Here is a 144,179-nt window from a genome sequence, read left to right on the forward strand (position 1 = left end):
TAAATATTTTTCCTTCAAAATTTTATTGATTATTAAATATCTTAATTTCAATCATATTAATGCAAACTAGTAAACTTATATTCTACTGTAACGTTTCCTTTAGCCTGCAACTAATTTGCATTAGTATGACTGATATTAACACTTATCGTTAACTTTCATCTAGGTTGTTTTCTGTATCGTCATTCAATTTTTATTTCATGCATATCTAAGTTTTGGAGTTGAAAGGCCATCATGTATTATTGTACAATTCATTATATTTGATCCAATAATCTTCTTCAAATCATTTTACAAATTATTTCAACATTGAATTTGTATGTATCTCAAGGAGAATGTTAACATTCCTCAATTTCTAAGAGATGATTTTAAAGTAATTTGTAATAAATACACATAAGACATATTATTTAAGATTGTTAAATCTATTTTGTTTGTCATATTCAAGATCAAATAATATTTATTTTATCTTATTTTACAAATTATCTTTAATATTGAATTCTCAAATTTCTAAACATTGTACGTGGGAAACATTCTTCTTTTGTGAAAAAATATAAAGTTTTTGATAATATTTACTTTTCTAAAACTTCAATTTTTCAATGAAATATGATAACAATGTAAAATAATATAAACACTGGAAAAATCCTTGGAAATTATGTCCATAATTAAGTACTCAAATTCTTCCTGAGTTCTTTTATAGTCAAACAATTTCTTTTACTTAAAATTCTCTTAACCATATAAAATTTAGGTAGCTTCTAGTACGTTGTTTATAAATCCTAATTTACAATTATCTTCTCAAATCAATTTTAGATTATGCTCAAATTCTATGATTTCTTAATTGTTGAATTATCATATTGTTAGAATAATATCTTTGTAAAATATTAAATATTTATATTTAATCTACATTTTTGAATGATAGCTATTATTTTTGGAAAACTATATTGTAATCAATCTTTTTAAGCTTTAAAGAAGATATTTAATAGAAGTTGAGTTCCATCTTTAATTTAAATGGTGAATTATTCACAAAAAAAAATTAATAGTTTCAAGCTAATTTCTTAAAATAAAAAGATAATAGTTTGTGCTCTTGGGGATTACTAGCACTAGAACTAATTTCAACTATTTGTACTTGTATTATTCAATGAGGTTATTACAGCGGCAAATATGAATGATGATTGTATGAGTTAATTTATTTTTACCTTGACTAGAAAGAAAGAAGTCAAGATCATGTAGAAAGAATATAAAGATTTAAAACAGTATACAAGGGAGTTCAGATTATTTAGATTATTGCAACTTTGTGTCAAACATAAGAACACAAAAATCCTTCTCAACAAGATCCATCAGAGATCATAAAACACAAAAAAAAAAAATTCCTATAGACGGGACTCAAGCTGTAACACAGCTCTTGATGCTTAAAAATAATTATTTCAGCTAAAAGATGTTCAGTGATGTACAAACGCATAGCGTGCCACATTCGTCATGTCAAACATACCTTACGAAATTGATAGGCATCATTCTTACCAAGCACTGTTGGCAAACGGTCTCTCCAAACCAAGCAAACTATAGTATTGAAACATTTTCCATTTGATGAAATTGTCTGCAAGATTAATTAATCATATGTAAACAATGCTTTTCGAGACACAAATGTTCGACAGACGTGTCACACCTATTCAGCAGCTAAATGTCAACCAGACCAATTTTGAGATTTTTTTCCCCCCAACTGTTCATGACTAATTGACAAAGGTTTTTAAAATAGCTAATTCCATTCATACAAAATCCTTTTTGAGCAGTAAATAATGGATATTCCATTGAAAAGGATGCATCTTTATGAAAAGGTTGCGTGCCTCGGACAGATGTAGAGGTTTCCTCCAGCTAAATACCGCAGTTGCATTGAAATCACCAGCATAAAATGCAGTCTTAAATTTTGGTGCTGACAAATATATACACTGAATACATATTTAAAGAAACTGCAATGTCTCGAGCTTTTCGTGCTGATAAATCTATATGCAAAATCAGCAAATATTTAGAATAATTTACAATATCTCAAGCTTTTGATGCTGATATATCTGTAATCTCAGGAAACATCTAACCAATCGGACAAAAATTGAAAGTAGAACTCAAAAATAATGCAAATATTTACGAACCTTCAAATTGAGATCTTTCACCAATTGATACCTTTCCTCTTTCTAGTTTAGACCTTTTACATGCGCTGGAAGGCCCTCCTGGAGCTGATCCATCCCCATTGCATTTCATCTCATTCACTGCACAATAACCACTTCTGTGCAACCAAGAGTTTGTGCAATAAATATTATCTGATGCCTAAGTTTTGTAAGCTTGCATAGTTTATGATAATACTATTGGAAAAATATAACAGCAGAAACAAAACAGAGAAAGAAGAAACTTTCCACTTGTTTTATTGAATAGTAGATGCAAATTTATATAATAGCTTGACTCAACAACATTCCTAAATGACTGCTAATTGGATTGACAACAAACTACTTCATGATTGACAACACACACATAAACTTGATACTAACTACAACTTGTGAACACCCAACTCAACATATCTACAATAAGAACTTGATTCAAACTAAAACTCTTTGACTCAATCCTAAACTGAACTTGTGTTGCCAACAACTCAACAAGGCTTGCCACATGTGCAACAATTATTATTGACTGTCATTGGAACATTAACTCCAACACCCCCACTTAATGTGACAACTAAAGGAATCATTGTAGAAATTATACTTTCAAAATAGGTAAATAGAGGAGTAAGACTTTCTCATAGTTATGCAGCTATCATCCAGCTTCGAAACACCATTGGACACACCATCTCCACATGAAATATCTCATAAACAATGCCAAGCTTCCAAACTTTCAGATCTCCTCGAACTATTGGACACACCATCTCCACATGGAATGCCTCATAACTCTCATAAAAGTATAGCTTCTTTGATCCTATAGCACCTCAAACTATTTGAGCATACATCTAGCCTCTACCACATCTTTTCCTATTTTTCAAAGCATTGATCTCTTCAAAAACAAACAAATTCTTCATTGAAATCGTAATCATCTGGTGGTTCTTCTCCTAGCCTCATCTTCTTAACAAATTCTTGTCTAACAGACAAAACTTAATAGGAAGATGGCTCTGATACCATATTGGAAAAATAGAACAGCAGAAACAAAACAGAGAAAGAAGAAACTTCCAGGTTGTTTTATTGAATAGAAGATGCAAATTTATATAATAGCTTGATTTAACAACATTCATAAATGACTGCTAATTAGATTGACAACAAACTACTTCATGATTGACAAAACACACATAACTTTGATACTAACTAAAACTTATGAACACCTAACTCAACACATCTACAATAAGAACTTAATTCAAACTAAAACTCTTTGACTCAATCCTAAACTGAACTTGTGTTGCCAGCAACTCAACAAGACTTGCCACATGTGCAACAATTATTATTGACTACCATTGGAACATTAACTCCAACAAATAGAACCTGTTGGAAGTATTTTCAGATAATGCATGACATATTCTCTATATTTTAAACGGTTTACAATCAATAACATTGCTGAGTTGAAAAAGGAATTTATAAAACAGTAATATTTATTCTCTTGCTTTTCTGGACAAACATTAGCTATACAAATGGATCAACTGTTTCTGTGGTAGTCGTTACACTCTCATCTGAAACAGAATGTATATGCTGTGACAATATCAAATATGGGCTAAAAACACTATCTGTCTAAACGTAAATCGAATTCTTTCTGTTACAGATAAGAGTAAGAGAATTCATTCTCTCAATGATGTTGGATACAGAAAAATTTCCTGCTGAAGACTTTAAAGAACAGAGGCATATCAAAGGCCATCTTAGTCTGAGAAATCAATCCACGCTGTAGAACCAACTGTTTTTGAAAAATAGTTGAGATCCCATTGTCTGATATAATGTGCCAAATTTTCATGGAGCTTCTTCCCTTTAAAGATATTGATCTCTTATAGCAGAATCGCTGATGACTAATAATTTAATGGAAAAATTCTTTGTATAGGCATATTTTAATTTCAATGCAAACCCGAACAATGTAACTGTTTGATTTTGCAATTCACAAGGAAAAATTGCTCAAGTCAATTCAAAGAGCTTCTACGATGATTTAAAAATAATGCTCTGCACTTTTCGTTTCTGAAACAAATTTCAACTCAAAACAACCTGCTAGGATTCTGTCTGATACGTGTTGCTGTGCTTCTACGACATTATTTACAGAGTTTATGTTTCCCCTTTGCTTGTTTGTGAAAAATAAAGATAAATATCTGTCAAAAACCAGAACTTGTTTCATATATTATATGCCTATCAGAACTATTTTTCAACAAAAAGATTAACAGTAAAATCTTACCCTTCAGAAATGGCAGGCATTCATGTCCATAATACAAGATCCATCTGTGCTCAAAAAGCATTGTTAATCACGTTTATATGCCCAACCATTCTCCTTGAGATAAGCCCTTACAGCTTCTTTCATGGCAAAATTGGGTATAATTTGATCAGCTAGCAGTGGTGCTCGGGTAACAGGATCAAACTCTCCTACCTGGTACAAATTGCATGTTTGAAGTTAAACAACACTAGACAAAAATGCAACAGAAACAACATGAATTATAACTTTAAGGGGTGTCTATATCTCTAACAACCACCTTCTGAAGATGCTCCAGAAGAGAAGATTTTTCATATGTTATGCCACTAGGAGTTATTACAGGGTCATTTAATATATCCAATGTTATTCTACATGTCAGGTGATCTGGAATCTGCAGAACAACTACCAATAGCAATTTAGATAAAATTGTTGTATAGAAAACAAATCTGATTCTACTAGGAAGAAACAAATATTTAATTTATTTCTTCATAGTAGCTATAACACTAACAACTGGATCAAGTAATATCACCTCTGATGGTGTATCACACTGAGCTGCTTTATCAAACACTTCAGAAAGAGTGTGGTATCTTTCCATATACATCGCACTCAAAGACTCTGCTCTTTTGGACCTCCTAATTCTTTTCTGATGTTCTTGTGCTTGAGCTCTTCGAACTGAAAAGTTATGCATGTCTTCATCACGAGTCTCATCATCTATAAAAATAACATTGTCATTGGACTTCCCTGATGTTGATTCTAAATGTTTAACAGCCTCGTCATGATCTACATTTATAGCCCTTTCACAAATTTCCCTGTCAAAGGAATAAGATAACTGTTAGAAGATTTCTGCAGGGCCCAAGATTTAAGTCTTGTTTCTTTTATTTGCAAATTAGCATACATGTAAAACAGATTGATAAACATCATCGAACGACGAAAACCATGATCATCATTCTTAGAAGCACACATAGTATAATCTTTTACAATAACCCATCTGATAACTACAGAAAACTTATACTGGACTTTGTGGAATCCTACAATTGACTGACTACTTCTTGGCTGGTTGCAGACTACTAGCAGATTTTGCCATGCTTCATATTTTGACTCCTAAACAAATGAACATATTTGTATGATATATGTGGCAATAGTAATATAAAATCTGCATAATCCCCACAACCAAAAGCCCTAGAAGTGGATGACTATCCCAAATTACCATTTGTTGTAGAAAAGTAGATTTTTAAACCTCCAACAAATGGAGATTTTAGAATTCCGGAGGCTAGAATTTAATGACGTGAAAAAACATAGGCCCTACAGTGATGTGTAAAAATCATTATTCTCCTAATATGGAGCACATGTATTGGCTCCATCACTCATAAGTTGGAGAAGCACGTTCATTATTTCCTCATGAACTGTGTATTCGAGCAACTCCTGAAGCCCAAGCTTTACCAATGTTTTGATGAATCTTCAGAAAGAACATGTACAATTATCCAATACTTAGTTATCCAAAACAGCTTTGTAAACAAATTATAAGTTTTCCAAGAAGGCAGTGACTTGGTCCTTGCCCACTGGATCACCAGCTCTTCCACTATTGTAATGAATCTGCAAAGATAATATGTATAAGTATCCACTTCTTAGCTATCTAATACAGCTTTTCAAACAAATGAGGAGTTTTCCTAGCATGTAATGACTTGATCTTTGCCCCTTGGGAGGTGATGATCTCACATACCTCTCAAATATGTTTCTCGAGGATTTGTTTTGCATCATTGAAAAGCATGCTTCTCATATCACTGCTCCAACTCACAGTTGACTTCAAGGAGCAGTTGCTTACATTTTGTAGGTGACAGTTTCTTCATGCTTAATTCTGATGCAAAGCCACACCTTGGAAAACTTAGGAGGAATCAGTCACTCAACTGAGTTGCTTCAAGGGGCGTCTACAACCTCCAGGATCACACACTAAAATCAGATTCAAAACAAAACTTTGAAAATAAAATCCTCCAAAATATCTTTTTGCTGCCTCCGGATAGACCTGCACTCAGACATGAATAACTTTCGAACCAAAAACGATTTACTCAATCCAACCGTTGAGATTCGGTGTAACTAGGTTTCAAACAACATATAAAAATTTGAGAGAAATCCAACGGTTCAAACCCGAGATATTGACCACGCATCAGAGTACATTTTTCTGCAAAACATTGCTTCTTGCTGTCTCTAGATAGACCCGTGAACAGACATGTATAACTTTTGAACCAGACAATATTTTCTCAATCCAACCGTTGATATTTTGCGTAACTAGGTTTCAAACAACATATAAAAATTTGAGAGAAATCCAACGGTGCATTTGGGAGATATTACCCATGCACTGAGACTAATTTTCTGCAAACATACCGAATTCGACCCAAAACTAAAACTTTTTAATCTTCTGCAAACTATCAACTTGTTTCCAGTGAGAAGATAAGAAAAATCCGTTCAAAACTCAGACCATCGAAAACTTGCACAAAGACAATGAAAAAAAAACATTTCATATCTCTCCAAATTCGATTCCTCTCCTACATAGCCGACTGACTCTCATTTTAAAACTGACTTTCTTTTCCTATTAAAGGATGTGAAACGTTTTCTTCTTATTTTAGAAAAGAAGAACGTCTTCTATCCAAAAAAAGGATAAGAATCTGAAACGTTTTTTCTACCAATATTAGATAGTCATTTTCTAAGTCAGGAATATTCCAAAAACTGCCTACTACCTATTATTGGATTCTAAAAATCATTAAACACTCCACCTACGAACTAAAAAAAACCTATTCTAATTTAAGATCCACACACCTGGTCCTAGCTGGCTATATCTGGAGAGCTTATCGAACTGCTACTCTAGGTATGCCACCACATGTAGGACGTTATTACAAACTTCAAAAACTAAAAGCATTTAAAACATAACATTAAATTCCCTATTACATTTTCAACAATGTTGCCTCCTATAGCGTTTCTCTTCTCTGCCACTGCAGCAAATTCTGCCTCATTGATGTTGAGGTATATATGTTTTCACTATTCAGAGTCCTTTTATCAGTCTGTTCTTGATCATTAAAGGTAATACAACATAAATTTATTAATCCCACTTCTCATTATGTTGGAACTTGGATGTCTGATACATAGCCTATACGAAAAAATGAGGAACAATTTGTCGATACCTAGTGTTCTGTGTTTAGTTATGTTTAGTTCAACTTTGTGAGAGACATGTTTAGTTCACATTTGTGAGAGCCTATACTATAAAAATAAGGAACAAATTGTAGATAACTTGTATTCAATGTTGAGTCATGTTTGGTTCAACTTTGTGATGGACATGTTTGGTTCACATTTATGAGGGATGTGAGGGAAATGTCGTACCCTAGTTAATACATGTGAGTCTGCACGCAGGTGTGTGTGAGGGTGTGTGTGAGAGTGGACCCTGTACTACTTATCCAAAAAAAATTTAAAACGTGACTTTTATCAGAGTCGTTTTTGAGGACATGCATCTTCATAGACATTAAGGGCTCATGGCTAGTATATGTGAGAAATTTATTATACCAAACAATACCAGAAATCATTTGTAAGCAGTTTCCTGTGTGACAGAGATTCCTTTCTGTTTTGAACAAATGGTTTCATCTGCCAGCAGCTTGCCATGTTTGTTAGGGACAGAGTTCTCTTCTTGCTTGCCAGCTTTCTGGATGCTTTCATGGTTATTCTCGGAACTGAAGAGTGTAAGTGATGACCACTCACTTAACAGGTTGTTGTGGAAGAGATCTATAAACAATTACAGGTGGACAGTAGATGTGAACCAATAGGGAGGTTGTCAAAAAGAAACCTTATAATAACCATTTTCAAGGATAGGAGGTTTGTGTAGCGAAAGATGGAGTAAATTCTCACAAGGTAATTAAATCCCAAGATGGGATATTTTAGGAGTAAGGAATTGATCTAATATACGTGTTGTAGCATTTATATATGTTAATAATAGTAGAATCAGAAGTATATCAGTTATATTATATGTATGTGTGGCTGTATTCATAATACATGAGGTATTAGTATACTCGGGCTATCCTTAATCAATTGCTATAGCCCTTTATGAGGATTGGTTGGTATTGTGTAGGGAGAGGCAGGACGAATCATCACAAGGTAGCTGAATCCCAAGACGTGATATGGCCAAGGTCATCAAGACTTGAGGAAGCCTACTTGTAGATTGGTGTCCAAGCGCCCTATGACAAGTATATCTCCATCGACCTTAGGGTTGATGTTTAGGAGATATATATGGGATTAGAGCTTAGGTGTCAAATATGTTATGAATTGTTTCTTGATTTAATCTGAATTAAATGCATGTTAATCATAGGTTAATGGCAGCCTCCTAGTAGGGAGCATTACAAAGTCTGTAAATTGCCATTAACAAGCACAATCCACACCCTAGTTGCGAATTTTAGGAGAATCAAGCAAAGTCCTAGTTGGGAACATTATTTATGCGAATAGGTTTTTTTGTAATTGCAAGATTTAAATCCAAGATTGCACTATATGAAGAGGTATGTTACTTGGTAAGAGGTAACCCTAACTCTAATTCGTTCCCATTGTGATTTTTAGGGCAAGTTAGGAAGGTCACACTCCACTGACACTATAACTCATTGTGGTTCAATGGAAATTGAACCTAGCATTGATTTTGATGCTCTCAATGAAGAGCAATATGAAGATTATTGACAACTGATTGCAATCTTCACTGTATGTTGACATTTCACAAGTCACTAAATCATGAATTTATCATTTTGCAAATTATGAATTATTTAGATATTTTGTTTATTGGCAATTATTAGTATCATTGTTTTTATAATTGTATATATAGTCAACCCAGTACCAATACCCAAGGAAAAAAAATGTTGTACTCCTAAACTGTGATATCCCTTTTTTTCAATGCCTTGTTTTTGCCCTAAAATTACAATTCCAACATATTACATACACATCTATTCCACTAGAGTTAGGAACATTAACTCAATCATGTGATATACTAATCTCATTAATGGAGTTCCTTGGTAATGTCCCAAATTGGAGTTTACCATCTCAAATTCAATCATAACTTAGTCTAATAGAAAGCTCGAGAGATCACCAATAAACTGCCCAACCTAACTAAGAGCGAGAGCATATCAGATTCATTTTATGGAAAACTTCATAGTGCCACAACTAGAACTTACTTGATCTACCCTAAGTTCTCAACCATGGTTTTTTAATTGTGCAACTAAATCAAATTGATTCAAGAAAACAATGAATAATTCATTATACATTCAACATTGAACGTATTTATACTCACTTTTGTACTTCTCTCAAAACTCAACCCTAAGGAGGACAACGAACTCTTGTCATAAGGTGCTTGGATACCAATCTAAAAGTCTTGGATACTCTTGTGGATTCCCTCAAAATTTCCAGATTACATATTCATACCCAAATAAAAGTCATTGTCTGAACCTAGGGACAAATTTGAAATAAAAACAATATTGCAGACAGCTGAAAATTTCTCTTTCTCAGGGGCAGTAGTAGAATTTTCAGTCCCATTTATTCGCATGTGATTCCAGTTTTTCATCTTCAGAAAGATTTTCTGAATCATCTTTACCATCTTCCACATGTAAATGATATATTCCTAAAAAGTTAGTGGCACAACTATCAATCATAGAATATGCTGACATATCTCCTTCACCAAAGAAGGATAGATTTTGTGTGAGGCCTCAACCTGGCCCATCATAGCATATCATAGCAGTTTATTTGCATTTTGGATACTTTATATTTTGAGACCTTGTTATATGTTGGACTATTTTGGACTGTTACTTAAACTATTTGATACTATGGGACACTTTGTTTTATGTTATCATTTATGATGTTAGAACTTATTTATGATGCTTGATGATTAGTTACATTCATGTACTTGGTTGGTTATTTTATTAATGAGTAGGAAATTATGTTTGAATATAAATGTTAGAGGGATTATACATATATATGAATGAAAATCATGAAATGTTGCAAAAGAGTCATATCATGTTTAGTTTGATAATGGTAGTATTACATATGCACAATGGTTAGAAACAGAAAAATGTTATTCAATTGAGAAATGCTTTATGTTTTGATTCAATTATGAATATAGAATTAATTAAGGATTTATATGTGCATATGTTTTATTTATCTTGGACTACTAATATGTGGTTTAAGTGTGCAAGAAATATCCATGGTAAAATGGAGAACCAAGACTATACCTTTGTATTAATTGAGATTACATATGTTAAATCTAATGAAGAGATCTTAACCTCGTTGTTAAGTGTTTTACTTTGTGAACGTAATGTGAATGGATGTCTTAGATTAGATTCCTTTTTGTGAAAATTGATTTGCCATTCGTAATGTTAAATGTATATTTACAGTGTCACTTGACACTTGTGTTGTTATGTGTTTAAATGGCAAGTCAGTTTGAGTCATTGGCAAAAGACACCCAACCTTATTCCTAACCAGTGAGAAATGTTTAAGTTTTCATCCCCTTGCATAAAATATCTTATGAAGGTTTTGATTAAATTAAATTTTGGATTTCAAATTTAGGGTGACTTTAGAGGGCTTTGTTTGAGTGTTCTTTTAGTGAAATTAAGTTACCTACATGTTAGTACTATATGTTAGGGCTTTAATTTTAGCTTTACTAGAGTTAAAATTTCTTTTCTAACACTTTTAAAATCCCATTTGTTAAGTATTGCGAAAATGGAAGAAGACTTACCCTAATTCCCACCTTATCTTCAGTGAGTTGATAATTCCAACCAAATAGGGAAACTTAGGTGGAGTTAAAGTGTTTGTTCTCTTTCATGATGGAGAAAAATTAGGAATGTTTATCTTTTAGAGGGGAATTGGAAAATAGGTTGGGCATTCACCCACTCTCTAGTTTTTAGAGATTTTTGGTTTTGGAGATTGGATTAAGGAAGGATAGAGGGCTCTTCTCAAATTGGTTCATTTAGCATAGCTTGGAGAAAGGTTGGAGCTTTTGCTATGTTTTGGAAATTATGTGTTGTATTGTTTTTCTGAATAAAAGATGTGTAAATTTTGCTACAGATGCATGTGTGTGTGTGTCTTGTCAAATGTACAATCATAATTGGATCCTTACATCAATTTACAAATTACATGATGATCTACTTCTAATCTTTTACAATACATAACTTTTACAAATGTTCATAATAAATCATCTTCAAATCTTCAACAAAAAGTGAAAATCTTCCAAGCTTTTCTTCAACACATATCCATATAGAAAACTTGTACAAAACAATCTTGTAAACCATGGAGAGCTCACCTCCCAGCCTAGGTCTCTAAGAGACCACCCACCGAGCTTGGAGAACCAAGACCAACCGGGTAAGAATCAAGTGCACACATATAAATCAACAATACAAGATACAACATTTAACACCCTTTTGAGCTTACAGCAATGCATATCTAACAGCCATAGGTTTAAACCTTCCAAGAAACCTTACCTTAAACTATTCCAGGTGGTAATACATCCATTTTCCAAATTTAAAAACCACTTGGCACTGCATCCAATGAAGCTTTTAACAAAGAGTCACATAAACACATCTTCTTGAACTCCAAGTTTTCTGCAAGCGACAATAAATGCTTGGATATGATTATCTAGATCTTGTAAGTCTTCACCTGGGAATTTAGCAAAGTACTTTCTTTAACCTTCAAGCAATGTTGTGAATTGTGGTAGAGCAAATGGGCCAAATTGAGTTCTTCAAGGCTGGATAACAACAAACGCCATATTAATTGAATTGAGCTAATTCTACCAAAGAGATCTAATTAAACATAAAGCCGCCAACTTCCATCCTTGGGAAGACACCTCCAGATTTCTGTGAGAATAAAGCACCAGCTTTTCATTCCCCAGCATTGTCGCCAAAATCTATTATGAACAAATTGATCTTTTGAAGATAAGTATAGGAAATGAGTCATAATACCTAAAAGGAGGAACGAAGCAACACTAGCAATAGGAGAGATCATCATGGGATTGATAATCTTCCTCTCAATATTAGAGGTACAACTCCCTTGTATAATGTGATTTTGGGTTTTCCAAGGTATGCTTTTGACTAAAAGCGGGAAAGGAAAACTAACACCTGGGCATCACCATGATGCAAGTGCAATTACAAATTTAGAACAAACGGGTACAGAGATAATGACTCAAAGATCGTCCACTCATAACCCTGAAAGAATGGTTAGGATGTAAACAGCAATTTCCTTCAAATGATATGAACAAAATTAAGACTCAACAATCATTTAACATACGTACCCAATTTCTGGTACAAACGGTGATATACATCAAGGAGTGACTGCAAAACACAAAGGAAAGTAACAATCTAAAAGGATACAAATGAACGCACAAATTCATAAAGTCTCCTTTTTTTCCTCGATAACATCAGGGAACACTGATATATTTCCCTTCAATACTAAAAATTAGAATTTCCCCAAGACATTTGGACGTCCCCCATAACCAAATGGCATCAACATAAAAAAGTTCAGAATTTTTTTATTTTCTAAAGTTTACCCTTTATGTTATGGTTCTATTCAAACCCTAAAAGGTGGTGGGTCCCATTTTTAGCCACTCCAAACCTACATAAGGCCCTCCAAACTTCATCTTTTTCTCACAATTAGATTTCAACTGGTTTGCTACAAATGGTAGAGATAAATGAAAGAGTGCAAAGAGTGATAGGAGGATTGGGAGAAGTGATTGTGAGTAAAACAAGAGCAAGAAAAAGAAGAGGAGGAAACTTCTACACCTTCCTTCAAGAGATTAATGAAGCACAATGTAGGGTTTTTTCAAAACAAAATTTTTATTTTTTTTTATTTTATATCTAAAAGTGAATTTCAAGTTCCTTTAAAATGCTCAATGTTGTTTATAATTTATTTTTTTGTTAAGACTTGAAAGTGTTTTCATTTTTGTTGTCTCTTGTGTTTCATGCAGGTGCAGAGCTTCTATTATATTATATTGCGGTAGGGTGCCTGATATAATAGTAGGGCCCATAAAACCCATACCATAAAATTTTAGGCTAGGGAGCTAGGGGGGTGAACGGCCATAGCCATAGAATTTTAAGTAGTTATTTCTTGTTGTCTCTTGTTGTTTCTAAATTAAGGCCTAGGCTGAAACTTTTTTTAAAAAAAATTTTTTAGATTATTGATTAGGTTAATTAAATCATTTTGTGAAAGGTAGTGTCAAAGTGAGCTCTCTTACTCCTAGTCATGATGTCAATGAAGATGACATGAAAGTTCAGTCTCAGGCTACAGATCTATCAGATTGTGAACCTGAGCATGAGGAAAGTTTCAATGCTAGTGGGACCACCTTCTATAGATTGCCCCTCTTAGCTTTAGACGAAGTTTTCTAGGGGACCTTACAATCCCATGTCTCCTCTCAAACAATTTGCAACAAGAGTAACACCCGAACACCAACAATTAGTGGCCCAAAAAAATGGCAACGCAATTTTTTGGTGCAATATGGTCTAGGAGCATCACTAAAATTAATGCACAATTGCTCTTTTGGACATGATGCCAAAAACGAGTTAATGATCCTAGGATTCATAACCCTATGACCCCAAAGGATACTGCCATCAATCAAGGTGAAAAGACATGGAGGTACGAAGAGGGTGAAATGAGGATTGCAAGTGTCAAATCAACCAAAGCCAAATGAGAAGAGTTAAGGCAAGTGTTAAGCCCAATCACACGATTGAAAAGGGGCAAAGCTAAAAATCCTAGAGAGATGGCAAAATCCACCACCCTCTGAGGATTCTTAATCCTAGGAAGGGCCACAATTCCACCCATATTAAACAATGAATTGGCCTCACTCAAAATCAAAATCAAATATAGAAAGAATCGAAAGAAGAAGGATGTTTGATCAAGATCATAAGAATTGGCATGTAAAAGATTAAAAGGAAAATCGTAGGGGCAGCAGAATCCGCTGCCCTCTTAGGATTCCAAATCCTATGAAGAGTAAGAATTTTGCCTCCTTCACAAAGGCTCAATTCAAGCTTATAGATGGAATTTTTCATGAAGTAGGGATATTGAAACATGTCCTATGCTCCCAAGCTTTCTTAAAGAAGGGTGAAAACAAAGGCAAATGCAAGGGATGAGGTATTATGAGTGATGATATTTTGAAGAAAAGGAGGTAAAATCATATTGAGAAACATTTAAGCACCTCAAAGTCATTTGAATCTGACCAATAAACCAAAAGGAAGTAGGAAGAAACAAAGTGATAATCCTATAAAGGAGATGAGGAGTCAACCATGAACATTGGATCAGTCCTAGCTAAGCCGCTCCTTACCTAGGATTCACAATCCTTAAAAATTCTGCCTAGATGTTGGCCAAATATATGAAGAAAGGAAAGGTGTGATTATATGGCCATTAATGATAGAAGACATGTTCTCTATCCACTTTATCATGTCATCCAACAAGGGAGCGAAAAAGGATTAATTTAAATGATTTTATTGGCCGAGAGAAGTCCAAGTCAGCCTTATCATAGTCATGCCTCTTCAAATTGTAAAGTTGCCTCTATAAGAGTGTCAAAGAGAATTCACTTTCAACAAAAGATAAGCAGATTTATCTCTGCAAAAGGCAGTGAATTCTCCCTTCGTTAGCAGCGACATCAAAGAGGGAGCAATTTCAGCCTTGGTGTCAAGTTGAAGACTTCAGAAGACAGTGATTATGGGGCTGTTAGGTAGAAATTCATTCAAAATCAGAGGCAAAGTGAGATGAAGAAAACAAAATCTGGGATCATTTCTTCAACAAAATCAGAGCTTTAGATATTTCAATTTTGAAATTTAAATCAGTAAGACATGTTTTTATTCCTTTTATCTTCTCATAAAAACAATTAAAAACTCATAGGAAGAAAACTAGGAATAAATTAAGTAGAGTTCCAGTTAAGTACTTGAGTGAAATGTTTCAAAAAGTGAGAATCTAGCACTCTACTTCAATTTTAGAATTCAAGGCTAATTGTGAATTTTGATGGCAAGGGCAAGTATGTCAGGAGCCAAAGCCACAATTTCCAAGAAGGATAGGCAAACTCAAAGGAGGAATGATACAAAGGATATGATTCCAAAGACTTTCAACATGTGATATCACAAGGGGGGAGTCTACATCACAAAGGAGCAAGCCTTTAAGAATTATAACGATCAATTGGATGTCTCTGTAATGTCCCCATTTTCATGAGCATTGGAGTTGAGGGATTAGCCTATTATTGTGTCCCTCAGAGGCTTTTTATTGTGGATAGAGGATCTTCTGAGGTGGAGGTTTTTTTTTAAGAGGAGGTTCTTATCTTCTCCAAGATTTTGTATCTTCCAATTTGGTCTTTGTTTCGCTCACATTGGACTTTGTTTAGGCTCAGTTTCATATACTTACTATTTATAGTATCCTAGGGTTGATCAAGAAGGGCCCTTTCTATTTTTAGTCAGGCAATCGTACCAACAAAGGATGTAGTGGTGGACTCCCTGATTCAGAAGTAATCGAGAAATAATGAACATTTATGGAGTTATGTTATCTAATTACTTGTAATAACCCTCGACCGGTTATAACTTCGACAAACACCAAATTCTTTTATAATTCAATTATTTGACATTTTGTTGAACACTTTGTAATCAAACTTTGATACCACTGTAATAACCCGACTGGCTCTCACTACTGTAATGTTGGATAAGATTGTTTTTGTTTTGAAATGTCTTGCAATCTTGTGGTTTTTTTCAAAATATATGAATGTTTTGGTGTATATCAAATACTGGAATATGCAAGTAAATAACTCACAACCAATAATGCCAAATATCAAATTCTAAATAATCTCACAATTAATGACTTGCAAATTTATTGCTTCACAAATTGAATATAAGGGGAACCTGAAATGTTTGATATAATTCCAATTTGCAGCAGACTGAACACATTCCACCTTGAGCTTTAAATGATGCCACTCACAGCCTGTATATGAAAGGCCCACATCCTTCAATAGTCACCAACAATGGCTCCAATATTGCAGCCCTTTAAATGCCCAGATAATGGCATTAAAACCACACTTCTGATCAGTTTATAGACGCCCAGATTTGTGATTGCAGCAGCTTGGGAAAGTGCCAATAATGACGTTTGGAAGCTACAGCCGCGTGGGAATAAACAGGACACAAATCCTATCCAGCGTTGGCCAATATATATCACCGGCAATTAAAAACCCAATGCCAATATGCAAGCAAAAATTGGTGCTAGAAAATAGAGATCTGAAATGCCCAAAACATGCCTCTATATAGCTGATGCAATTATCAATAACCTCGAATTTCCTTTACAAATTCAACCAGCTAAAACCCTCTCCTTAGAAACAGTAGCAACATTTAGGAGGAATGACAAATTGTATACCTCGGCACAATTTGCCAACCAATCTCGGAATAATTCTCAAAATCGAATCTACAATACTTCAGTTGTACATTCCAAACCCTTATATTTCAGCAAGGGCACAAAAATCAAAACTTCAAAAGTGTCACAAAGACAACAAAGAAAGATAATTAAATAATTGATGCTTTACTCATCAAATGGGCTCATATTTATAATTTGCAAATGGCACAAAGTTTCGCAAATGAACTTCACTTAAGAAGCTTCCCACACACAACATTAAAATATAATAAAATGTCGTTATAATCTAATTTATTAATTGCTTTTGGCTTTGAAAATGACCTTTTCCACCATAAATTAAAATTCTAATACGTAAGGCCACTGTTTCTTGTTCCCGCAATTTAAAACTTTTTGTCTCAGTGCCAACGAGCTATGATACTAGGGTGACCAACAAACGACACCAACAAAAATAGCAACCTTAGTGTGTTTAGATGAATAATAATAATTCACCCATCATGCAAAAATAGCTAAAGAAGCATCAAAATCAAAATCTGACAACACCAAAGTGATCCTCATGATGGAAGATGATAAATGAACCTGACGGGGTGACTTACTATAAATAGATGCTCCCTCCAAGATTCTTGGAGCTCAAACCAAAAGCCCGAAATAAAAATTGAGAACATCACCCAACTCCTCTAACTCAAATAAGCTCATCAAAACTAATAGATTAACTGACCATAAATAGTAAGTCCCTCAAACGGAACCAAAACACACCATACGTTGTTGGAAAGCTTATAACCACACAACTGAGACCCTCAAATCTCACTATCAGCTCGTGAAGGTCACGATGGTGAACTAACCTGGCTAACTGCAGGAACCTGTTAAAAATGTGGACATTACATTACGAATAAGGCAACACTTTATTAATAATTAATCTTTAAAGGTATAATATAATGTTTTATGTGAGCTTTAATTTAATGGGGCCATGACCCTTTATTTAAGTGACTTATAGTGCAATTAATAATATTAATATTTGAAGCCCATTTATTAATGCACTTAATAGCCAAAAAGAAAATATAAAGTATGTTTTAAATGATTATACAAACATTACTTTTGAGGGGGGCATTTATTAAAGCATTCAATGAAGTTGGAAAAAAAGAGTCTATATCATTTTAAATGATTTATAGTGCACGTGAAGGAAATAAAACCAGTTGGGAAAAATATATAAAGCCTCTTCATGTAAAGGATTTCATTATGTGATTGATGAATTTTGTTTGTGTTCTTGTGAAGACTTGGAGTTTCCAAAGGTTTCAGCATTTGCTTAAAGAATTGTGAATTCTTCCATGTAATTGCAGCCATTTGAGTTGGTGAAATATCCAGTGAATTTGGCATTCAAGTGAGCTTCATTCAGGAGTTCTATTTGTGCTTAAAAGTGAAGTATTTCATCTAGGGTTTGAAGGATTGGAAGGAATATCTAAAGCAGACCTGGAGATTCATTCTTGGCACCCATTCTATATTGGACTTAACTATTTAATAGCTGCTACAGTACTTTGAACAGTAGCTCCTACAGTAATTTCCTCTTGGCAAGTGGGTTTATATCAAACAATGGTTAAAGTTTGTCAAGTGCAGATTACATACTTGTTGGAGAATATTTATGGGACTCTGATTGCCGGTTTGTAGTTACAAAATTTGTTGCCATAATAGTTTTCAGACCTGGAGTTCATTCCAAGTTTTTTAATCTTTATATATGCAAGTATTTACATTGTTATCACTTGCATCTCTTTCAATTAAAGGATGATTGGAGTTGACATGCCAAACATTTGTGAAAATGCCCTTTGGCTATAGATGCACATTTTACATGTAGAAATCATATATTAGTGGGAAAAGAGGCCTCCCTTCACTACATTTTGACATGATATTGTACTTGTTTTGATATCATGCAACTCATTCTAATCATCTTTATGATATTTTTGATATAATATAAACCAAAATGCTTTATTTGCCAATAATTTGAATTTTCAATAGTGATTGGTAATTCAATATTCAATGTTCAAAATGAAAACTTCAATGTTCAAGTATTAGGTACGTTGCAATTTATTATAATCAAGTATTTGTATTATTAGTTATCATACTATTATACATCATTTCATAACTACCATTTCAAGTACTACTACTATATCTATAGTATATTACATACCCCTCGCCCCCACTGTCATCCACAAACTACAACCCTTTTTTCCCCACCCTAACATCCCCCAATACTTGTGTTACACATCTTTCAATTTATCACATCAATCATGGTACACAAGGTAAAATAGTTGAGAAACTTCTGGTTATGTATACATTAGAGATATTGAGACTAGAAATATCATTGCTACAAATTTGGTAGACCATGCATTGTGATTGTATTCTTTTTCTCATTTTGCTCCTAATGGTGATATTCCTTTGGTTGATGTTTACGCCCTTCCATCAAGAGTGAATCATGTCCGTGATGAGAAGTTTAGTCATTTGGACCTTGGTGTTCTTGAGGCTGCCTTTGACCTTCCTCCTCTACTATTAGTTTATTTAGCTTGAGTTCAGCTCTTAAGTAAATTGATTATAGTTTTCCAAATCTTGCAATATGAAATGAGTATTTGGCAAGTATTTCAAACTTTGTATGTAGTCTCATCTCACAGATTTGGGAGACATGCTTGAGGGGATTTCTCTCCTTCGATAATAGTTTTAGCACAATTGTTGATACATCATCTTTGAAGATTGACATTGATGACTTCCTCATTCACTTGATTTGTTACATTTCTTAATTGAGTCTAATCATGATAAGTGGTGGAATGTTTGTGGTTGGAGACTCCTACTCGATTTGAAGAGATTTCTCTTAGAAAACTAACTTCCTCCTTACAGTTGGACATGGAGTAGCTTCATCATCATTCGGTGAACTTGTTTCCTCCCAAGGGAAAATGTGTTTCTTGTAGGCATTCAATGTTTCCTGTAGGCATTCAATCATCTTTTGTTTACAGGCATTCTTGATCAACATTAGAGCTTCTTCATTATGGGGTATGGGGAGGTCATCTTGTCTGCTTATGGTTAGGGTGCTTGATCATATAGACATAATGTGTGTAGTTCTTGAAGCGTACGATTGAGTCCTCCATATATTCATGCATCATCTTGTTTGTTTGTTTTTTCTCTTTTGGAGGCGAATTTTCTCCAATATGAGTTTCTCCTTTTCTTCATTTGTGAGATATTTCATTCATTTGCATTCTACATGGATACCTCAAATGGTTGTGTAGTTGATAACCATCAAGCATCTTTCTCATATTGCATAAATAATTTTCTTCCTAAGTTGCACTTAAGTTAGGGGGTTGAAGTTCTTAGAGGGAATGATTGAGTCCTTCATGCAATCATCATGTAGTTCTTGGAGAGTATGACAGAGTGCTCCATGTATTCATGTATCATCTTGTCTGTTTCTTTTCTCTTTTGGAAAGGAATTTTCTGCAATTTGGTTTTTTCATTTTCTTTGTTTCTGAAAGATTTCATAGCATTTGCATTGTACGTGGATATTGTTATGACCTTTATCACACATTGCCCATTTGTATGGACCCCTATCTTTACTTCTTGGTAATTAAGTTTTCATGTCTTGCCAGCTCTGATAGTGGTCTCATGAGATCCTCTGTTGTTCTAAATGAGAATTGATAAGTTTTGATTCGACCCTAAGTTAATTCCGTCCCTTGCATTTTCACGATCTGAATTTTGAGCACACTTCTGACTCGTGATTAGGAAATAATTTGGTGATTTTAATCCTTTCAAGGTAACCCATCAAAATTTCAAGCCTTTGCGAAGACGCTTTTGTCTTGTTGAATTAAAAAATCAATTATGGAAAGTATCGATATGATGCAGAGCCCTTTGGTACTCTCCTTAAGGAACAAATTAAACTCAAGGGATTCAACAAAAGACTCTATACATCAATGGACATATTTTTGACCAAGCTTACTTTCCCAAATCTCATGGAGGTCTTGACTTAGACCACAAGGTGTCACCAAGACTTCAGCTCACTTGTAAATCACTGGGTGTCCCTAATTAGGCTCTTCCCTTCATAACCATAGAATGCATTAAACACCTCACAATACTCTATAATCTTGGAAATCATGATAATTCATTAAGGGTAACATGTTCCTACCATTAGTTTTGATTTCACAACTCATCGTGATGCAGTCGCTTTATAAAAGATCTATTTTCCTTATAGCCCTACTACCTCAATTTTTCCTGCCCAACTCTAAACTTTTCCACAGTATCTAAGAAACTAATAGATGTTCCAAATACCCTTTTGGGACCTCTATCCAACTTCAAAGAATCAAGCCCTAACGATCCACCCATTGACCAAAATATTGATGTCCAACAGAGACCTAATAGGCCTAATTAAGTTTTGTAAAGCAACTACTAGATCGAGCTAATACATACACAAAATACCACTTGGAGTGTTGCAGGGACACCAAATAACTTCTAAACCCAAAGTTTGGGGCTTTCATTATGTTGGTTCCCAAAACCATAGATTGGAAATCCAATAGCTTGGCCAATTCTCTAACAAGATTACTAAATCAATTTTGGCCAACGAACGAAAATAACCTCCTGATTCAATTCCCCTACACTTTAAGCTTCGCTAACCCTAGGCAGGTAAACCTTCACCTTAAAACCTGATCACTTGGTCAAAGCGTTTCTATAGTGAATCTAGAGTTTGTGAGTTCTTAAACTGGCAAAGTACAAAAACTAGATCAAAATAAAAGTTATATGAATGTTTTTAGATATTTACTTGTGAAATGAATATTATTTAAATGAAAACAATAGTGTTTGAGTTATTGATATGGCAAAATATTGAACCCCAAGGCCTCATACATCAACCCACTTTCACAAAACAAATTGCAAACAAATCGCTTATCCAACATGGGTAAATAGAGTCAAACTTCCTCTAGATCCTTATATACAACCCTGAGAGACATTGCTATACCATCTACTACTTTATAGATTGAAGCTTCAATTGGCAACACAACCCCTAGTCTAATAGAATTTAATTTCTCTGGGAAAACAAATTAGACAAAATTCACATAGACAACATTTCATATACAATTTTTGATAATCAAAGACCAGTATTGAAATCAACTTCTTCATCGTTAGTGGTAGTTAATTTTAAAATCAATAATCACAGGGGATAAATCTGAACAAAATTCTTTGAACATTGATTTTCAAGATGAATAAGAAAAATAGGGCTCCTACATTAATTATGAAAAATGAGTACAATAAATTTGTGCTTCAGTTACAATATCCTACCCACCAAAAACTGCAAAAAACATCTATTCCTTCTTATAATCTCTGCATCTCTATATTTCTTTTCTTTTTTCACTACTTACTACTTTCTCAAAAATGATACTTCCTCTTATTTATATCTCAATAATAAGCTTTAAGAGTGACTATTCAAAGTGAAGAGTCATTATTCTTTAAAATATATCATACTTTGTCTCATTGATGTAAAAATCGCCTGAGGAGATTAATCGCCTAGGCCTGAAAAAGTTTAATCGGGAAAAATCAGGAAAAATCGGGAAAAAATCGAGGAAAAAATCGGAAACTAAAAAACCACTAAATTTTAATAAAAAAATGCAATTTTTTTACAGAATTCAATGTTTTTTTGCATCTAATGACTTAATTACTAACAATACATAAGAAACAATCATGTTTAGATATATATCAATGCAAAAAGAGTTATTAATCGGTAAATTACTAACAAGTAAGTAGTGACAAGTTGTAAATTAATAACAACTAACAAGTTCACAACACATGAGAAGTATTCTCATAAATAAAGTGTCAAATGTAAAGAGTTCAAATAAGCACATCAACATGACTACAAATAAGTACAAATGTCAAATACAGGACTACATCTTCCTCTTCCCAGTCACTTTACTAGCGAGTGCGGGAGAGGGTAAAGCTCTAGAACTAAAACCCCGCAGGGTTTGTGCCTGTGTCTGTGTCTGTGCCAATGCAGGAGATGGTGTAGCTATAGAACTAGATGTCGGTATCTCCACATTCGCTGCACGCAAGATGTCAAGGTCCTCTGCAGTAAGCTCAATGTCATCATCCTCATCATCGCCCTCCTCGATGTCATCCAAATCGATGTCATATCCAGTTCCACCCCCTTCCTCCTCCGCAGCCTCCTCTGCGGCCTCCCTCTCCAAATTGGAGATGTCCTCCTGTGTAAATAAGGGAGCCTGCTCCTGTGCCGTCCAATCATAATAAGGATCTATCTCATCCAAATCGATTGGCCCAAGAGGATCTTGTTGCGCCTTTTTCATGCGCAATTTAAGATTATATTGCACATAGACCATGTCATTCATCCTCTTTTGGGACAACCTGTTTCTCTTTTTTGTGTGGATGGCCTCAAACAAACTCCAGTTGCGATCACAATGTGATGCGCTACAAGGCTGTGATAGGATTCTGAGAGCAAATTTTGCAAGATTTGGAGTGCTTGCACCCCAAGTGGTTCACCAAGCCACTGCATCACAAAAATTGTACAAGTTAGAAAATACTAATAGACAACAAAAAGTGAAACATAAATATTAATTTAGCATTTGAGATTCAGAAGTTTGCAAATGTAATACCTGGGGTTTGTGTAAGCCTTGCTCTCTTGCAGAGAGAAGTGGAGAACACCTTGCCTCCTGCTGAAGTGAAGATCTCCTGCTCAGCGATGATTTTATCTCTTGTTTCCTCGCTCGTTACCATCTTTTCGACGCACTCACTTAGGCCTCTGATGACCTCTCCATCAGGATCTGCATATGTACCATCAACCCTAAAACCAAAAACCAAAAACAAATAAGTCTTGCAATTTTAGTACACACCCAACACCCTACGAAAGCAAAATGAACTCAAGTCTTCGTTAACTTAAATTTGAGTAAGAATGAGTTTACAGTATACCTAAAACGTGGGTTGAGGAAATATCCTGCTGCATGAATGGGTTGGTGAAGCTGATTATTCCACCTTCTATCAATGATCTGCCAAATGGGTTCATATTTGATGCTTTCCCCCTTGTAGTATTTTTTGACAGATTCTTTGGCCTTGTCCATGGCCTCATATAGTTCACCCATTGGCGTTTGGTCTCCATCAACCAAACGCAAAACTCTAACTAAAGGCTCAAACACCTGCAATATAAATTTGAAATTAGTTGACAAGTTACAAAATTATTATTTACTTGAGTTACAAACTTAGGATGTTATAAAGTTGTAAAGTGTAAACTAAAACTTAAAGTTTTGTAGTTACCTTTACTATTTCATCAGCCTTATCTTCAAAATATTTATCAAACACAATCTGCACAACATTCTCTCCTTCACTCTTCTTTAAAAATGTGGAAGCAAGCCATTTTTTGGAAACAAACATTTGCTTCAAAGAAGCCAAATTATCGAGAATGCTTTGCAATGTCAAAAAAATCGTCGCAAACCTTGTGACGGCAGGCCTGACAATTTCTTTGCCATCAGTGTGCTCTCTCATCAGGCTAAGGACCCATGGGTGATTGTATATGTATTTTGTCACCCGCCTTGCATCCTCCACAATTGGAGTGACCCACTCAAGTTTGCCCATGTCCTCCAAAAGAAGGTCAAGGACATGTGTTGCACACGGGGTCCAAGAGAGAGTGGGGTGCCTCTGCTGTAGGAGTTTTCCTGCCAATTGTAAAAGCAAATACTAATTAGTTTCCAACTTTTCAAATATATCAAACTATTAAAAATTCTTGTTGTGAAATTCACAATGCACATGCAACATAAAATTACGGTTTACCTGCTGATACATATGCAACAGCATTGTCTGTGATGATTTGCACCACAGTTTCAATGCCAATCTCTAAGACCATGTTCTCCAACATCAATGCTAATGTCTGAGCATTTTTTACCTTGTTGGAGGCATCGATTGATTTCAGAAACACCACATTATCATTACAGCAGGCCAAAAAATTAATTATGGTCCTGCTCTTCCCATCCGTCCACCCATCAGAAAAAATGGTGCAACCAAATTTTGTCCATTCTTGTTTCTGTTCCCCAACAAATGCTTTGGCCCTCTCAACAGCATTTCCAATAAGCCTACAAAAACAAAATTTAGTTATGTCTTAGATTCTTAGTAATTTAAAATTGATTTAGACTTTAGTAATCAACATTCTAATTTCTAGATAAATTAATTAAAATTTAGAACTAAGTAAAAAGTTAAAAATTAAAAGGAAATCGAATGTAATAAAATTATTCGCTTACCTGCCACCCAACACAAAACGAGAAGGGGACTTGTACCCCTTTCCTGCAACTGTCAACCCTGTGGCCAAAGCCTCCCAATAGGGACTGTCAACAACACTAATAGGAAGGTTGTTGAAAACCCAAAAATCTGCTAGTGCATTGTCCAACTGGTCATGGACCTCCTTATTCCATCTAGTGGCCTCTAATGAAGGTTGTGCACCAGGTGTGTGCCTTGGCACAAAATAGCTCCCTATCCCAGAAGCACCTGCTGATCCTGATGGTGCGGAAGTGCTAGGAGGTGTAGGAGTGGGAGTGGGAGTGGAACTCGTGAAAGAAAAACCACCCTGTTTGCGGACACGCGGCCCACGATAAGAGCCAGCCATGCTCTCAATGGCTGCCTCCTCCTCCTGAACATCAACGAAACTGCCCTGGGTCTCTGCTATGGCTGCCCTGACATGCAATTTATTCCGCTCTCTTTGCAATTTTTTTTGCTCTCCAGCTGCGAGCAAGGCATTTGCAAACCTTTTTATTTCTTCTATTGTATTCTCACAAGGATTCGTATCATGTTTTGAGATCCCTGCGATGTGATATTTGAACCGGTAAATGCCCCCGGATATTACTTTTTCACATCGAATGCAAATCACTTTGGTTGGTTCATCGGGTGCTTCATAGGCATATTTCCATGCTTGATCTCTCGCATTCTTTGGCCTGGTGCCAATGTAGCTTGAGGGGCATGGAGTCAATGGCCATTTGTCTGCCATTTAAAACTGCTACGGGCTGCCTACACATACAAATTTTAAAAAAAAACTATAAATAAATTATAACAAGATCAAAGTTAACAGTTAAACAAAGAATTCAAGCAACATTCCAATAACAGCACCAATAAATTGAAATCCAAATAACATTCAAACAAACTAGCTGCTAGGGTTTCAAATTTTTTTTAAAAGGGCAAATTTTTAGCATAAATTCGATCTAGAATGGAAAAAAATGCAAATGAATGCATTTAATCTTGCTTACATTCATCAAATGCATTCCTAACTAATTAGGAATGTATTTTTATCCATTTACATGCAAGAAAAAAAAATACAATCTCTTGCAAAAACAAAAAACAAAGATTCAAATCACTTACCTAGTAACGAAGAAATCGAATCAAAAGGCCTCCAAATGCACTTGATTCCACCTATTTCTTGCCAAGAACTCCTTCTCTATCCTCTCCTCTCCAAAACGCCCTAAGCAATGTAAAAACATAATGAAAAAAACGTGTTTTTTCGTCACTTTATGTGACTGCCGGGCGCGAGCGATTTTTAGGCGATTAATCTGTGATTTTTTTGAAAAAATCTGCAAAAAAAATCGCAATTTTTGGGGCGACTAAATCGCCGGCCTCAAAAAATCGCGATTTTATCTCGTATGCTTTGTCTAATTAAAATCACACATTCTCATAAAACAATTTCTTTTAACATTTCTTTAGTTCTTTTTTTAAAATATGTTGTTTGTTTCTTTATGCACATCTTTGTTTTAGTTGACAGTTATCCTTCACTATTTTTTGTTTCACCTAACGGTATGAGTGTTTATTGTTGTTTGTGTGTATTCAACTTGGGAGACTTTTATTGTTTGCTCGTTGACTTGTCTTCGTTGTTTATGCATAGGTATTCTGATTTTGTTAACTCCAATCACTACATATCCTTGATTGGACATATGTCGTTCTTTATGTTATAGCTCTTCCTTATGTACTATTATAGAATGAATCATTGGATTTATTAATGAGGAAATCATCGCACAAGAATCACAATGCCAATGTCTTTATTTTTCAATCACCCATCATGCTCGTGTAATATTTGGCTTGCAAATACTCATGGTTCATGTGAACTCATCGTGACTCATCACCACCGAGGAATGAATCTTTCTATTCACCGCAAATATTGTATAGTTTTTGCTGTTATCACTTGTTGCATTACCCCTAGTGGCATAATTAATATATTATCAATTTGTTTGCGCTTCATTTAATTTGGTAATTTTGTATAGGTATCGTGACTTGCATAAGAAACCAAATCATTGTCCAATGATTACATTCACCATTTATATACACTATTTTTTTTTCCAGACATTCCATATCATTTCCAGAATCATTGACATGTGCCTTTCAAATTAACCAATATTGGTTGTTGGTTCCTTTTCCTTTTGTTTTGATTCAATCCATCCAAATTGCCTTTGATTCAGGTTTAACTTGCCTTTTTACTAGATATTGCTTGTATTGCCTTCTTGTTTTCTTCACCACTTTGGTATCTAGTTTCCTTTCTAGCTTTGGTGGTTCTTGCTTTGGAACGTCGCCCAAATCTTCTACAACTTCCTGCAGTTGTTGTGGATCATTATTTTGCATCTCACACTTGCAAAGTGTCAAGTCACAAATATTAAATATTGTATTTTGCATGTGTTGCCTTGCATTTTTTCATCCCCAAATGGAGGCAACAATACAGAACTTTTCCAATTTTCGCATTTCTCTGAGATAACTCGTTATTTAATTGGCAAAAATCAATCAAACAATTGTCACCAATCCATATAATTAAACATTTTACTAAAAGTTAGCATCAATTTTTTTGGTTTTTTGAGTTTGTTAGCCTATACTTTATTTTTGAAGCCTTCAAAGTCTTTTTTGTGTTTTTGAGTGTTTATTTGGATTGTCTTTACCATTTAGTTTCCTTCAACCTCTTGCTTTCGATCTTGCCCTCGTTCCAAGATATCTTGGGGCTTAATCGGAGTTGTTAGTATACAGTTATTAAGGTTTAAGTGCATTTGTAAGTGAGGTTTAGAACTCCCACTCTATATTTAAAATATTAAACCTTATAATTTAATGTTCAATTGCACTTTTTGAAATATATGACTTCAAATCACTCTGTTATAATTTTTAACTTTAAATTTATAACCTAAGTGATTTAAGGATATTTACACTGCCCTTAGGGACAGGAGGATGAAAGGGCCTTAATTTGGTGTGGGGATTAGCAAAGAACAAAGGGGTTGTATATACTAACCATATGGTACTTAAAATGTTGGTTATGAAATGATGTATTGCAATATAAGATATAAAGATGTAAAAGAGTAAATACTTAAACATTGCATTGAATTGGAACATTGAACATCAAACATAAATAGTTGAATCAACAATATTGTCAACACCCTGACATACCCCCATGCTTGGCAGAGGTGGCAGAATCCGATGGTGCATTGGGGGCACGAAGACAAGGTCCCTAAATCCCTGGTGCATCCGTGTGTTCAAGATGTGGAGCAAGGGGGGGTGGGGTGTGCGCATCTATGTATTACTATGGATTTAAGTTATTATAGTGCACTTTATGTTATATTTTGATGTTGAGTTTCACTTTAATTTATGACTTACGTGATTTAAGTTTAATAAAAGTGCATTTTATAGTCTATTTTGATATTGAGTTTTATTTTTAAACATATTTACACATAACATGTAAACATGGTAGTGTAAATATGTAATGGACCCTATAAAGTGAGATTCATTTAAGTGAAATAAAAAGACGTGCTAAATAGAAACTTCAAGCGATGCAAGTCAATTACAAGTTATTTTTTAATGAATACATGTAATTGCCCTTCCAAACCATTGAATTTATAGCTTCAGTCGGATTGATGTTATCAATAAATCTGACATTTATATCAGTAAGCACACACACAAACATATATATAGTTGTGATGATGCATACGATTCCTAAGAGAGCAACACTGATTTGTTGTATCTACCGCAGCATATTGCATATTATATTGTGCATGATATTGCAGTCGAAACTACTATGTATGATCAGCATTCTCCTTATTGTGTTGTATCATGTTACCCATGATCATGAAATGCTTCAAAACATCGTGACTAATGTTAAGTATCGATGGAAAAAGGAATCAATCACAAAGGCAGTTCTACTTCTGCATTCCATACTGTTGGTAAATAGATATGTCTTTTTTATGAAGTTAAACTTTGAATGCTCTTTATGTCCAATCCCAAGACAAAAATAATCCCCAACAGTTCAAGAACTTTTAATTGTTAGTTCCTCTCTGAATTTTCCTAAGGTTTAGCTCCCTTATTGATATTCAATATACAACATTTAAACAATGGAATAGCTTTTAACCAGAAAGTGATAAGGCTCATGTCTATTCTTAGGTAGAGGGCAATCAAATAATCAACAACTGAAAGTAAATTAGAAACACACTCCACTAAAAGGAAGTACACAGATTTCCTCTTCAACATATGAATCTGAAAATGAATGAAGTAATGCTAAACTATTGAAACAACATATATCAACAACCCAGTAACACAGAAATATCTCACCACTCAATTCTGGTTTAAACATAAACCAAATAAGTACGATTAAAAGCATTAAACCTTTGAACACACTGTAAGATATTTCATTCATCCAAAAATCATTTTGGTTCTAAAACATTACTGGAAATCCAAAACTATTTGCATAAAACTAGAAAAATAATCTCAGTCCACAGTTTGATATAGATCCAAAACTGCCAACCCCTAACGATACTGAGTTTTCGACTTAAATAGAAAGCTATCCAAGAATCTCCCTCAAAACTCGATTCTTGGACAGTTAAAGTAGTTATGAAAACCAACTTAAAGGGTATGCAGACCCAAAAATTAACTTTTAGAAACAGAAACCAAATGTCTTAAAAGCATTTGAAAGATAAAACTAATCATTTGCCGATTGGTCAAGCGGTTCTTCTTGCTCCTCATTTTCAGCATCGCCCTGTGCACGTGCAAGCTTCCACATCCTGAACACGTCCATGAATTCAGTCATGGCAGTTGTATTCAAGCTCTTGATGCTCGGTAGTCGATTTTTCCAAACATCTCTACCCAGTCTCATCTTATTTACGATATCCAAATAACTAGGAAGTCGCAAAGTGCACATCCTTGACATTATCTCGCTCTTAGCCACCTTGGAGAAATCAAACGATGTGAGATCAATTTTATCTCCACATCGAAACCTCCTTCTTTAAGAGGAGTGGAAAAGGCTAAGCCGATGGACTGGAAGTCCCTGTTTACATTTTCAAGCAGTGTTTTGAATTCTTTTTCACATGACTACATCCTAGAAATTGCAGAACTATATTTAGATACCCTCCAGGCTATGTTTTTTCTTAAAACTTGAATCAACCCCATGTCCGCGTGCTGCAACGAGTTTTCCTTTGGAAACTTTTCTGGCCCGTAATCTTCTACCTCTACCAATTAAGAATTTTTTGACTTCACCCTTCCAAACTACTGACTGAATGCGGGATTCATCAAGTGCAGCCCCGGCTAGAGAAACGATTTCATGCAAATTTCGCATGAGTCTAGCAACCTGATTTGTTACTAAGCCAATCCAACTGAACACAGTCGCCATCATCATCTTTCCCTTGTTTAAGTCACCTAGCAATTGTTGGTTTTCAGGGGCACTAGACTCAAAGGTAAGTCGTGGTTGGTCACCGAGAACTGAACTCTGACTTTTCAGTAAATTTATGCGTTCGGCCATTGCATTTATCTCAGCTTTCATTTTCTTCTTTTCAATCCCGTCTTTCTGCGACTGTAGCACAATTTGTGTGGTGGATGCTTCCACTCAATGTTCCTTTGTTTCACAGTTCATCACCCCCAAATCTGTGCGTGTGATTTCAAAATTGTTTAGATCCAATTCATAAGTTCTCTCTTTTTGATTGTAGGTGGCCAATTCAACTATACTCATCCCCATTGCACTATCAAAAGTTATTCTGGCTGTGCTTTTAGTCCTTTTAGATTTTGGGGTCTTTTTGGTATATTTGCTCACAATATCGTTAACAAAAAAAGAAATAGGAACTAAACTCTTCTTCCTATTTACTGAAGCTACGAGCCAATTAGGAGTAGTAGCATCCTTTTGCGATTTAGTACCTTTTTCAAGGGTGTTTACGACTTGTATCCTCGGAGGAGATCAACCCACTATCATCTGGACTCTTTGGCTGTTGTCGATAAGTTCACCACCTAAGTCTTTATCTAGTTCGCCATCTACTTGGATTGTCGGGTGAAGTTCTACAAGTACTGACATCTTGGCTTTCTTTTTAAAACGGGCTTTCTGTACAAGAGGCAAATTATGGATCTTCTTGTTAGAAATCCTTGGCGACCTTCTGCTGCCCAGAATTGTAAGATCAACATTAGAAACAAGGTCAATCTGGTCACTAGTATGTGTGTCCTTTTTCATTGTCAACCAAGATTTTGTCTTTTCAATCACATTTGTTGTTCTTTCAAGAATATTATCCTCTTCTTTAGAGTTCCAATCTATAGCAACCATGTTAGAAATTACAGGTTCAATTTCTTGGGGGGCTCTATTGAGTATTTAATAATATTCACATCATCTAAAGCCTTTATAGGAACCAACATGTAAAAACCCTCAATAGGCTATATCCTTAACAAGCATCAATTTTCTTTTGCTAATCAACAATTTGATATTTTGTCAAACATTTGGCAGGCAAATTATTATCACTTAATAAATAATGCTTTAAATTCACAGTCAGTTGCTCACAATTTTAATTGATTAAGTCTTTATCAATTTGGACAAATGAACACCACTAAACAATTCAGAAGTAATTCTATAATTGATGGCAATGCTACTAATATCCAATTTAAAAATTGACTTCTGGAAATTTACAAGAATGCAATTATGAACCTAGATATTGACTTCTAACAGATGAAATATGGATTGCAACTCTCAAAAAATAATCCAATTTACTCGCAGGTTCAGAAATACACGCTCCTCGCTTATAATCGCAAGTGCTCTACAACCTGATTACTACCCTCCAATAATTGATTGCAGCCTTCCACAAACTCTGAAATCGCTCTCAAATACAAGAACAACAGTGACAGTACATTCCTCTTTAACCACGCCAAACAGTAGACAATAACGGCGTTCCAAATCACAAATTCTCCAGCCGCAATGAAATTCCAAAGTACAGTACATAACAGTCGGGAAATACTATAATTTAATTAAGACAATTCTCAGAATTAATTCACAATACCTCAGCTGTGAATTACCAGACACTTCTTAATTCCAAACCCTTTTACTTCAGCAAGGGCAAAGAAATCGGCAAGCCCAAAAACTCTTCACATGCAACAAAAGAAAATAATCAATCAGATGTCTTTCCCCATCAAATGGCCTCATATTTATAACTTCAAAATGGCACAAGTTTCCCAAATGAACTTAAGAAGCTTCCCACACACAACATTAAAATATAATAAAATATCACTATAATCTAATTTATTAATTGCTTTTGGCTCCAAAAATGACATTTTTCCATTATAACTTAATATTCTGACACGTAAGGCCACTGCTTCTTGTTCCCACGATTTAAAACTTTTCGTCCCAGTTCCAACAAGCTATGATACTGAGGTGACCAACAAACACCACGAACAAAAATAGCAATCTCAGCGTATTTAGATGAACAATAATAATAACTCACCCATCTTGTGAAAACAATTAAAGAAGCATAAGAATCAAAATCTGACAACAACAAAGTGATCCTAATGATGAAAAAGATGAATAAACCTGATGGTGTAACTTACTATAAATAGACGCTCCCTCCAAGATTCTTGGAGCCCAAACCAAAAGCCCATCATAAAAATTGAGAGCATCACCCAACTCCTCTAACTCAACTGAGCTCATTGGAACAAACTGTTTGACTTACTATAAATCATAGTTCCAAGAATCACGGCGATTCATGTGATTCACGCGATTCAGCGATTCGATTCAAGCCAAACGATTTTTTGTGAATCGGTGAATCGAATCAGCGATAAAGGGTTTATGAAATAAGTTACTCACTAAATTTTAAGGATTTTTTAAATTGTCCGATTCATGGCCGATTCGATTCCGATTCATAGCCGATTCACGATTTGATTCGGCCTTGCCGATTCCGATCCGATTCCGATTCTTGTTACTTTGCTATAAATAGTAAGTCCCTCAAATGAAGCCAAAACACACTATAGGCTACTAAAAAGCCTATAACCCCACAACTGAGACCCTCAAATCCCACTGTCAGCTCACGAGGGTTGCGATGATGAACTGACCAAGCCAACTACAAGAACCTGCTAAAAATGGGGACATTACAGAACATGTCAAAATGACAATTCCTAGATATCAATCAGAAAACCAAAAGTACAAATGATGTTAAATTCTAGGGAAACACTGGAATTTTTTTCATCAAGCACAAAACATTTTTAAAAATAAAAAATAAACTAGACAAGAAGCTGAACCAGTTTGTATAGCACGTGTCATTTTTCAAAATTGTATTGTTGTTAACCACACTTCAAAGCCTTAAACGACATTGTTGTTAAGGCCATATAGAAGAAATTAGACCTTAACTACATTGAAATGAAATGGACATTAGCTAAAGAACAAGAACCATCATCTGCCACGTAATCAAATCCAATGTATGGTTACTTGTTAAAATCCAAATGCACTCAAAAAAACTACCTAATTTGTTGAATCAGATAATAAATAAATATGCTTACACACACCATAGTTACCAATAATCTCCAGCATACAATATGGACAGCATCATTAACTCCATATTCATAACTTCTGTTCACAAACATTTATAGAATATTACTGTATCCTTTTTAATACACTCACATAACCTAATTTAAATCGTGAACCCATCTCAGGGCCCCAACATCTGTGTACTAAAATATAAATGAATGTCCAATCAATCCCTATCCACAGTCTGTAATAAAGGCAGGAGCTGCTGCACTTTTTTTTTTTAATTAATATTGTAAATCCAGAAAAATAGACCAAGAAATATTGTGCAGACCTCAGTTCCTGTTGCCTTTTTTTCCGAAGGGTGGAAGCATGTTCCCATTCCTCATATTGTGCTCTGGCTAATGCATCCCTACTAAATACAAAATAATCATTAAGCTTTTCCACTTTGCTCAGCTCCATTGCCTGATAGCAGGGAGGTAAAGGTTTGTTACTGTCAAATATTTGAAAGGGTACAAAAAAAAATCCATCTTAAGAACATTACAAGCCTGATGATTATGAGTCAAATTTCATGGTAAAATTATGAATATCTGACACTAATTGCATTATTAACAAATTGAGAGAATTCATTGTATTCATCAGAACTCTGCACCCTCACAGAAAGTCCATGTTTGATATGCACCCTCCCTGTGCTCAGCAGCTAAACATCATGTACAGCATGCAATGCATTCAATCCGAAGACTCCAAATTTATATTGAATCTACAAGAAAATGGTTGTTTAAAAATATAAGAATCTAGTGAGCTACAGGTATTACAGACTGAGATACTGGAAATTAGCTTAGTTACAGATTCGTGAAATGAATCCGATTCGGGCACGTGAATCGGATCCGTGGATTCGTAATATTTTTTTTCCCAATTATGATTTGTGGATGATTCATGTGTGTGTGGGTGTGGGTGTGGGTGTGGGTTGTGGGTGTGTGTGGGTGTGTGTGTGTGTGTGTACCTTTGTGTGTGCATTATATATACTAAAAAATGAGAAAAATATACATAATTCTAAAACTAAATCATTTCAAAGTATGAATCTATGATTCTAAATCATTTCATAGTATGAATCTATGATTATGGTATGAATCTATGGATCAAATTCATTATGATTATAAGAAAGTAATCGGATAAAAAAAATTCCAGAAGAATCTAGACAAATCCAGCCACGGATCCAAATCCGGATCCGGCCTCTCGGGCACAAATCTGGTAACTAGGGAGATAAGGTTACCAAATGCCAACTTGATTTTTGTCAAATCAAAGACTGAAGAAAGTAATGTTGGAAATGGCCAAGAGTATTCAGAAAGAACCAGAATAATATATACAGAGTGCAATGAGTTTCAGTCTTGTGGTAGAAAGAAAAACAAACTATGAAAATCAAATAACAATACAAAATGCAAAGCTCGCAATTAGTAATATTAGGTTATGTCATGTATTACTTGATGAGAAGAGAAAACAAGTCTGACAAATCAACTATCATCTTTATTTCACAAATGCCCATATTGTTACGGTACAATCTACAAGTAAAAACATTCTTTCAAAAAGATTTCTACTTAACATTAGTATGTTTTTTCCATTTTCATCCCAAGATCTCAAAATCAATTATAGATCCCAATTGTGAAAGTCTTATTTAGTAAATAGAGAAAGCTCTTTACAGTCTTTCATTTATTCTATCTTCTTCAATTGTTAATTTAAATATTACCCGTACAAAGTTTTTAGACCCAAAATGAGAATTTGCTTGTGTCTGTGCTGTACTTACTCAAAAGATATTAATCAGTGATTCTTCATTCATCACTAACTTTATAACATCTAACGAGTTCATCATCTAAAATAGTAAAACTGTTTAAAGGAATCAAATCATCACCTTATCAAGAAGCCTACTTGCTTCAACATATTGCTTGCTCTCAATCAGAGCTAAACCAAGTAAGTAAAGGGCCTGAAACACATTTTATATTAATGCATTAAGCACACATTGCATACGTCTATTGCTGAAAAATCAGAAACCAGGCATACAACTATTAAGCATATAAAAAAACCACCAAATTTGGCTCCTACGCTGCAGATCAAAACCAGAGGAAAACATCCTTAATGTGAATGGTGTAGAAGCAAACTTATAAGCATAAACAAATTAAATATGTGATTGTTCTAATGCTTACAACAAAATTAAATAACTATAAAATTGGACAATTTTCATCTACAAATTTGTTCAAATGATCACAATGTTTTAAAATTGTATGATACCTTGCATAAAAATACACTGATGAGAACTACCAATAGAATGGTGTTATTGTAAAAGCAATCAAGCAAAATCATAGCTAGATTCAGCTAACCTCAAGGAGGATAGAAAACATACATATGCAAGACATTCATGTGACTATAAAGTAGTGGACCCAGTGGTTTATCGCATTTGGTACATTAGTGCTTTATTGCAAAAACAACATTTGAGCATTTCTAAAATGTTGCAGAGAATATTCCAGTAGCCACTCAAATCATTAGAAACTTTGCATAGTCAAAATGAGGTAAGGGATCGGTAATGGACAACCAATGTTAGAATAAGAAGAATATAACATTATACACCTAAACCCATAGTATTATGATGTAAATTGATGCAAAATGTTGACTAGCCAACATTATGACCACATAATAAACTTTAAGATAGGATGGAATCTTTGAAAGCATCTAAGTCAGATAACCCTAAGATGCATAGAAAATAATTTGAGTTACCAGTTTCTCTCCTAGACCTGGGAATTTCTGGTTCAATTCTCCCAACAGTCTGGTTCTTGTTAGATTCTGTCAAAAGTCTGCCATAGAGACCAAATTTCACTATGAATTCTCTCAGAGGAACCCTAGCAGAATTTGATTGAAAAATACCCTTTTGTTTACTTTTTCAAAAAGTTTTTAATGCCAAATTAGACTCGGAATTACACTCAAGCATATGATTAGACTCAAATTACTAATCATGTCTAATTTGAATTAAACACTACTAGAGAAGAATCCGGATTAAACAAGATCTAAAGAGATCTTTGTTATGGTTAAATCTGGATCTAAAGCCTTCTTTCTTGGCTCTCTCCAGTCTGATCCAAAGTTGCTTTCTTTGAGTCATCCAGTATGATAATTAATGTGTGAAGCTTACATTATGGAAACAATCACAACCTCAAACTTAAACAGCCCTATAGCATTACTTTTTGTAATTCTAATTTGCAACAGCAGAATGGTGATGATTTTCTGGATAGTTTTTGATGGTGTTTGATCAAGATGACTGACTATTAATGTTGACATTATTATTTTTGAACTGAAACATTGATATGGTGGTGTATTTTGGTATGTTGCTTTAATATTAGCATAATGTTGTATGAACTTATTTGCTATGTGTGTGCGCACGGGCGCGCACACACACATATAAACATATATTCTTGTATAGATGAACCCAAAAAAAATTTAACGAATCTTGAACTCAAATCTCAAACCCGAATCCGAGCAACTTAGAAAATAATGAACAAGACTTATATTAGATTATAAATAAATAGCAGTTTCAACCTACTAGACCACTATACTCAATAGTTTGGATCCCAAAATGTATCTTGAGAGAAACAAACTATGAAGATTTTCTTGTACTATTTTTTATATGCAGGAAGCAACATTAATAAGAAATCCAAAATAAACATTAATCAAAGGATGAGGCATAGAAAAAATTAAAATACTAAAAAAAATATTAATTTCCATGCTCCATACATGAAATAATCTAAAAACAGAAAGAAAAGTCCTTTTATAGTCCACAGTACCAGCCATATGTTTTTGGGTCTACATACGGTGCTAGCAATATGGGAATACCTTGTACTCCTTGTGGGAGCACCTAATTGTGCCATAAGCCTACCCCCTTCTAGGATTTGAATTTGTGACCTCTCTTTCAAGAGTACAAGTTCTCCTCCACAGCCTACTTAGGTGTGGTGTTTAGCTCTTTATCTTGTAGTAGCTTGGTGTATACCATGACTATGTTTATGCTAGCTTAAAATTTTATAGATGTATGCATCATGTTGAGGCTAAACAACTAGTATGAAAGTTTGTAGTTAAGTCATCATATGACTTTCCACGTTATGAGATGAACCTATTGACTCATATGGAGGGTTTCACTCTTTCGGGTTAAAGGCAACACCGATATTAGCTCAAAACCGCACCTTGTGTTGTATTGAAACGTTGAAATCTGTACCCAAGTGTTATACTAAATTTAATCCAAGTAGAAATCACTTTCGATGGGCTACTTAATAAATTTTATTATTAAATCATGTTATTGTGGGGATTGATCCATGATACAAGAAATGTTGTACTAGTTTCGCAGCTTGGACCCTGAAACCAGATCCGGGTGCGAACCAAAATCAGGTTTGCATTATAGTATGTGGTAGGTCTAAGCAAGGTTCACGTTTGGACCTGTGGGGCCATCCCGGTCTAAACCAGTAGGTATAAACATGAACCATCCCAAGATCCACCATGTATCTTGGGGTACCCAATGCAGACCTCGCATGGACTGCCTGAGACCTGCACTATTATGATAAAAAGTGGGCCCAAAAACAATTAAAATGACATTTTTATTTATTTATTTTCCTCAACCCTAAAACGACCCTAATAAGAAGGCTCCAAACACATTTCATTTGACATTTGCTCTCTTGTTTTGCTCTCTATGTCTTGCAAGTTTGAAGTGAGCTAATTGTATTTGAAGGAGATCAATTGTGGAGTTGCAAATACATTCCAAATAGCATATGTAAGTGTTTAAGTATGCATTTCAACCATATTCTTTAGTTTTTATAAAGATTGTTTCAATCATCTGAAAAGTTTTAAATTTTTTTCAAATTTTTGAAGTTTTCTTGTTTTCTTATTTTGTTATAGATTGCAACAATGAGTAGTCAATGTTCAATGTGTGGGTCTCAAAATTTTAAAATTGATAAAGGGGCTCCTCTATGAAAATACACTACAAGAATTTCTTAATGTCCTAGAGGTGGGTGATTTGTATGGAAATGTAATTTTCGCAACTCGAAATATAGATCCTACTATCGAGTAAAACTTCATTTTATGGGCCCTAAGGGTAAAGGGATCAATATGTGCGAGGGTCAACCAAGGGGAGGTAAGAAGGGGTTGCAACCTGGACAAATGTCAACATTCATAAAGAACAAGAAGATGCAAATGAATTAGTTGCAAAAGGAAAACAAAGTGGTTACACTTCCGGTAAAAAAAACACCACCACCACCCACTCAACTAGCCTCTAAGCATCCCTTCTTGTCTATGCCTTCTAGGGAGGATGAAGATACAGATGAACCACAAGTCAACACACCCAAGAGAGGCCCACTAGATCAAGCATTTCAAAATTAGGCAAGAGGTATTGCTGATGAAAAATTACACATTGCCTATATGGATAATGGTCTTCCATTCAATATAGTGAGGTCACCCTATTGGAGGGAGATGCTAACATCCATAATGCACCTTTCGGTTACCAAGGTCTTAGATTTGAAAAGGTGTGCACCACTTATTGCATAAAGAGAAGAAAATGTAGAGGCCCAATTACAACCAATTAGAGATTCTTGGGTTCGATCAGGTGTATCTATTGTCTGTGTTGGATAGAAAGATTGCAAAAATCGTCTCTTGGCTAGATACGATCACATCTTTTGGACACCATACACTGTATAGTATCTTAATTTGGCAATGCAAGCAATTGGCACCCAACTATACAAAGTGAAACAAATTTATGACGAGCATAAGGAGATTGAGATGCTCGTGAGAAATCACCATATGTCACAAGCAATTTTGAGAACATTCTCCAAATTGGAATTGTTGTCAATTAGGATTGTGCCTTTAGCAAGATGAAATATCTAACTATCCTCTTGAAACATGGAAACTCTCTTGGGTGTTGGGTTGTCCTAAAACGAGAGATGAATCTTCGGATCCGGCTGGTTCCTAAATAAAAAACTAAATTGTATGTAGGAAAAGGGATGAGAAGTGAATGATAATGATGAATACTAAACCTAAATGAGGTGTACACCAATGATTTGTATGCATCTTTTATTAAATCAACACAAATTACCCACAATACCAATGATTCACAATACCCAGACAAGCATGCAATTACAAAAGTGATTATATACAACGACCCGGAATCTTTTGCTTTGAAAAAAAAACCTAGGCTTTACCAAGTTTCTGCGAAAAAAAAAAAACACAAATAAAGGCCTACAATTACAAGTATCAAGATTCCAACATGCAAAAAGGAATATAGCTCAAGTGTAGGAAAACACAACACAAAAGCAAGGAACCCATAATACTGCAAAGCAAGAATCAATGATAAGGAATTGTTGAATCCAGATAATCAATGTTGAATAGATCTCTGCTACAAAGTACTCCAACAAATTAGCTCACAAGTTTGCAATATGCAAAAAAGAGCCAAAAAGAAGAGAGTCAAAATGAGGTGAAAAAACAATAATCTAGAAGCCTCAAACCCTACTTCGAATATCAGAAATATGCATAGAAAATATGTCTCGAAACTCCTCCAAAGTGAAGAAATCAATCCAAATTACTCTCTAGCCTGTGTAACTGATAGCTGACTAAAATATGCCTCCATCTGCTCAAATATCCATGCGAAACCCTAATTCGCATATGAAAAATAAGCCCACAATATCTCATGTAAAAATCATCAAAAATCATGTCAAATGTGCTCAAAAAGGGTCTCAAAGTGATCTTCAACTAAAAAAGGTCTCAACTGCCCCACAACTGGCTAAAAATAGCACCTAAGTGCTACATAAATGCATGAAGAATTCAAACTTCCCTCTAACTGAAAAAGAACTCATCACGACATGTAGTTGACTGGAAAGGTCTTCCACTACTGAAACAACTCATAGTAAATCATTCACTACTGAAAAGTTCTTTCACTACTGGAAATGTCTTCATAGTAAATCATTCAACAACTCATATTCTCAGGTCAAAGCTCATTTTATGGGCTCTACTGGTAAAGGAATAGCATTGTGCAAGGGAAGTAAAGATGGAAAAAGGTTGAGCGATGCACAGTTAGCCGGATTCATAAAAGAACAAGAGGTCGTTGATCACTTAGTGAGCAAATCAAAAACAAGTTTGTACAAACCTTCATCTACAAAGAGCAAAGTGAATGTGCCCACCGATCATGTTGCATCCTCCAAACATCCATTCTTGGAAGTGGGAGGAGGATGATGAAGTAGAAGTTATTACCCGCAAAAGAGGTCCGTTGGATCAAGCATTCAAAATGGAGGCAAGAGAGATTGTTGATGAAGCAATTGCACGTTGCCTTTATGCCAATGGTCTTCCTTTCAATTTGGTTAGATCGCCATATTGGAAGAAAATGGTTGCAACCATCCTTAGAGCACCCACTGATTAGATTAGCCCCGAGTTTGAAAAGGTACGTACTACTCTTTTGCGAAAAGAAAAGATTTCTATGGACAAAGCTCTTTAACCAATTAGGACATCTTAGAAAACTTCTCGCACAACTATTGGGTCTAATGGATGGAAAGACACAAGAAACCGACCATTGATAAATGTGATTGCAATGTCCCCCAAAGAGGCAATGTTTTTTAGGGCTATTGATTGTGAAGAACAAGTTAAGGATTCACAATTTATTTCTAGAATTCTCATTGAGGCAATAGAGATGGTGGGTAGTGAGAATGTGATCTAGGTGGTCACGGATAATGCCACAAATTTTAGGGGTGCAAGTGCTTTGGTTGAGTCTCGATACGACCATATTTTTTGGACACCATGCACCATACACTCTCTCAACTTGGTCATGCAATAAATTGGCACCCAAATAGATTGGATGAAGCAAATATACCAAGAGGGAGAGGAGATACAAATGTTTGTGACAAACCACCACATGTCACAATCTATATTCAGATCATTCTCCAAGTTGGAGTTGTTGAAGGTAGATTTAAAATTGCAATTACGTAGTTTCATTTATTTATTTATTTTGAATAGGTTTTATATTCATGTTCAATTATCAAATTTCTTGTTTATAACTTAGTTTTATATTTGATGGCATATTGTCGACTTTCTTATAGGTTGTTGGGACTAGATTTGCATCTCATACTTTTGTTTTGAAAAGACTCCTCAAGTTGAAATCAGCATTGGGCCAAATGGTTATTTGTAACCAATGGGCTATATGGAAGGCTTCAAATTAAGAGAGAGCCTTGAAGGTCGAAGGTATGATCTTGGATGAGCATTGGTGAACTCGTGTGCAATTTGTATTGGATTTCACTGAACCTATCATGACTATGCTACGCTTTGCCGATACAGATGCACCTTGCTTGGGGGATGTGTACGATGGCATGAACACCGTGGTAGAAAAGGTAAAGCTTTCCGTATAAGCACATGAGACTAATCCCACAGAATGTGAAGCCTTGTGCAAAAAGGTGGAGGATATCATTCATCATCATTGGGAAAGTATGATTACCGATTGTACCTCCTTGCATGTGCCTTATCTCCAAGGTACTCTAGCCAAGAAATACTTCCTATGCCGGATAGAATTGCACCATATGCGGATGAAGAAGTTGCTACTAGGTGGTACACTGCATTTGCAAGACTCTTCCCAAATGATGAAATGCACAAAAAGGTGAGGCTAGAATTTGGCTTATTTGCTTCAGGATCAAAACTTACTCCATATGCAATAAAGGACCAAAATGACAGGGGAGCTATCACATGGTGGTACATGTATGGTCAACCATTCAAGCATCTATAACCTCTTGCAATCAAGATCCTCTCACAAGTTTTCATTTATTTATTTATTTAGCAATTGTATTCTACACTTTAGTGTTTAACATTCTCTAATTTGTTTTTCGTTTGTATGTTTACTTTTAAAATTTTATAAACACTATTCAGGTTGCAAGTTCTTCTGCTGAACGGAATTGAAGTACATACACCTATATCCATTCAATGACGCATAACCGGTTGGGCTCAAAAAAAGCTGAGGACTTGGTTTATATGCTTACCAACTTGCATCTTTTGTCACGTAAACCCCTAAATGTGCAAACTTGAATGCAACACTTCAAGATCTTACTGTGACGATGGATGATGATGTTGATAACATCATAACACGTGCATCTAGCACAATTGGAACCATGGATGGTTCAAATATACTCGCAAGTGTTGCAGCAGGAGAAGATGATGAGAATGTGGATTTTTTTTAGAATCCTTATGATTTGAAATGCCTGAATGTGATTTGTGAAACTTGAGCCTTGACTCTTGATTGATCAACATTGAACCATGAACTATGTTTTGATTTTGTAATTCGAATTGCATTGGAATCTTGAACTTGAGTAATTTAATAGTTAGACATTACTATTATTTCAATTTAATTATGATAATGATTTAACGAATGGTTTATTTTCATATATTTCTTGTATTTCTTTGCATACATAAATTATAGTTGACAACTCTAAATATATATATATATATATATATATATATATATATATATATTTTTTTTTTTTTTTTTAATATATATGTTTATGTATGGACGCATCCAAAATCAAAAAAAAAAAATCCGCCCATCCATGCATCAAAACCAAAATCAATAACTTAGAATAATATAAATATTATTTACAAAACTATCGAATATGTGAATGCTTTAACTATTAATTATTTTTTTGTTTTATTACTAATAAATCATATAATATGAAATATGTGACTACATATCATATACAATTTATTGATTATAATATACAAGTCCTTACCACATACCAACTACATGGACAGACTCCAAAATCTTCTTATGCTGGAGTTTATAATTTCTTTACGATACTAGATGTAAAAGATATGAAACCCTAAAGTCATCTTTCATCTTCCGCTTTTTTAAATCTAGAACTTTCTTTGCATATCGGCAACTAGGGTTTGTTAGAAAGTAAAGTCCACCAAGATAACTAAGAGGGGGGAAGGAGGTGAATCAGTTATACAATCAAAACAACTTTTTTTATCCTTATTAAATCTAAAACATGTAACCAGCAAGTGCAATAACCATAGGAAGATAACCATACACAATTACACCAAATTTGTTAACTATGGAAACCCTTGATTAGAGGGAAAACCCCGGTAGGGATGGTACCCACAAAATGATGTACTAATAATATAAATTCCTTGTAACAGAGTGGACTCTATTAGAGCCAATAAAATATATTCAGTACATATGAGTCCCTATTAAGAGACTTTGAATCCCTATGAGGAAATTCCAACCCTATTAGAAGTTGTGGAAAGCAACAGGCCTCATTATCCAAAAAACTTTAGGGGCAAGACCATCAAACTCACTATCCAACTGGGCTCTGTATTATTCCTTTTAGAACAATAACAAATGATCAACTGCTAGGACTCTCTGCCAAATGTAATCACACTCATTCGTTGTGCCTCTACTGCACCAAATACTTCTCAGATCTCAATACCAATTCCACAAACTCACATCACAATAATCCCTTAGATCGCTTACATATAATTCACACTTACAATTTGCATTCTTACTTCAACACAATACTTACATATTCGACAATCACAAGAAAAATAACTTTCCTTTATACCAGGTCCTCAAATTAATTCATTGAGTCAGCCTTGAGGCTTTTTCCAATTTACAATTACAATAGGAACTCATTAAGATAAAACAATAGACCTCATTAAGATAAAACAATACACATTGCATTATATCTTTTCATTATCATATAACATTGTCGCCCCATGGTCTTTACAAATCTTTCACACATGTGACCTCAAACTTCACGTGCTCACTAACATCATCAAGATGTCTTCTACCAATGTCTAACTTCGCTCAACCAAATTCTATCCATGTTAGGAGATATAACCCAATTACCAGAAACCACTTCTCGAGAACTCTGTCTGTATACTTTTTGCAAATCTTGAATAAATGTTAACAATCTTCGACTTTCTCCATGCGCTCTTAGCCATAGCATCAGGACACTCTGTAGAACATGTCCTCAACTTTGCTTAATCTCATCTTCAATCCACGAATCGTACGATCTCAATCTTTGTCTGTTGCTCTATCAATCTTCAATCTTTTGACATCAATGACAAACACTGCCATGTTTTCAACATATGAACACACAAAAAATCTCCTAAATGCTAGGATACTCCCCCAAAGGAATATTATCAGCATTCATGCTAATAATCTCCCCCTTTGGCATTGATGGCAACATAGATGAAAAACATCTAAATTCCAAGAATACCAAACATATCACTTTGAGGCAACTACTCCACTACTATAGTTATCTTCTTTTCAAATCCTCTTCATCAATCAAATATGATCTCTCAAGAACAACCCTTAATCAATACTACTATTCCCCCTTTGATATACTTCCCTTATTGACATCAATAATCTCTTCATTGAATGTTTTACATGTACAACGCTATCCCACTCTTAGGAGATACTTCTCTCCCCATTCTTAGGAGATTTTTTCATGAATTCTCTCCCCCATTGACTTCAATGACAAAGGCATTGTTATGTCAATTTGCTATACAATATCTTCAATCAAGTGTCCGAAGACACTATTGAAATACCAACTACCAAGAGTCCTTTATGACTCAGCTCAAAAATAGATACTCCCCCATAGAGGAAGCATCAGTATTTGGTCCAGATAAACAATAGTGCTTTGTATCATTGGACTAATGCAATCTCTCCATCATCTACTCTAAAGTAGGCAAGGGCATAACCCCAAGCATACGTCACAAATACTTAGATATATCATTCGGTAAAGGCTTTGTAAAAATATTTACCATTTGCTACTTTGTACTGACATACTCTAGTCTGATCTCTTTCTCTGCAACCTTCTCTTTCAAAACACTATACTTAATAGATATGTGTTTCGTCTTAGAATGTAGTACAGGATTCTTAGACAAACTTACTATATTTGTGTTATCACAATGTATGACAACAAGTTCAATAAACTCAACTCCAATATCCTTCAACATCTTATTCATCAACATAATCTGATTGCAATTGTTTTTTGCTGCGACATACTCTACTTTTGCTATACTTTGTGAAATGCAATCTTGTTTCTTGCTTAGCCAAGAAACCAATCTTCTTCCTAAGAAAAATGCTCCATCACTTGTACTCTTTCAATCATCCATACTACCTACCCAAACTGCATCAGTATATGCACATAGAGTAAATTCATTTGATTTGTCATACCTGTTGTCCTGCATTTTGTCACCACAAAATGTTGGTAACAGCACGAAACTTTTTCAAGCTAGTTTCGTGTTTCTCTAAGCTTGAATTTGATATTCAATTGCTTAATGTTGATCAATCAATCCATTTCAATGCATATATCAAATCATTTTACTGAAGGCCTTCATCAAGTCTTTTTCATTTTGTTTTCTGTTGAGCCTTTACTTGATTTTTGAAGCCTTCATTGTCCTTTCTTTGATTTTGAGTTTGTGTTTATTGGTTTTTAATCATTTGGTTTTGCCCATGTCATGCCTTTCGCTTTTCCCTTCGATTCGGTCTAACCTAAAGCTCAACCGAAGTTGTCAGTCAAGAGATATGCCCATTTTAGTGCCTCAAAAGTGGACCTTTTTGGTACAACAACACGAATTAAAAATATGATGTTATATTTTTAATTTGACTTTCACTTTTTGTTATAATTTTAAGTTGAATTACTTTTTAATTTCACTTTAAATAACTATATAACTATATAGTTTCAGTTTAACTTTTTATTTTTAAATCAAATGCTTATTTAAATGTTACTTTTAAAAGATGTTTATATGTTATATTTTTTAATATGATAGATAAATATTGTTTATGGCTCCTTTAGTAACATTTTTATAGTTTTAAGTGAATTAAATGACTTGAAGTCATCAAAAGTGGACATTTTATATGCAATTACATGTAAAATCCATCAAAAGTAGACATTTTACATGTCATTGCATATAAAATTCATTTTGGTGGACCTTTTTGATGTCATTACATCAAAAGACTATCATAAGTGGACTCTTTTGATGCCACTGCATCAAAAGTGAAGTTTTTATGTCTTTACATCCAAAATGCGGGATGTATTTTAAAACATGCATCCTCCTCCAAAAAGTGTGATTTTACTTGTATGCATATTTTAGAACATGCTTTTGACTCCAAATGGTCTGATTTTATACTAAAGCATGTTATAATATGTGCCTTGGCCTCCAAAAAGCCCGATTTTGAAGAACTACATGTTTTTGCCCTCCAAGAACCCGATTTTGATCATAAGTGGAGATTTTCTTGATGGATTTACATGAAATCTTTTGCATTTGAGGCATTTTTGATGGGCAATGAGTTTTTTTTGTTTCAAAATGGATTCAACAAGCTAAAAAATGTTTTTGGAAGCTCCAATATAGGGCACATTTTTGAAGAAATCAGCAAATAACTCCATTTTTTATCCATGTTTTTGCTCCATTCCAAATCGATTTGGCTTTATTTGGTGTTTGCACAGCATGTTGATGCATATTTTGGTGTTTAAACACCAAATCGATTTGATCTTGCATCTTGGTGAAAAATGATTTTCACCAAAAACGTCCCAAGCATGAACATCTCAAAAACGTTGGATTTTGGAGCAATCTTAGGGCACATTTTCGCATCTTTCAACAACTTTTCCTTGTTTGCTGCCCTCTCCCATTCGAATTTGTAAAAGATTGAAAGATTCAAACATTTTTGGAGAATTTTCACATTGGAGCATTTTTCTCCTACATTTTTGGCACGTAATCTCCATGTAAGTGGATTTCTTCTTCCTTGCTATTTAATTTGTGCTTATCTTGCTGATTCTATGCACATAATTGCTTGATGATTACCACTTGTTGAAATCTATGTCATGGAAAGTGCATTTTCCTTTAAAAATGAAGATTTTGTTCACTTTCATGTTTTAAGTTCTTCCCCAAGTTCCAACTTAGAATTTGTCTGATGAACTGTTTTGCATCTTGGCATGTTTGAATCACTTTCCAAAGGTACTTTTTCTTTGTGCTTTTGTGTTTTGTGTTTGCTTGCCAGTTTTCTCTACTTTGGACAAGTCACAAGTTCTTTCCCAAGAACTTGTTGTTGCTTCACTTCATGCAAAAGCATCATGTTCTACATTCTGTTTCCATGTCACAACACCTCACCTCTCATTCGACAAATGTGATTACAAATTTCCCATCTCATCCACCATTCGCACATGCACGTAATCTCATTTCCGTTTCCATTTTCACTCATCTCACTTTTTGCATCCATTTGCACGACACGATTACACGAAATGTCTTACGTGTAATTGCATCCAAAATGTCTGATTTTGATTAAAAGTCACTTTTTGAAAAGTCAAAAAGATGTCATTTTCATCTCCCATGTACTTTTACTTCCCCTTTTCACCAAAAGTGACTATAAAGTTCATTATCCCTCTTCCATTTTCCATTTTCGTCCCTCCATATGCATTTGCACCTCCATAGGTAAATATGTGTTTTCGCATCTTTCCATGCTCTCCATCTCATCATCCATTCGCACTTACATGTGAAGTGCATCCTCCATCCGCATTCGCATCTCATCTCACCTTCCATCTCCCAATACATGTTGCACTTGCATGTATTCATTTTTCACGCAATAATGCCTTGAAAACCCCGTCACATTTGAAAATCAGCAATCTTCATTTGCACGCGTTCCCATGCATTCCACATTCATGCATTCTCATTTCATTCCATCTTCCACCTTCATAACACTTCATTCCGCATTTCGTTCATTTCAATTTCATCCATTGCATATGCATATGATTTCTTCAAGATTATTTCATTGAATCTAACAAGTCTCCTTTTTGTTTCCAAATCTTTATTGATCACAAATCAACTTGTATGGCAATTCCATCTAACGATGTATTTATGTTTTGAAATTTTTGTGTTGCAGTACAAGCACAAGAAATGTCCTCACCATCAAAATCCAAAGGCAAAATGAAATATCAATATGATAAAGAATTGGCTCATGCAGCTCCTTCATCAATCATATCTATTCTGAATAACATGATGGACACAAGGATTGGTCATGTGGACATGGCTGATTTTCTACAAAGAGTTGAAAGTCCAGTTAAATAAAGGTTGAGGAAGGCAAATGAGAGGATTGTAATGTTGGAGGCCAAAAACAAGTATTGGAGTGATTGCCAACCTATCTAACAATTGCATCAAGCAGCCCTTCTACAAGACAGCGGGAGCAACATAGAAGAGATATCGTCTCAGTTGCGCAAAATCAAAGATTGGATCAGTGATATAATCCAAGATGGTTGAAATTTCTTGCCTTCCTTCATCTCGACATTCAAGTCATTGGTGGCTATTAGAGACAAATTTAGAACATTTGAAGGGGAGAGGAAGGATTTCCTTCCAATCAAGGACTTAGCCATTCGCAGGCTACGAGCATTTATTGGGCTACCAAAGAGATTTTTGGAAAGAACCAAGTTGGCGGATGAAGGAGGAATGAGTACAATGGAGTCTTAGTATGTTGCCCTGACCATCAAATTGAAGATACTTAAAGAGATACGGAATGAGATTGCATAACACAGCCCAAGAGTTGACACTTCCTTCTCAACCATGTTGGGCGATGTTGGGGTTGCACTTGATTTTGAGGATATCAAAGAGGAGAACGTCAATGAGACAAAGTTTGGATCGAGATTGGATGAGTTGGGGAAGGTTGTCATCAAGAAGAAGCATTTGGGGCATCCTTGCCTCCCTCAATGCCTTTATCGAATATGTGAAAGAATATGAGAAGGATCATGAGAAGACACTGCAAGCAACGAGCAACATAATGAATTTAGCTGAGCTCAAGATGAAGCACACGTCTTGCCCTCCCATGAAGGAAAAGGGTAGAATTATATTAGAGGATCATTTGATGTAAGCCCGAGTGGCAAATTCTCCTTTCTCCTTGGGTACGATAGGTGTCTGATTCTAATTGGTTACCATTTTGGTGCCTCCTCATTGGTTGTCACTTTTCTTTTTTCTCATCGGTCCATTGATGAGGTGGCGTCTTCTCATTCACCGATGGGGTGGCAACCCTGATTAGGGTTTCTGGGATTTGATTTGGGTTGTTGATTTTGCCTCTTAATCTCTACCATTGGTTGTAATTTTGGCCCCTATATAAGGCCATTTGCTGTCATTTGTAAAGGGTTGAAGAAAATTGTTGTTTAAGATAATACCAAAACTGCTCCTCTTATCATTGTTGTGACTTGCATGGTGATAAAAAACACTTGGTGTTATTGCATGGTTTCTACTTCCAATAGTTAGAGTTAAATTTCATTGATGTTGTTAAAGTAGATTTTATTTCAAGAAAGTTGTTAAGAGTAAGAGTAGATGCATAGTATGGTGATATTAGTGGATGTTTGAGAGGGATCTACAAACTAGGCCGGTTGGTTAGAAAGCCTTGCGTTGTAATCTAGTCTTTTTTTACTTGAATCATTGCATCTATGGAGGTAGAGCCTTCGGTAAGCTTTCATCAGCTTTGATCCCTATCCATTTGCTAATCTTTCCATCCATAGGAGTAGAGGTAAAGCAACAAGTAGTTCAGTAGTTGGAGTTCATTTAAGAAGAAAGTTAGAAAAGGAGAAGCATCATAGGCAGACACACCCTCCATCACCATCACCATCAACATCATTTGGCGCTAGTATACATTACAAAGCTAGATTCATCGCCATCACAACAAAAGTCCAACATCCTTCAAAGAACAACATAAGCCCACCTATGTGATCCACAGGTGTAAGGAACCTTAGAGTTTTTCTCATGTTCTTCATGAGTATTTACTTTTCAAGAGTGGGTTGAGTGTTTGATATTCCATATCAAGTATTCAATTCCTCTATGTTATGTAGTGGTACAAAACTGACATCGACAGTACTTCCATCATTTTTCCTCCATCCGGATTAACAGTCCTATTTCTTAGTCTATAGCTGCTTCTTGCTTGTTCGACCATTGCAATTGGATGAGCCCTTCTTTCTTTTGCAGATGATATCCTTAACATAGGTTTCTCATCGTCATTAGAGAAGATTTGTTGAGTGTTCTAGTGCCTTGTTCTTCTTGTATGGACATCAAGGATATATTCTTCCTCATAAAAGTCGTCTTCTCTTTAATAAGGTTCAACTGATAATGTATTCGCAGCTTCCTGATCATCCCCTTGGTGAATTTCTTGTTCTGACATGCTTCTTGCTACCAGATTAAGTGCTAACATGTGGGGTAGTTTGCACACTTCACACCAAGGACCAATCTCAACATAATTATTATTTTTCCTCAAAGGATCAAGGATTTCAATATTTCTCACTGGTTTACCATCCTTACAAGATGCATTATAAGGCATGTCCTGTAATCTATATCTATTTGTTTTGTAATAAGGTTTCTCATTCCTGTTCAACCTTGTTCCTTCATTCCTATTCAACGTTGTTCCTTCATTCCTATAATATTTGACATGAAGGTCCTTAATCATACCCAAAAGTTTATCAATCTTGTCTTCATCCTTGCTCGGCTTTGGGTTTTTGGGATCAAATAACCTTGGGTCATCCCTTTTACCAATTCTACTAGCAGCTTTCCTGTCATTCTCAATTGTCATTGCAACCTTAAAAGCTTCTTGTAAAGTGCAGGGTCTATGTGACCTTATCCCATAATGAGTTTTACTTTCAAAAGCACTTAAATTAATATTAATTAGGAATGAATCAACCGGTATGATATCTTGTGGTATTCTATTCAAAACCTTATTAAACCTTTTGTTAAATTCAAAACCAGACGCATTTGGATTTTTCTTTATGCTAGCCAATTCATGTGTAGCAATCCGTATGATTTCCAAATTGCTCATGAAACAGATCCATAAACTCTTGCCAACTTGATATGGACCCATCAAGGATTCCTCTATACCATTCAACAGCATCATTAGTCAAAGATTGAACAAACAATTTCATAAAAACATCTTTATTATGTTGCTCAAACTCTTCAACAATATTTTTTAAATTGATCACGTGTTTCAGCAGACTGATTATCTTCCCCAAAGAATTTAGGTATGGCAATTAAATTATTCGATATGGGGTGAGGGTACCCAACTATCCCAGTGAAATCAAATTGCTTATATCTATCAATTATCATTGGAGCCCTTACTCCCTGATGAAGAGACTTTTGTTGCCTCTGATTATTCATCATTATTTTTATTATTGCAATTGCTTTTTCTCCAATCTCTTTTTGTCCTATCCCTTTGATTCTTGTTTTGATTGGGAATATGACTTGTTTCTTCATTCTTCTTAAATAAAGGATTCTTTCATATAGTTAATAGCATTAAATGAAGTACCTTTAATTTTATGAGGGGTATATTTAGTGTAAAATTTATTTGATCATTATCGGTGGAGACTAACTAAATTGTATTTTCATTTTGATGGAAAGATCTTTGAGCAATCTTCGTTTCTTATTCTGAATATGTAATTACTTTCTTGTTATGTATATCTCTTTACTAATAACAATAAACCTTAATTTATGCGTGCAGATCTTCCTTATATAATGCTGATGCAGAATTAATTTATTCAATATATCTATATTGTTCTGATTTTCCAGACTGAGATCTATATGCCTTGTTATTGATATGACCTTTGCAGTTTGAAATGCACACACACACACACGTGTGTGTGTGTGTGTGTATTGAAACATGATCATGTAGGGGCATGACCCTACATGGTCATGCCTTAATACATATCTATAGTGCTTGAAATAGCGCCACTTCATAACAAATGTAATCAGTAACACACCCGATATAATCAACAACACACCGGATACATATCCAATGTAATCCGTGGTAATGTCACATGATACATATCAAATATAATTGATGATAACTTGCATTCGATACATTGTGTTTGTTTAAAAATTTCCACTGATACAAATGATCCATTATTTTGCATTTTGATAATATAATTTTATGACAGTTTTTTATATATATGTTAAATGTATATGTGTGTGTGTATATATGTGTGTGTGTGTGTGTATACACACACACACATATATATATATATACATACATGTATGTATGTATGTATGTATGTATGTATGTATTATCATCGACCCTTCATAATTAGATTTATTATCAAATATATAATATTACCATATATTATATTTGCTTCAATTTACTATAAGACTAACATTCTCAACATTTAGCTGACTCAACTTTTACTCTCGTTGGCTTTGGATCAATGATGTCATCCCTTCTGATACCTACCCTTTCCAACAAATCACTGGGAACTTTCTTCAGGGCTTTCGATGCTTTGTCGGGACACAACAAGATTTGAAGGGCTTTGGTGAGTTCTTGTGAATCCTCATTTTCATCGTCTTCTTCATCACACTCATCATCTACATGATAAATTTCATGTTGTGCCTAATTAAGAAATGAACCAATACTATGAAATGAGTTGTCCTCTCCTTGCTCATTATTGTCTTGATCATCAGTATATAATTCCCTCTCTATCAGCAAACTTCTTATATCTTGTGAATGACATATCAGCAATCTATTAGCCTTTTCCTATTCCTTTCTTGGGAGTGTATTCAAGATATTATGTTCCTAAATGAACTGACCTCTTCCCCACATAAATTTTAGGGATAGATGCCTATTAGTCCTTTGCTTTCCAACCACTAACAGCTGATCACTCATATCACTTAAGAGGATCATATGCAAGATCTTCTAAGTTTCTTCCTCCAGCAGAGTACACTTTGATCTAAAATCTTACTTCTTTTCTGGTCTGAAAAACTGAAAATTCAGGGTAACTACACAATGTGAATTGTGAGCAACTCTCACCAGCAGAGTCGCCAATCTGTTGGTTCTCAAAATTGTTGGTTCAAAACCTACAAGCCTTGCCTACTTAATGCTAGGAAATCAACACAATTTTGGTAAACAAAGGTTGAAACACAATATCTCAACCTCCACACGTCAAGCTCTGCAAAACCTAGGTGGTTGTACCTTATATCTCAACTCTAATAGAGGAGAAAAATCGCCAATGCAGAGTTGAAATTGTTGAACAGAGAACTTGAAGTTGCAAAACCCTAGTTAATTGAATTTAACTTCAAAGGAGATGAAGACTGATTACACAAAACTCCCGTGTGAGTTTTGTTCATCAAAGATTCGCTTCAATTTCAATCCATCAACAACAATATAAATCCAAGGAGACAATTTGCAAATGCCAATTGTTACGATCAATTCCCAAACTTTAGAAGAGAAACAGAGTATTTTTATTAATTCTGAAAATAAGCATAATTGGGTTGTGACTGGTTGCAACGTCGACCATATGCTGCATATATTTATTGATGTTTTAGTACATCTATATTCTTATATGTCTATATTGTTATCCCCTATAAGGTCTTGGTGCCCTTTCTAATAAAAAATGAAAAGGTGCAAAAAGCTTCAAACCTTTACAAAAAGAAACTAACTAATAACTAATTGCAACCATTCACAGGAGATTACAATCGTATAGTTTTAAAAAACTTTAAAACAGCAATTACAATTCTCGAATCATATCAAGATTTTTTTTTCAAAATGTCAGTTCCCACAAAAGTCTTCAAGTTCAGCCAAGATTGCACAGACCTCGGCTTTGTCATCCTCAAACTCTAGCTCATGGGCATCACTGACATAGCTAGCATAGCTCGTTCACAATTCCTAGGTGGCCCCATGCATGCTGTTAAGAACATATAATTGGTCCTCCTTTACTGGTGACAAATCTGGTTGCATAATTGGCCTCAAATCCTTTGCTCATTATATGCTTGAATGGGTAATCCCATGGTGAAAAAGCCTTCAAAACCTACAACAACACAAAACAATCAAAATCTTGCAATGCAAGGAGAATCCAAGTGAATTCGCCTTCTAATGTCCCTTCTGAGCAATGATCAATAAATGCATTAACTTTTAACCAACAATTCACACGTGCAAGCATAAGAAAATTGTCACATCTATTTCTACGCTAATTAAAGATAGAATGAAAATATACTTAGCTTTTAATGCATGTCTTTTCATTGGTACTAAAAAGATTTCTTCAGAATGTAAATCTTTGCAAACTCAAGCTTGACAGATGATTCCTCACGAACAATCGCGAAATTGCAACCTTCTGAAATCTCAATCTACGAACTAGCGATATCAGACATAGAAAATCGCATTAGATGCAAAATCATGAAATCAAAATCCAGAAAATTATCATTGAGCGAAATCACAAAATCGGAGGTGTCCATTTATTCTTTTCTCGAAATCGCAAAATCAGATAAGTGACTTTTGCCTCTTGGCGCAATCATGAATCGATGGAGTCCCGTTATCCTTCTTCCAAAATGATGAAATTGGAGCTTTGGCTATAAAAATTAAGAATAGTTTGCTTGAAGGAAAGAAGATTTTTAAAGCTCTATCAACAACTATTCTTCTTTCCTTGCATTCGTAGTTTGGCTCTGATACCATGTTCTTCTTCCAAGGACCGCTGCAAATGTAACAACATTGCCATAATGTTTTTGGTATGTAATTTCCAAATGGCAGCTATCTCTCTTATATCGGATGAAATATGGATAGACATGTCCCTTCATGGGACATGTTTATTCATTAATGTTTCATTAATATAATAATTTGTTATTTAACTATACACACACACACACACATATATTTGAGTGTATATAAATATCACACATATTTAATATATAATATATATGTAATTTCAGTTTAGTCTCATGAGTTTATCCATCTGAAGTTACCAAACATTAACATAAAGTGTTGTTTTGTTTGTAAAGCTTCTGCAGTGAAGTTCATTTGGGAAACAGATGTCTTTGGCTGATTAAAAAAAAGAGCTCATTGTGAAGGAAAAAGGCATCCGATTATTATTTACTTTTGTTAATTTAGTGAGATTTTGAGTTGTTGGTATTTGTGTCCTTGCTGAAGTATAAGGGTTCGGAGTTGAGAAGTGCTTTGTAATTCATAGCTGAGGTATTGTGAATTAATTCTGAGTTTGGGAACTACTCTCGAATTGTGTGCAAACCACTGTTGAGGTATAGCAATTGGTTTTCCTTCTTTATTGTATTTACTGTACATGAGAAGAGGATTTTGCAGAAGGAGACATTAATAAGATTTGGAAAGGGTTTATTCTATACCGGTGATTGTTGCCTGGAGATTGTGGAGCAAGAAGAGGCTGAAATTTTCTATCTGTAGCAGCATATCGAAACCATTCATAACTGCAGTTCATACTGGTGCAATTTGAAAGGTAGCCAACACTTCTATTGGCTGTGGGGAGTCATTTCAAAGTCTGTGTATGTTTTTCCAAGGCCTGCATTTACCTATCCCAGGCCTGCAAATATTTTCTATGCCCTGCATTTGGAATCTGGAGCCTGCGATTATTTCCTACAGGGTTGGTGTTTGAGTTAGGGCTGCAATCTGCAAAAGGAAGATTCAACACTCATAGACTAGCATTTGGGTTGGAGCAGTCATATTAGCTATGGTTGCAGAAATAACTGTGTGTGGATGCTCTAATTGTCTGGGAGTTACTATTTGCTTCAAACAGGCCTGCTCTCATCGTTGGTGTTCAATCTACACAACCAGGTTCTTGATAAGTGGGAGATAATTTCCACAGCAAGTCAAATTGTGATATTGATATCAGGATTTAACTGTGATTTTGAGTCAAACTCATTGACCCATGTTTCATGAGTAGTGATTCAACATGAATCCATAAATGGAACACTCGGCGCTCATTGGATCTAGGTGATGCTCAATTAATAACCAAGTTCTTGCCAATTAATAAATTATTGTCTCTGAAAATTATATTGATGTGATGTTAGAATTTATTGAAAAGGTTCAGGATTGGTTAGAACAAATCTTTGCAAACTATTTCAGAAGTATTTACTGGTATTGCTTTGTACCTCCTCTTATATTTGTGCAAAAACATTCATATTGAAAAATACAAAATTTGCAAAAACAAAGAAGCAACACATGTGAACTATCAAAGTATGATTGTCAAGTGTTTGTTAAAATACCAAACCATCTGATTGATATAAAAAATTGGTGACATTGGAGTTGATTATCATTAAGTTATAGCCAGGTAGGGGTTATTACATGCTATTTACAGAAATATTCACTTGGTAAGCTGTAAGAATCCACTTGTGACCTGAACTAGAGCTTGGATTAATTGGGCCTATAAAATCAATACCCCACTTCATGAATGGCTACTCAACCAAAATTGGTTGCAAAGGTAAGGATGCAAGCCTCTCCTTGCCAGCAAATAATGCACATTTTTGACATTTTCTTGACCAACTATGGGCATCTTTGAACAGATCAGGCCAATAGTATCCTGCCCTCAACACTTTATAAGTTGTTGTCTTTGGGGAAAAGTGACCCCCTTCATCATGAAATTGTTCCAGAATCTTGCTGGTCTGATCAGCACTTAAACAACGTAATAACATGCCACCATGATCCTTTCTGAACAAAACATCATTAACTAAAACATAAGGAATTGATTGAAGTCTAAAATACCTACGTTTTGCTCTATCCAACCTCGAAGGACACTCCCCTGTTTGCAGAAAATGTGTCATTTCTGTCAACCAGCAATCTGATTGATTACTTCCAGCCTGATTATGATCAACCAGCAACAGATTTTGACTAATTTCTACCTCTTGAAAGTTGTTATCTGCCAACTGTTCGCATAATCCCTTACCCCTAACCAGTTTGGTGATATGGATATGAACATCATATTCCATCACCCGAGTTATCCAGCCTGCTCTTTTTTCGTTTAAATCTTTGCTTAACAAAAACTCCTTCACGCTTGGATGAGAAACCATTAGATGAATTTTGCTGTTGGAAACCAGGGGTTTGAATTTTTTAAGACTTTTAATGACAATAAAAACATGCTTTTCAACAAAGTTGTACCTTTGTTCAAAATCTTGCAAACCTTTGCTAAAAAATGCAACAGGTTGCTCCAAACCTTCATCATTTTTTTCCACCAGCATCGCTGAAATGGCATCAAAACTGCCATAGGCATACAATATGAAATCTTTGGTAAAATCTGGATTAATCAAAGCAGGGGCAGCAGACAAGGCTTCCTTAATTGCTTCAAAACAACGCTTTCCTTCCTTTGTCCAACTGAAAACAGTATTTTTCTTTAGCATTGTTGTTAAAGGCTTAAAATGATTAGCAATATCAAGTATGAAATGTCTCGCAAAATTTATCCTACCAAGAAAACTTTGTAGACCCTTCTTGTGGCTGGGTAATGGTAACTCTAAAATTGCTTGAACTCTCTCGAGATCTATAGTAGTACCATGCTTTAAAACAATATAACCGAGAAGTTTACCTTCATGAACAGCAAATACAAATTTCTTTGGATTAAGAGAAATACCGAACTCCCTGCATCTTTCTAACACCTGTCTAAGATGAAAAATGTGATCCTTAGCCTCCTTGCTGAAAACAGTAATGTCATCCAGATATACCAGCACTATCTTGTACATTAAATTTCGAAACGCCATGTCCATAGCCTTTTGAAACGTAGCTCCAGCATTCGCTAGCCCAAAAGGCATCCTTCTATAAGCCATGGTTCCCCATTTTGTGGTGAACACTGTCTTAAACTGATCTTCATCTTTTACCAGCACCTGATTATAACCAGAATATCCATCTAACAAAGAAAACCTTTCAGAACCTGAAACATATTGTAAAATCTATTCCATGGATGGTAAGGGATTCCTATCTTTTAATGAAGCTCTGTTTAGGTCTCTAAAATCTATGCACAAACATATTTCTCCATTTTTCTTTCTTATAGGTACTAGATTAGAGACCCAAGAGGTATGTTTGATAGGAAAGACAATCCCTCCTTCTAAAAGTTTGTTTAACTCTTTCAGCATTAAAGGTTCTAGCTTAGGATTGACGGGTCTCTGTTTTTGCCTTATAGGTTTGGTGTTAGGCTCAAGCGCAATAGTATGCTGGGTTAATTTAGGATCGAAGCCTTTTAGATCAGAATAATCCCACGCAAAAACATCATTAAACTCCTGAAATAATTCAATAAACAACTGTTTTTCTTGTGGTGAGTTTATCTTACCAACTTTCAGCCTTTTTCCTTCAGAAATTTCTAGCTCCTTGTAATGTTCTTCCTTCACCAACAAACTAGTTTTATCTTTTTTCAACTGATCATCTAGATCAAAGATAGTTTCTAAAGTGACCAAACCTTTAGGCAACTTGTTTGTTTTTAGCTGAATAACCTGATCACCATATTGCTAACTGAATCTATCCTGATTAGCAACTGAAAACACATCTTTTTGTAACAAAAAGTTTAAAATCTATTCATCTAAATCAAGAACCTGCCAATTTATGTTGTTATCTGGTATTGAAGGTCTAACCACCACCTTATCATGATGTTGTTCATTCTCTTTTGCAACATTTTCGACAATATCAAACTGTGCGCCTACTGCTGCAAATCTATCAGCAAACTGGTTTTTCTCTCTAGGTATGGATATTATATTAAAAGCTTCAAATTCTTCTATAATATCCCATACCCTGTTTTTGTACAGCTTCAGTGTCATTCTTAACAGAAATCAAACCTCTAACTTGGTTCACAATGAGCTTGTTGTCCCCAAAAACCTACAAACACGTTATTTTTCTCTTCCTTGCCCATTCCAAACCTTGTACCAGTCCTTCATATTCAGCCACATTGTTAGAACATGCAAATGAAAAACGAAAAGCAGCAAAATACTTATCATCCTGAGGTGATACCAACATTACTCCCCCACCAGCACCATTCTTGCTTCGTGAGCCATCAAAATACATCTTCCATACCTGTTTTTCTTGTTTGTTGATCTGATTTGTGTCTTTGACCACATTTGGAATTTCTGAACTTTGATCTAAAATTATATAATTTCCGAAACCAATATCATGAACAATGTTGTTTTGACTGTTAGAGACATTTTCAGCAGCTCATTCATCAAGAAAAATATCCGGGATACCACTAAGAGGTGTGCTAGAATCTACTACCTCAAGTTCATCACTATCAAGTGACATCAGATTTGCATTTATAGCAGCAAGAACGTAAGGCTCTATATGGTCTTTTGCTAACTTTTCAGATTTAATAGTGATTTTTGTACCATATCTTGACCTAAAGAGCATATGAGACCAATCTGATGAAAAATAGCCACCAATCTTCAGAGTGAAATCTCTAGATAAGCATAATGCAAAATATGGCGGAAGACCTATGACATAAATGTCCTGAGGTATTGAAAAATTTGGACAAGCATGCAAGGTAAGACTAGCATCTTTAATGACACCTATTGTGTTGATAGCTGACCCATCTAAGTGCACTACACCTTTTTTGAGAGGTTGATATTTCAGTCCTAGCTGATCCGCTACCTTTTTAAGCATGACTGAACTTGTGGCTCCACTATCGATCATACAATTGTGAACCAAATTATTGCCTATAATCAAAGATACATAAAAAGGGGAAGGCTTGACAACTAGAACTGTTGGTTTGCTGTTACTTTCCTCATTATTTATAAATACAGCACTTGGTATATTTGCACCAGCGTTACCTCTTTTTGATAATTCAGATTGCAACATATCAACTTGACCAAATATTGCCAAAAAATCCCACATACTAATAGATACATTCATCTTCTTCATATTTTCAACAACATTAAAAGGAATTGATGCATGTACCTTAGGCTGCGATTTTGTAACAGCAGGTTGTGCTTGTTGTTGCTGTTCTACGTTGGCATGTGGAGGATTTGTTGATTGAGCTTGCTGGTTAGTTGGCTTATCTGATCCAGCAGTGGCTATATTACTAGTATTGCTGTTATTACTGGTTTTTTGGTCATCTAAAGCCCTTTTTTTATTCCTGGAATAAACAGTAATATTAGGATCAGCACTATTCATACCACAAAATTCATCTACCTGCCAATTTAGGAATGAAGCATCCGTAGGGGGTACATCTTGTTGTTGCTCCATTTCAGCCTTAGGTGCATACTGCATACATGTAGCGTTTTGTACCATCAAAGCTTGATGAATAATGCCATTTGAACAGGTAGCCTGACTATGGAGTTGATTACATGGAAAACACCACTCATATTCAATAGCCATATTATTTTGCATTAGTACAGGTACCATATCTCTTACCGGATTTGCAGCATTTAAGGGTGCTGGATTATAAGGCTTATATGGTCTCTGATTTATGCTCTGCTTATTTCCAGCATTGTATCCTTGAAAATTTTGCCTATTTTGAGGCTGTCCTTGGTTTTGTGGTTGATATCCCTGATTATTTTGCTGTTGGTAACCTTGATTCTGCTACTGGTAACCTTGATTTTGCTGCTGATAACCTTGATTTGCAGCGAAATTTTATGATTGAAAAGGTTGCCCTCGCTGAAACTATTGCTTTTTGAGATTAACCAATTCATTTCCAAAAGTTTGCATTAAGCTTTCAATCTTTTGCTGACCTTATTTAATCTCTTGCAGCTCCTGAGAAGGTCCTGCAACAGCTATCTCTTGACTGGAAACAACTGGTAATGGGTTGAAAGATGGCATTTGCAAAAGCATATTTGGCTGTATATTCGGAAAAATAGGCAAAGGAGGTCTAGGAGCAATTTTACCTACTTGTATGAGACTATTTTCAGCCCTCACTGATATAGTAAATGCTTGTAGCAACGTACTACCTCCCATAGACTGAATTATGACAGAAATGTCGCTGTTCAAACTCTTAAGATAGTACAAAAATGCATGATCAGCACTTGGTCTAACAGCAGCAGGTATCCTCTCCCACGTCTTTTGAAAACGTGTATTGAAATCAGTCATCTATTCTTATGGAGCCCTTTTTATGGTTGTTAGCTGTTCTACCAATGACAAATGATCAGATTTGTCTTCAAAAAATTTGGTGAATGCATCACCCAATTCATCCCATGTGCCTATTGAAGCCACCGGTAAACTTCTGAACCATTCCAACGCTTTACCTTTGAATGAAGCTGCCAATAACCTGATTGCTACGTTTTCTTGTGTCACATGATGAACGTTGCATAAGGTTGCTATATCTCTAACATGGTCAAAAGCTGTAGTTTGGCTTTCTCCGATGAAATATGGCACTCCTTTCAAAGCTGCCAAAGGAATGTCATTATGCTGCTGGAGATTCAATGGACTTCCTTGGTTAAATGGAACAAAAGCAAAATTTCTTGGCTGTGCCATTACTGGTAGCTGATAACTTATCTGTTGTTGATGTATTGAGGCTACCGCTGGCCCAGAAAATAAATTTGCAGCTGAACTTGAACTTGCTGTAATATCTGCAAAAAATGCAGAAAATTTTGATTCCAAAGGCTCGGTTCTCCAATTGAGACTTCCTGAAAATGTGCTACAAATTTTCCTTTGATAAACTCGAGTACCCTGTGCTGATTTCTAATTTCTCTTTGCTGGTTTTGTCCTAGCAAGGGTTCTCCCACGCCTTTTAGGTGTTTCAAGTTATAGATATTCAAATGTACTTGAGCTTCTGGTTTGTACCTTTCTCATTAACAACACTGATTTGTACTTCTCTTTCCCACAGAGTCGCCAGATATGCAGATAAAATTACTATTGCTGTTCGCACATCAAAAATAGCAACAACCTCTTTAAAAATTAAGGCAAGGGTCCCACCGGGCGTGCCAAAAACTGTTATCTCCAAAATCCGCACCCTGAAAATTTGCCTTAAGTCCTAAAACTCGCAGCGATTTTGAAGAAACATGGGATCAACCAAAAGTTGTGGGTAACTTATAACTTGGCTGAACCTCCGAATTCTAGTCTGGTTCCTGTATGATATATCTTATACCTTACTTGTACTAATGGAGAAATGAAAAAATTAGACGGAAAAGGGTAGAAAGATAACCTTAAACACGGAAAACTTAAAGAAATAAGGTGATACACCAAGATTGATAACACAAAACACTACTATACTTGAGACACAATGAAAGATTTGACAAGACAATCACAAGAAACTTTGTTTGAAGATCCGCTAATTCATATCAATAATTTAAGAGAAGGCTTATGAACTTTGAAAATATACGAAAGGAATTTGATCACAATCGAATATATCAATAATGAAAACACAACTCAAAACCTATGAACAGCTATTTAGCTAAAGAAGGTACAGGATAAGACATCATTCAGAAAGGCCTATTATTAAAACACAATTTGAATAACATCAATCAGCTTAACGCACACAACTAAATCCGTCAAACTCCAAAAACTGGTTCCAATGAATACTTTATTTCAATCAAAGGCCCCCAAAACAGTACATCTGCATAATGGATCAGAATAATGGAGAAAAAGGCACTAAGGATGAAATCACATAAACGTCCTCCCTCAAAATCTGAACCCCCTCCTCAAAAATAAGAGAAGTATATATAAACAATACAGCTGTCTCAAAGTAAGAGAACTAGGTCGAAATAATGAGTTAACTCATTATTAAGAACCTCTAAAAACTCCAAAAACATGCTCAAAATATCCCAAACTGAGGTTCCACCATCGATGCATGAGAAAAATCTAAGAAAGCCCTCCAAACTGCCAAAAATCACTCCATAATGCACTCTGAAGTCTTCAGTCTGAATTGTGCCTCTAAATATATCAACCGCAGCTGCCCCTTAAAATTTGGCATTTAAAAATACTAACTCCTCCTTTAACTCGTCTTGACTCTTGACTTTTAATTATTTTTAATTGCATGAAAGTTATTACTTAAATAATTGATTCATAAAATATCAATTACAAAATAATAATTACAAATTCAATTCTATGCAATTAAAAATAAAATAAAATATAAATATAACTGAGTCAAGAATGAGTCTTTTGACTTCTAATTTGGCACCATTATTATTTTAATTCAATAAAATATTATTATCTCTTAGTTGATTATAAATTATCAACTTAAAAGAATAACAATATTTTAATGCGCATGTAATGCAATAATAGAATGTAATAATGGTAAAAATATTTTTCAAGTCATAAAACTCCCCACCATACTACGGACCCGAAAACTTATCAAATGAATTTAAGGGAATGTTAAAAAGGAAGAAACGAGCCTTATTTTTGTCATTTTGAATGGAGAAAAAGCAACAGGCACGTTAGGGTTAAAAGAAACCCTCATCCGCTATGAATACTTTCACAGATCCTGCTTTTTTGTGCTGAAAGAAGCCATTATCTTGTGGTCTTTTCTGATATATCTAGCCGCCATGAATATTTCAAACCCTGGTATGAGAAAATAAAGTTTTTTCAAGGGTGCCGACTGATTATTCTTTGCTGTTTGAAGCCGAAATCTGCTATTTTCGTGGGTTCCTTTTCCTCCGCCTGGTCTTGGACACCATTTCACTTCACTTTGTTGTATGGGCAAGCATGAAAACGACTCCAGCTTTTCTTTTTTCCTCCTGCTGTACACGAAATCTATAAAGTTGAAAGCAAGCTTCCCAAATCTGTGTTTTCTAAAGAAAGTTTTCTACTCGTTTTTTACCATTTAAGCATTTTCAAGCTATGAAAATAGCCTATACCTCCATTCTTTTAAATGACGACTGGAACAGAATAAAGGTTTTTATACATGTGTTCTTTGTTTCTTTGTCTCTATCTCTGAATGGGCTGACTGTTGTTTCTCTTTGGTTACGAGTTTTATTACATGGCATTTGCTTTAACAACTTTTAAAAGACAATACCTTATTTCTGAAATACTTTGTATTTAACCCAGTATACTGATGCTGAAATATGGTATTCTTATATTTCGCATATTGCAATATTTACTGATCCAAAACCATTGACCAATTTTTGTGGAAAAAAGAAATAAACTTATTTGCTGGAGTTGATACGTGTGCATTTGATTCTTTCTCTCTTCTAGCAATCTGTCCATTTTAAGTTTTTTTTCTTTACTAAACAAATCTGTTCCACATATATCATACTGTTTGCAAAAAAAAAACGTGAAGACTTGTGGCTACTGAAAATTGTTTCCCTTATGCACTGATTGACTTGTGGTATTTCAATTCCCTGTTACTTTGCACCTACTTTCTTTTGATCTTTTGCTGTATATGAAATCTCTATTAAGCTATTGGCAACAAACCTGTAGATAAGAGATTTTTCCTTATCAGCTCCTATTGCTGAAAGCTCTATATGACTGTCATATTTTCCAATGTATCAGATATGATTTTCTTTCTGTCTCTTTGCTGTATACCTGATGTTTGCCAAGATCCTCTTGCAACTAGTATTACTGATAACATGATCTCTGCTATTATTTGTGACATCTTTCTATTGTTAGCTAAAAGATATCTGCATCTTAATTTTTTAGCATAGATTTCTGATTTCTATTCATTACATTGTCGTGTCTAAATGAAACAAAAGGTTTCACGTAATGGAATACATGTCCCTTTAATGTTTTCTTTAACTTCTTGCTGTAATGAAATAGCAGTATTCTTTACTCACTTGAACTGCAGCTGCAATTTGAATTTTCAGATTCTACGCATTCCTTTTGACTGTAGAATGTGACTTTGTTACTTTACGCTTGTCAAAAGCAAAAGGTTTCAAAACTAAGATAGTTTGTCCCTTTAATACTTTGTTTTCCGCTATTCTTCTCTCTATCTGTTGATGTATGCCTATATTCCACTGAGATGAATAGCGTGTAGGATGATGAAAGTGAGATGAAGTGAGCTATCAGCATTGCTTAGATCCATTGGATCTAACCCATTCTCTTTTATGGACGCAGGGATTGGAAGCACGGGAAGGGCGATATCCGGAACAACAAGACGGTGGATGCAGATGGATGCTACTTCACCAGTCATTACAGGAAATGACTGGTGCCTATGACCTTTTCCTCCCTTTTCTCCTCTTTTACGTTACTGATTTCAGTATAGTATAGTTATATATCAGTACGTAGGGACTACTCTCACAGTCAAATGTGTGGGAGAAATTTACTTTCAGCATTTATTTTTTAAATTTCTGTCCTGATTTGCTCCATCATGCAAACAATTGTATATTATTTCAAAAATCAATAAGGATACTTTTCTTTGATGCATTTTCTGAAAATTACTGGAAAGTAGTAAGCATGTATTTTCCCTTCATTTGAACATGTGTGAAAAATGAACAACAAGAACCGCATGAGCTATTAAATAAACAATTTAAAATATTAATTAACTTAATTAAAATATAATGCGTACCTCAAAGGTTTTGAATGATCTTTCACCATATTATTTTAATATATGTTCACCGACAACAATATATACCTATGTACGTACACATAGATATAAATATAAAGTGACACCATAACATTATTTTCTTTATAATATAATGATGCCACCTCACCAATATATATACGTGTACGTAGATAGATATAAACCATAATATTTTTCGAATTTTAACCTTCAAATCTTTTTCCATCATTTTTATTCTTTTTCTTGTTTGAAACCGATTGACACTTGGTACATTTTCAAAGGGATATCAATCATTTTAATTAAGTTGTTATACATGTAGCCAGGCTATAGAGCCAAGAGTTGAAAGATCTTCATCCAAATTTAGGGCAGCAATTTTAGAGATTTTTTAAGCTAAGTTACTAGTTCAAGTTCGGTTCCAAGTTCGAAGTTTGAGAACTGGTTCTCACATTTGTCATTATTTTGGAAAGAGATTTTAATTCGTTTGGGTTCATTAGTACGGAAACATGTAAAACTTATATATATATATATATATATATATATATATATATATATATATATATATATATATTTGTGTGTGTGTGTGTATATACACATAATATAAATATTTATGAAGTATGAGTTAAAATTAAAATGTAGCATAGTAGTATAAACACATTTAAACAACAAAAACACCATAAACTTGTAATCATGGTGATCATACCATCATAGAGTTCAACATCAAAGATTCAAAACATTAAAAATAAATCATAGAATCAAGTTCAAGTATCATTGTTTCAAGTTCATTGTTCAACTAATGGAATAAAAATCTGTTAAAATTCAAAGCTATTCAATCTTCATCTTCTTCTATTCTAGCATTAGTTGACTCTAAAATAAAGCTAAGGCCAATGGAATCAACAGCAACAACAAAGGTATTGACATCAAATTCTTCAAAAAATGACAATGACAATGACCATGGGAGGCCACAAAAAATGACAATAAGAGGCCACCAAAAGTGTTTCATAGCAACCATCTAGGGCTGTGGCACCAAGTATGTTATTACTCCTTGGGTAAAGTGTTCGATTTGGGACCATATCAAATGCATGTTACATCAAAATTTGAATTGAGGAATTTATTGTTGTCTAACTTGCAGAAAATATAGATTGGCTCTAAGGCAAAATGAAGATGTTAATAACGAAATGGAATGTATATACTGTTCATCAATTTCAATCCAAAGTGGGTGTGATGTTTATTAGTGGAGTGAAGAAGGTCACGAATGAATATAGGTGGTAAAGTGTGTGGGAAAAGGTTAGTATATTGTCCACGCTGTGATTGTATTGTGAAGCAAATCTGATCTATCAAATGATGCAAAGTGAATTGAAAAGGTCATTCTTACATCTTTGTAGTTTACATTGGAGGCTCATAACCTCAATTAGTGCTCAATGGATGGGTTTGCTCAATTTATTTTTAATTGGGGCATCAGAGGTCTCTATAAGTTGGTGTCCATGAATTCTATGGAGGATTGTATTCTCTTTGAGTTGGAACTCCTATGGGTTGATTCTGACAAAACAGTTGTGATTCAATATTCCTTTGTGAGACTTGACTTCTATAGTTATTTTCAGATGCAGTAATGTTATTGGTATTGCATTTATAACAATTTCAAATATTCATACGATAGCATTGAAAAAGCTTTCATCAAATACATTATAAATACTTAATACATTTTTCAATTAAGGTTTCGCGTGAGAGTTGAACAGATTACCAAATATCAAAGATTAAATTGGTCTCATAACTCACTTTCAATATGAACATGATTTTTAAAATAGCATACAAATTACAACAAAATGCATAAAGACTGCAAGTTTCACTTTCAAATACAATATGAAAATACAAAAACAAAGAAAGATTCATTTTATTTCACTTAAGCTAAGATAAGATGGGGACATAAAATCATTTTTCTCTGTCCACTATTGATTAGACAATTGTATGGACAAAATGATAACACATCCTTTCATGAGATGATTAAACTCCACAAGAACTAAAGGACCTTCAAAACTACAATTCATGAAAGAGAACCAAGCATCACTAAGCCTCTAACACCAAAGAATGTGCCAAAGTAAAATATGAGGCTCAATGCTAAGCAAAGGCAAGATCAAATAAAGAGGATAGTAACTTGAATGTGCTCAAATAAAATATGAGACTCGGTGCAAAGCAAAAGCGAGATCAAATGAAGACAATTGTGACTTGACTAGGCAAACAAAGAGCAGAGTTGTACATGCAGCATCAACTACCCTCTAGACTTTATGTACTGAATGCACTTATTTATAGATTACAAATGTCCAATCATTGGGACTTAATAATCTTATTTTATTGGAAAAAGAAAAACTTTAAGGGGAACCACTGAGGAGATATTGAAATGATAGAAAGAGAGAAACATCAAAGCAAGAATGGATATAAAAATCTAATAAAGATTAAGATACCTAAAAATTGGCACCCCTTCTCCACTAGAAATAGAACATGACCATTAAAAGACTTCCAAGAGATGCCAATGTATGAAAAAAGATTTAAAGTTTTGACGCTTTAATCAAAAGCCTTTAGCTTTCATGCCCACTTAGTCTTATTTTGGTGCTGCTTTTGTCATACTCTAAAGATTGAAGTGAAGCCTAAGATGGTTGTTCAAATCGTATCAATATTTACATAGTACAAAAATAATTACTTCTATATTGGAAAAACTGTCAGCAAGCGGGACTTAACTCACAACTTGATGCAAGTCCTTAGCCATACCTAGAAACAAGTTTCAATTTATTACCAAAAGATCTCAAAGAAAGTTCATTCAGTTCAGAAAAACAAAGTGCAAAATTCAAAAAGCATTGGACTGCGCCAAAAGCAAATTACTTGCTTCTGTTCTTTTAATACAACCCGCTATAAAGATTCTTAAAGGTTTAAATGTGATTGTTTTAGGCCATATTTAAAGAAAATTTATAGTTAATAAATTATATCATCTAGAGTTACTTGGGTTATAACCAAATTTCATTGAAAAAGACGGACCAAAAAACAGCTCTGCATTGCTCATAAGATGTGAATTTAAGATAATGCAGGGGTCAAATTGGCTGTGAAATGCTATGCCACATATAAATATGTATATATAAACACACAAATACCTACATAAATACATACATTTATATGTGGCTTATTCGAAAGAATATCTGATAGAGAGACTCAACAAACCTTAACACACTGTTTGTCAAGCTCCAAAGCCTTCCTAGAATCAGCCTCAACTTGCTTCCAATCTCTGCATATAATGGCAAACCAAATTTAATTTCTAATTCAAAAAACAGATAAAAAAGCCAGGAAGAAAGGACATTGTCAACTCACTTGAGCTTCTTGTGACAAAGGGCTCTGTTTGTCCAATAAATTATTCTGTCAGGGTATAAGGTTATTGCCTGCATAGAATCAAACACGTAGATCATTTCAATTTCATCAATAGAGACAAACATTAATGTAACAAAGAAAAAGGTAAAAACAAAATCTAATATCTTCTACCTGCTGCATATCTCCCTTAAAAAATAGTTATTCAAAATTGTCACTAGTATCTAGTATAACCTTTCCAATATATGATTGAATATTAACACGAGCCAGAACATGGAACGGTATATATTTTTGTTTCCAACACCTCAGGTTTATTTACAAACTATTCGCAACTTGGCTTCTAGTTTTAGCAACGTAAAGGAAGATCTAGGTCTGAATTTTGAAATTAAGACCAAACCTTGGTATGAGGTCCCATGGATGCGGGCTTCCTTTAAAATAAAGTTGAAGCTGCTTTACATGATTTAGGAACATTTTAAAGTTGTTAATCCCATAAATCTTGTAGTCAAGTTCGGCTTAAAAATTTAAGCACCAACAATTAAAAAAGTTAGTGGTCTCATAAATACAATACCTTTGTCTTCCATACTTTGCACATAAACAAATAGAAAACAAATAATTTTCCCTCCAAAATTATTTTTAAGGAAAATCCTTAATTAAATATCCAATAAGCGAGAAAAAGCATTGCAAACTTGGCAAAGCAATTTATAGTCCCACCCCTTTCTCACCCACTCATATATGCAACCCTAAAATGTAGGATCTCCTATTTTGAAAGAGAAAATTTCAAATAATCCTATAGCCAATCATTTTTTTGTTGATGGGACCACCCTCATTCTCAAAAATAGAACTTAAGCCCCCCTAAAGAGATCAGTGCCTTACTCCTATGTAAGTTTTCAAGTCCCCTTGAATCCTCATATCTACAACTTTTTTGTTCAGACTTGAATATTGGAAGAATTTGGGATACAAGAAATATAGAAGTGGCACAAATAACACTGGAGAATGTGAGCTTCAACAATGGTGTATTGTTGAGCGTCATTATTGCACAATGACAACGGCAGGAATTTGATACAAATTTATCTCTTGAAAGGATAATAGAATTATCCCCAAGGTTCCTTTAGGTTATTTGTCAACCGCCTAGATAACTCAATTGAAGACAAATGTGATTATTCATGAAAAGCTTTTGTTGATTTGCATAAATCTGTAGGGCTGCAAACAGTAGCCATGATTCCATTTCTTTGCATTCTATCTTTTACAATAAAATAAAAGTTTATCGATGCAACTTAAACTAGCTCCTAGAAAGAATTCCTAATTCACCAATTTTCAAAAATATTGCAAAGTGTTAGGGTAACAAGAATTTAAGTAAATTGCTGAAATTCAAAACCCAAATGGACAAAGTTGTCACAAAATCATCTTGTCAATTAAACCGCTAGGAAGGTGAACAAAACCCACAAAGCACGAAGCAAATAACAATCTATACTATGTAAATGCAAACACCAAGGAAATAATGGAGATGCATGATGTATCAAAATTCATTAAATCATGAACCTACCGCAAATGTATTATCTTAAAGAACCTTCCCAATAATTAGTCACAACATGATAATTGCAACAATAGCAAACACCAACACTAATGATCACAGACATTAATCACAAGCAGCACAATTGGCTCTTTGAAATTCATAAGTTAGCAATGCTTAATTCATAATCTTGCATAGATAGCAAAATTCTCACACCATGAGTAAAGCACCAATTGCATATAGCTTTATTGCAAAATCGTCGACCTTAATTACATTGTAAAAATGTGTTTATATAGTGCTTCAACTCTAAACTAAGAAAACCCAAAGCTAGGGTTTGAACTATGCATGAGAGCAAAATTACAATACAAATCATTCAAATTCTATGCATAACTACTCATAAACCAGTTGCTATTACTACGATACACAAATTATTTCCATTTGCATTGTGCATTCGCACATTACTACTCAAAAATCCATCCATAAATGGAGGAAAAGAGACTGCAGCAAAAATTGGTCTTCAACTTCAACTAGATCTATTCTTCTATAAATATAGTCATGATTCATGTACATGAAAACCTTTGAATATATGCAGCTGATTGATGCTTCCAAGGCATGCAAGCTGCCCAATATAAGAATTGGCTGAAATTATTGGAGTACAATTGCATCTCCAAAATTTTGAATTCAAAATTCACTAAGTCCTGATCACTTTTCACCCTTGTCAAAGTATTGGAGTTGTCGGATGTCTAAAAATCCAAATTCAGGATAGTGAAACTTTTTAAGTCCGCAAAAGACTAAATTCTCAGAATATTGTACTTCAAACTTCATTATCTAGAAGCACTCTCGGATACTCGGCATGAAATCTCTAAATGATCCCCCATCACCTCTTCATAGATTGGCATGGGCATATATTTGAACTTTCTTTGTTGCTTCGTCTAGAATCTCCTAATCTCAATAGTGAACTCCTCTAATTCATCAATCCCTCTCATGAAATTATGGATTTCTTCCTTATTCTTGAACAATCTTTGGAAATCATCCTCATTAAACAGTGCCTCTAGGATACCTCTAAATTGTTGGATCACTATCTCTATGGGGTATAACTGAGTTTAATTGTCATCTTGATATTTTTTGAGACTAATTCTGTCAAAGAATTTATCTCCCTCAACCACACATCTAAGTGCATCCTTTCTTATTTCTTCAATATCATTGAACATTGATACAAGCTCCTTTGTATGAATCACTATCATCTCGAGCCCTTCATCAAATTTGTCTACCTCCTTGCTCTCATACAACTTGAACAACATTTCAAAGCTTTGCTTCATTATTTTCCTTAAATATGATTTAGCTGCCTCCCATGCATGGGTGTTGTCTAGGATGTCATCGACACCTTCTACCATTTGGAAAAGAACTCCCTTATTTTGAATAATTGAATGATGAAACTGCAAAATTCTAACTATACATTCTTCCCAAAATGTGGCAAAACTAGTTTTGTACTATACAGGAGTCTTTACAAAAGAATCAAAATGAATATCTAGATTAGCTCACTTTTTTGCACGGCCTATTATGTGGCTTTTGGATTATTAGGGTAAATAAGACCCAGCATTTTGGAAACAAAATCTTTCAATGCTCATTCTACCTCTTTCAATGCTCATTCTACCTCTGCAAGTCCTTAATCTAGCTTTCAACTTACTCTACACATGTAAACAAATGCTTCAAACCCATGGTTGCCAATGCCTTCCTACCTTCTCAAGTCGCTTACCCTAGGTTCACCTTTCCAAAATACAGTCCTTCTGTGTGATATCCACAGTGTTCGCCTATGGAAAAGGGACCACAACTTGTGCCTTCCATCTAACTGTTGCATCTTGTCACATGACATTCTTTGTGATATTCTATTGGATTTTGCTTGATCGAAGGACTTTCTTGATACAAGCATGTCTACATCCTCGTCTGTCGTGTATTATCTTCTTCTCAGTTGTACTACCTTAGATAACCAAATGGGCTTTGTGGACGCATTTAGAGGCTCATATGGTCTTACAAGGTTCTCACTCATAGAGGTAGACTCTTTTTGCTCAAGTTCTTTATTGATCTTTGCTTGTTCCCATTGAACCTTAGAAGTCTTTTCCCTTAGTTGTGGTGGCCAAGCATTATCTATTTAAGCTTCTGCAACATGTACCTACTATGTTTCTTTCTCAACTAGAGGTGGAGGCTTATTCATGATCTCCGCATACAACCATGTACTTGGCATTGTCTTCTTCTTCCTTAGTCTCATGAGTCATACTAGCGGTTTTTCAACTTGTTCCAATGTCTCAATTATGGTAGTAGGTTGTGCTTGTATTTGAGACATCATCGGAGGGAAAATAATGGGTTGAGGTTACTCCTCAGTAGTTGGTGGGGATTCATCACCCTGAACCTCCTTCATTACATGTTTTGTACTTATTTATCCCTCATGAAGGACTTCTCCTTGCTCCTATTGTCTCTCCTTAGCTACCTCTTTCTCAAGCTCCTGTAAGGTCTTAGTAGCTCTGTCCTAAGGAGGGTTAGTCAATATTTGTGTCTGTAATGTCCCTAAATAAAGAGATGGAATAAATAATGATGATTATCTAATATTAGTTAAATATTTTATAAACTAATACTATTAATTATTATTATTATTTATTATTGGTTAATAAATCAAAAACTAATATTAAATCATTAATTATAAGAGTTGTCTGGAGAAAGTTGTAATACGGGAATTTCTTCCCTTATAAAGGCATTGCCAAGAAGGTGGAGGCATGATTTGGAGATTTGGGAAATAATACAAGTTATTCGATTTGAAGCAAATGTTGAATCTAGAAATATATTTACTCCTTTCATCAATTTCTTAGGCTGACCTAGTCGAGAACACAGGCGGATTCTTAAGAAGAAATTTGAAGTTGCTAAGAAAGAAGTATAAAACATAATTCCTTTCGTCAGAATCTGCCTGGCCGAGTGGTATTAAGAATAAGTGTGATTGCATTCGCTCTCAGCAGTGACAAACACAGGAAGGAATCGAAACATTGAGTTTAATTCATTATAGTTTCCAAGGCCACTCACGTAGAGGACAAAGCAATATGAAGTTGAAGAATCTTGCCAATTCTTTAAGCTTTGCGAGTGTTGGTGGAAATTACCAACAAAGGTAATGAATTCAATTTCATCATCAAATATCAGTGAACATATCCTAAGATTGCCCAAACTAGAATAGTAACAAGCCATGTTGAAGCATGCACTGTTAACTCGACGGCCAATATATCTCGAGGAAAGGCAAGAACCCTTGTCGTCCTTATACTGACAATAGGAAACTTTGGAAGTAAGGTGATTATTTGGCAGTATTCCATCATAAGGAAACTATTGGATACAGTTGTATTAACTTTTGTATATGAAAGGAATTAAAATGGAGAGTGCAAGTCGACAAACAAGCAAGTCGGTGATTTTTTCATTATTACAGTAGCATACTCATAAACATTGTCCTATGCGAGTCATTGCAGTTGTGTATTTATAATTCAAATAAATACCTAGGAAATGAACAAGCACGACAACAACAATCTACAAGTAAAGAGAAATAAACAAAAGGGTGCCAGATTGTGATATAAACTCCAAGTGTGCTAATATAAACTTGTTGTATAGACCATTATGTTTTTTGAAAGATTGTAATTGAATTTCAAATTCATTACCATATTCACTATATTATGTATGAATTTGAACATCGTTCTAGTATTCAACCTTGTAAGCCTCAACTATAATAAAGAAATCTACAATCCAGACATTACGAATATATTCATAATTTTTCCTTAACAAAATAAGAATATATATTAGAAACCAAGGTACATGATTGTATTTGGAATATTAATTGGGAATCACACTTAGAATAGATTGGTTAAATTCAAGAATCTTACAGCATCTCTACAGCCTTGGAAGATTCTAATACATTTATAGATTTCCCTAATACAGTTACTTGTTTGACTACTAGTTCCTGTATATCTTGCATTGCAGTTCCAATAGCTTGAACAAAATCTGAGTTGTGGAATACACTAGGGGGAGGTGGAAGGAAATCAAAATCTTCCACGGTAAACCAACTTGAACACAGTTCCTCATCCATCTCCTTTTCATCTGTTGTGGAGTCGTTGACTTGGATGGCCTCTAATTAATGTTTAGGTGTTAAGGTTTCTTTCTTTCTTTTCGCGGCCTCAACAATAGTAGTTTGTTGAGTTCTTCTGATTAAGGGGGCTTCCTCTTCTTCCTCATCGAGCTCTTCAAGTAAAGCACCCGTTTGTGGTGAGGGAGTAGTATTGAATCTCTTTCTCTTATATACTTTTCCCTTCACCATCTATTTTGACCCTTGTTTTGAAATAACTACTCTGGAAGCAAATGCAAAAATAAAAGTCCTTCTAAATTTTACGGTAGTTGACTTCTTGGGGCTATGAAAGCTTCTTCATCTTCTATTTCTTCATCCTAGATAGGGCACTTGTCCTTCTTAACATTATCTCTACATGCTTTTATTCTGACCTCATATGCAACAAGCCAAGTGTGCCTCTTTACTAACTCGGGCCAAAGAGTAGCAGTAGGCTTGAAAGTAAGAATGTTTACTCTCCATCCTTTACCCTTGTCAATCTTGGATGGAATTGCCAATTGATATCTCTCTGGTATAGGATCCAATGCAAAAGGCTTCACCAACCATCTAAGAGTTAGATCTGTGATATGTCGGATATGATGATTAATGTTATCATCTCCAACTTCACCACCTCGGCATTTTGTACTCCCTTCTTATATACTTCATCTTTATTATCCAGAGGATCCAATACATCTTCGGTATTCTTCTTCCATGCCTTTGGAGGTATCTTAATTTGCAGAGTATACTGTGCCAACTCCAAGTTCATTTGGCAGTAATCTGTGATGCGAACGTCATTATCATCTAAGCAATTTATCCAATGATCCTTAGAATGAGGCTCATGCACAAATGTCTTCCCTGCCAATTTGTTGAAAAAGCAAACAAGGTCACCATCAAACACTAGAGGAATGAGCTTGAAGTCATCAAGCAAATATCATCCCATTCATAGACAATAGCTCTAATGGTCTTAATGTCCTGAATTGTGTGGATCCCTTATAGGATGGGAAAGTCCCAACAATGTTTATTCTTGCCCTTGATGTTCTCATGAGCATTCTCTAGTTGCCTTCCAATACTGAACAAAACAAATCTATCCAAAGGACAGCACAGGAGCTTCTTTAAGTATATGGTGTAGCCCAACACTTTGATATAGGTAAATGTGAGAAGCTAGAGATAATGAGCAACTTTATTGATAGCCTTTTCACATAATCACCCTTGATGTGACAAATAATTGCAAAGATGAATGTGGTGTTAACAATTATGAATTCAAGGCTCCCAACATTGAGCATTTCCTTCTTCACCAATTGTGGATAGACAACATGTCGTCAGTCCTGTAGATCCTGAATTTATCCTCCTTTGGTGAGACTTGGATATTTGCAGCAAGCAGATACACTATGTATGATGTAATGTAAAAATTACGATCATCCTAGACCTCCTAAAGTTGGTCATGCAAATTATCACTTATGAGTGTTGCTCGGTCAATCCTATTCCTTCCACTTCAAATATTCTCAATAAAGTGCACCATTCATGGTTCCAATGTTTGTGCAGAGGGTAGACCAAAGACTACTTAGCAACACCATTGGATATTCAATGTCATTTATCATATAACAACAACGTGTGTCAATTTTATCCAATCAGGCTCTTGGCGAAGGAGTGACTAAGTACTTCTCTTTAACCAACCTAAAGGCAACATTCACGTTCGTTGGGACCTCAAAACACCAAGACACGACTAACAAAACCAACCTACAAAGACTCAATAGACAGACTAGACATTTCGGGGATCAAAGTGCGAAGATGATTTTGAAGGTTGAAAGTCTAAAAGAGAGAAGAAGCGAAGAATGCAAATCATGACCTTAAAGTCGGAGTTTGAGATTGTCAGACATCTTGGAGAAGGTTGATCCATTCTCTGTTTAAAATCAGCTTTCAATTTATTATAAATATCTTAATAGGCTAGGCCAAGCCCCATAAAGTTATAGGTAAAATTTTATGGAGGCCAATGGTCTAACAAGTCCGACACTTCAAGGACTTGGCATTTTTGAAGTTGTTGAAAAAATTCAGAATTGCAAAAATTGAGGTTTTCAGAGTTGGCATACTTGTCAAAGTTTGAAGGCCCAACAAGCCCAAGAACTCAATGGACTTGGGCAACTGAAGTGAGTGAACAGCGTAAGGCAGAGTTAGAGTTGCAAGGTTGTGACATTGTCCTGGTCCGAGACATCCGAATGTCCAACGACGAAGAGGACTTAGACTAGACTAGGCTTACTGTCTTGGGCAACTGAAGTGAGTGAACAGCGTAAGGCAAAGTTAGAGTTGCAAGGTTGTGACGTTGTCCTGGCCCGAGACATCCGAATGTCCAACGACGAAGAGGACTTAGACTAGACTAGGCTTACTGTCCAAGCTATCACCCTACAAAAACCTAGGATGCAAGTAAAAATGAAACAAGGAGAAAAAGGCGAACAAGAAAAGATGAAACCCTCATAACAAGGACGTAAAGGACGACGAAACTAGATGTTGGAAGCTCAAGCAAAGACACTAACACTAGGAGCATGAAATCATGAAGTCACAAATAGTAGAGGACAAGCACAAGTCGAAGACACAATGACCCCAAAAAGACCCTAAATGTGATTTTTAAGACATAATCAAGATGATGTCAGCATGACAACAACCAAGCTTTTGGACATTAGACGTCCAAAAGTCCAACGACACACGAAGAATGACCCAAAAACAAAGGATTGAAGCAACAAACTTGTCAAACACCAAATGCCCAACAACTCTGAAAAGTTTGAACATCTACAACAAAAAACAAAGCAAAGAAAAACCAAGAGAGGAACAACCGAGATTGTCAGTGTTGTGGTCATGAAGCAACTCTGTGATAGCACGATCTAATCACTGCTTCCGCACCGCCACTCGTCTACTCAACTCATTACTACCTTTTTTACACCATTATCTCCTTTGCACGATGTGAAAAAGTCTTCTAGCTCTATTAGATCTACCGAGCTATCCAGATGTGTCAGATCTCGCTCCGATTACTTGCACCAGCGACATTCCTCTGCGAATGGCCAGAGATAGTACAGTGCCTCTACATATCGGCATGTGTATCATTCAGTGATTGATTTCTTTTCGCCTAAGAATGACTCCTAGTCTCTCTTAGCGTTTTCTTCGTTGTTGTTGCTTTGGTTTTAGTCATTTATTTTCGAACACCTTTGTGTGTTCTTGCTAGTATTTGCCTCACTATTGTAATCTTTCAGTCCCATAGACCTTTTTTGGTCTTTTGTTGGATATTAATATCATTATCTTATCTTATCTCCAAATGGAAATAATGGTAAAGGAAAGAAAGAAACTACATAAGTTTTCACAAGTGGCCAAACGTTGGTTAATGGGACTCGAGAGAACACCAGTATATAGTAAAAAGTTCTAAGAAGATAAGCCTAGAAAGATCCCTTCAAGGTGAATAAGAAAGGTAATAAAGTAAAGAACAAGGGGTTACCAAAGAAAGGGATCAAGAAATAGGTACAAATAGTAAAGACGGGAAAAGAACCCCGAAGAACAAAGAACAGCCAAAGGGGAAAGCTAGAGAACATCAGGTATCGATGTTTGGACTAGAAATGCTAAAGTCACTAATGCCATAATCAATGACTATGAATATATAGCTACAAGATCTAATAATACTCATGGAGGAGTGCAATGGGCTAAGAAGAGTCTATCCACTAGGATCACATGAACCATCCAAGGCCAAAGCAATCCTTGTGGTAGGAAAAAAATCGTACAATATCTATCTACCCCTATGACTAGGCAAGTGGCCACAAAAGGCAAGATTTGTGCCAATAAGAAGAAGGTACACCCTGTCATAAAGGAGAAACAAGACCATAATGATAAGTGGGACACTGTTGAGGAACTTGTAAGACATCTATTATAGATCTCATTACATATATAAGAGAAGTAGTAGTATCCAAAGTCTATTAAGAGTTGCCAATCTCTTAGTTAAGTAATGGAAACAACCTCAGATTCTCTTTCTTTGATACTCTCACACTCACATACGAAACAAAGGAAGCTTCTTTTTCAAAAAGACAAACCTCTTTACAGCAATGACGATAACTTGCATCGCATTAGCAAACTGAAACATGGTCTTTTCAAACAACTAGCTTAACAATGATGATAGGAACTATTTTAAGACCCTTATAGGCACAAAGAGACAACTTTCATTCGACAAATAATAATTGAGCCTCTAAAACCTAAGAAGCAAAGACGCATAATTACAATGAAAACAAAGCATCTAGACAATCAGTAAGTTGGTACTCCTTAGTACTTACAATTGATCATATGGAGCCAAACACAAATTCAAGATTAAGAATTGATATTCTTTATTATGCAAGACAACAATAAATTGCCCAAACAATCTTCTTTTTTAATTTAAATTTCTTCTTCGCAAACCCGATAATCCTTTGTCAAGTCAAACTATTCTCCAATGCATACATTCACACCCATTCTTTCTCTGCTCTCCAATCCTCTATGTGAACCATCTACTTGTATCTTTCTATGGAAATGGCTTTTCAATGCAGAGGTATCATATAACAAAACAAACTTCAACAGCCATCTCTTTGTCCACAATCACCTCTTGCATCCTCTATCTTTGTTTGTCGTCAACAAAGTCATCCCCTCCTAGCTGACCTCTTTTTTCCATGCAATTTTGTACTTGCGTATTTCTATTCTCTTCCTTGCTCCTCTATTTTCTAACCATTGTGCATTATTTTCCCTATAAATTGTTTCCCAAACAAACAAAACTACCACAGATAAATTTATGGCTCAATGCTTCGCATCAAGCTTCCTAGTAGACAAGAAGAAGTCAGGTACTCATGTACATGAGAGTAACACCAAAAACTAGTTCCCTTGATTCCTTTCTTTCTTTGTTTCCACCATTTTTCTAGATGAACTACCATATTCCTACAACTTATTTTCTCTTCTCTCATGAGATTATCAACATTGTTTTTCATCCCTTTCTATTCTCTTCTCACCCATTCATCAACATAAGCAATTATATGGAAATTTAGATTTCCACATCTTCAAACTCACACACCCCATACATTGATATTCCAACATCTTCAGTATCTATTGTATATGCACCTACTATCTTGTCTACTTGCACAACTTCATCCATCACACTTTCCAATTTGTCTTCCACAATGGCCATCAAAAAATCATCGTCCACTTCTTCATTTGTATTAGGCTTCACAATATCACTACTAGCATCTGCATACATTAATCCATATTCCATCTTAACTGCAACAGCTTCTTTATCCTCAATTTCAATCTCCCTCTTTGCATATTAAGCTATTCCAACTGCCTGCATACCTTAAAGTTATATATCCATTCTCTCTATTGCTGCAACTTGTGTCCACAAATCCAAATCAGTGTTTTCATTTTCTGCACTTCCTTCCACTTCCATCTCTGTAGCTTCTTCATCTTGCACTTGTTTGTCTTCTTCTCCTTTAACCACTGCTGCTCCAACATCCACTTCTTTTTACTTTCTGTCACCCTGTCTTCCAATTCCTCTGTGTTCTCTTCATTAGGAGTTTATCTGTGTTCTACTTCTGCTATAATATCTGCTATATATTTTTGTGTTTTGTTGCTTATATCTAACTTCTGCTTCATATCCATTTCAAACTTTTAATTGTCCCTCTTGTTATTTTCAATCTGCCTGTGTATTTTTTTTCCTTTGTCTTGTATCTGTTACTTCTTTTTTTTTTTTCATCTACAAGTCTCCATAACTCTATCTTTTGTTCACGCATGTCATTGTCATTATTCACTTCCTCATCATTTCCACCTTTTTTTAGAATCTCCCCTTTAACAAGATTATACAAGAATTTAAAAGCATCATTAATGAAATCATTTAATTCAATTGGTTTACATTCATCTTGTCCATTTTCTCCTCAAGCTTCAGCCAATGTGATGCTATAACTATCTCAATTTTCTCCTTTGGTATTTCATCAGTCAATACCTTGGTTGATCTACCTTCATTTTGTTGAAATGGTAGCTTCAAGACAGATCTTTACCTGTGATGATCATTTCTGCCTGTTTCAGTTTCTCCCCTTGTGTTCACAGTTTTGAAGAGCTCCATACTATTTTCTGGAGTTCTGAATGTTTGCCGTCTACATTCTCATGGTTTCGCATGATTGCTTTATGGCTGGAGATTTCCATAATTCATGCTCACTTTATGTCAGCTATGTTGGCAATTATTTGTCCACTGTTTTGAGATTACATATTCATCATTGTGTCCTCCTCAGTATGTTCCACTTCAACCTTCAATATTGGTGATAGTTCGTATTATGGCACTGCCTTCATTTCTACTGGTATCTTTATTATCTTGCTGCTTCTTTTCATCTTACTCCACCTACATGGAGGATGTGTTTTCTCTAGTCGGCATTTTCACATGTTGGCAGTTTATTTTGCTTTGTCATCACTTCAGCTCTCCTCATCATCGTTGGGTGTGTTTCCATTCATGGTTACATATATTTATATGCGTCAATTATTATTCTAGGAGCAGTAGTCTTTGTAACCGCCGTCTTCCACATGCAAAGGATTTCTTGGTATATTTGTTGGCTTTAAATGATCAATAGTGGTGTTCGCTTTCAGCTCCAATCTATAGGAGATATTTTTTCTCGAGTTATATGCAATTACTGGTAATAGATATACTAGCAATATTGTGCGTGGTATGAACCATAGTGGTTAATAATTAGTGTTTGTTGTGTGTGATCAGTACATCGCAAGAACATAGCATTGTTAGAAATAATAGTCCAACAAAATAACTGAGAGGGACGGGGTGAATCAGTTATCCAATTAAAACATTTATCAACCTTAACTAATCTTAACCATTCAATCAAAGTAAACAGCAACCATAACAAGATGCACATACACAATTATACCAAATTTGTTAACTAGGGAAACCCTTGATCAGAGGGAAAACCCTAGTGGGAATGATGCCCACAAAGATATATTGATATATATATTCCTTGTTAGAGGATGGACCCTGTTAGGAGTCTATAAACACATTTAGTACGTAAAAGTCCCTGTTAGGAGACTTTGGATCCTTGTTAGAAAATTCCAACCCTATTAGGAGTTGTGCCAACCCTGTTAGGAGTTGTGCCAACCTTGTTAGGACCCACTATCCAAATAGCTTCTGGGGCAACACCACTGAACTTCACTGTTCAATTGATCTCCCAACTATTCCTTGCAGAATAATTGCTTGTACTATGCTTAATCCTCTTTCCTCTATCCTGTCAACCAAACCAATCACTGTCAGACCTTGTAGACCAGGTCACAAGCCTCGGATCCAAATACCAAACCTCGCATTTCAAAATAAAATCTCGGCAACGAAGTTTTCTCCAACTTCACTCTACTCTGCTTATCTTCACAATTATATCTTTTCTTCTCCTTTTCGCTCTTCTTGCTTACTTCATACTTGCTTACATAACAAATGAAAATGTCCTTCCTTTATACCAAGTCCATAAACAATTCCTTGAGTTGGCCATTACACCTTAATTAGTTATTATAGGACCTCATTAAGAACACATTTTACTTAGTGATAACATCAATTTGTCGTCTTGTAACTTGAATAACTTTTTGTGCGTGTAATATTATGACAAGCAAGCTTAGCCACGTCATCTCCAACATGTCTTCTACATGTCTTTAACCTTGCTTCTCAAAATAACAACTCTACTAAGAGATGTAACAAGTTTACCAGAACATGCTTCTGTAAACTCTGTCTCAGAATAGTCTTCACCAAAACTTCCATAACTTCTTCCAAACTTGATAGCTTTTGCACCCGAGGTTAGTTGCATATACTAGACACATAGCAGTATCTCTTGTTAACCTCGCTAGTGAAATACTCAACGATCTGTCTGTACCAACTAGATCTTTACTAGTTGTTCTTCTATCAAATACCACAGAAAACTCTTGTTGACATCAATGACAAACACAATAATGAATGTAACATATCATCATGATAATGATCTAATCATGTTTCTAGAATACTCCCCCATAGGAATATCATCAGCATTCATGCTTCCAACAAGCATTTTTGTAATTTTGATTATTACAGATATGTACATGTAATTAGAGTAATTCTGATGTGAGAATTCAGTCTATTGTATTGTGTATTCAGTGACATGTGAAGCGGACATCTTGTCTGAAGCTAAAATACATATTATTGTATTGGGAATGGTTCTTTGCTCAATGCATGAGCACTATTGTGTTATACTCCAAGCCTCATGCATGTTCAGCAATATTACACTCTAAGAGTTTTGTATTTGTGTATCATGGATGCTTAGCAGTGATCCTTGTTAATTGTATAACTTCTGATCATTGAGTGATCATTGACCATTGAATACTTCAAAGGGACTGAGATCTTGTAATTGGTTTTCTATTTCTAATAAAAGATCCATATTTCAATGTGCTGGTTTGTTTCCCTTGGTGAGGAGGGTTTTTTCCAAGAACCTTTCTAGTGTTCTCTAATTGTTTCGATTAATTTGTTTTCAATTGTTGCAATCTTATATTTCAGGTTCATAAACTCAACACATTAACATCTCCATTTCTCTTCTTCTCAAATTCTTTGACATGCTTCTGGACATCATTTTCCTTTTCCATCTCCTATTGACATATTTTATTCGTGGAGTGACAATGCTTCTTCTCTTTTCTTGAACTCTTCTTCTTGGCTTCTAAATTGTTGGCTTAGATATTCCAACTGCGATGCTAACAACTGCGATGCTAACTCTACATCCTTAGACTCAAATCTTTCCTTCACATCTTCCATTCCCTTGTAGTGGTTTTCCACCATCACATCCTACAATACCACTCTCATCTCCTACTATCTTACTCTTGACCACCTACACTTTGTTTTCCCTTGTGTCAGGCTATTGTTTCTTTATAACTGGCCTTTCTCTCCATAGTCCATGATCTGATTTCTGCCCAGAAACATTGTCTCTAAACCTCTTTTCTTGCCAACTCAACCTATAATCTGGTTTCCATTTTTTCCTCATCATATCTATCATCCTTTGCACATACTAGTTAGCACGAGCACAATTAAAAACACTTACTTCCTTACACTCCAATTGTTGCCTCTCACCAACCAGCTTCCTTTGCCAACTCCATATTGTATAACCATGATCTCAAACTAGATAAGTAAACTCCCCTATTCTCTTCTCTCTATTATCTCATATATTTATATTCATATTTCTAAAAATGACCAAAATCAACATTCTCACTTCTCTTTACCTCTGCAATAGGCTATTTTCCTTCATTCTTGTCTTCACTTCTTTCAAGTTTTCCATTTTGTAGACTTCTTTACCTTCATCTGCAACATATTCTAAAGCATCATAAAACTCTAGGCATCTTCAAATTCTTCATTATAATACTAGAAAATATCAAATATTGTCCTCTTCATTTTTGGATACTTCACAATGTACCTCTAGTCCATATGGTTTCCTTCTATCTTCAAGGCAGACTACTGCGACTTGTCTTCTATCATTTTCATTCCCAGCAATTTCTACAAGTGCTCTGCTTGCCATTTCTCTCATGACCGTCAAGGTCTTATTATTGACCTTCCTTATAAGGCTTCCCATTCTTGCATACACATATTTAAACACAATATTAGCAAGTAAAACAAAAGATCCAAATATCTTCATAAGTGCCTCACTTGTGGACAATTTCTTCTTTACTTCTTCTCTTGAGTGCTTCCTTCTGACTTCTCTCTGTTCTTTCTTGTCTATCCTTTTGTTCTCCACAACGAGCACTTCCTTCACCTCTTCATTGACATGTTTCTTACTCAGCAACTCTCTATCATCTAAACCTTTTCCATCTTTTCTCTTCAAGTCGATCACCTTTTGCCTTTTGTTCTTCACAAGCAACTACATAGGCCACTTAACTTTCTTTCTCATTGGCCAATACCAAACATATTCTCGGCATCTTTTGTCAAGTCACTACATCACCATAATCTTACACTTATCAAAATCCTTTCTCAACTTTCTTAATTCTTTTTCAAACTCTACATCTTGTTTTCCCATCTTGGTTTTAATCTTGTCTCTTCTTTTGAGACTTTTCTTTGTGTATTGTTGCATCTTTCTATCTTCTCTTTTTTTCTTGACTTGTGATGCCTCGCTTAGAGCTTCAATTCTTTTCCACCTACCCAATCTTTTAGTACCCAAGCTCCTTTTTTACTCTATCAATCTACACCACACATGTATTTTCAAGATTATACAAACAAAACTTGTTGTCTTGCATTTTGTCACCACAAAATTTTGGTAACAGCATGAAACTTTTTCAAGCTAATTTTGTGTTTCTCTAAGTTGAATTTGATATTCAATTGTTCATTGTCGATCAATCAATCAATTTCAATTCGTATATCAAGTTGTTTTACTAAAGGCTTTCATCAAGTCTTTTTCATTTTGCTTTCTATCAAGTCTTTGCTTGATTTTTGAGGCCTTCATCGTCATTTTCTTTGCTTTTGAGTTTGTGTTTGTTGGTTTTTAGTCCTTCGGTTATGCTCATGTCATGGCTTTCGTTTTTCCCTTCGATTCGGTCTAACCTATAGCTCAATCGGAGTTGTCAATCAAAAGTCGTAGTCGTATTAGTGCTCCAAAAATGGACTTTTTTATGCAACAGCATGAATTAAAAATATGATGCTATATTTCCAATTTGACTTTCAAGATTAATCTACACCACACATGTATTTTCAAGATTATACAAACAGAACTTGTTGTCTTGCATTTTCTCACCACGAAATGTTGGTAACAGCACGAAACTTTTTCAAGCTAGTTTCGTGTTTCTCTAAGTTGAATTTGATATTCAATTGTTCATTGTTGATCGATCAATCAATTTCAATTCGTATATCAAGTTGTTTTATTGAAGGCTTTCCTCAAGTCTTTTTCGTTTTGCTTTCAATCGAGCGTTTGCTTGATTTTTTAGGCCTTCATCATCCTTTTCTTTGCTTTTGAGTTTGCATTTGTTGGTTTTTAGTCCTTTGGTTATGCTCATGTCATAGCCTTCGTTTTTCCCTTCAATTCGGTCTAACCTATAGCTCAATCGAAATGGTCAATCAAAAGTTGTAGTTGTTTTAGTGCTCCAAAAATGGACCTTTTTTATGCAATAGCACGAATTAAAAATATGATGTTATATTTCTAATTTGACTTTCATTTTTTGATAAATATGACTTATATTCACTTTTTGTTATGCTTTTAAGTTACTTTATCTTTAAATTTTTAACTTAAAATGGCTATAGTGCACTTTACGTTATAATTTTAAGCGGAGTTACTTTTTAATTTTTCACTTAAAGTGACCATATAACTATATAGTTTCAGTTTAATTTTTTATTTTTAAATCAAATGCTCCTTTAAATGTTACTTTTTAAATGATATTTATGTATTGTATTTTTAAATATGATATATTAATATTGTTTATGTCCCATTTAGTAACATTTCCATGAAATTAAATTGAATAAATGGTTTTAAATTATTAAAAGTGGACCCTTTATATGCAATTACATGTAAAATCCATCAAAAGTGGACATTTTACATGTCTTTGCATATAAAGTTCAAAAGATTATCATGAAAGTGGACCTTTTTGATGTAATTGCATCGAAAGTTGACCTTTTTGATGTAATTGCATCAAAAGTGAAGTTTTCATGTCTTTGCATCTAAAAAGTGAGATGTAATTTAAAATATGCAAGTGACTCAAAAAGGTCCAATTTTAACCAAAAACATGTTTTAATATGTGAAATGACCTCCAAAAAGTCTGATTTTGAAAAAGAACGTCTTTGCCCTCCAAGAACCCGATTTGGGAAATTGTGAGAGATTTACTTGATGGTTTTGCATGATATTTTCTCCAATAGGGTCGATTTTGCTTGGCAATGGATTTTCTAACATCAAAAATGGATTTATCTTGTTAAAAAAATGTTTTTCCAAACTCCTTCCAAGGGCACGTTTTTGGAAAAATCTTCAAAAAACACCATTTTTGGCTCATGCTTTTGCCCAAAAAGGAATCGATTATTGCATTGTGATACACATTTTCAACTTTAAAAACCAAAACATTTTTGTTTCATGTCTTTTTTTAATCACGTGTTTGCTAAAAACGTCCGAAAAATTGGAGTTTTTATTCACTTTTATGCATTTTGAAGCCACTTTTTTACATTTGGGTCCATGTATATACATTTGGGGGAGTCGTTTTTGCATTCACAAGTCAAAAATGACTCCAAAACATGCATATTTTGGCCACGTTTTTGCAAAACGGCCCAGATTTTTGCATTAAAAAGTCATGTTTTGGTTCAGAAAACTCAAAAAATGGCATTTCAGCCCATACATTTGGATCAAGAGGGGTCGTTTTTGAGTTTTAATGTGTTCTCTTGTCTTTGGAGACCACATTTTTGGCCTTTTGAAGTCAAATTCGATCATTGAATGTCCATTACATACGTGTACGGAAAAAAAGTCAAAAAGTTGTTTGAAAATTTGGATTTGAAAAAGAATTGGTCTTCAAGTCCATAAAACTTGCTATTTTGGCTCACAACCTCCAAGTAAGTGGATATTTTCAAACTTGCTCATCAGTTCATGCTTATCTTGCTATTTCCATGCATATTATTGCTTGACGATTGCCACTTGCTGATTTTGTTGCCATAGAAAGTGCATTTTTCCTTTAAAAATGATGAAATAGTTCATTTTCACACTTTTGATTTTTTCCCTAAACTCCAAATCCGAATTTGTGTGTTGAAGTGCTTTGCATCTTGACATGTTTGAGTCACTTTCCAAAGGTATGTTTTTCTTTTGTGTTTTTGTGCTTTGTGCTTGATTTCCGATTTTCTCCATTTTGGAGAAGTTACAAGTTCTTTCCCAGGAACTTGTCCTTGCTTCACTTCATGTGAAAGCATCATCACGTTCCACATCCTATTTCCATATCATGACATCTCACATTTCATCCGACAAATGTGATTACATGTTTTCCATCTCATTCACCATTCGCACATGCATGTAATCCCATTTTCTGCTTCCATTTTCACTCATCTCACTTTTCGCATCCACTCACACGACATGATTACACAAAAAACTTTACATGTAATAACATCTCAAAACCCCGATTTTGACTTAAAGTCACTTTTTGAAAAGTCAAAAAGATGTCATTTTCATCTTCCATGTACTTTGACTTCTCCTTTTCACCAAAGATGACTAGAAAGTTCACTATCCCTTTTCCATTTTCCATATGCATTCGCCCCTTCATGAGCAATTACATGTTTCTACATCTTTCCATGCTTTGCATCTCATCCTCCATTCACATATACATGTAAATTGCATCCACCATACGCATTCGCATTCCATCTCACTTTTCATTCCTCATTACATGTTGCATATAGATGTAATCCATTTTCCACATAATGACATCTTGAAGATCCTAAGTCACGTTTGAAAATCAAAAATCTTCATTCACATGCATTCCCATGCATTCCACTTTCATGTTTCAAAACATTTTCATCCTTCCAAGCACTTTGCATCGAAAAAAAATTTTAAGGTGGTGATAGAAAGATATTTCGAGTTTACATCCGAACATCGTCAAGAAGGTTTTCAAAGTGTCAAAGACTCCAATTTGTGTTGATTTACAAAGGAGAATTCACGACAACTTGAGCGAGAAAAGCTAGATCACATCAAGTTTTCAAATGAGAACGGACAATTCATCAAAGTCAGAGGTTATCAAAAGACGCAACACCATGGTTATCAAGGTGAATGCAACAGTACAAAGTACAAGAACACTTGATCCTGTGATCATCCTGGATTGCATCGTTAAATACAAGGCCCTTCAGAACAATCCCTAGGATTGTTTCCTTCTCTTCCGTTATCTTTCTTCTTTCATGTTTGTAGCTGGAAAAGATGCATTGCATGAAAATGTGTAATGCAAATTGCACATGCAGTTGCATGTAACCCTTTATTTTCTTCTGTAGTTAGACTAAGTCAAAGTTGGTTGAGTTGCTCCCACATTTTCCTCCACCTTTTTCTCAACTCCCATGCCTATATAAAAGAGCGTACCCTCATTGTAAAAATCATCTTTTGTTGTATACAAGAAAGCTCTGCCACATTTGTGCAAGCATAACTTTGATTGTATAATACAAAGTTGGGAGAAAAGTGAATTATAAAAGCAATTGCATTCGAAGCTTTGACTGGAAGTAATTGTGATAGAGCAAATTAAAAGCTTTGATTGTAATTTGTGCCTATTGTCTTTGATTCATGTTATTGTGTGGTCAATAATAGAGCATAGTGATTTAAGAAGCAATCGGAGCCGAAGCTTTGACTGGAAGCAATTGTGGAAATATAGAGCTAGAAGCTTTGTTTGTAGCTTATAATTCTTTCTTAATTCGCAAAATAGTTAAGTTGTTCTTACTTTTAGGAGTCTTTGTGCCCTAATTGTAAAAAAAATTCATATAGAAGTATGACCGGACTTAGAACCAAACCGAAGCATTTTCAGCTAGCCTTTGAGTTAGTGAAAGTTTATCGGTATCACTATTTCTAGCTCTTGATAGAAGTGTAGTTAGAAATTCACCCTACCCATTACTCGCTCCACAAGTAAGTGGGTTCTTTCTTGAAAGATAAGAAGAAAGGATATTGGCAACACCCATTTTATAAAAATCTCTCGACTTCTTGCTTACCTTGAGTTGATCCAAGGAACGGCGAGAAGGGAGAGCCTTCCCTTTAAGGTAGGAGAGACTGTCTCACACGCTATGGCTGGTCATCCTATTTTGCAACTAGATTTTTACCCAAAATTGTCGGTTGCAAAATATCCACCCAACAGAACTAACTTCTATACTCAAACCTTTCAAACTCTCAATTTTTTTTACCCAAACCTTTTAGGCTCTAATACCACTTGATGGAAACAACCTCACATAATCTTGCTCTGACACTCTCACTCTCATATACCAAAAAATTGAAATTTCCTTTCACAAAGAAAACCCTCTTTATAGCAGTGACAGGAAGTTACAGCACAATAGTAAATGTTAACATAGTCTCTTTGAGATACTAACTCAACAATGACGACATGAACTTTACAAAGACCTTTATAGACACAGAGACAACTTCCATTAATTGAATTATAATTGAGCCTCTACAGCCCAAGAGATAGTGTAATTGCCCCTTTTTAGTATTCGTAGCACAGGTTGTAGTTTATTCTGAGGTGATCGGAGGCAGTTTTGGGCATGTATGTGGACCTCCAATTGCAATGGCGTGTCAATAGTAATTGTTTAATATCAATGAGAACAATTACTTATCATTGATATGATTTATCATGCATTAATAAAGTTATTTTGAAAAGTTAAATTTTATTATTTAACTTTATTAAGGCAGAGCCTATAGTTTGTGGAAAATGTTTGAATTAAATGGGACCTTTATTCCGTAGTCTTTGGAAGCATAAATAAAAGTTATTGGGAACTTAAGAAAAATCATGTGCGTAGCACTGGAAATATTAAAGCAATCACGAGAAAATAGGGGTGAAAAAGCAAAAGGAAATAACACAAATGGGGGAAAAGGTAATTTGTTTATCTCACATTGTCAAGGTGAGTGAATAAGCTCTTTGAAAGCGCTATAAAAGAGATGGAAGTGACCTCTTTCAACATGCTGTAAAAATATATTAAGATTATGAAATTGTTTGGAGAATTTGTACCTGGGCTTGGAGGACGAAAAATCCTTCTCAATGACATTCTCTTTGCTCTTGGAAGACACAGCTGGAAGGATTTGTGTTCCCATTGCAAGGTAAAATCTTATAGCTATTTTTTGTAGTGCTGAGATTGGAGTTGCCAGGCAAGAGTTCTATTTTGGAGATAATCTATAGCTTCCATATGATTTTTTTCTTGAGGTTGAGTTGGGGAAATCTGAATGTGATTTAAAAGTATTAGTTGCTGTTACACAATCCCTTCCTGCTGGCCATCCCAAATCTAAGCATTGCAGGTATTTCGTGAGCTGTCAAAGGACAGGGCAGAACTGAATCTGTCTAGATATTTCAGCAAGTAATACAAACCTGAAACACTTACAAACATAAAGAACTGCGCTGGAGACTACAATTTGGGCAGCCATACAGGTCTGAACATCTTAGAGGAACTGTAGCAATTCTGGAGCTGTTGAAATAAAGCTGCCCCACACACTCCAAGCAGCATTGCTGAGTGTATTTATCTGAAACTAATTATATCAGACACAGGCTGTAGCTGGACACAATGGAATTGGTATGCAAACACATTGGATTGTTTTTATAAACTCAATGAATGAAATGCCATTAGTATATTTTAGATTTATTGCATGAGGCTAGCATTGTAACTTACTGCGTTTAACACATTCCATGAACAATAATTTCAGATTAAACTTTATTTATAGTTGAGCTCAGTAATTGTTATGCTATCCCAAGTTTGCATACTCAAGTATTAGTAAATGCCATACTCATATCCAACTAGTAAAAACTCAAGAACCAAACATACCAGAAACTCTGTAAAAAGCTTGCTTGAAAACTGTTTGACAAAGTTACAGTGGGAGAAGAAAGCAAAAAAAAAAAGTTATGAACAGGGGGTGTTACACAGAGATACATAGTTACAATGAAAACAGAGCACCTAAACAATCAGTAAATTGCTATTCCTTACAATTGATCATATGGAGTCAAACACAAATCCAAGATTAAGAATTGATATTTCTTCTATTTTGCAACACAAAGTTATATTGCCAAATTAATCTTCTTCTTTTCCAATTCAAATTTCTCATTCACAAACCAGAAGTCCTCTGTCAAGTCAAACTACTCTTCAATGCATACAATTGGGGGGTTTCCTCATCCAATGGTTCCCATACAATCACACTACTGCATTCCTCTTCTCCAATTCTCTATGTGAACCATTTTCTTGTATCTTTAAATGGGAATGATTTTTTGATGGAGAGGAATTACATAATAAGAACAAACTTTAACAACCACCCCTTTCTCCGCAACCACCTCCTCCATCCTCCGTCTTTGTCTGTCATCAACAATGTCATTCCTTCCTCACTGACCTCTCTCTTCCATGCTATTATGCCCTTGTGTATTTCTATTATCTTCCTTCCGCCCATGTTTCTAGCCATTGTGGACGTTTCCCCTGCAAACTGTTTCCCAAATGGAGAAAACTATCATAGATTAATGTGTAGCTTGATGCTTTTCCATCAATAAATTGAAAGCGTATGGGCTCTAGATTCCCAAGAGGTTTTATTTATGAATCTATGTCAAAAGGTCATGATCTCCAGAATATAAATAGCTAAACACCTTTAGTATGAATATACAGAAAATGCAGAGAGATTATTACCTGATTACTTCTAAAAACTGTAATATCTCCCTCAAATTTCACTATATATGGTCCATATGCAGATAAAATGCTTCTTAGTCTCAAACTCCTAGAGGAAGCAAAGTAGGTAAATCCAATGAAGACACATTATATGATTTCACCATATATGGTCCATATGCAGTTAAAATGCTTTTTAGTCTCAACCTCCTAGAGGAAGCAAAGTAGGTAAACCCATGAAGACACATTATATGATAAATCTATCTCAACCCATAGTTGATGTGCACCCTCGTTTTATCAAGAGGAAACCTCAAGCTATATAACCAATAATGCTAGAGATAACAAATATGGCATAGTGCACCATTTTGACATATAAGAAATGCTTAATATAAAAAGCAAGATTTAGGTAGAGTGGCAAGCTTAAAGGCTCTTGTGAGGACAAGTATATGTACTAAGGGATGCTGAATTGAAGATACAGACAGCAACTCAACAAAGCTTCCCAGAACAGATTTTGAGGTTGGTGTTAGGCATGAGCATTTGAATGTTTTGATTACAAAGTTCATGAAGCAGTTCCAGGTGCAGATATCAGGCATGCCTAGAGGATGTTGAAGGAAAACACTGTGGACTAGAAAATCTCAGTTCTGAATAGCCCAGAGGACAGTTGTGGCAATGGTTGTGGATATTATGATGAGAAAAAGAATAAACAAGCTGGAAGAAGAAATCAAACAAAGGAAGAGGCGAAAAAAAACGAAAGACAAGCAAAGGAAATTTCAAATTATAAATTAGTAGAATTTGAGTTTGAGGAATATGGTGGATGTTAGAGCAGTATGAGGCAAACAATAATAGCAAAGTAAATAAAATACCATCAAAGCAAAGGAATTCAAGTATTACGAGGTGGAAAAGGTTGATGGAAAATAAATATTGACCTTGTGAGTAAGAGTTATTTTCAAAGAGAAAAGCTATAGAGTCTAGGATCATCCAAGATATAAAACTACTTGAACAAGGGGAAAATTAGATCCCTTGAAGAGTTGGCATAATATTAGCATATAAAAGGCCCTCGAATGTAATTTTAAAGAGTTTGAAAGAGAAGAGATAGATGAACAAGATGAAAATGTCATGTTGTGTTATCCTAAAGAAAAGGAAAATATGGTGATTATAATGGCAGAGGAGAACAATTATAAGAATAGACTAAAAGGGAATGCAGCCTACCACTGTAGATTGCCAAAAATATTGCACTTGTGGAAGCAATGCGTATTGGAGATGAAACAACAAAAAATGAGGATAACTTTTTAAGAATTAATATGAAGGGCCTGATAATGTGAGCATGACACAAGCTAATATTGCAGTAAAAATAGATGACAATGAAAATGGACTCTTGATAGTCTGTGATAGGTCGACAAGTAATGGAAAAGATACAAGCTCAAAAAAAGAATTGGAAAGCCTAAATAACATAATGTAGAGAAATAATCACCTGTGGGAATTTGCAGTTCCACTGACTATGCACCGAAGGGTTTAACAAAGAATAAGGAAAACAAAAAAATGGATTTTACTGGAGGCAAACAAGTAGAGAAGTGTCCAACTCCACAATAAGCTGAAAAAGTACAAAGAAAAGAAATTGGAAAACAAGTATGAAGTATATTCCAACAAGAGGTTGGAAGCAACAGAAGAAATTATGTGAAAAAATCTATGCTCCACAAGGGCACGTCCCCTGCTAGATTTCCCCCACACCTATCCTAGGGACAGTATGGGGAAGTAGGGACAAGATTTTTCCATCCCCAAATTCGTTTCGCTTTTTTTTTTTGGAAAAAGAGGATGTTTCCGAAATGGCACTTTCAAAGCAGCACAGTATGGGAGTACAGCTAGAAGTACCTAGGACGGCTAGAAGTCCCCTACCCGTCCAAGGGACTTCTAGCCATCCCCTATGGCTCAAGCCATTTTTGGACTGTCAGTGTTAAACAAAAAAAGGCATTTTTAAATTTGAAAAAATAAGGCTGGCTGGTCCCAAAGACACCCAAACCACATTTAACAATATCAAAACCATAGAAACACGGGGACACGTGCCCCCCCTTTTTCCCCATGTCTTGAAGACTTGGACGCACTGGGGACTTGGGAACTCCATCCCCAGCGGCGCCACTAGATTTCGCCACCTCGGCCAAGGATGGGGGACGTCCTAATGTTGACTATTTGCTAATTTGACTATTTATGTTCAATGTTCGATGTTCCAATTCAATCCAATGTTCAAGTATTTACTCTTTTACATCTTTATATCTTATCTCACAATACATCTTTTCATAACTAGGATTTAAAGTACCATATGTATATATATATACACACACACACACACACACACCCCTCCTGTCCCTTGCCACCGTCCCAAAATTAAGGCCCCTCTATCCCCTCATCCTAAAAACTTGTCCCCCCATTCTACCGTCCCCCCATCCCCCAAGGTGGTGTAACTATGATAAAAACCCAATCTAAGCAATAAAATAACCAAAAAATGAAAAAGAAATTCATTTGTACATTCGCAAAGGAGAATAGAAGAAAGAAAAAGCTGGTCAAGGAGTGAACAACAATTGAAAGAGAAGGTTATGGCATCATATTTGCTTGATTTCGACTCTTAGACATACCATCTACTAATTATGGATAGCTATATATTATTGCGAACTTCAATGTTTACTGTTATGTAGTTTAGTTATAGTATTTACATTTTAATATTATTGTGGACAGCAGATTATGGAGTTGGACTCCTATTGTTTACTGTTAAGCATTTTAGCTATAATAGAATGTCCATTGTTTACATTTCAATATTTTATGTCATTTCATGCATGAAACTTGGAGCTAATGGGGATTTTTGCTATATGTACGCCATATTTTTACAATGAAAATATTTGAACTTTGTTAATTTGCTATGTATTGAGCTTCTAAAATGTCTATGGTGAATTGTTTACCAATGTTATGATATGCATATTTGAAATCTCTCTCTCTCTCTCTCTCTCTCTCTCTCTCTCTCTCTCTCTATATATATATATATATATATATTCTCTTGTTTTTTTAATATTCATCCCCTAACATCTTGTCATCTAAATTTTGGCATTGAGTTGTACCTGTACCAAAAACACATCCCTGTCCCCTAAAACATCCCCAACCCGGAAACTCGATGGAACATAGGAAAAAATTGCCCACACTTGAGTTCTCGAGTTCATTGAACAAGGACCTTTACATATTATAAGGTGAGGATGATGCAATTGGCCTTTTGTGTCATAGTTCCCACCAAACATATGTTCCTATTGCTTTGATATTTTTGGGATATAGTTTGTAATTGTGAATGATGAGCTGTATTAGTGGCCCTTTAGTGCTTTTCCTTTGTTTATTAAATTATTTTTGCTTTTAAGGGTGCATTGCTATGAGATGTCAATCAAGCAGTGGGGAGAATTTGGCTACTGTTAGATATTCCCTTTCTTATAGAAATGCAGTCTTTGCTGATAATTGGCTGCTGGTTTTTTATCATTTAATATTCAAAGCTGCACAATCTATTGCCAACATATTTTCTCTGCATCTTTTAATAACTAGAGTCTAAATCATCATGACACTAAGAACTGTATGTGATCTTTTTTATTCTGAGAAAAATGATTTGGGATGGTTATCTTTTTCTCTGAGTTTGTTTGTTCTAGATTTCAGACTAAACATGTAAGTTGTAGAATCAGACATGCCAGACACAGTGTTAAAATCTGCAGGGAACAGAGGTTTGCCTGCACTAACTTGAACTCTCTAGAGAAAATCCTAGCAACCTGACTTTCATTTCATATATTTGTTTTTCTCCAGTACTGATTTCGTTCTATTTTGTTGTTCCAGTTTCCAATCTGGAAACATGAGTTGTATAAGAGTGTATGATAAAAACTTGATGTTCTATTCAATTAATGTGCACCACTTTTATATAGGAGATATTTGCAGTTTGTTAACTGCACAACTATAACCAGTACGAACCAGATTGTAACTGATAGACAGTTGCATTACTCAATGATATTACTCCTCGCCAACATTCCAACCTTTAATATATTGATCCTAAAAACATCAAAAACACCTTACCTTAGGGAACCCCCCTTAAGGATTACATAGAAAAACATGCAGATTATATAATATGAATACATATATTGAGAAAATCTTCTTCTGAAGTAGCAAATCGTCAGCCAAGCAAAGCTCCATCAAGTTGTCTGTTGATCCTCAGAGAGGTGTAGTGTCGAGCTGTGTTCTTAAGCTTTTAGTTTCAAACTTGTGAATCACAGATTCTTGAAGAGATGTAACAGAACTCTATCATCGTCGAGTGACGGCAAAAGGGTATAATTCTCGATCATATGCCCTAAAGCTTGCTCGACATCAATCCATATTGAGCACAATATCAAGTCCCAAACCTGTCTCCATAATGAATCTTCACAAAACATGTATCCTTCAAATTTGCCAACATTAGAATGCAAAAAAAAAGTAGAAAATCAAAAACTTCAAAAACATTTCTCGTGCAGAGTACCATCTCAAAGCAAGAAGCTGACTTGAAATGATGAAAGTTCCTCCATCCTCCGATGTCACCAACCTCCAGAAGTGAAGGTTCAAAGGCACAAAATTGGGATTAATAGGAGAATTACTAATGATTTCTCAATCATTTGATGTATCCCCTCGTTAATATAAGCAACATTTCCTTCATCGGGTTCTTCTTGCAATTTTCCCTCAAGAAGATCACTAGCTCTGGTTCAGCAAGCCCATGTTGTGTGGCTGTTTTTCTTACAATAGAAACATTTATTTAACTTCTATCTAACAATTTCTTAATACTTTGTGAGTATAATAGCTTGTCTATTAGATGATCTTCTTCTATAACTTCCTCTATCCTTTTTTCTTCTACTAGAAGGGCTGAGATCATATCCTCTAAACTATGTGAAGTGATTTGGCTGAGTGTAAAGACAACATTGCTATATTTTGAAGAAAAGCTATTTAACAGAATGGCCTTGCATCATCAAGAAGAGCCTTTACCTCTACAAGTTGCTTAATGAGAAACCTCAAATTACTTGTATGGTTCGACATTGTAACTCTATTTCCCATTTTGCATTTAAACAAATGAAGTTTAAGTAAAAAAATTTGCATTGACAGCTTTCACACCCAATACCTTATTCAAATTATCCCAAATGTCTGCAGACAATTCACCTAAATCTACATGATGAAGCTCAGAATCTGCAAGACCAAGATTAATAATAGCCTTGACATTTTATCGCTATTGTTCCACTACAATAATTTGTTTGTATTTGTAGGTAGTTTTTCTTTTCCGCTGACTATTCCCCATAAATTCTCATTCAGTAGTTGCGTTTGAATTTAAATTTTCCATCTATGAAAATTGAAACCAGAATATTTTTCTAGCGGAAACTCCATCTCCTCAAAATAATGAAATTAAGTGAATATCATATCCATAAAGACTTTATTGATATAGGGTAAACTTTAAGAAACCTCCTTCCAGAAAAAGATAAAAATTATTGGTGAATCTTTCACTATTTTGAAAAACCAAATTATGTTTATTGGCAACTCTCTCAATTTTTTTATTTTAAATATTATTTACATTAGCGATTATTTTGGAATCATAATTTTTTAGTACAAAATATTGGTGAATCTCAATAATAATACGAAGTTCGCTAATCGTCATAGAATATTACAAATCAAAATTGAACATGTTTATCTCATGAAAATTATGAAGATAATTACATTATATTTTAAATCAATAGTGAAAACTAAATATTGGTAATATATTTCTAAAGTAACTAATAATTATGATAATTATTGGTGAATTAATTTTAATTTTTATGAAGGCAAGAGCCTACAACACAACAGTAACTTGTGAGCCTCTCATGTGGGAGGTCTTGGGTTTGAATTTATATATAATTAATTACAATAAATAACAATAATTAATCTAGGCTTCGGCCATTTACTGATCCCAAAAAAAAAAAAAATTCTACGATAATATATAATATTTAGGTGAATCAAATCTAATCATGTATCGAATATTGTGGCGAATCTTTGAGTTTAAATTTTTTAATAAAATAATTTTTTTAACAATCTTAAATATTTTAGAACTAAATTTTATTAAATGTGGTGATTTAGGTTTCATTAAATCTTAAATTATTAGCTAAATTACTAACAAAAAAAATTCTAAAATTCACAAAATTACAAATATTCACCACTAAGTGCCAGATCATCAAAATGTTCCTCCATTAAGCGGCTTCATTGTTGCAATTACCCCCGAAACAGAGACAATGCTTGGAATGAAATTCAAAACTATAAAAAAAAATGGTTTTCCCCGCTCTAAGAGGCCCGTCCAAACTAACCATACTGATTTCCTAATCAATTTCAAATTGACATTGGTTCTGTTATGTCATTTCTCTTCAGACTTATTTGGCACATGCATCTGAACATCAGACAAGAGTACTTTACCTTTGGATGACTTAGCTTATTCTCAATATAATCAAAACACTTCACGTCTACAGATCTGCCATGTCAAGAGTCTCGAATTATCCTCCGCATGTAAATGAATTCTTTAGGCTTCAATGCTTAATTTAAACAGCGAACATCTCCAATGCCCGAGAAGCTGCCACAGATGTATATTCTATACTTAAAAAAGGTTTAGAAGAATAATATGTTGCTCATCAATCTGGGCTATCTCTGTCTTATCCTTACTATATTTATCGAAAAGAGTGATCACGGGAACATCCATAAAACAAGAAAGAGAGAATCGCTGAAAACAGAGGAGCATTCTTCACCTGCAGGACTGTCTTCGCCGTGCAGTGCTTCACCACACAGAATAAGGGATTATTTCCATCACCGCATGCTTCAACTTTCCATGGTAAATCTCAGACTTTATTGCTCTGCCCTCAAGTGATAAACTTAGTCATGTAACAGGCAGATTAAACCTGCTCTGATAGCATATGTGAGCGTATGATAAGAACTTGATGTTTTATTCAATTAATGTCCACCACTTTTCTACAGAAGGTATTTGCAGTTTGGTAATTGTATAACTATAGCCAGTATGAACCATATTGTAACTGATAGACAGTTACATTAATCATGATATTATGCCAACAGTAGGATCAGAGAATCCAGATATTGTGTTAAATTCTGCAGAAATGCACGGAATTGTACTCTCCAGAGAAAAAGCTTACCACCCTGACTTTCATTCGAAAAGTCTGGTCTTCCCCATTGCTGCTTTCAACAGATTTCATAGGACTGCTCAAACAATGAAACTACGACTGGCAGACTCCTCTATGATCCCGCCCTAACTGGACAAATTGTTTTCTAATCGGGGCAACCCAATGTTTTAAATAGGAAAGAAGACAAGTTTTTCCACATAGATGTAAAAGACTGGTTGTAATATAAATTAATTCTCACAGTTGGAGTTCAAGATCGAATGACACCCCAGCAAACTGACTATGGAGGCCTTGCTAAAAATCCTAGAAGATGTTTTTGAATAATCCCTTGAATCTCCAACTGTCATTGTTTATAACTTTATATTGACGATTGAACTACCATATGCAATTGATCAGAAAATGTTACCCGGAATGATTGATGACATATTGCAATAAAGAATATCTGCAGCATTAAAAAAAGGAATCTGCCCCAAACGGTGCCAAAAACAGCAAATACACTTTAAAGCTATTGTAAACGGCACCGCACGTTTGAGGATTGTTTTGCTTTTAACATCCAATATCGGTGACGTTTGGCATTGCAAATGGCCATAAGTTTTCGACATTTTGGCAACTTCGGCGCATTCAAACTGCAATTAAAAAATGTCGAAAACCCTAGCTAATAGTCATACAAGCTCTTCAAGGTATGTATCTTAACAGTAACAAACAATAAAACCCAGGTTCAAATCCCCACATCGCAACAAGACAATCCATAAAAACGAGAACGAAGCAGAAAAGTTTAAGGTATATTCAACTATCGGTAGACAATTTTATGATATATTGAGAAATGGTAAGTGGGATCGCATAGTATTGAGCCCCAATAACTCAATTCAACATGTAAGTCTGTAATGTGCTGAAAAGTGCGGTTCTGAGATTCTGAAATAATAGCAGAACAACGTGAGAAAGGAGGTTTAATACAAAGGCAATTGAAAGATTTGAAAAACTAACATTAAAATTAACAAACAAAACTTTCCTCGGTGTAGGACTCAATTGCTGCCCTGTAGCGCCCTCTTCTGTAGCTTGTATTGCCCTGCTCTTTCAATTTTTCGGCCACCCCCGCCATTGTTTACTGTAAAAAATTTGGGATTCTTTCGATGTGCAGCCCCTGCGAAATTGTCGCAGATGGCGGATTTGTAGGCTCTTTTAAATTGTAATTTAATGGTTACAGTCAGTAGCTTTTCCAGATATGATATGAGCTTTCGAAACCTGGAAAACGACTGTACTTAAATACGTAAGCCCGTTAAGGCGGAGCTCAGCGAAAGGATATTGATTGGCCGGACATTTTACAACTTTTTGGCGCTAGATTTTGAATTTAATGAATCCGCGTGGATCTATCTCATTGGGTGAAGTTAGATGTAGAAAGTTCTGCCCCTTTGTCCGCGGAAGAGAGGAAATTTAAAGAGGATCTCACATTGAACGGTTTGGCATCATTTCCAATACTGTCTATGCGGGCAATGTCTGTCTATGCTGACATCAAATCACAGATTCCTTATTTTTAACAAGAGACATAATTGGTCATAGTTCCTGCCTAATGCATAATGGTTGTAGAGGTGTAGATGAGTGAGAATCTAAATTAATTTTATGAACGCATTAACTTTTGCCTAGAAATGTACTTGTGATCTAATAGGATTGCTCATATTTTGTTGTTAAATTCTCGTTCTAGAAATGCACTTGTGATCTGATAAGATGGCTCACATTTTGTTGTTAAGTTCTTGTGCTATATTATTATATCTTTGGGCATTTAAGTCCAAGAATAATAGGCCAAAGTCCCAAATATGGCACTAAGTACTTAATATCATACTACGGTCAATACATATGCTTTAAACAAATTTGCACCTTCTACATTGACAACTTAAATTATGTGCAATGAGGAAAGATATCCATACCAATATTTGAAATATAGAACTTGAAAAAGTGATGAAGCATTTGGAGTATCGCATTATATGTTTAAGCATACCATGCATGCTATTAGACAACCATGAGTAGTTGAAATAACTCTCCCAACTATGTATTATTCTCATCTTGATTATCAAATGGAACTCACTATTTTTAATCATTAGCATTGGACAAAAACTAAGATAGAGATATAGATAGAGATAAATAGTAGTATACAACAATAACAATCTAAACATATATGCAAAGGAAAAAAGGATAGATAATATAGAGGAGGAAGAGGAAGAGAGATAAAATAGTAAGATAGAGTGAGACCAACATAAGGTGTGTGTGTGTGTGTGAGAGAGAGAGAGAGAGAGTGAGAGAGAATTATTTTTCTTAATAAAACAAATAGTCAAAATAAAATCATGGTTATAATAAAAAATTAAAATATATTATATTGTAATTAATGAAACTAAGAATTTAATTTTTATATTAAAACTCACATTTTTAAAAGAAAAAATGAAATGTATTGAAATATACAAATATTTTATAAGTAAAACTAATTTTTTAATTTTACACAATTAGAAAAGGTTTACTATTTAATGTTTTGTATTTCCAAAATTTTCATAAAATTAAATAATTTTTAATTACGAAATAATATCTATATAATTTAATATGTACATTTGTAAATAATAAATAGATGTAACACATATTGATGTTGATGAATAAATATGATGTAATAAACAATAAATAAAATATAACTATTTAATTTTAATACATAGTTTATAAAAATCTAATAATAATTTATATATCTTTTAGAATTGAATTATTTTTATTTTGTGGTTATTTCTTTAGTATTTTTTTGATATAAAATATAATCATTAATTTAATATTAAAATATATATTTAAGTTTTAAATGTATTTAAACTAAATGATAAATTGTTTAAATAAAAAATATTAATAATAATAAATAATATAATTTAAAAATTGTAACACTTATCAATTATACATATTACAAACACTATTACAAAATATAATTAAAAAATAATATTATTTAATTTATTTTTATTAAAGTAAAATAATAGTAATAATTTAACTACTTTTATTAAAAAAGCAAAGTTTTAAAAAAATTAGAAATTCAAATACAAAGATATAACATATTGAAATTATATTAAAAAAACATATATCAAATAGTCAAAAATAAACATCAATGTAAAACTAAAACTAATAATAAATATATTTAAAATAAGAAATTAAAAATATTTAATAAATTGTGATAATTAATATTGATTAGACATGTGGTGTGAGGTGGAAGATAAAATGATTGAAAAAATAAAATCTTATCAACTTGTCACAAATGTGAAAAAGATAAAGTTATAATTAATACATTCGTTAATGCAAGATGAGGTTGTTAGAAAATAATTGTATTTTTTGTTGAAGAAAATTAATTTTCTCCCCACCAAAAAAGTATAGACCAATAGAATGGATGAAAAATTTGATTTATAAAATAATGAAAAATCAAAAAAATATATAAACATTTGAAATCTTATATAATCTTTTAAATTCTTGGATTTGATTGGTTAGTGTTAATGTCATATTTGGATTGACACGAATCCATAAGTATTCCTGCCTTGGCAGGAACTAATAATTAAGCTTAAATTTACAATGCAGCAGTCAACTGATTTTTAATTTAATTAGCTAAAATCAATTTGAATGGCGTTTTACACTTTTTTTATAAAAAATCTTTGAAAATTTGTAATCAATAAGGTGATGCCAAAAAAAGTTTTTATTATTATTATTCACTCTATATTTGCTCCAGGTACATTAGAGACTTTATTTGTATTAATTATTAAATTCATTTCATGTTAATGTGTCAAATCTAGTATTAATATTGTTTATTCATTTATTTCATGACAATCTTATATGTTAACATGTCAAGTGGTTGATCTCATATTTTACTTATACGTAAGAGTTCTACAACTTTTTTGCTTTTTTTTTAACCAGTTCTATTCATTGTTGGTGTTGATGTGGAGAGCCCAACCCCTACTTATCCCCCCCTCTCATCCACGGAATTGTCTATATGCTTGGATTGGGATCTCAAAGCATTGGGTGGATCCCTAATGCATGTTGACCACTAATGTCGCTCCTCATTTGGAAGCTTGTGTTGATAGTGGTAGTTCTAGCCTAGGGTTGGCCCTTACAGCCAATGTGCATTGTGGGTGTGCAAAGAATGTATATGTGGTGGATGTTGTTTTTCAAGCCAACATCATTTCAAAAGATGGTTCTAGTATGTCTCTATATTGGGATGAATGTGGCAACTACTCACATTGGTGCTTAGAAAAATGATATTGTGGGTCATTGCACTTTGGTGTCGAAACTCCTACAACCACAAGTCTCTTAGGGTGAGGACGGTCTGAAAATTTGCCTAAGACAATGTCATGGACAACATTGCTTCTTCCCTTCATTTGTGCTTGGTTGGAATATTTTAGGCATTTAGACCCATGATTGACATGGTAAGAAGGTGTGTTAACTCGAGATGGAAATTGAAAGGAACTGTATGTCTTAGCCATGCTAGGAGGACCTTTTCTTTTTAGATTTACAGCTAAGGGGGATTTCTTTTTCACCATCTCTAGCTCTTAGAGCTCTGGGAAGCATAGCTTAGCGCTCTCTAAATGGAAGTTGGGGTTTCATCGTAGCACTAAACTCAACCAGTTGGCTCAAGTCTGAGTTAGATTGTTTGGACTCCCACAAGAGTTTTGGGATGAAAGAGTTTTTCAAGTGGATAGGTAATTCCTTTGGCCACTTTGTTGGTCTTGACAATGTCCCAGTACATAGGTCTAGATTAGTTTATGTCAGGTTCTATGTGCATGTAGTGGTGAATAGGCCCCTCCATAACTTTATTTCACTCGAGTCTAAATGGGGTACATGAACACAAGCTATTATATCTATGAGAATGTCTCCCTATATTGCAAGAGTTGTGCTAAACATGGGCACATTATTCATTGGTGTAAGCACCCCTACCCTAAAAAAAAGGATCCTAAGCTAAAGGAAAAGGTATCTACTCCAAATGTTATGGAGAAAGTCAAGTGGTGGTCTCTCACAACATATGCATTGCTCCTCCTGTTGGCCCAAATGTTGTTTTGGGTTAGGCCTCTAAGGAGAAGGAGAACTTTGCAAGAATTGGTGGAAGGGGAATTCCCCTTTCTTAATAGCATTATGTATTTAATAGAGACCCTAGAACCTAAGGAAAAATCCACCACCCACCTAAGAAGGAATTTGGGTTTGAATTTAGAAAAGGGGAGATTTCATGGAGGACGGGATGCAATAGAGAATCAAATGCATAGGGGGAATCATGGTGAAGAATATTGTGTCCCCCTCAACTCTTGGTATGAAAGGGAAGGTCAAGTAACTTTTTTTATTATAACAGAGTTGGACACCAGTATTGATGGTATTGTTGGGAAGGAAAGATGGGGTCACATGGCTTGCTATACTTCTACCACAAGTCTCTTAGGGTGAGGGTGGTTCAAAAATTTGCCTCGAACAATCTCATGGAAAATATTGCTTCTTCCCTCCATTCATGATTGGTTGGAAAATTTTAGGCATTTAGACTCGTGATTGACATGGTAAGAAGGTGGGTTAACTTGCGATGGAAACTAAAAGGAAGTGTGTGTGTGTGTATGATTAACATGGTAAGAAGGTGTGTTAACTCGAGATGGAAACTGAAAGGAACTGTATGTCTTGGCCATGCTAGGAGGACTTTTTCTTTTTAGATTTACGACTAAGGGGGATTTCATTTTCACCATCTCTAGCTCTTGGAGCTATGGGAAGCATAGCTTAGCACTCTCTAAATGGAAGTCAGAGTTTCACCCTAGCACTAAACTCAATCCGTTGGCTCATGTCTAAGATAGATTGTCTAGATTCCATTAAGAGTTTTGGGATGAAAGAGTTTTTCAGGTAGATTGGTATTTCCTTTGGCCACTTTGTTGGTCCTGACAATGTTATAGTACACAGGTCTAGATTAGTTTATGTCAAGTCTTATGTTAATGTAGTAGTGTATAGGCCCCTCCCTAACATCATTTCACTCGAGTCTAAATGGGGTAAATGGACACAAGCTATTATATCTATGAGAATGTCTCCCTATATTTCCAAAGTTGTGCTAAACACGGGTACGTTATCCATTGTTGTAAGCACCCCAGCCCTAAAAAACAAGGATCCTAAGCTAAAGGAAAAGTGTCTACTTGATATGTTATGGCGGAAGTCAAGTGATGGTCTCTCACTACATACACATTGCTCCTCATGTTGGCCCAGACGTTGGTTTGGATCAAGCCTCTAAGGAGAAGGAGAACTTTGCGAGAATTGGTAGAAAGGGAATACCCCTTTCTTAATAGCATTATATATTTAATAAAGACCTTAAATCCTAAGGAAATATCCACCACCCACCTAAGAAGCAATTTGGGTTTGAATTTAAAAGAGGGGGAGATTTCATAGAGGACAAAATACAATAGAGAATCAAATGCATAGGGGGAATCATTGATGTAGGAGCATCTTTCATGGAAAAATTTATATTAAAAAAAAAAAAAAAAATCTGGAGGAGAGAGAAAAGTGACGAAAATTAGAGGAGAAATAATAAAAAAATAAAAAAGGGGAAAAAGGAGAAAAGAGAGAAAAAGAAGATTTCTATTTTCGAGGTGCATAGGTGGCATAATAGAAAAAAATAAAAAAATAAATGGTTGTCATTTCATTTATCAAGGTGTGTGGGCAGAATTCTAGGAAGTTATGAATATTGTAGAAAGTTGTGGATATTATAGAAGGTTGTGGAAGTTGTAGAAGGTTGTGGAGGAATTCTAGAAGCTTGTGGATAAGTCATGCATGGGGTGGTAAGTGCCTATTTAAGCAATGCATATGAGCATTTCTAATCAAGCTCAAGGAGAAGCTTGAGGAGTAGAAGCTCAAGAAGAAGGTGAAAGCTCAAGGGGAAGTTTGAGAAGTAGAAGCTAGAAGGCGTGAAGACTTCAAGGTGTGAAAGCTCTAAAGGTGTAGCTCTTAAAGTAGAAATTCTTGGTGAAGCTCTTGGTGTGAAGACTCTTATTCAGGATTTCTCTTATGTTGAAGAAGTCATATCATCTTGTGGGTGTTGTAAGGATTTTTCAAGTATAATAAAATTATTTGTGAAGCATTTTTTTTTTCTTGGTCTCTATATTGTTGCATTCTTGGTTGTGAGTTGTTAGAGTGGTGTGGCCCTCTATCAATTATGGTGAAGAATATTGAGTCCCCCTCAACACTTGGTATAAAAGGGAAGGTCAGGTGGCTTTGTTTATTATCACATTGTTGGACACCAGTATTGTTGGTATTATTGGGAAGGGAAAATGAGGTGACATAGATTGTTGTGCTTCTACCACAAGTCTCTTAGGGTGAGGATGGTCCGAAAATTTGCCTCAAATAATGTCATGGGCAACATTGTTTCTTCCCTTCATCTGTGCTTAGTTGGAATATTTTAGGCATTTAGACCCCATGATTGACATGGTAAGAAGGTGTGTTAACTCTAGATAGAAACTAAAAGGAAGTGTATGTCTTGGCCATGCTAGGAGGAATTTTTCTTTTTAGATTTATGGCTAAGGAGGATTTTATTTTCACCATTTCTAGCTCTTGGAGCTATGGGAATCACAGCTTAGCACTCTCTAAATGGAAGTTGGGGTTTCGCCCTAGCACTAAACTCAACTGGTTGGCTCATGTCTGAGTTAGATTTTCTGGACTCCCTCAAGAGTTTTGGGATGAAATAGCTTTTCAAGTGGATAGGTAATTCCTTTGGCCACTTTTTTGGTTATGAGAATGTCACACTACATAGGTCTAGATTAGTTTATGTCAGGTTCTATGTGACTGTAGTGTGAGCAGGCCCCTCTCTAACATCATTTCACTCAAGTCTAAATGGGGTAAACGGACACAAGCTATTATATTTATGATAATGTCTCCCGATATTGCCAAAGTTGTGCTAAACATGGGCACGTCATCCATTATTGTAAGCACCCCTACCTGCCCTAAAAAAAGGGATCCTAGGCTAAAGTAAAAGGTATCTACTCCAAATGTTATGGGAGAAAGTCAAGTGGTGGTCTCTCACAACATATGCATTGCTCCTCCTGTTGGCCCAAATGTTGGTTTGGGTGAAGCCTCTAAGGAGAAGGAGAACTTTGCAAGAATTGGTGGAAGGGGAATACCTCTTTCTTAATAGCATTCTAGATTTAATAAAAGACCCTAGAGCCTAAGAAAAAATCCTCCACCCACCAAAGAAGCAATTTCGGTTTGAATTTAGAAGAGTGGGGGGGATTTCAAAGAGGACAAAATGCAATAGAGAATCAAATGTATAGGGGGAATCATGGTGAAGAATATTGTGTCCCCCTCAACTCTTGGTATGAAAGGGAAGGTCAGGTGACTTTGTTTATTATCAAAGTGTTGGACACCAGTGTTGTTGGGAAGGAAAAATGGGGTGACATGGCTTGCTATACCACAAGTCTCTTAAGATGAGGATGGTCTAAAAATTTGCCTCGGACAATGTCATGGAGAACATTGCTTCTTCCCTCCATCTGTGCTTGGTTGGAATGTTTTAGGCATTTAGACCCATGATTGACATGGTAAGGTGTGCTAACTCGAGACAAAAACTGAAAGGAAGTGTATATCTTGGCCATGCTAGGAGGACTTTTTTTTTTTATTTACAGCTAAGGGGGATTTCATTTTCACCATCTCTAGCTCTTGAAGCAATGGAAAGCATAACTTAGCACTCTGTAAATGGAAGTTGGGGTTTTTCCCTAGCACTAAACTCAACTGGTTGGCTCATGTTTGAGTTAGATTGTTTGGACTCCCACAAGATTTTTGGGATGAAAGAGTTTTTTAGGTGGATAGGTAATTCCTTTGGCCACTTTATTGGTCTTGACAACATCACAGTACATAGGTCTAGATTAGTTTATGTCAGGTTCTATGGGAATGTAGTGGTGAATAGGCCCCTCCTTAACTTCATTTCACTTGACTCTAAATGGGTTAAACAGACACATTCTATTATATCTATAAGAATGTCTCCTTATATTGCCAAAGTTGTGTTAAACATGGGCATGCTATCCATTTTTGTAAGCACCCCACCCCCCGACCCTAAAAAAAGGATCCTAAGCTAAAGGAAAAGGTATCTACTCCAAATGTTATGGGGGAAAGTCAAGTAGTGGTCTCTCACAACATATGCATTTCTCCTCTTATTGGCCAAGATGATGGTTTGAGTCAAGCCTTTGAGGAGAAGGAGAACTTTGCATGAATTTGTGGAAGGGGAAAACCCCTTTCTTAATAGCATTCTAGATTTAATAAAGACCCTAGAACCTAAGGAAAAATCCACAACCCACCTAAGAAGAAATTTGGCTTTGAACTTAAAAGAGGGGGAGATTTCATAGATTACATAATGCAACAGAGAATCAAATGCACGGGGGGAATCATGGTGAAGAATATTGCATCCCTCTCAACTCTTGGTATGAAAGGGAAGGTCAAGTGGCTTTGTTTGTTATCACAAGGTTGGACACCAGTATTGTTGGTCTTGTTGGGAAGGAAAAATAGGGTGGTATGGCTTGCTATACTTCTACGACAAGTCGCTTAGGGTAAGAATTGTCCAAAAATTTGCCTCAGACAATGTCATGGACAACATTGATTTTTCCCTCCATCTGTGCTTGGTTGGAATATTTTAGGCATTTAGACCCATTATTGACACGGTAAGAAGGTGTGTTAACTCAAGATGGAAATTGAAAGGAATTTTATTTCTCGGCCATGCTAGGAGGACTTTTTCTTTTTAGACTTATGACTAAGGGGGATTTCATTTTCACCATCTCTAGCTCTTGGAGCTATGGGAAGCATAGCTTAACACTCTCTAAAAGGAAGTTGGGATTTCTTCCTGGCACTAAACTCAACTGGTTGGCTCATGTATGAGTTAGATTGTATGGACTCCCGCAAGAGTTTTAGGATGAAAGGTTTTTTTACGTGGATAGGTAATTCCTTTGATCCCTTCGTTGGTCCTGACAATGTCACAATACACAAGTCTAGATTAGTTTATGTTAGGTTCTATGTAAATGTAGTGGTGAATAGGCCCCTCCCTAACTTTGTTTCACTCAAGTCTAAATGGGTTAAATGGACACAAGCTATTACATCTACGAGAATGTCTCCCTATACTGCTAAAGTTGTGCTAAACATGGGCACGTTATCCATTGTTGTAAGCAGACCCCCTCCCCCCCCCCCTAGTGCAAAAAAAAAGGATCCTAAGCCAAAGGAAAAGGTATCTACTCCAAACGTTATAGGGTAAAGTGAAATGGTGGTCTCTCACAACATATGCATTGCTCCTCGTGTTGGCCCAGATGTTGGTTTGGGTCAAGCCTCTAAGGAGAAGGAGAACTTTGCAAGAATTGGTAGAAGGGGAATATCCCTTTCTTAATAGCATTCTAGATTTAATAAAGACCCTAGAGCACAAGGAAAAATCCACCACCCACCTTAGAAGAAAGTTGGGTTTGACTTTAGAAGAGGGGGAGATTTCATAAAGGATGAAATACAATAGAGAATCGAATGCATAGGGGGAATCATGGTGAAGAATATTATGTCTCCCTCAAGTCTTGGTATGAAAGGGAAGGTCGGGTGGCTTTGTTTATTATCACAGTGTTGGACACTGGCATTGTTGGTATTTGTAGGGTTTCCATAATAGATCAAGATAATCACACTACTATTCCTCTAACAAGGATACGCTATCTATCTTGAGAACTATCTATTCTACTATGAAAATACATTTGAATTGTCAACCCAGGGATGTAGGACTTGGAATGGGTCAGCACAATATGTGCACCAAGTTCCTTTAAGAGTCTTAACACCTATGCTGGAGGAAAGTAAAATGCATGAAAGGACTCTATACTACTAATACAGAACAATAAATATACTTGGATCATCAACAGAGAATTGTAGAAACTACAGAAAAGGAAATTCTAAACTAGTTAACAGTTCAGATATCCACCATGACAGTTTTCCACGAGTGTTGCAGGAATTTTCACAGTAACTATGTTGTAGGACTAATACAATAAATCTATCTTAAATAGGAATTTACAAGAAACAAATATATTCTACTTAAATCTATTTCAGCTCCCAAGTGGGTCCCCTTGGCTGGCTTCAACTAACTAAGAACACAACAGGTAATCCAAAATCACTTTCTCACTAGAATTTTGCTTTTGTTGCACGATTGAACAATTCGTAAGGAACTGAGAAAACACCTTCAGAATCCCTTAAAACTAACTCCTTTCGTAGTCACGGCTTATCACCCAGAACTGATTCGCGCTTTTCATGTTATGACCGGTCTTCATTACTTCTTCTTTAATGCAATGTTTACCACTCTTCACACCACTTCCTCATTTCCTGCAAATTAGAAATATTCAAACATATACAACAACATTTCTACTCTCATCCAAATATTAAAACATAGCTTAGAACATTTATATGAAATACTGCACTTTATAAATAATATTAAGCAAGGTACGTCATATCCACTATCCATAGGTTTAATAGGTTCTAGCTGCATTCAACATAAGACATTTAAAACAAATATTTGGAAATATTTTTCTCATGGCTCAAAGAGTAAGTTTACACTATATAAAAACTATATTAAATTTGAGACATTAATTTGTCTCATCATATGTCCCCCACTATGCCAATGCTTGTCCTCAAGCATTGTAATTCTTTGCTATTGTTCTAAAATCTCCCACTATTGTCTTCCCCTGTTTCCCACTTTTGAAGGTATAAAAATATCCTCTTGATCATCTCCAATGCTCACCCAAGTGTTCTTCAACTAATGGATCTAACCTGGTGGCATTGCTTTCATACAGGAGCTAGAGAAGGGTAGGAGGTTGGAAGGTTAGTAGCATCCATAACTCTTTCCTTATTTGCCTTCCCAATTGCATGTATTTAGGCACTCTATTTGCTGCTATCTCAAAATTAATAGGGTTGTATGGTTCAACCTTCCTAAAAGATTCTGGTAGTCGACTCCACCTATTTCTAAGCCTTGCAATTGCTCTCTGTTGTGTAAAATTAGGCAGTGTCTGATACTCTCTGTAAACTTTTTCCCTTCCCTCAAACACTTTCTCTCTTATTTCCAATTTTGGCCTTCCACAAGTTAATTTGAACCAATCTCTCAAGAGGTCATAAGGCTTATGGGATTCAACCCAGAGTGGCAGTGGCTCAGTTTTTTTGAGGTCTCTATAAGTATCCAATTGTCTATCATAAATGGTTTCATTGTGTATACATGACATTAGAGCTCTTAAATGAACATCCCCTATGTAGAGCAAGGAATTCTACTTTGTGTCTTGTGAAATTATGAAATTATGTAAATAGAGCTCACACAACAAGTTCTTTTGCCATGAGGGAAAAGTTTGATACACATTATAAAAATCTTGAGCATTTTAAAACTCACAATCAATATTTCTTATTGTCATCATCAACTGGAACAACAGAAATTGTTCTTTTAAACACATAGCATACACCCTTGGGGGTCGTCTACAGGCTATAGCCTAATTGGCTAGCTTTAAAGCCTTATTCATTTATTGCTTCTATTTTTCTAGTTGCTCCTGTAATGATTCAATTTCATCGTCTTTGTCAAATATTGCCTTTTGCTTCTGGTCTCTCTCTTACTTCCATGAGACTTTCTAAAAAATAAAATGATTTTATAGACCAAACAATATTGACTAAATTGTTGATGATGAACATTCACGGGTTTCAGATTTTATCTTTTGTTCTTTGGCAACTTGTTGGAAATACTGGGTGTACCAAGAAGGTTTATGAGGTATAAGGGAGACATTGGAATATTCAAAAACTGATGGCACGACAGGTTGCTCATTGTTGGGTGCTTATTTTGGAACAATAGTAGGAATTGGATTGCACAATTATGGATTCTCTTACGGTGTCTCCTTGACAGACTCAGCTTCATGTGTTTCTATGTTTTGGGGCTCTACTTGCATAGGAGAATCATCCAGAACATTTTCAACTAATGACTTTATTTGAGATTTTGAAACTGGGGCATTTGGTTTTTCAATAGAAGCTAGAGATGCTCGACCTTGCATGCGAGGGCTTCTATGTACAGGACCTTCTTTAGCTTCAACCACTTTATGGATCTGTTTAGGTTTAGGTGTGGTTGGAGTAGATGTTGTAGGATCAATTCCTGTAGGAAAAAACCTCTTTCTTTTTGTTACCTTAACAGAGGGATTTTTCACTTCCTTTTCAAGGTTAGGACTAACCTTACTCTTGCCTTTACCCTTAGAAGAGCTTGACATATCATCCTCTAAATCAGGTTTAGCAAACTTATCAAGAGAGGGTTCTTTTTCCTTCTCAGTTGGATTTTGAATTGGTTCTATGGTTTCTTCCTCATTTTCTAAGTTTTGAGGAATAGGGTTTACTTGTAGCTACAAGGTTTTGGTTTCAACAAATTATGCCCATGAAATAGGGGAAAAATCCCTAGGAGATTGTTAAACTAGAAGCTTAATGAGGGCATGATGGGAAACAAAATTTGGCTTTCCTCTCTAGGTTTCTTTGGCACTAACACATAACATATTGTAAAGAAAGTTGGGAATATTAACTTGCATGTTATGCCTTATGCAACTAAGCAATTTAAAATGATGAGCATGTAAGTTCGAAAACCTACCTTCGCAAGTTAAATATCTGATAATGTGGGTAGCTCTGGATATGGAGATGGAAGAGAAAGTCTCTTATATCCTTGTTTTGTGATGCCTAGTTGAGGGTCACCTTGCTAAGTAAACTGTGCCCTTGTAGATCTAGCATCATGCTCATTTGGATAATGTTCCCCAATTGTTGGTAACCTAGCGACCTCTATTATTCTTTCCTCAGTAGCAACCACTCTTAATCCCCAAACTGAGGCTTCTCTTTCATCAAATGTTGTCATGAACTCCATTGCCACTTCCTCGTTGAATTATGTTAATTGTAAGAAATAATTGAGCCATCCACAAGCATGGAATCACCACATTGCTTCAATATTTGCGAGTAAAATATTATGAACGAGTGGCTCATACTTCTTTAGCTGTCCTTCCATCTTCAAAATGTCTGGCTTCCACTCTTGCACAAATTTTTTGTCCCTCCTACCTTTGCAAAATTTCTTTTGCTTTGAGCTTCAAAACTTATTCTTAAAAATGTCATATGTTGTTACCACTTCTCATAATCAATACCCATTTGTTTTCAGGATGTAGAATAATGATGCATTAATGATGGAGTACATTGAGGCTTTAACTACAAATGTTCCCATAGTAACTCTTAGTCCTTTCAATCATGCCAAGTACAAGAGATCTTTTCCTAAAAATCACAATAAAAGGTATGATAGATACAAAAAGATTTTTAAAATTAATGAAATGAAAACTATCACACTATCGCCAAAGTACATTCTTTGATGTAGACACAACTAGGATAACATGGAGGTGACATTTAGAAATTACTACACTTTCCCAACCCCCCACTAAAATTTGACAAGTGTCCTCACTTAAAAAAATTTGGTATGGGAAGGAGAAACTGGCTTAAGTCTTATATGATATATATATATAATGCAGTATTAGATATAAATATCAAAACCTATATTTTAAAAATGAATAAAGAGGAAAAGAAATGGTTGTACCTATAAATTTGTGATTGTACATCCACATATAAGTTGATGAGGTGGCAAAGGTTGATGATCGTAGAAAGTGCTGACAGTTTTGTTTATTGAAAGCAAAAAGAAATAGAGTGTGGGTGACATGGAAGGTGGAATGTGTGTGGATGGTAGATAAAGAAATGAGATGGATTGATTATGAAGAAAGAGAAAAGTGAATGGAAGATTGAGGCCTCATATTTAATGAGGTTTTATTATGGAGGTTCCTATAACTCTATCATTGCATGGCTGTAGGAAGAAGATCTCTATCTTCTGCTGTAAGAACTATGTTCAAAAGAGGTGGTGTATTGGTTGGTTGAAATTGCTACAGGAACTATGCTTTAGTTTGTGGCTTATGATAGAGATGCAACCTATGGCCATTCACAAGTAACTTAAATTGAATAAGATCAATGGTTGTGAGTTGCATTGCACCATTATCAAATACATGTTGAATTTCATAAGGCCCTAACCATCAAGTCTACAATTTTCATGGATTATATTTCAAATGAGAATCATAGAGGAGGGCCCAATCTCCTGCTTGAAATCTTGTATTCCTGATATGTGCATCATGCCACTACTTTTTCTAGTGTTGAACATTTTCTATTCTTTCTACAACTCTCTTTCATATTTCATCCAACGAATTTAAGTGGAGTCTCTCTTGTTGTGCTATAGGAATATTGATGTTCAATTCTAAAGTAGGGTGCAATGTCTTGTGTTCAAATTCAATGGGTAACATTGCTACTTTACCGTAGATAAGCTCAAATGGAGTAAATCCAATTTTTATCTTCCATGTGGTTTGGTATGCCCAAATAGATTCAGTTAATCTACTTGTCTAATCCTTCTTATGTATGTGTACTATTTTTGTCAGAATGGCTCCAAGTTCTCTATTGGTAACCTTTGCTTGCCCATTTTCTTGAGGGTGATAAAGATTGGATTTACAGTGTCTTATGTTGTACTCCTTCATAACCTCAGTGATCAAATTTGATGTAAACTGAGGTCCTTGATCTGTGACAATTTCTCTTGGCACTCCATAATGGGTAAATATTTCTTCATATAGGAACTTAGCCAATTTCTCATCTTTGGCATTTTTCATTGCTCTAGCTTCCACCCATTTAGTTACATAATTTGTACATACTAAGATGTAGGATTTTCTACTTGATGGTGGGCCAATTGGACCTATGAAGTCCATGCCTCATTTGTCAAAAGGTGTGACGACAACTTGTGGAGTGAGTGGCATTTCATGAGTTTTGGTTGGTCAGCCCATCCTTTGACATTTGTCACAATTAGTTGTATATGTCATTGCATCCTTATGTAGGTTTGGCCAATAGTATCATGTTGTATGTATGTTTAGTGCTGTTCTTTTTCCTACAAAATGGCCTCCACATGGTTCATCATGACAAGCATGCAGTATATCATATGTCTCATCTTCCCTGACACACCTCCTCATGAGTCGATTTGGCCCTACATAGAAGAGATTGCTATCTATCCAAGAGTATTGAAAACTTTTCTGTACTAACTTTCTCTTTTCTTTATAAGAGAAGTGTGGGGGTAGTCTATTTGCAACAAGATAATTTGCAATGTTTGCATACCATGGTGTATGAGTTGCTATACAGAACAAGTGTTCATTTGGAAAAGTATCTTCAATTAGAGTTGGATTTTCATCAGCAATGTTCAATCTAGATAAATAATCTGCAACCATGTTGGATTAGTTTGGGTTATCAATAATGGTAATATCAAATTCTTGTAACAACAAGAGCCATCTTGCCAATCTACCAACGACAACTGGTTTGTTCATTAAATACCTTATAGTTGAGGGATCAATATGAACAAAAATAGGATATCCAGTGACATAGTGTTTGAATTTATTCAATGCATAGACTACGGCTAAAAGTTATTTTTCTATTACTATGTAATTCAGCTCGGGTCCATCAAGGCTTTTATTAATATAGTAGATGACATTCTCAAGATTAGCAGGCTTTTGTCCTAATACGGCTCCTATGGCATAGTTTGATGCATTGGTATGGATATGAAATGGAATTACCAATCTGGTCCTTGTAAAACTAGTGCCATGGTGAAAAGTTGCTTAAGCTGCAGGAAGGCTTCATTGCATTTGGGTGTCCAAATAAATTCATCTTCCTTTGTTAATAATGTTTACAAAGGACTAGCTATTTTGCTGATTTTTTTTATGAAATGTCTATAATATCTAGCATGACCTAAAAAAGATCTTACATCTTTATGTTTTGTAGGTATGGGCAGTGTTAGAATTACCTCTATCTTAGTTGGGTTCACTTGTATTCCTGCAATTGATATGAAATGACCAAGTACCACTCCTTCCTGCATAAGCATGCAACATTTTTCACTATTAAGGGCCAGATTATGCTCTTTACATCAGATGAGAACCTTTTCAAGATTCATCATGGCATCTTCAAAGGTGACTCCAAATGTTGTGAAATCATCCATATATATTTCCATACAATCATGCAATATATCAACAAAAATGCTTATGACAACTCATTAGAATGTTGCTGGAGCATTACACAGGCCAAATGGAAAAAAATAATATGCAAAAGTACCCCATGGGCAAGGTTTTGTCTTGGTCTTTAGGAGTAATACTTATTTGATTATAACCACTATACTCATCTATAAAAGAGAGATACTTCTTTCCAGCTAGATTATCTAGAACTTGATCTATGAATGGTAAAGGAAAGTGATCCTTTTTTGGTTGCTTTATTCAATTCTCTATAATCTACACAAATTCACCATTTTACTCCCTTTTTAGGCACTATGACTAGGGGTGACACCCATCTATTATCAAATATAAGATAAATATAACTAGCATCAAGCAATTTTTGCAATTCAATTTCAACTATTTCTCTTAGGGCTAGATTAATCGTTAACTATTTCTCTTAGGACTAGATTAATCGTTCTCTAGGGTTGACAGAGTGATAGAAACTCTTATTGATGTATATTCTATGGGTACATAATGTAGGACTCAATCCTTTCATATCCCCATAGTCCCATGCAAAAGCCTTTTCATGTTTTTGAAGCAGCCTGTTAACTGTTTCATATGTGTGGAAGATAATTTGGGATTGATGTGAAGATTATGACCTTTTGATAGCTCAACAATAGTGGTAGACTCAATAACAGTAGCTTTAGAGATTGAACTTGTATCTAATTCACATGGCAAGAGTTGATGAATAATGTTTGGTTCTTTGAGCATAATACAATTCTCATTACATTCCTCATATGTGGTTAACTCTAACACAGAACTATTAGATACATATTTTTTTACCATACAAGTGTTAGTAAGGATACTCTAAATTACTGAATCCTCTTCCTACAGCTTTAGTAATGATTGTCTATGTAACATCATCATAAGGTGTGCTATAGAGTTTAACTCTTCTTCTTCATCCCCTAAATCTGGCCAGACAAATGCACTTAAATCTGGTTGTGGTTGTGCTAGAGGATATAAATCAAATTTCCTTGTTGCTTGACCATTAGATATGGTCATGTTCCTTGACCTACAACTTATATTTGCATCAGCTGTAGCTAACCATGGTCATCCTAGAATGAACAGGGTAACCAAATAGATTGACTTTGGGAGACAGAATCATGAAATATGCAAGGTACTCTAGAGAGTCTAGGGTTACAACTATGTTTTCTATCATCCCATCAGGAGTGACAATAAAACTATCTGCAAGTTGTAGAATTGTTGGAGTAGCCCTTAATCCTTCTATTTTCAACTTCTTCATAGTATCCTTGGTCATGATGTTTATAGCGGCACCAAGATCAATTAAAACATTTTTAACAGACTAGCCATTTATAATCACATTCACAACTAGACTACCTGGATCATAATATTTAGGAGTGATCAAATTTTCTAACATAATGTCAGCCTATTGTCCTACAACATGGACTGTAGTTGGTCCTTTTTCTTCCTCCCAGGATTCTTCAGGCAAGCTTCTCTAATGGCTTTGCCATAGATGGGAACATCTTTAATAGCTTGGAATAGGGGTATTTGGACATGCATGTGCTTTAATTGATCACCAATATCAAAGGACCGGTCCTCTATTTGGACAGGTTTACTTTGTATGAGCTTCTCTGGAAAAGGAGGTTCAACCACTGTCTGGGCTTGAGCTGAAATAGTAATATTAGTTGGGTCAACCTCTCTAGGAACTGGGGAATCTGATACTGCAGGAGTATTTGGTATTTTAGTTATAAGAGGTGGTTTAGGCGCTAGTATGGTTGTACCAGATCTCAAATGTATATTTGCAACATTCAGAGCATAAGCAGAATATTGCTAAGCATCAACAGAGTACATGGGTTGTTGTGACTGCTGGTTATTTGGATGTGGCTGAGGTTGTGCAAGTAATTGAATCTACTTTTGAGGTCCAGGACTCGCAGGTGGTGGCATTAGTGTAGGTTGTTGGACTAGGGGTGGTAATTATGGAGTACCAATATTTTGATTAGGCCACTACTAAGGTCCTCTCCATTGATTTGTAGGCTGTTGATTCCCTTGGGGTGGTTGCCATTGGTTCTACTGGTTTTGCCATTAATTATTCTATTGGTTTGGCTAGGAAGGTTGGGAATTCTAAGGCCATTGGGTCTGTTGTGGATTATTTTGCTAAGCATTATTCCAATTGGGTTGACTATATTGTGGAGGACCTTGGGTATTACAGTTTTTCCATTGATTACCATATAGATTTGAATTTTGAAAAGGGTCCTGAGGCATTCCTTGATGTTGGGCCCATGGTCAACGTTGAGCGACAAAGAATATTTTCTCATCATCTCCATCTATTTTGATATACTCAATTGGAAGGTGTTGGTTTTCCATGCTAGCAACCAATTTGCATTGGTAATCTTTCTTCTGCTTCCAGCAATGGGGGCAGTACTCAGCTAGTTGTGCTTTAGCTTTTACGTGTTTCTTCTTTGTAGTCATTATGTCGAAATGTGTAGCGACATCATTTATAATGTCCTGCTTGAAATCTAAGAGCAGATTAGATATCTCGAGCTTTGAAATACCTTGACTGATTCCTTTAATAGATGTAGTCCAATGTCCTTTTCCTTTCTTCATGGTTGATCTTGAGTAATTAAGACAAATTTTCTTGAGGTCATCCCAGGAAGATTGATACACATCTCCTCCAGCCATCAAGTCTAATGCTTCTAGACAACTATCATTCACACCTCTCAAAAATACTAGCTTTTGTGAATCCCTAGACAACACATGCCGATGGTTCTTCTGCAGTGTATATATGAAACGTGCAACATAGTCTTCCAATGTTTCTTCCTCCTTTTGTGATATCCTAAAATTATCATCTCCTCTTGAATCATTTTCTTTGCAATACTCTTTGTACTTGTCCAGAAATAGAGTTTGCATTTCATCCCAAGTACCTGCTGCATTGGCTCCTAAACCCATGAACCATTGTAAAGTTGATTCTTTTAGTGTTGCTGGAAATAATTTGAGCTTATGGGCATCAGTGTTGTAGTCAAAACTATGGTAGAGTATATCAATCTCAAACAAGAAGGTATCAGGATCTCCAGTTGCGAGGCCATAAAACTTTGAAGAGCATTTGGAGGTATATTCTTGAGATTAGCATTGGTTACAAGTCTTGGGAGAGGAAATGGAAAAGTAGGTTGTGCCATTACTGGAGGTATTTGATTACAAGATTTTTGAAAAGTGATATTGGGCATTGGATTATTAACAACTGGTGGATTTGGAGTAGTACTATCGAGAAAACCGGCCAAAATTTCAGCAAAAGGTTGAAGGCCACTTGTATCCAAAGGTTTTTCCCTTGAGGATGATTCTGTAGGAAAGATAGGGCTTGCATCTAAAAAAGGAAACTCAGCTTCTTCTTCAATTTATTTGTTCAAATTAATAGGCTCCTGTGGAATAAATCTTCCATATTCATCTGCTGGTCTTCCTCTTTGATGCATGCAATTGAATTGGTGACTTGTGGATCGAGCACTCAATCTTATGGTTTCTAACTAACATACTAATCTAGAAACAGAGGACTCATGAAGGTTCCTAGTTTGACACCATCCCTGGAAACAGTGCCAAAAATGCAAGGTTTTCATAATAGATCAAGATAATCACACTACTATCCCTCTAACAAGGATACTCTATCCATCTTGAGAGCTATCTATTCTACTATGAAAATACATTTGAATTTTCAACCCAAGGATGTAGGACTTGAAATGGGTCAGCACAATATGTGCACCAAGTTCCTTTAAGAGTCTTAACACCTATGCTGTAGGAAAGTAAAATGCATGAAAGGAATCTATACCACTCATACAGAACAGTAAATATACTTGGATCATCAATAGAGAACTGTAGAAACTATGGAGAAGGGAATTCTAAACTAGTTAACAGTTCAAATATCCACCATGACAGTTTTCCACAAGTGCTACAAGAACTTTCATAGTAACTATGTTGCAGGACTAATATAGTAAATCTATCTTAAATAAGAATTTACAAGAAACAAATCTGTTCTACCTAAATCTATTCCACCTCCCAAGTGGGCCCCCTTGGTTGGCTTCAACTAACTAAGAACACAATAGGTAATCCAAAATCACTTTCTCCTTAGAATTTTGGTTTTGTTACATGACTAAACAATTCATAAGGAATAGAGAAAACAACTTTAGAATCCCTTAAAACTAACTCCTTTCGTAGTCACGGCTTATCACCCCAAACTAATTTGCACTTCTCATGTTATGACCGGTCTTCATTACTCCTTCTTTTAATGCAATGTTTACCACTCTTTGCGCCACTTCCTCATTTCCTGCAAATTAGAAACATTCAAACATATACAACAACATTTCTACTCTCATCCAAATATTAAAACATAGCTTAAATCATTTATATGAAATACTGCACTTTATATATAATATTAAGTAAGGTACGTCATATCCACTATCCATAGGTTTAATAGGTTCTAGCTGCATTCAGCATAAGAAATTTAAAACAAGTATTTGGAAATGTTTTTCCCATGGCTCAAAGAGTAAGTTCATACTATATAAAAACTATATCAAATTTGAGACATTAATTTGTCTCGTCAGTATTGTTGGCAAGGAAAAATGGGGTGGCATGGCTTGCTATACTTCTACAAAAATATGTATGCTAGACTGACTTTGTCTACTACAACTATTATTATTGATTTAGAGATGGAGGTTACAAAGTCTTGTATATGTGAAAAATGTACTTGTTGGGATTAATATCAAACAAGAAAAGTTAGTTGAACAAGCATATATATATATCAAATATTCAAGAACATTCAACTACACTTAAATCTTGTGTTTAAAGGACTTTAAAAAAAAAAAACTTTCTCACATAACATCATAGTAGCTCAACAAGTGCACCCAATGGACTTTTTGGTTTTCTTAAGATTTAGGTTTGTGGATGTGCTTTCCCAAACACAAGATTGAATAAATCCCACAAACTATATATTGATGAATGATGAATGTAACTATACAATAGAGCTAGGACTAAAATGAAGATTAAATAATATTTTCAAAATATGGTTATGTAATCAACCATTCTAAAAGAGCATTTAAAGTGATGATGAAGTGCAAGTAGGTATGAAGCTAGAAACCAGAATGGATGTGAGAATAAGAACAATAATGGATGCAATATCAAATCTATGATTTTTTTTATTAGTAAAAAAAGCTTTATATCAATATAGATAAGTATAGTTACATAGATTTCATCGTGGGTACCAAGACACACCATACTAGACCACAACCCCTACAAACCCAAATCTTGTCTTAATACACAAGAGGATCACAAAGAGACAAAACTGTGATCACATCTACCCATACACGAATAAAAGACCTACCAACAAAGATACAAGTGATATACAAGGAGCATATGTAAAAACATCAAGCAAATGATATCATTTAAACCAGAGAGTCGCCTCTTCCCTAGAGAAGTTTGGAATGGCATTGCGTGCCTCATCCACTGGACTAGCCCTATGTCGAACACCATGGGCACCACCACACAAACCTCCATGAGCATAGTCGTTCTTCCCATGACCTTCATGGGAGTTCAACCTACAGTTGGACAAGAATGAAATGTCCACTTTAGTTGTAATGCCCCGCTTAGAAACTCAAAAGAAATAAACCTAATATGTTACAAAGTTTACTAAACTATTTTAAAAAAAAGTTTAAACAACATCAAAGTAACAATAATGTGAAAGCAATATATACATACACATCAAGAACATGTAATCAATTACAAATACAGTTTCAATTTCTCAAGGGTTCCTTCATGTTAAGTCACATTTAAGAAAGTTTTATTAATGAGTTTAAGTCTCAATTACGATGTCTATAATCATAAAATGAATAAACACATACATAGTCATATAAGAAAATGCATAAGTACAACTAATAATATGAAAGCACATCTAATGAATAACATCTATTGCATATGTCACAGGGTATGTGAAAATAGATACAAGTATATCAATATACAATACAATATCCTATAGGATCTCAAAACACATGATACATAAATACATCAAATGAGTAGAAGTCTTCAAGATAGAGGAAGAATGAAAATGGTACCACTATATCAAGGAGCATCCAACATTTGTCAATCTAAGGGGGACCCAAAAGGTAAGAATACACTATCTCTCAACTGCATGATCACCTAATCAAATTTTCACTCCCACCATGTAGGAGAGATAACGTATGATCCACACACAGATAATCAAATCATAAAATAATCTTAGGCAAGGAATCCTGATGGCTAAAACTACCTCAAGGCTAACACAAACTACTTAAGAAGAAGAGATAAACAAAATTGAAAGGACACTCATCTAATACCAACACGACATACCAAGTCAACATACAAATACTAAGGCAAAAAATAAACAACCAAAAAACACCACCAATGAATAATTGATCATTCATTAATAAAAGTCAACTGTAAACAATAAATGACATCCAATCAATGAGTAACAACTCACAATAAAAACACCATCAAAAGTAATATCCAACAAGTACACCACTAGAGACAAATATTAAAAAGAACATGAAGGAGACTCAAGTTACATACTATGGAGTGTCATCACATGAGCCAACTCTAAGGTTACCCTAATAGTCTCTCAGGCCCCTAGCCCCCTAATGACTCTATGCAGAATCAAAATACCCTCTCACGATGACGAGAAAACTAGTCATACCTCTCAAGGTATCATCTTCATCTCATCCTTAGTCTATACAAGCACTCAAGGCATGGACGAGGAAAAATATCTAAATTATATTTTTAATGTATCTCAAGAAAAAGGGCTAGGCAAAATATTTTAATTACTATGTTATTACTTGTTACACAACTTACAATGAGTTACCCTAGCAGCCACTTTGGGCCTCAACCCCACTACAAGTCACTCCCATAGACATGCACTTACACTACTTTCTCAAAAATCACAAACCACAATAGTGTACCTTAACATAAGAGTAATATTGATCGAATTTGGTTCCTTAACAAGCAACCTAAAAAATAACATTGGCTCTCAAAACTCAAATTTTCATAAATGCTCAATAATATAAAGCTTATAAAACATAAATGTCAATTCAAATCATAAATTTCATCATGACATCCATTGAAATAATCATAAAAGAAATCTAAAAAATGCCTCTAGATCACATCCTAACTTGGCCAACTAAACAACCCACAAAGAAAAACTATAAAAAAAAAAAACATCACAAGACTATAAATAAAATATTAAAAAATACATAGTTTTCAGCCACATGATTTAATTCCACCAATTTCTCTTGTTTCATTTTCGTTATAAGAATGTGTTTAGAAATAGAGTAAGAATATACATATTAATATAAATTGTTATGTTAATATACTTATTTAAAATAATAAGTATCTAAATTTTCAATATTTTTGTACATATAAAATATCATGCAATATTATCATGTTATTAATTTAAGTAATCTTAAATCATAAATGATTTAATTAATAACATAAATGTATATTATTATATTTAAATATTGATATTAATTTCAATTTCTAAAATATTAATATGACTTCTATTTAAGTCTAATATTTATATGTACTTTTCATTTATTTCATAATGTAACTAGAGATAAAATTATAAATTTAATTTAAATATTTATAATTTCTCTCATAAAGTCAAATAGTTATTAATTAAATGATTACAAAGTGAACTCTACCACTTCTCTTAAAAAATAATAAAATTCTAACTATTTATTTATTAACTTCCCTCTTGCATTAATAATTATAAAAGCATTTATATGCAACTAGGAGTTTAATTGAACTTAAATAATCTCTAATACTAACATTCACTTTATAATTAAATGGATAATATTTATTTCATTTAGAAATTGATAAATTATTATTATTATTTTTAAATAAATAAATATGAAAATTATATTATATTTTTATAAAATAAAAATAAGCATGCAATTAGTATTTTTGCATGTCTTTGATCTCTCAAATCATGCAAACATAATATACTTAGTATTCTATTTTTAGCATATTTGTTTTCACATGCATGTAACCATACTATATTTAGCTTTCTATTTTTAGCATATTTGTTTTTTCATGCATGTAACCATACTATACTTAGTTTCTATTTTTAGCTTATTTGTTTTCACATGCATGTAACCTTGCTATACTTAGTTTTCTATTTTTAGCATATGCATGCATAAGTTTGGTTACAACATTGTTTCCTCTCAATTAATCTTTTTTCTTTTTTCAATAAATTTTGCAATTAAATTATTTGAGATATAAGAATTATACTTATCTATATTTAGAAAATTCATGGTAATCACAAGATCTTAACTACAAATTTAAAGTTAAAAACCTAACTATTCAATTTATTATTTTCTTCCAATTTTCTGAAATTGAATTTTTCCTATATTAAAAATGAGTTTAAAAGAATACAGTCATAATAATTTTCTACAGTTTTTCCACAGTCAAATTTTCTTGATTAATAAGTTTTTCCTTTTCAAAATATATAACATAATTCCTTATTCAACAAACAATACAGTAAATTAATAAGCAATATGCAAACACCTAGGAAGACCCAAAGTAGATAGATCTTTCAATAAAATTTTACAATGAGTTCTCAAACCCAACTTCAAAACCACAGCTAGAATCTGAGACAAATTTTGAATGCATGCAAATCCAAACCCTCCAAAACTTTCAACAATTCTTTTGATCCAATTCTGAATTTTCACTCTTCAAAACCCGTGTCATTGCAAAATGAGCTCTAGATCTCTAGTAAAGAGTTCTCCCCTAAATTGGGGCTCTAATTGTGTAATCACGAGAGGGAACTCACTGATCAATTATTGTTTATTACTTTATTACCTTTTACCTTTTCATGCACCACTCTTTTAGATATTTAATTACAAAATATCTTAATTTGAATAATTAGCTTTCTCTCTTTAATTAATTTTCAAAGCATTTTTAATAATATATTTATTAAATTAATTAATAACATTATTTAGAGTTTATTATTAAAATAAAAATCCTAAATAATTATCATTAAAATAAATAAATATAACTACGCCACAATTAGAACTATAAGTTTATCTTTAAATTTTGTTCTTTTATATTTTATTTTCCTCTAGTTTATTAATTAGTACAAGCACTAACTAAAAAATAGTTTATTATTTAAATTAATAATAATCAAAGCTCATTGTATAAATGCAACTCTAATTTAATTATTATTGAATAAATAATTACAATAAAGCAATATTAAATCTTTAATATATTAATATTTTAATTCTCTTTTTGTCCAACTTTTTAAATTAAATCTGTTAAACTGAATTACATATTTAATTAATTAATTAAATATTATCATTTTCTAATTTCTCTTTAAATAATTTTCTAAATTTAGATTAATAATTTTAAATTAAAGAACATATTTAATTAGTTTTTTAATTAATTAAATATTCTCATGCTTTAATATTTTTTTAATCAGATAATATTTAATAATTATCAACCTTATATGATTAACTGAAATATTATAATTAAATCATTTACCAAATAAATCACATAGTGAAATCCACATAAAAGTAACATTACCAAAACAAACCAAAACTCAAAATCAAACAACACAGACAAAGATAAATTCATGAGTTTTACAAAGGGTGGAAAGTCAGTTACGAATCCTCCTTGCAAGACAAATATTTAAGCTATGGTTGATATTGGACCTGAACATTATCTTCCCATTCTTACCATTGAGTTATTGTGATAGGGCACACTCATATTGACAATTCAGGGAAGTCGATGCCTAGTACCTACATTATGCATAAAAAATGAGCATGTACATGTATATAAATATATTTAAACTAAACAAGCAATGACAGGGAGTGGTACATCGTGTAGATCCTGACTAGCAAGTGACTATGACTCCATCTCTTAACCACATCAAACACGACAAACAAAAAGATTAAACATACACACACACCATACACATGCAAATATAGGGTAAATACCATAATAATTATAAGTCAAACATCAAATGCTCATACAAAATAATGAATCATTATGAATATGAAGTAATCATCATTAAAGCATCATCTGACATTACTATGAAATGAATCACAATTATTAACTACAAATCATTAAAGCATCATTAATGCACTAGTGACCATAATCGTTAAAAACACAAGAAATATAGTCAACTAAATAACCATCGTTGATATATCTCTAGTCCAAGTTATGAAATAATATCATTGAAACTACTACATCCATGAAATAGGCATAAAAGAGTTTGGTAAATATAATGGAAAAGAAAACTATAGATGGGCACTACATTAGTAGTGGAGATGTTTGTGCCCACATTCCCACTAACAACCACAAAAACACGACTACCCACGATCTCAACACCATCCACTTGACCCATTGCACTATGAGTCCTCTTCCTTGGCTTAATATGTCTATGAATAATGAGATTCCCATCCTCATCTAGAAAAATAGTAGACCTAATCTTTGTGACTTTCTACAACCTCACCATCCTATCACCAATAAAAACATGCTCCACTTCCAAAGTTTATAGAAAAATAACAAATTTAACACATCCCCAATGAGTAATTGGCAAGTGAACTTCTAGAAGTGTACTGTAAGTCCAAACTAAGAGGGATTACAATTTTCCTAGGGCATCACCAATTGAGCGCCATGGTCGTTCACCCATATGCATGCCTATTCCCATCTCCGCTTTATCGACTACCTCATCCAACCTGACTCCCCATTTGCGATCAATACATTCCCTAGCTATGCTTTGAACCTCTAGTTTTGAATTTGTGACCATTAGAGAAAGAGATAGAAAAAGGGATGAGATATCAAGGTTAAACCTTGACCTCCATCCAAATTCATAGAATTCCTGACTGAACAACAACTTTGAAGCATCTTAAAATAGTTTCTCATCACGTTGGAAGACGTTCCCTATGTAGGTTATAGAGATTGAACCCTTGAAGGTTGGAATATGCCCATCAGTGTTTGAAGAAAAGTTGGCCTCCATTACTACTTGTAATATAATATGCACAAGTTGAGAGTTGGGAAATTCCCTTGATTAATGCTCCTTAATAAAGCTCCACATGAAGCCTCTAAACAGAAGGGGGTAATCATGAATCTTCAATGTGCCTATTCCAAAGGCCACTCCTGCAATCAAATCTATGATATTGGATGCAAACTAAAAGTAAGAAATAAATGAAACTACCAAGCAAATTATTTTGGATTAAGGTAAAAACAGTTTTGGGGTGACCCGAAACCCCATACAAAAACCAAAGATAAATGATGAAAAATCCACCCAGTTTTACAAGGACTGGAAACCTACAGTAACAACATCAAAAAACCAAGTTTTACAAGGCCCTGAAATCTACAAGAAACATTCTTTAAAAAAAAAAAAAAAAAAGCTAGAAAGTAAAAAAATAGTAAGAAACAACCAACTCAAAAGTATAGAACTAGAACCAGAAACCCAGACCAACAACCACGACTAGAAAAAGAAAACTAGGAAAACCCTATCACTGGAGCTCCTCCATAGCCTTAGTCAAATCTTTGATTGTATTAGCAATCCCTTGAAGGAGATCCTCAGCAACTGACATAGAGGCAGCTTCAATGACCCTTTTAGTACTCTATCTTGTCCTTCTACAAGGCCCACCAGACATTTTGGTATGGATAGGAGAGATAATTTTCTCATTGCTCCTCTTGCCCAAATTAACCCTCGATACACATAAGCTAGTTTTAATTATGTCCATTTGTTGTCCGTTATTGATGCAGGGAGAAACAAAATAACTAGGGCCAAAGGTACACCCAACTATCCAAACCACCCTACAAGAGTTAACATAGTAGAAACACAAAACAAAGAACAACAAATAAAGGAGGATGAAGAGAAAATCAATTTTATTGGTTTATCAAATAATCAACATACATGCCCAGTTATAAGGCCTTATAAGTTACGACTATGTAACAATTCAATTACAATCCTCGATGATCCTACTTTGCATTCTGCTCCTTAATATTCTAAGTTCCATCCCTAAAACTTGATCCTAGACCTCCTTAAATACTTGTATGGCCACAAGTTGGCCTATCACAAAACTAAACCTTACATTAAATGTATGCACAACCATAAGTCAGCTCACAAAAAATATTAACTACCTATACAAAAATTAAATATGAGTACAATCGGCCCAAACTAGAACCAGATACTGACTACTTAGCAAATGAGGACTTTACAAAACACTAGCACTCGACACCCAAACGATCACTCGAAAACCACATGAGCTCAACATCCAAAGAGAACTCGGTAACCACAAAGAACTCGACAACAAAAAGAATCACTTAGCAACAACTAAGAACTCAGCAATAACTAAATGCTCAACAACCACTGAAAGCTTAACAATGCAAGACATTGCAACTCAACAGAAAGAAAAACTAAAGTCATGCAGGATATCAGTGCAACCTAGGATGCTTCTGCATCAGATAACCAGGGTTGGAAGAAATGATTCTCCGAAATCATTGAGACATTACAACCTAAGCTGAATCCAACTTAGATTGAGAAATCTATGAAGCATCTTCAATAGGTATGTTCTTCCACTTCACCAAATATTCGTAGTAATCTTTTCCTCTTTTGCTCTTACCAACTCTCTAATCCAATATCTATTCAACTTCTTCAATCTGCTTCTTAGGATAATCTTTTGATACTACAACTTCATCACTTGACTCATGATATTTATATAAATCAACAACAATGAATATAGGAGATATATCTATGTCATCAGGTAACTCAACTTCATAAGAATTTCTATTATCAAACTTCTTCGAGATCTTACAAGGTCCAAACTTCTTCATCTTTAGCTTATTATATGTTCTAATAGGAAATCTTCCTTTCTTCAAATGAACCATCACCTCATCACCAACTTGAAAATCATGATGTCTTCTAGACTTATCATCATTCTCTTTATACTTCTGATTACTTTGTTCCAACCTAAATTTTACTTCCTTATGCAAAGATATAAAATCAACAAATGCTTCCCCTGCAACACTTCTCTTTTCTTCACCAGCAACATTCCTCAAATTTGATACTCCTTTAGGTTGTATCCCAATAACAATCTCAAAAGGTGTTTTCTCTGTACTCCTATTCACAAAATTATTATATGCAAACTTAGCTTATGCCAATACCATCTCCTAGTTACTTGGCTTATTTCCAACTAAACATCTCAGTAAATTATCGAAGCTTCTATTCACAACCTTTGTCTGTCCATCTACCTACAGGTGGAATGTAGAACTAAACCTCAATTCAATACCCATCTTCTTCCACAAAGTCTTCCAAAATTAATCGACAAACTTACTATCTCTGTTAGAAATAATACTTCTTGATAATCCATGTAATCTCACAATCTCTTTAAAGAAAAGTTCAACAACATGTTTCGCATCTGATGTTTTCTTAAATGGTATGAAATGAGCCATCTTATAAATCCACAATAAAAAATATAAAATCTTACCCCTTTACTATTTTTGGAAATCCAAGAACAAAATTCATGCTAATGTCATTCCAAGGTTTCTCAGGGACAACAATAGGTGTATATAAACCAATATTTTGACTTACTCCTTTTATAACTTGACAAACTCCATAACTCTTCACAAATTTCCAAACATCCTTATACATTTGTGGCCAATAATACTTATCCTTTAGTAAACTCAATGTCTTATCAATTCCAAATGTCCAGCCAATCCACCACTATGCTTTTCCTTAATCAAATTGACTCTCATAAAATTTCTAGGAATACACAACTGAATTCCTTTGAACAACATACCTTCTTGAATGAAATATTCATCATACTTTCTTATGTGATCTATCAAATTTGGTGCTCTAAACTCTCTCCACACCTCAGAAAAATCAAGGTTAGTATCATATAACTCTTTCATTTCATCAAAACTAAGAACTTCAACCTTCATCTCAATCAATAAATAATGTCTTCTGCTCAATGCATCAGCAATTCTGTTAGTGACTCCACTCTTGTGCTTAATGAAAAATGTGAAACTCTTCAAGTACTCAACCCATTTCATAGGTTTTGATTGTTGTCTTGTATGTAGATGACTTAATATTCATTGAAAATGATAATTTCTTAATTAGTGAGTTCAAAGAGGCCATGAAGAGTGACTTTGAAATCACAAACTTGGGTTTTTTTGAAGTGCTTTCTAGGCATAGAAGTAAAACAAATACATAATGGCATCTTTATCTCTCAAGAAAAATATGCAAATTAGATTTTGAAGAGATTCAAAATGAAAAATAGTAAGCTATCCCCCACACCTACAATAGTAGGTGTGAAGTTGAGCAAGAAAAATTGTAGCAACAATTTGAATCCAACATTATTCAAAAGTATGGTTGGAAGCTTGATGTATTTGACAACAACTCGACCTTACATGATGCATGTAGTAAGTTTGATTTCCAGATTTATGGAAACACCAAAAGATTCCCATTGGCAAGCAAAAAAGAGAATCCTAAGGTATGTGAATGGTACCAAGGGATTTGGCATTTTGTATACTGCTGAAAATTATTTTAGACTTATTGGTTACATTGATAGTGATTGGGCTGGAAGTTTAGATGATAGGAAGAACACTTCTGACTATACGTTTCATATGGGCTTAGGTGAAATTTCATGGACATCCAAGAAGCAACCAATTGTTGCTTAATCTACAACAGAGGCTGAATACATAGTAGTGAATGCAACAACATGTCAAGCTATTTGACTAAGAAGAATCTTGGAAGATTTGAATGAAAGGCAAGAGGATGGAACCACAATATTTTGTGACAACATTTCCTCAATTGCATTGTCAAAGAATCCAGTCTTCCATAGGAGAAGAAAGCACATTAAGATTAGATATCACTTTAATAAAGAGCTAGTGGAGAATGGAGAAATTAAAATGGAATATTGAAAGTCTGAGTAGCAACTAGCAGACATATTCACTAAACCGTTGGGCATAGCAAGTTTTGTGCACCTAAAAAAATGTCTATGTAGTTAATTGGGATTAGGAGTGATTCCTATTTGTTGGCTTAAAATAAAGGGGGAGTGTTGAAAATTGATGGTTTTCCCCTTGAGCCAAATGCCCACCTACTCGACAAAAGCATTAAACATAGTCGGTGAGTTCAAATTCAAAATGAGAGGGAATTTTTTTTTTTTAGACAAGACGAGAAGGAAGAATGCTCATTCATTCCATAGTTATAGGATCAGTTAAAGATAGTCGAGCATTCAGAGAGTAGACGAAAGGTTTAGGAAACCGGGAAGAAGATTAGAGTGTGCAACAACGTAGGATTGTTGGAAATCTGATTGAAAAGATCATTGCAAGAAGAAGATTGATTGATAGAGGGAGATTGTTGTTAAAAGAATGTATTGACAGAGGGAGATTGTTGTTAAAAGAATGTTTTCAATCATGGTTTTGTCATTGATGTCAAACCTACTATTTGTAGGAATGACAATTGCTTATAAGATCCAAGTACTGTCACTTAATTGATTGATGAAGAGGATTCAATCAACAAGATGTAACAAGAGCACCTAAGGGAAAGGTTAGGTAATGGTTTTGTAATTAAGTGCAAGGATCAACTAAGACGATGGTTAAATAATGTATTGATAACATACTTGAAGATACAAAGGTTGGTCACACTTAGGAACACTGGAAGTATAATTGGAACAAGGTTAACTAGAGAGCTTAAAATAAGTTCATTAGTGAGTGCCGAGCAAGCTAGTTTAAGGTGAGCAAATTTTTAGTTAGAGTTGAGAAAATGGAAAATATAGTGTTCCGAGTGAACTTTAGGTGCTAAGTGAAGTTCAAGTGTCGATTGATATAGAAGGAGCCAAGCAAACAGAAAAACTTAGTGTATGCCAAGTGAATCATATGCCGAGGGAATCCACAACAGGTGCCGAGCATCAGTAAAAACATAGTTAATGCCAAGTAACATAGTATGTGCCGAGCACCAAAATTTCAATAGTGCCGGGCTACTGCATTATTTAAAAAGTCAAAGATTCACCAGATCTAAGCTGACAAGTTTGTTACCTTGAATTTTTTGAACCAATTAGAGGATAAGGATGATGAGCTGGTGGCACAGAATTCCATGTAAACTATTTTTGAGTGAATTCAAGGGGATTCTTCATGATGTTTTCAGAAGGAACAAAATGTGGGTTAGATTCAATGAATCCTACCTAATCCATTCGATCTAAAATCAAAGGAGGGAAGAATCAAGTGGGAAAAGAAATTCTAGACTTTTATTTAAGGAGTTACAGACCAAGAAGCAAGAGCTAGTGGAGTGCCAAATTGCGAAGTGGTTGAAGGGTATCAAAGAGAAGGCATCTAGGAGAAGGAATAACAGAGTATAGAGACTCCACTTTGATTAGTGGTCAAAAAAGAGAGGATTGCACTGGTACATTAAGCATGGAAACTCAAGGTGACAAAGCTTGAAAGGAGGGCAAGCTATTAGAGCTACATAGACTGAAAGCTAGGTAATGTTATGAGTTGAGGAGTGATCCAAAATTTGCAAGTTAAGTTGTATGTTGTAATCAGGTCAAAACCCCTTATTGTTACTCTCTAGCAATTGTATCAATTAGGGTAAAAGAAAATTGTATGAACTTAAGTTGGTTTAATAGCCATTTGTAAATCCTTTAATAGGGTGACATTCCAAGTGAATGTTCTAAAGTCCTCTAACCAGGCCCACTTCTAACAAGGTGGTTAAATCCTTTAACTAGGTCACATTTAATAGTGTATTGTAGCCTTTAACAGGGCATGCCTTTCATAGGGCATCACTTCAGAAGAGTGAGAATTGAGTAGCATGTTACTGGTGGTTTTTCTCAAATTGCATTTCCATGTAAATCATTGTGTTATGTGTTGATCTTTTCATGTGTTATGCTTGCATGTTGATTTATAGTAACTTATTGAATGGGAAAGTTAAAGCTTGGATGAATAAATAGTTAGATGAACACACTTTACTTGATGAAAAGTATGAATTGAACATTTGGACCTTGAATAACTGATTCACCATGCCCCCCCCTCCCCTCCCTTAGTTATTCTAAAGCATTTCTAATAATTGATATCAAAGCTATCTGTTGATTTAGTTTCAAGGTACTAGAAGCAGGAAGATCAAGATGTCCAAGAGAGAAGTTCCCAAGCTCAACAAAGGCAACTTTGTTGCATGGCAGAGTCTGATGAAATTACACCTTGGATCAATAGTTGATTATGCAAAAACCTCAATTGGAGTGGAACATGTAGATCCAGTTGGACCCCTCTCTACAGATGATTTAAACAAAAGGAAGGAGCACAATTAGGCAATGCTATAGATTGCCTTTGCACTCAGTTATGTTGAATTTGATGACATCAAAGGATGTGACACTACATTCAAGATGCGAAAAGCCTTGTCAGATATCTATGGAGGAGATCAGAATGTTTAGAGAGCAAAGAGAGAAAGCCTTTGAGGAAAGTTTGATGACATTAAATTGGAGGAAGGTGAGAATGTTGCTCAATATGACTCCAGAATGAAAGAAGTGGTAAGTGCAATAAAAAGTCTGGGTGGTCAATTGGAAGAAGAGATTGTCAATAGCAAATACTTGAGAACCCTACTCCCCCTCTGTGCTATTAGAGTTTCAGCCATCCAAGAGCTAAGGTGTATACAAGGAAACACACTAACCTTTGAAGGAATAGTGGGAAGACTTACTGCATTTGAACTGTCCAACTTTGATAACTACAGACCTGAGAACCTTAAATCTACTTTCAAGGCCAAGATGACATTAAAAGATACTAAGGAGGTGAAATCAAAGAAGAATAGAAAAGGAAAACATGCATCCAATGACAACAACACAGATGAGGAAGATGTGGTACAGTTGGAGGCACTACTAGCTAGAAGATTCCATAGAGGGAAAGGTAAATTCAAAGGTAAGCTACCTATCATTTGTTTCAATTGTAATGAAGTAGGTCATATTGCTGCAAGGTGTACACAGAAGAAGAACCACAAAGATAACAAGTACAAGAACAAGAGAGAAGATGATAGTAGAGATTACAAGGACAAAGGCAAAAGATGCTACATTGTTGAAGAAGATTCTGATGAGAATGATGATGAAGCAGTCTATGTGGCCATGAAGGATGAATCAGATGAAAATGAAGCAACATCATTGGTGACTTGTGTGAACAAGAATGACAACTGGATCATAGATAGTGGGTGCTCATATCACATGACAAGAGATAAAAGTAAGTTTATTACCTTTAATCAATACGATGAAAATAGTGTTAGATTTGAAAATGATGCTCCATGTCAAATCAAAGGAAAAAGCTCCATTAAACTTACAGAGAAAATTTCATGTGATAATGCATACCATGTTGAAGGATTGAACTAAAATTTGTTGAGTGTATCATAGTTAGGCAATGAAGGTTGCAAAGTAGAATTTGGAAACAAAATTGCCAAAATCTATGACACTGATAGAAATATGATAGGAAAAGGTGAACAAACCAAAATTAATCTATTTTACCTAGATATGGAAGATGCAACCTATTTGGTTGTTAGACTTGATGATGTGTGGTTATGCCATAAAAGGTTGTGTCATGTGAACTTTGACAATTTGATTAGCATAAAAAAAAAAAAAGAAAGTCAGAGATTTGCCTAAACTAAAGAAGCCTAAAAATACAATGCGCAAACAATGTCAACTAGGAAAGATGACCAAATCAAGCTTCAAAAGCAAAGCATACACTTCCAAAAAAGTACTAGAGTTAGTTATGTGGACCAATAGAAGTGCAAAGCTACCTAGGAGATAGATACATAATGTTATAGGTGACTATTCAAGGATGATGACAACCATGTTTTTGAAGAAAAAATATGATGCATTTCAAATGTTTAAGTGGTATTTAGCCAGAGTTGAGAAGGAAATAGGTGAAAATCTGAAGTGCCTAAGATCAAACAGAGGAGGAGAGTTTACATCAAAAGAATTTGAGATATTTTGCAATGATAAAGGTATCAAAAGTCAAACATCAACACCAAGAACTCCCCCACAGAATGACATTGCTGAAAGAAGGAATAGATCAGTGATAGACTGTGCCAGAACATTAATGATGGAGAAAAATGTTGCTCTAAAGTACTGGAGAGAAGCTGTAAGTACTGTTATATACACCCTAAATAGAGTCCAAGTCAAGAAAGGGACAAATGCAACACCTTTTGAACTATGGTATGGTCACTCACCTAATGTAAAATATTTCAAAATATTTGATTGTAAATGCTATATTCTTAAAGATACTAGAAATAGCAAGTTTGATGCAAAAAGTGATGAAGGCATATTCCTTGGATACTCCACTAAGAGTAAGGCATATAAGTATTTGAATACTAACATTAACAAGATTGTGGAGAGTGCAAATGTAAATTTTGATGAGCATGCAGAAGTCCAAGTTGATGAATCCAGGAATTAGAAGATTATAGATCTTTTGTATGGTTCTATGAAGGAATGACTATTGAAGATGATGTTGCCAATTGGAAATCAACAACAAATCTCAGTATCAGTCAAGTCACAACTAATGAATGTCGAGCTACATTCAGAAGTCAAGTTGTAGAATGAAGAAAATGCACATTCTAATTCTAAAAATAGTACACATGAAAGAGATAATGAAATGCCTAATGGAGAAGAGAAAAATGACTCTGAAGCTGAAGAAACAAACATGGAAAGGATGAAACCAAGACTAGCCAAGTATGTCAGAAGACATCACCTTGTAGATCAAATCATTGGTAACAAGGATGCAAGACCAATGACAAGAAATAGACTAAGGAATGAATCATGTCTGTTGAGCAAGGTTGAGCCCAAAATAGTGAAAGGTACACTACAAGATGATGACTAGTATAAAGCTATGGAAGAGGAGATAGATCAGATTGAAAAGAACAAAACCTAGACCCTAGTTCCCAGACTAGCTGATAAGAATGTAATTGGTACCAAATGAGTGTTTAGAAACAAACTTGATGAGAATGGTGAGATAACAAGAAATAAGGCTAGACTAGTTTGCAAAGGCTATGCACAAGAAGAAAGACTGGATTATGGGGAAACATTTGCCCCTGTTGCAAGAATGGAAGGAGTAAGAATACTGCTTGCATATGCTACTTACAAAGGTTTCATAGTCTACCAAATGGATGTGAATTTTTCTTTTCTAATTGTATACTAGAAGAGGAAGTCTACATTGAACAACTAGAGGGATTTGTTGATGATAGCAACAAGGATATGGTTTGCAAACTGCATAAAGCACTCTACAGTCTAAAGCAAGCACCTAGAGCATGGTATGAAAGGCTGCACGAATATCTTGTGAAGATAGAATTTGAGAGAACAGAGGACAACAACTTGTATATCAAAATAGAAAAAGGTAAAGGCATTTTGATATCTGAAATTGATATAATATTTGGAGGAAAAGATATTTTATGCAAAGATTTTGCTAATCAAATGAAACATGAGTTTGAAATGTCAATGTTTGGAGAAATCAAATTCTTTGTTGGATTGCAAGTACATCAACTATAGCATGGCATATTTGTGATCCAATCAAAATACATCAAGGAGATACTCAAGACATTTGGATTAAAAGACTCAAAACCAGTTAGCACACCAATGGTGACAGGACATAAGTTATCAAAGAATGACGAGTCAACTGAAGTGAATCAGACATTGTATAGATCAATGATTGGAAAGTTGCAGTATGTTGTACATAGTAGACCAGACATTACATTAGATATTGGAATAGTGGCAAGATTTTCTGCAAATCCAAGAGAAAATCATCTAATGGCAGTAAAGAGAATACTGAGGTATCTAAAAGGAACTGATGACTTTGATTTGTACTACAAGAGAAGTGAAAAGTTTAAGGTAAGAGCCTACACTGATGTAGATTGGGGAGGTAATATTGATGACAGAAAAAGCACTAGTGGAGGAGCACTTTTCTTGGGAAGAAGACTAATTAATTAGACCAGCAAAAAGCAGAGTTGTACCTCACAGTCCATAGTAGAAACTAAAACTGTTGCAGCTTCTATCAATTGTACTAATATTGTATGGATCAAACATCTATTTCAAGGTATGAAAGAAGAGGTAAATGAGCTTGTGATACTTTATTCTGATAATACGAGTGCAATCAACCTATCAAAAAATTCTATAATGCATGGCAAAACAAAACATATTGCAATCAAGTATCACTATGTAAGAGAATTGGTGGAAGACAAACAAGTGAAGATGGAATATGTCAGCTCAAAGGAAGAGATTGTTGACATCTTCACAAAAGCACTACCTAAAGATGCTTTTGAGTATCTTAGAGATAAGTTAGGGGTGATACCCCTAGCTAAGGCTACTTAAGATAAAACAAGATTGCCTGCATCAAATGCATTGATTATGGAAACACTACACATTGATGCAAAGGATACTTACTTTAGAATTTTGCTTGAAGTAATTAAAGTGATTAAGTTTCAAATTAGTCACTAGCAAGGTGATATAGGGATAAATTGAAAGAACCTGCAAATACTACAATTGCATGTTAAAGATGCTAAGATGTTAATATGTCTTTGGCATTGCTGTCAAAGAGGGAGAAATAGCATAAACTAATCAACTTTTGAGGGAGAAGATGAAGAAGAATGAATAAATTGATCAGAGAATGATGAATTTAGATGTCAGAATAGCAGAAGATGAGCAATGCATACAAAGGGAGACAATGTGAGAAAGGAAAGAAAAAGGATACAACAGCTAAGAGGGAGAAGTAGAAGTAGAGCAATCAGGATAGTAGATCAAGAGAGGAAGAAATTGTGCAATCCAATTTTCTTTTTGGCATTTGACTTACTATTCTAACCTAGTTAATCTTTTGTTAACTTGGTTGATCAGTTTGGTTTACCATCAATGCCAAAGAGGGAGATTGTTGGAAATCTAATTGAAAAGATCATTGCAAGAAGAAGATTGATTGACAGAGGGAGATTGTTGTTAAAAGAATGTATTGATAGAGGGAGATTGTTGTTAAAATAATGTTTTCAATCATGGTTTTGTCATTGATGTCAAACTTGCTATTTGTAGAAATGACAATTGCTTATAAGATCCAAGTACTGTCACTTAGTTGATTGATGAAGAGGATTCAATCAACAAGATGTAACAAGAGCACCTAAGGGAAAGGTTGAGTTATGGTTTTGTAATGAAGTGCAAGGATTAGCTAAGACAATGGTTAAATGATTTATTGATAACAAACTTGAAGATATAGAGGTTGGTCACACTTAGGAACACTAGAAGTATAAGTTGGAACAAGGTTAATTGCAAAGCTTAAACTAAGTTCATTAGTGAGTTTCGAGCAAGCTAGTTTAAGTTGAGCGAATTTTCAGTTAGAGCCGAGTAAATGGAAAATCTAGTGTGTGCCAAGTGAACTTTAGGTGTCGAGTGAAGTTCAAGTGCCGAGTGATATAGAAGGAGCCAAAAAAATAGAAAAACTTAGTGGATGCTGAGTGAATCCACAACAGGTGTCGAGCGTCAGTAAAACATAGTTGATGCTGAGTAACATAGTATGTGTCGAGCACTAGAATTTCAATAGTGTCGAGTTACTACATTATTTAAAAAGTCAAAGATTCGCTAGATCTGAGCTGACAAGTTTGTTACCTTGAATTCTGTGAACCAGTTGGAGGATAAGGATGATGAGCTGGTGGCACAAAATTCTATGTAAACTATTTTTGAGTGAATTCAAGGGGATTCTTCATGATGTTTCTAGAAGGAACAAAATGTGGGTTAGATTCAACAAATCTTACCTAATCCATTCAAACTGAAATCAAAGGAGGGAAGAATCAAGCAGGAAAAGAAATTCTAGACTTCTATTTAAGGAGTTATAAACCAAGAAGCAAGAGCTGCTGGAGTGCCAAATTGTGAAGTGGTTGAAAGGTGTCAAAGAGAAGGCATCTAGGAGAAGGAAGAACAGAGTATAGAGACTTTGCTTTGATTAGTGGTAAAAAAGAGAGGATTGCACTGGTACATTGAGCATGGAGATTCAAGGTGACAAAGCTTGAAAGGAGGGCAAGCTATGAAAGTTGTAGAGACTGAAAGCCAGACAATGTTATGAGCTGAAGAATGATCTAAAATCTACAAGTTAAGTTGTATGTTGTAATCAGGTCAAAACCCCTTATTGTTACTCTCTAGCAATTGTATCAATTAGGGTAAAAGAAAATCCTATTGACTTAGGTTGGTTTAATAGCCATTTGTAAATTCTGTAACAAGATGACATTCCAAGTGAATGTTCTAAGGTCCTCTAACCAGGCCCACTTCTAACAGGGTGGTTAAATCCTTTAACTAGGTCACATTTAATAGTGTGTTGTAGCCTTTAACAGGGCAGGCCTTTCACAAGGCATCACTTCAAAAGAGTGAGAATTAAGTAACATATTACTGGTGTTTTTTCCCAAGTTGGGTTTCCACATAAATCACTATGTTATGTATTGATATTTTCATGTGTTATGTTTGCATGTTGATTTACAGTAACTTGCTGAATAGGAAAGTTAAAGCTTGGATGAATAAATAGTTAAATGGACATACTTTACTTGATGAAAAGTTTGAATTGGACATTTGGACCTTGAATAACTGATTCACCCCCCCTCTCAGTTATTCTAAAGCATTTTTAATAAGGATTAGATTTATATGTTCTCTGTAAGTTCATTTTTGTTTTTCTAATCGAAGCAGTGATTGCTCTAAGCTTTATTATATGTAGCCATCTAGTGCTGCAAGGTCCTATTATCAATAAAAGTAGCAGGTTAATGTAGTTTTGGTTTTGGTTTGAATCCATATGCTCCTAGATTTGTAATAGTTGAATTAGTTTTTTAATAGAAAGTAAGCAAGCAAGCATATTAGTCAATCTCCATTTATATCTATTCCACAACTCATTTGGTGATTAAGGAAACTAGAGTTTCAACTCTTTGTTCCTTTCCTTGCATTTTAATGGTGGATGTAACTAAACTATAATTTGGTTACTTGTTACTCAATTTCCTAGTAAACTGAGTCTCCTTTATTTAGTCCGAAAATCATTGTTCTTTTTTTGACTGAGCGTGGTTGGTCTTGTGTCAACCAAGTCTTGATGGTAGAAAGCCAAGCCCACTTGATTTGTACTGACTAGTTTGTATGTCGAGTCATGACTGAGTTCACTCGATAGTTGTGTTGACCAAGCCTAGCTAGGCTTCTTTGTGACCAAGCATACTCAGGTCCTTATGTCGACTAAGCTACTCAGTTCTGTATTGACCAAGCTAGACTCTTTTTTTATTGCTGGGGTTGTTCCCTGTACTGACTGAGTGTCAGTTTCTTCTTTAACTAACCTAACTCAATCATGTTCTTGCCGAGTTGCAACAAACACTCTGTCACTTTGTTTGTTTCCCTAATAAGTGAAATTTTCATGTAATGCCCTGCCAGGAACCCAAAAGAAATTTACCTAAGGTTTCACTAAGTTTGTCAAACTTTTTTTTTTGAAAGATAATAACTTAACAACAACAAATATAATATAGCGGAAGCATTAACATTCACATAAACACATACCATAAAATAAATTACAATTCTTAAGGATCTCTTGATGAATCACATTTAAGTTTTAATTAGTACTAAATCCAATATATAACATATCCATATTAAAGAATAACTATAAGTACAAATTCCTTTTAAATAATATACAATTATCTTGAATGCTACTTGGCAATAATCAGAATGCACAATCATCCATTGTACAGGTCACAGGGAACGAAAAGCTAAAAGAATATACATCATAGAATAAATTACATCATCTTGTAAGATCTATGAAATCAAATACAATACACTTAGAGTATAACCATCCATCATAGAAATACAAGATTAGATAGAAAGGAACATTTGCCCAAACACATCCAACAACGATATCCAATAGTCAGATCTTAATGGTATAAGAAAATGCACTACCACCCAACCTCATGGAAGCCAAAAAGGTCCACTCCCACCACACTAAGGAGATAAACTCAAGTCCCATATAGATATCAAACTCATAGATCATAACTAACATCTAGGTCAAGTAAACACCTGAAAGCAAACTATCTCAAAAGGTACCAAGACACAAGTATCAACTAATCTCAGAGGCAACAAAGACATATAGGAAATATACTATGCAAGTGGGCAAGTGTCATCGTCTAAGCCAACTCTAACATTATCCTGGCAGCCACTATGGACTCAGTACCCCCTAGTGTCTCTTTATGACATTAGTATCCTTTCGTATAGACAAGGCATACCAACAAGTCAACTCTAAGGTTACCCTAGTAGTCTTTTAATACTTCAGAGCCCCTAGTGACTTTCTGTGATACCAATATCTTATTAATTCTTAAACCCATTTAATGAAATGTTATCACTTATTAAAATAACCTACAATGGGTTACCCACTAGCCTCTTTAGGGCCTCAGCCTCCATTGCAAGCCACTTCCCAACATGACATACATATAACCTACCCTAAGCTCAGTAAAAGCAAAAGATCTCAAATGTCCATAAACCACACATCAGTTCTTAAACAAGCAATTGGAAAATACTGAAATATTACTGATCATAATCATAGATGCTACCAATATAATCATCCTAACAGGTTTGATCCAAAATCAAGTACACATAAACCAAATCTATGTCATAACATGACATCACCAAAAAAAAATCATTTAATCACCTCAATCCTATACAAGTAACTGGGAAGCAATCAAGAATAACTGATCGAAGACTCAAAGGTTATATCAGAAAAGTCATACCATTCACCTCGATTCTACACAAGAATTGGAAAGCACATCAAAATATCTGATCAAACTCATCATAGCACACACATGACACATCACCATGGTTTGGTATAAAAGATCGTATACAAACATCATCATGACATCACAGAACAAACCCCAAGCCTTTGATAAAAATCCTAATTGATCGAAGCTAAGTCAACTTGAGCCCAACATCAGTAAATCACACATCACGTACAATACATACAATAGTAAATTTTCATAATTCATTAGGTTTTGAAAAACACACAAGTTTAATTTTCACTATAGGTTTCCAAGTTTTCATTTTTATTTATAAGACACAAAGATTCAATAACAACCAGGGTTTTAGTTTTCTTTTCCAGGTATTACTTTTTATAGAGTTTTCAATCTCAACCAAAGTTTACATTTTTGTTTTCTCAAAGTATTATAATTACTAAAGTTTCCGAATCATAAAATTCCCTTAGTGTCAATTTGTTAATGTTTCTAAGTCCACATGAGCCTCAACATTGAACAAATCATAAAAAGTAGTTTAAACATTATTTCATTGTTCAATTCGTCATCAAAGCATAAGAGTTCAGTAAACATACACATTACAGTTTTCGTCTTTTCAAAGTATGATAACTACTAAGGTTTTCGAATCATAAAATTTTCCTAGTGTTGATTCGCTAATGTTTCCAAACTCACAAGAATAATAGATTCAAAAATCTTATTTAAAAGTCAATTTAAATATGACATTGAACTGTCAACCAAAACTCGAGTTTACCCAATTTTCCATTTCACAAAATAATAATCATTCAATTAAATCATCATTAGATTTAAAATAAATAATTCAAAAATAATCATATTGGTTTAAAATAGAAAACCATCCCTAAACTCATCATTTAAAACTAACATATAATCTAACTTCATAATAATAAAATTAATTAATTAATATTATTAAACCTTAAGTTTAATAATAATTTAATTAATTAATAACAATTAAAACATTGTTAATTAAATTAATTAATATAACAATTAAAAAATATATGCTAAAAAAATTATTAAACTTAGGAAAACTTTCTTGAAATGGAAACCTACTAAAAATGGAAACTTGCTAAAAATGAAAAATTTCCTAAAATGGAAACTTGTTAAAAATGAAAACTTTTCTAAAATGGAAGCATGCTAAAAATGAAAACTTGCTAAAAGCAAAAACTTTCCCAAAATGGAAACTTGTTAAAAACAAAAACTTTATAAAAATGAAAACTTGCTAAAAATGGAAAATTTTCCAAAATGGAAACATGTTAAAAGTAAAAACTTTCCCAAAATGGAAACTTGTTGAAAATAGAAACTTGCTAAAAATGGAAACTTTCCAAAAATGGAAAGTTGCTAAAAGTGAAAACTTTTCAAAAATAGAAACTCACTAAAAGCAAAAACTTTCCCAAAATGGAAACCTACTAAAAATAAAAAAACTTTCCAAAAATAAAAACTTGCTAAAAATGGAGACTTTCCAAACCCTTATCCCAATTTTATTCAATCAAATCACGAACCTCTAAAATTTATTAAACCCTAGACAAAATAAAATACAATCTCTAAATTTACAAAACAAGAGTTTCTAATTTTCAATTCATATACAAATGTATCTCAAATGTAGACTAATAAATTCACAGACAAGGGTTTCAACCCAATTGAAATTTGAAAACAATTTTATTAAGACACAAAGAAAATAGATATTTTCAATGCAAAAACTACTCCACAAAACTCATGAGATCCTACTTGGATCTAATGCTGAATAACGAACGCACAAAACATGCAAGAATTTTCTCTCCTTTTGAAAACTCTCTTCTCGAAAATCAGCTCCTCCAAACCTGTGTTATTGCAAAATGAGCTCTAGATCTTTGATAAAGAGTTCTTCACTAAATTTAGGGCTTTGATTGTGCAATCACGCTAGAAGACTTGTTGATCATTATCTTTTATTATATTTTAATTTTCATGCACAACCTTTATGCAATTTAATTAAAATAAACTTTATTAAATTAATTCTTTCACTCTCTTTAATTAATTTATTATAAATTAATTTCATGCATAAGTTTTAGGCAATTTAATTAAAATAAACTTTATTAAATTTATGTTTTCTCTCTCTAGTTAATTATGAGACGTTTTAATAATATATTTATTAATTCAACTAATAATATTATTTAGAGTTTATTATTAAAAATAAAATTCCTAAATTATTATTATTAACTTAAATAAATATAAATATGCCTAAATTAGAACTTTAATGAAGTCTTTAAATTTACTTCTTTTTATTTAATTAATTTCTTA

General features: G+C 34.6%; 3 protein-coding genes across 6 annotated transcripts; all 3 read right to left on the minus strand.

The window, feature by feature from the left end:
• Positions 1–1,393: 1,393 nt before the first annotated feature.
• On the minus strand, positions 1,394–100,446 carry LOC149553327 (E3 ubiquitin-protein ligase CHIP-like). Of its 4 annotated transcripts, none has more exons than XM_089788784.1 (10): positions 100,077–100,436; positions 68,974–69,040; positions 68,827–68,890; positions 35,388–35,459; positions 33,816–33,946; positions 4,928–5,207; positions 4,679–4,789; positions 4,387–4,575; positions 2,133–2,266; positions 1,394–1,988 (listed from the first exon to the last, which is right to left on the minus strand). In XM_089788784.1, the coding sequence occupies exons 1-8, from the start codon at positions 100,165–100,167 to the stop codon at positions 4,450–4,452; spliced, it is 942 nt and encodes a 313-aa protein (XP_089644910.1). In that variant the 5' UTR covers positions 100,168–100,436; the 3' UTR covers positions 1,394–1,988; positions 2,133–2,266; positions 4,387–4,449. The 4 variants fall into 4 exon arrangements, with proteins under 4 accessions (XP_089644910.1, XP_089644909.1, XP_089644912.1 ...); XM_089788783.1 differs by having other exon boundaries at positions 2,133–4,303; XM_089788786.1 differs by lacking the exon at positions 4,679–4,789 and having other exon boundaries at positions 2,133–4,303; positions 100,077–100,446.
• Positions 22,558–24,389, minus strand: LOC149553328 (uncharacterized). The gene is made up of 4 exons (XM_089788787.1): positions 24,043–24,389; positions 23,701–23,924; positions 23,388–23,575; positions 22,558–23,281 (listed from the first exon to the last, which is right to left on the minus strand). Exons 1-4 carry the CDS (start codon positions 24,358–24,360, stop codon positions 23,271–23,273), a joined length of 741 nt encoding a protein of 246 aa, XP_089644913.1. The 5' UTR covers positions 24,361–24,389; the 3' UTR covers positions 22,558–23,270.
• Positions 24,402–25,774, minus strand: LOC149553329 (uncharacterized). The gene is made up of 2 exons (XM_089788782.1): positions 25,020–25,774; positions 24,402–24,854 (listed from the first exon to the last, which is right to left on the minus strand). Exons 1-2 carry the CDS (start codon positions 25,757–25,759, stop codon positions 24,545–24,547), a joined length of 1,050 nt encoding a protein of 349 aa, XP_089644908.1. The 5' UTR covers positions 25,760–25,774; the 3' UTR covers positions 24,402–24,544.
• Positions 100,447–144,179: the final 43,733 nt, after the last annotated feature.

This window comes from Cupressus sempervirens, chromosome 6, assembly GCF_028749045.1.
Source record: "Cupressus sempervirens isolate cs-2001-9-10 chromosome 6, ASM2874904v1, whole genome shotgun sequence".
NCBI classification, from domain to species: Eukaryota; Viridiplantae; Streptophyta; class Pinopsida; order Cupressales; family Cupressaceae; genus Cupressus; species Cupressus sempervirens.

What these genes read in the sequence shown, in the direction of transcription:
- LOC149553329 (XM_089788782.1), bottom strand. Translation starts at nt 25,759, where the DNA reads ATGGCAGACAAATGGCCATTGACTCCATGCCCCTCAAGCTACATTGGC. An exon ending in CGTTTTGTGTTGGGTGGCAG is followed by an intron (nt 24,855 to 25,019) that starts GTAAGCGAATAA and finishes TTGTTTTTGTAG; the next exon opens with GCTTATTGGAAATGCTGTTG.
- LOC149553328 (XM_089788787.1), bottom strand. Translation starts at nt 24,360, where the DNA reads ATGGGCAAACTTGAGTGGGTCACTCCAATTGTGGAGGATGCAAGGCGG. An exon ending in AGGCTGATGAAATAGTAAAG is followed by an intron (nt 23,925 to 24,042) that starts GTAACTACAAAA and finishes TTTATATTGCAG; the next exon opens with GTGTTTGAGCCTTTAGTTAG. An exon ending in TTCCTCAACCCACGTTTTAG is followed by an intron (nt 23,576 to 23,700) that starts GTATACTGTAAA and finishes TTTTGGTTTTAG; the next exon opens with GGTTGATGGTACATATGCAG.
- LOC149553327 (XM_089788784.1), bottom strand. Translation starts at nt 100,167, where the DNA reads ATGGCGGGGGTGGCCGAAAAATTGAAAGAGCAGGGCAATACAAGCTAC. An exon ending in AATTGAGTCCTACACCGAGG is followed by an intron (nt 69,041 to 100,076) that starts AAAGTTTTGTTT and finishes ATTCTATGCAGG; the next exon opens with CAATAACCTTATACCCTGAC. An exon ending in TTCTGGAGCATCTTCAGAAG is followed by an intron (nt 4,576 to 4,678) that starts GTGGTTGTTAGA and finishes AATTTGTACCAG; the next exon opens with GTAGGAGAGTTTGATCCTGT.